The sequence below is a fragment of the Ursus americanus genome, chromosome 10 (genome assembly GCF_024610735.1).
Source record: "Ursus americanus isolate L20-20 chromosome 10, mUrsAme1.1.p, whole genome shotgun sequence".
In the NCBI taxonomy this organism is placed as follows: Eukaryota; Metazoa; Chordata; class Mammalia; order Carnivora; family Ursidae; genus Ursus; species Ursus americanus.
In genome coordinates this window covers 11,470,167-11,614,345 of record NC_142136.1, presented here as the reverse complement: position 1 = coordinate 11,614,345, position 144,179 = coordinate 11,470,167, and the positions used below count along the sequence as shown (strand labels likewise).

The window sequence follows — 144,179 nt, the reverse complement described above, 5'->3', positions numbered from 1 at the left end:
ATTCATGAGCATCTACTCTGTACCCTGAGCCAGCCACAGGGGACAGGAATGCTGCGGAGTCCAAGACGCACGCACGCCCAGGGAGCTCTGAGTTTGAGTGGGAAGTGGAGTTACTGGCTGGTCGCTGAGAGCCGCGCAGTGCAGGACATGCGGATGACGGCCTGCAACGAAGAGCCACCCTTCTGTCTTCCTTTGCCTCACAGAATCACCAGACAGAGGACCTCGACAGAGGCTCCTGTCCAATCCTCCCACATTCCAGATGTGCAAGAGAGACCCAGGGAGGTGATGCGGGTCATCCACAGTCACACAGGGAGCGACCGGCGACACTGAAGCCTAGACCAGTCTGTGGCTTCCCAAACAGATGCTCTTCAAGAAAGAGAATGTATGGGCACCTCCCACTCCACACGACACCCACCAGGAATGCGCGCAAACCCTCGGTTCGTTAGAAATCACTGTTTTCTCTCCCCCGTGCTCTTTCTTCAAGCGGTCACAATTTCATGGGGTTCTCTCTTTTTTCTCTCTTTCCGTCGATAGTTGTTATTGAAACACCTTTATGCTCCAGGCACTCATAGTTGAAGATTCGAGAGAAAAACCCACTTGCTTCTCACACGGTAGGGAAGAGGCCCACGTGCGCCTGCACGGTAACCAAGAAGGCAAGGGAAATGCCAAATGGGTGGTTCAGGCATGAAGACAGTTTGCAAAAACTTCACGGGAAAATGCCCCAAGGAGAAATTTAGTCAGAAAAGCAACTCCGGGGAGATCCCTGAGCTCCACTCAATTCCCAACCCCAATCTACCCCTGCCTGCGGCTGGACGGTGCTGTCTGACTCCATTGAAAAAGCTCAGAAACAACTAAATGAGATTAAAACCTGTAATCGCTGTGTTAGGCTTTCTCTCAGACCCACGCTCTTCCAGGAGGATGGGGATGTCCTTCCCCGGGACCTGCACAGCGCCCAAGGGTGTCACCAAGAATCTGTGCCTGCGTGGATGAACGCATGCACTCCTCTTTCTAGTTTTCCTATCTCAGACCTTGAACCTGGAAGGACTATCTCCTGAATCATCCATTGTTCTCTTACTAAGCTTTTCTATGGAAATATAACAGGCTGGGCGCCCGGGTGGCTCAGTCGGTTAAGCGTCTGCCTGCAGCTCAGGTCATGATTCCAGGGTCTTGGAATCGAGCCCCTGCTCAGCAGGGAGTCTGCTTCTCCCTCTCCCCTACGGTTCCCCCTGCTTGTGCTCTCTCTCTGTGTCAAATAAATAAATAAAACCTTTTTTAAAAAAAATGAAATATAACATACTTGCAGAAAAGGGCACAAATCACAAACTCAACGAATTTTCCATACAACAAACACACCCCCGTACTAGCAGCGAGATCAAAGACCTGAATATTCTATGCGGCCCAGAAACTCCTTCCGGTCACTACGTCCCGAGGTGAGCACTGCGCCCTAGATTCATTTTGCCTGGTTTTGAACTTTATATAAATAGAATCGCATGTATGTGCGCTTTCCACGCCTTTTTCTCAACGTGATTTTGGTGTGCTTCTTCCACGTTGCTGATAGTCGCAGCTCACTCTTGTTGATTGCTGTATACATGCCTGTGGGTGTACCATGTGCTTGTCTATTCATTTTCCTGTTGATGAACATTTGCTCTGTGACCAGGCTGAGCCCATTGCAACCAGTGGTGCTATGAGCACTCTTGGGCACATCTTTTGGTGAACGAACGTATGCGCTGATTTCCAGTCGTTATTGCCCAGCGCAGGATTGCTGGGCCATGGGGTTTCTGTGTGTAGCGTTAGTCTCTACCACCCTTTTTCCATATTAAAAGAGAAAAAAGAGAGCGAGGGAGACAAAAATTTAAATTATCTGAATACAATTTAAACTCAACATTGTGTGAAAGAGAAACTTTTCCTCTGCGATTGCACAATGAGATTTTTAAAATAGTCTTCAGACGAGAAGTAGGTAGCATGTAGTGCCGTATTTTTCATTCTGTTGAAATCCACAAAGGGTTTAAAGATTATTTTTTATTGTGATGAAACACACATAACAAATGTACCATTTTAACTATTTATAGTGGGTTTTGAAATCGTTTTAGTGACTCATGATCAGAATTTTTTAAAAAGGCAAAGGAATAGAAAAGCACATAGACAAGAAAACGCACCGTGGGAAGCATAAATAATATTTTGTGGAACTTTTGCTACAGTTGTGTGTGCTCTGGGTCCAAACTACAAAACACAGGTTTCATTTAACTCTTAATTTACAGAGTGGAAAAATCAGAGACGGAGCTGATGTTTGTAAACAGCTTGAACGAGACCGTGGCATCTTGGTTTCCGATTCCGTGCATTTTCTGGTTCTCGTCTTAGCTTTTGACATGGTTGTTGTCGATCTCGGCCAAAATGCGGCCACATCCTGACGGCCTCCTACTTTACTGGTGAGGAAGGACCTCCCATTCCCTGCCCCTGGAGTTGCTCCCCAGCGAATTGCAGACCAACCATCAGTACCTCCTGAACCCATTCAAACCCTGGGGTGCCCATTTGACCTTATCTACTGCAGGGTCAACCAGGAACACTACAAACCTAGAAACTTAAAAGAAGAGGGGGAAAAAGACCTGTGGTTTGACATTTTTCAGAATTTTTTTCTTGTGTGTTTGTGTGTGTTAAGGGCACTTTTCAAGTGAGGAGCTCTGGAGAGGAAGCGCCATAAATAGAAGGGGCGGGGGGGGGGGAGGAGGAAGTGTGCTCAGAACACCTGCTTGTCTCCACATCCAGGCCCCTGGTGGGGCTTTTCGGGGGGCCCTTCCCACACCCCAGCCCTGCCTCCTCTTTAGCCCATCAAAACCAGAGCTGGTGTCAAGGGCCCTGGCCTGGTGTCTACGGCCCAGTTCCAGCCAGAACCCAACCCAAGTCCAGCCAAGACAGCCCTGAGGAGGAAGGGGACCCGTCCCACCCTGGGCCTGAGTTCCCGGGGTCATTCAGCTCCAAAGGCCTCCCACGGCATTAGCCCCTCATCAGCTAGCCGTGTTACGACAACAATTAGGTTGTGTCTCACCCTAGTAAAAACTCAGCAACGCCTTCCCAATATCTTACAATAACACCTTGCCTGCTCCCCTTGACAGCAGACTGGTGCTCTTCGACCAGGTGGGCGCAGCAGGAGGGAAGGGGAGCGGGAGCAGGGCCTGCACGGCAGCCACTTTCTAATGAGGGTGTTCCCTCCCTTGGGGGCTGGCTTTGATGCGAGGAGGTAAAAGTCCAAGAACATTGTTGCGGGAGGGGCCAGACTCCTCTTTCTAGCCCCCCACCCACTCACTGACCACCACCCCACCGTCCAGTCCTCCCGGGTACAAAGCCACCCCTGCTCTCCCTACTTCTCACGTGGAGCTGCTCTTGCCTTTCAAGCCTTCCCCTCAGGAGCATGTTGGTTGGCCAAGTGGGCTTCAAGGACCCCTCTAAGTTAGAACCCCTGCTGTGTGATGGGCCCTTTCTTCAAACACCTTAATGTGTTTTGAGTCAAGTTTTGATTTGTTAGGGGCACCTGGGTGGCACAGCAGTTAAGCGTCTGCCTTTGGCTCAGGGCGTGATCCCGGCGTTGTGGGATCGAGCCCCACATCAGGCTCCTCTGTTGGGAGCCTGCTTCTTCCTCTTCCACTCCCCCTGTTTGTGTTCCCTCTCTCGCTGTCTCTCTCTGCCAGATAAATAAAATCTTTTTTAAAAAAAGTTTTGATTTGTGTTATGGTTAGATTAAATCTCTCTCCCCCAATAAACTGAACTCTGAAGACAGATCCAAGTTCCTTTTGCTCACTGTTGTAGGCCCGCATTCCAGCATTGGTCTGCAAGAGATGGTGCAGATGGTGTGCGGGAGGAGTAAATTTAAGAGTGGTGCAGCCATCACCCAATCCAATTCTAGAATATCCCCATTACCCCAGAAAGATCCCTTGTGTCTATTTGGGATTACTCCTCATGCCACCCACAGCCAGCCAACCTCTAATCTTCTCTCTCTAGAAATAGATGTGCTTTTTCTGGATGTTTCTTATAGATAGTATCATACGGTATGTGGCCTTTGGCATCTGGCTTCCTTTCACTGAGCAGAATGTTTTTGAGGTTTGCATTGTAGCATACACGTATCAGTGGTTTGTTTCTTTTTATTGCTGAATAGTATTCCTGGGTCTCCGTGTCTTACCAACGAAAGGGAAAGAAAGCTATTTTCAGTAATGCAGAAACCATTCCTTCCTTCGGAACCCAACTGCAGGGAGATGGGCCAGGGTACGACTTCGGTGCCTGGGAGACAGGGAACGTCCCATCATGACCTCGGAGATGTGGAAAGCATACACTGGGTGGAAAAGAGGCATAAAGATCTCAAGGGGAGAGAGTGATAAGCGGAAACCAGGTAGGGCAAATGCCAAAAAAATCTCTTCAAATACCGAATGCTTAAGTGCCAGAGTGCACTTTAGGAGGGCTCTAATGGGAGAATAGAAGGGCCCTGAATTCAGAGACATGACCTCAGGGCTACCCATCAGCATGGGCCAGTGCCAGGGCCATCCCCAGACCAAATAAATGAGAATCCCTGAGTTCAGATTCGGCATCAGGAACTGTGTGACTCTAATGCACAGCCAAGGTCAAAGTCAAGGGCAACTGCGCTAAAAGATTACTAGGCACCCAAAATAACTGACTTGACCGTACAAGGAGGTGGGGTCTTGTGCCCTCCTTTCCAGGGGGTAGAATCCTGGTCTCTCCCCAACAGCCCCACACAGACCTCTTCTTGTGGGAGGAGGGAGCCCCACCTGTTCCACCAATGCCCTAATGCTGACCCCCCCAGAGAGGGCCTGAGGCAGGCGCCCTCAGCACCCTGAGCCACCACCCACACCTCCCCTACTGGGGACAGGCGAGGCCAGCTTGTCCCAGGACTGAGAAGGCCCATTCTTCCTGTTTTAGTAAAGAGAAAAAGTTCCACAACATGAATACTTTCTCATGGGAAATTCGTAAAGAAAATGCCCCCAGAACCAATCACAACCACACTTTGATGCATATACTTCTAGGCGTTTTTTGATGCATTTACCTCCACAGGTAAATATACCAATATGTAGTTTTTATTTAGTTCATAAGCAAATGAGATTATGCCTGATGCTCGAGGAATTACACGAAAACGTGCCTCTCAGCAGATCACCGAGATGATTTCGTGTCAGAACTCCTATCTGCGCTCCCATTCTAAACCAGCCGCAAAAGGTGAGGTGACGTTCCTCTCTCAACCATCCCCATCCGCAAAAACACGTTGTTAACGTTGTTTGCTCTGGAAAATGTCGTTTCTGTGAGCCTCCTTGAATCTATACCTTTGTGCACATGTCCACTTTTTTGTTTATAAGGTAAGTTCTTAGCCATGGAATAAATGGGAATTCCGGACTCTCCATTCAGTTCTGTTTATTAATTTTGCCTGTTCCCAAGCCTGGAGTGTTCTGGTGGTGATGACACATTGCATCGGTCACCTTGTGGATTCTGCTGCTCTCCTGGGTAGTAGATTCCATTCCCCCTTACATTTTCTAACTGGTTATAATCAGTGATTAAGAAAAACATTGATCTTGTTTAAAAGATTTTATTTATTCATTAGAGAGAGCGCACGTGCGCACACGAGAGTGTCCTTTTGTGACTGGCTTCTTTCACCCGGCATGATGTCTGCAAGGTTCGTCCGTGCTGTAGCGTGGACCAGTACCTCACTCCTTTACATTAGTCAGCATCGCATTGTACATACATGTCCCCTTTTGTTCGTCCATTCATCTGTCGATGGACACTTGGGTTGCTTCAGCTTTCTGGCTACCGTGAGCAACGCTGCGGAAACATGATGAATACTCAATGTACGAATTTCTGTTCGAGTCCCTGCTTTCACTTCTTTGGATATACACCCAGAAGTGGACTTGCTGGATTAGACGGTAATTCTATGTGTAATTTTTTTGAGGACTTGCCATACTATTTTCCACCCTGGCTGCACCATTTGACAATCCCACCAGCAATGCACCAGCGTTCCAATTTCTCCACATCCTCACCACATTTTTTTTTCTTCGTAGCCATCCCAATGACTGTGAAAGCCACTGATTTGTATATGCTGATCTGGTATCTACCAACTTACCCAATTCTATTAGCTTCTCGTTTGGGGTCTTGGATTCTCTGGGTAATTCATCACCTCACCAGAAATAGCAACAATATGTATTTTTTTCCCACTTTAGACTCCGGTCCCATCTTCTTAGTTTATTGTCAAGGACCCACAGGACAGGGGTGAAGAGAAGCGGTGACGGCAGGTATCCCTTCTTTCTAGTGTCGCACTATTAGAGGTCATCATGATTTGTGCAAGTCTCTGGTGGACACCCTGGTTAGGGTTAGGAATGTGGCCTTCAGTGCCTGGATTTCTAAGAGCTTTATGGACAATATTCAGCTTTGTCCAATGCTTTTTTGGGAGTCTCTTGAGATAACCGTATGGCTCAATGTAGCGAACCACACTGATAGATGATGACCCATTCTTGCATTTGTTCGATAGACCTCCTCGTCATAAAGCATTTGTGCTTATTGTAGGGTCCCTGGACTACATTAGATTATGAACCCAAATGAACAAGGCCAATGGTTAAGGAAAGAGAAGTGGTAGTGATGGATATGGGTCGTGTCCTTGCCCCAAGGAGAGCACCTCAGTGGGGGAAAATCCCAAAGGGACAAGACTTTTTCATTTCTTGTCTTTTCTTTTTCCAAGGAGGCTCCATACACAGTGTAGAGCCCAATGCAGAGCTTGAACTCATGACCCTGAGATCAAGGACTGAGCTGAGATCAACAGTCAGATGCTTAACCGACTGAGCCACACAGGCGCCCCAAAGGAGAAAGGTTTTTTTCAAAGACCTGACCTGTTGTAATAGGATGAAGATTTTATTCATCAAAGTTAATCTTGAGGAGAGCTCTGGATGTGTTTGGAAGAAACACTTGGGTAAATAACTTGAAACTGCTGAGCTGCCTACCCAAGGAGAACCTCATGTTAGTCCAAGAGCCTGAACTGCTGGGATGGGCAGGACTGTGGCAGAGCCGGCTTCTCTATGGAATGAAAAGGAAAGGAAAAAAAGGAAGAAGGGAAGCCGGTGGAACCAGGCAGTGCTTGGGAGAGAGGAGAAAAAGAAAAGGAAGCAAACCCTGGCATTGGGCCGTCAAGGAGGGCCAGTGGGGAGAAGGGCAAGTCTACTGGGCACAGGGGCTATTTGCTGGATCTCCCTGCTGCGGATGCTACTGCGGCACTGGGGACCGAGTTCTCTCTGCTTGGAGGACACAGTACACGTAGAGGGCAGGAGCTGAATGCCCCCGACTTCAGGCCACCCCAAGCTGCAAGGTCCTTGAGCTGATGGGGGGTCGCACAGTACCAGAACTCAGTACAATTTGCAAAAAGAAAGGTTTAGTCTAGAGGCTCTCAATAAAGTACAGGTGGGTCCTTCAAGGGGTCTGTGAATAGAACTTAAGGGGTCCACAAATTTTTTTAAGAACTTTATTTTTTTGTTTTTAAAGTAAACTCTGCACCCAATATGGGACTTGAACTCACGACCCTGAGATCAAGAGTCACATGCTTGACCCACTGGGCCAGCCAAGCGCCCCAGGTCCGTGAATTTACATAGGAAGAGGTTACCTCTTTATTTTACTCATCTCTAACTGAAATTGAGCATTTCCTTCTATTATGAACATAGGCAACAACCACTTCATTTTAACCTCACCAAGAAAAACAACAGAGATTTTCATACCACACTTGAGTTGTTGCTGGGACTATCGTTTCTATTTGTTGCTACTCGAAATCACGTGGTCGTAGACCCATGAGCATCAGAGTGGGGTAGTGCTGGTCCTTACGGTCCGAAGGCAGGGGGAGGTGTTCTGGATGAAACTTTGGGTCCCCCCGCCCAGCACATTCTCTGCACTGGACCCTGGTGGCCTGGGCAAGTACAGGACCACGAGGTGGAAACCCTGCCTGGAGGCAATCAGGGGCTGGGGGAGGCCCACAGCTGGGCCAGACAGACAGTTGCAACAAAGTGTGATTCATGCTTTGAGAGCTCAGAAGAGCGCCTGGTAGGGTCAGACAAGGTTTCTCACGGGAAGTGACATTTAAACTGACTTTTCCAGGATATATTAAGAAGTGCACACTGGGACATGAGATTTTCCTTTAACCAGAAAAATCCCTCGTCAAGCGTATGTGAATCTCAGCTTATAGTTCAGAAGAGTGAAAAGCAGAAATTTCCCCCGGCTGTGGGGCTGAAACAGGAAACCACCCAGAAACCCTCAGCAGAAGGAGGACGGGAATTCCCAGTTCCCCAGGACCCAGCGGACATTTTCACAGGAAGCACCGCTGAGGGAGGCTGCGCCTGTCCCCACCTCCTGGTTGGAATGGAAGCTCCATGAGCTCCGGAGTCCTTGCCCGTTTTGTTTGCTAATGAGTCTGCGCACCTGCGCCCAGCGCAGATCCGGCCCCTGCAAATACTTGTTGAATGGGTGAATAAATAAAGCCACATCCTCCCACAGCTGATGGGGAGCAGGCGTGACTCTGCCTACCTGGCTAACATTTGTGTCTCCAAATCACCATGCTGCCCTGCACTCTAGGTGACCTAGGATGATCCCCCACCGAAACTCCTGCGGGTACAGAAGTGCTTCGCGACACTGAGCAGGTGGGGCACCCAGCACCTGGTGGCTCAGGTGCGAGCCGTCTCTGCCCTCTTCTGGGACTGCAGGGTGTTGTCAGGGGGACCCCTTTCCTCAGAGTGCGGTCCAGGCTGGAAGGATGGAGTCCCGGGGTGGTGGGAGCAGAGGGCTGGGAGCATCCGCACCGGAGCCTTCATCCTTGAGTTCGCAGCACGTGTGGAGGGTCAGTTGTCCACGGGGCCCGACTTAGGCTTGTCCCTGGGCCATGAAGTATAAAGCAGAGCATTTCTACCCCCTCTCTGCTCCCTCTAGTGACATTAGGGGCTGACTTTCAACTCCTAAATTCAACTGTAGAAGCTCTAACCCCCAACACCTAAGAATACGACTATTTGGAGATAGGGTCTTTAAAGAGATAATTAAGTGAAAATGAAGTATTTAGGGTGGCTCTAATCCAATAGGACTGGTGTCCTTTTAAGAAGAGGAGGTCAGAACACACACACACAGACGCAGAGAAGACCATGTGAAGTCACAGAGAGAAGACAGCCATCTACAAGCCCAGGACAGAGACCTAGGGAAACCAACCCTCCCGACTCCCTGAGCTCAGACTTCCAGCCTCCAGAACTGTGAGGAAATACGTTCCTATTGCTTCAGCCCCCCCAGCCTGTGGTACTTTGTTACCCCAACCCTGGCAAACTAATACAAATCACCTCACTGCAGGAATTTATTCAGTGGGCTCCCAGACGTCACACCCACACTTTCTGTCACCACAAAGGAGAAATAAACAGAAATGCCCTTCGAAGACTCATAGGTCAGAAAGGACTTTTGACTCAAGGAATGGTTATTTGGTTGACCTTAAGGCCTACTCAGTAAGAAATTTCAGAACTCAAATTTCCCAGAAGCACACACTACTCTTTCCTGATGTCAGAGGACCCACGCATGAGAGATACTGATATTTGCTAACGTCAATTTTACAGATGGAGAAGGATAACCACATGCCCCTGAGTCAGGTTAAACGGCTCATGTGTACGGAGGTTAGTAGGTTTGGATGTTAAAAAAAAAAAAAATCTCTTGCCATGCCTTAGTCTTTTGCCAGGTTTATTAGAAACGTGCCTGACTTTACAGGACAAACAATAAAAATAAGTCCAACTTTGGAGTTTCATAAGAGTACCTGGCAGCCAGTGTTTAAACTTTAAATGCATTTCACTCATTACTGGGAAAGGCCTCAGAAGACTCTAGAAATGCGGCCCATCTCTCCCTCCCCAGGCCACAAATTGTCCCGCAAATAAGGGTCTCCACCTGGGCTCCAGTGTAGCAAGACTAACCCACTCTACCTCCAGAGAGAGAGCTCAGGTGAGTTTGCCAGCTTCCAAAATACGAGGGACTGAGGGCCCCCAAACCCCTGCGTGAAACCCTTGCTGGGTCGTGACCCCCTCCCGCCGTCCACACTGCCCTCCCGACCTTAGCGATTTCTTCCAGGGCCCCCGCCAACCTGGCCCAGCTGCTCCACCTTCTGGGCCTCATTCTGCTCCCTGTAAAGTGAGAACCATAAAAACAGCCCCTGGGGGGCCTCGGAGAACTCAGGGAGCGACATACGTAAGGACCCGCCTGGGATCCAGCAAGTCCCAAGTGTCTGTTCCCTTTCTTCCTGCCCCTCCTGGACGGCAGGACGGTGGCTTCTCCTCAGCAGCCCCCACGTCCTGCGGCACAACCCGGGACACTCCCTGAGATCAGAATACAGAGCGTTAGTGGACTGATATCCTCGTCTCATTCACAGTCCACGTGTTTCTCATCTGTATCGGCTCCGCTAGGATTGTCTTGAAAGAATGTGAACTTCACAGGCACCTGGGTGGCTCAGTCGGTTAAGCAGCTGCCCTGGGCTCAAGTCATGATCCTGGGGTCCTGGGATCGAGACCCCACATCGAGCCCCTGCATGGAACTCCCCGCTCAGTGAGGAGTCTGCTTTTCCCTCTGCCCCTCCCCCCGATCATGCTTGCTCTCTCTCTCTCTCAAATAAAGAAATAAAATCTTTTTTTAAAAAAAGGAATGTGAACTTTAAAACTATTTTTCTGATAAAATTAATTCACGTTCCTTGGATTCAGTTTGGATTCCTTGGATTCAGTTTGTTTATAAGAATAAAAAAGAAAAGAAATCTAGCCAACTCCAAGCCCCAGAGGTCATCGTTGGTTAATAGGCTATGAGACTCCTTTCCAGTCCTTCTTCTACGTGTACTCACATTGGCTTTACTCAGTGGCCCGAGCCTTCCAGGGTTTTTGCCGCAGGGCTCTTAGCGTAAACACTGCCCAGCTTCTAAGCTCAAAGAAAAGACCTCACTGATAGAGCTAAATTTGACAGCGTCTTCTCTCTCGAGCATTGACACGGCCATGTATACCTATTTATACTGTCTCACATTTCTGCCTTGTGGATAGTAAAATCTTCCCTGTCAAAAACTTCGAGAAAGCTGCTGGGCTATCTCCAGCCCGTCAGTGTGTAATGAGTACCTGTTTAAGGGAGGCAAATAATTGAGAGGAAAGGATTTCTGCAGACTGCCTGACATCTTGTTCTGTGCTCTGTTATTTAGGTGAAGAAATAAAATCATTGGTTTTATTCCATCTGAGGAGAACCTGGCAGCCAGTCCCCCGCGCCCGATCCCTTCCCCAGATCGAAGGTTCACAGGGGCAGTCTGAGGGCTGGAACCCCTGTGCCTCCCAACTAATGGCCACCAATTCCTTGCTTGGCCAAAGCCAACCTGGGCACTCAGCCAGGAGGTCAGGTGGGTGTGCAAGTCTGGGCAACTTAATCGGATCCAGAGCATTTTTGGGAAATAATGCAGAGATTCTGCGGCTCAGGTATAAAAGATCTGTGGGGTCCAGCAGGGCTGTCCTACACGTCTTCTGATTTGGGGCAGTGTCCACAATTTCATTCCAGAAGCATATGCAGAACCATAGCCTTGGTGGTTGGTTCACACGCCCAGTCATCATGGCTCGGCTTCCCATGGCTCGGCCTTTCAAGTCCTGGCATCTTCCCTTAACAATTGTGCCCCTCCACCTGCGTGCGAATGAGCCCAACTACCCCTCAGGTATATAAGGGAAGTGTGTATGTTTGTACCTGTGTGTAACGTGTGTGTGTGTGTGTGTGTGTGTGTGTGTGTAAAGGACAGATTGAAGAAAACGCTCCAAGTTTAGTCTTATACAATTTCTTCTTGGTTGGGGTAACTTTTTCAAATATTTAAAAAATATTTAATATTATCGGTCCTCTACGCTGAAATATCCTAAATTCCTAGAATATATTTAAACGTGTGTGTGTCTCTGTGTGCGTATACACACACATACACACATACAGTTTCACTCAGTGCCCAGTAAGTGACAACTATTATCATTATAATTGTTACTTCGGATGAGAGACTGGCCTCTAGAATTGAGTGGGAACAAAACTGGAGGCCCTGGGAGTACGGACCTAAGACACCCAGGACCCCGGAGTCTTCCTCCTTTGTAAACCAAGCAGCTCCCCGAGGGTAAGTGGAGCGGCGGGCTCCTGAGACAGTTGGCGCTCCGCCTCCGCCCCCTTGTGGTGTAAAGGGAGCACGACAGGGTGCCTGGTCCGCCCTGAGAATGTTTCCTTTGTGTCCACGTCAGAGATCCCGGGTTTTTTGTTTTTTTTTTTTTTAAGATTTTATTTATTTATATGACAGAGAGAGAGGCAGCCAGCCAGAGAGGGAACACAAGCAGGGGGAGTGGGAGAGGAAGAAGCAGGCTCCCAGCCGAGCAGCGTGATGTGGGACTCGATCCTAGGACCCCAGGATCACGCCCTGGGCCAAAGGCAGGTGCTTAACAACTGAGCCACCCAGCTGCCCAGAGATCCCGGTTTTATCACTATTATTACGATCGCTGTTGTTGCTACCCCGGTACTTGCTACTGCCTGGCGGTTATTATTTATGAGGAGACTATTCGCCCTATATCCTGGCACGGAGCTAAGTCAGACCCCACACACTGCGGTGTGAATATGGTAGCACTGCCATCTCTAGAGCAGGAAGCTAAGCTCAGAGAGGTTGAGTCACTTGTCCAGGGCTACACAGCTCTTAGGAAATGGGCCTTAAGCCCAGGCCCAACCCGGGCCCTCGACCACTTACCCACTGCACCAAGCCCCACCACCCACCATAGCTGCTCACCACTGTGCTTCTCCAACGTGAATCAAGGCAGAGCCCTTGAAAAGAAAATACTTTCTCAGGAACCAAAGAAAATTGAGACTCTTGAGAAACTTCATTGAAAGTAGACCCCTGTAACCACAGGTGGTCCCGGGTGCCGTCACAGCCACCCGTATGACACAAGGAGGGGCTTCCCTGACGGGTGTCATCTAGTTGGTCCAGAAGAAACCTATCCATTTTCCTAGATGATCACTGAAATGAAAACATAGGGAAATTTAATTCTCAAGGGGCGTGTAGGCAAGGCACCCCCTTCCTCCCGCCACTCGGCCAACCATTTTGAAGAGACCCCAGTCTGGGAAATACTGGTTAAGAGTAAGGGTAAAGAATAAAATTGTTGATGCCATGGGGCCCCTTTAACAGGTCCTAAGTAGGGCCTCTGGGTGGTGCAGTCGGTTAAGTGTCCAACTCTTGGTTCGGGCTCAGGCCACGATCTCAGGGTCATGAGTTCAAGCCCCGTGTGGGGCTCCGCGCTCAGCCGGGAGCCTGCTCAAGATTCTTTTCCTCTGCTATGCCGAAGGCAGATGCCTCACCAACTGAGCCACCCAGGCACCCCAATAAATAAAATCCTAAAGAAATAATTAGCTGGCCCTTTAATTGTTGTGTTTTTTTTAATTCTGGAAGTCTTTCCTTGGATTTCATTTGAATCTGAGTCTTAAAGATACGGACCTGCTTCGGGCAGAGTCCCCTCAAGGCAGAGCTGAGGCAAAGCCCGGCCGCAGTTCATCTGCTTGACTGGGAAGTGATCCCAGGAGGCAGGAGTGAGGGACAGGGGAGGGAGATGGAGGAGAGCCGCACCAGCCGTGCTGCCAAGGTGCCCCCCTCAGCTCTCTGCAGTGTGCAGACTGATGTCAGGCTGTCCACCTGCCCAAGGGAGCTGTGGGAAAGCTGTCCTCCCTCCCTTGCTGGGCTCGAAAGCTATCCTCCCTGCCCTGGGGGAAGGGGGCAGTGACCTCGGGCCTGACTGGCTGTGACGGAGCTGCCGTAACAAATTCGCACACACTGGGCACCTGAACACGACAGACATGAATTCTCTCGCGCTGCTGGAGACCAGAAGTCCAGAATCCGTTTCACTGGCCCGAAGTCCGCGTGCCTCGCTCCTTCCGGAGGCTCTAGGGGAGAATCCGCTCCCTGCCCCCTACAGCCTCTGGGGCATTTCTGGGCTCAGAGCCACATCCCCCCAACCTCTGCCTCCTTCACTGTTGCTTTCTCCTCGCTGTGTGTGCCAACGCTCCCTCTCTGCCTCTTTCTTAGAAGGACACTTGTGACGTCATTCAGGGCCCACCTGGGTAATCCAGGATCTCGAGATCCTTAATCACATCTGCAAGGATTCTTTTCCCAAATGGGGTGGCATTTACAGGTTCCAGGGGTCGTGGCGTGGATGTATCTGTGGGGGGCCAGTTTTCAGCCATCCTGGATCAAAGCAGGAGGCAAACCTCGCTGCTGCAGGTGAGACCGGTCAGCGCAGAGCAGGTGAACCTGGTTGGAGCCAACGGCCTCCCCGTGGCCGGGGGCGCATGGAGAGAACGCAGGGGACAGCGCCGCCCCAATCGGCGGCCAGAACAGGCCTGGAGGGACGATGGCACAAGCAAATCCCTGCGGTCCTCAGGAGTCCCACGGTTACATTTCGGCTCAGGTGAATGTCTTCCAGGTACTGAGGCCCCTGCAGGCTCAAGGCAGCTGCCATGTCACCTCTGACCAGGGAGGCGTAATTCAGAGAATCTGCGAGAATGAATGTTTGCTCTCCATTCACCCGCGACATTACTGGGATAATTGCAGGAGGTACCTACCGGGTCGCCCTGCCTTCTCTTTCTCCACCCTGGAGGGCCTTCTCTCCACAAAGCAAGTCGGCCCAGACCCCACGCATATCAGCCCTGCAGCCCCTACCAGGTCCCAGAGTCCTTCCTAGGGTGCCATGGGGTGGCGCTGGGACGGCGCTGTGCCCCAGCACCGCTGCACTGCCTGGTCTCCTGCTCCCGGGATGGGGACATATGAAGACACGAGAGACAGAGATAGAGACAGAGGGAGACACACAGAGGAGACCGCTAGCTCACTGAACGGTTGTACTGTTGAGAACTGCGCAGTATCGGTCAGAGGAGGGTTTACTAGTGGCACCTTCTCCGCTCTGAGATGTGGGGACAGCACCAGGCCTTCCCGCCATGCCACGCACCTGCCACACAGCTGCTGGCTGGATGCGTGCATGCATCCAAGCAAGTTAACATCGACGCTCACGATTTGAAAATACTCCCGAACTGTCGTCTGCTTGTTGTGTAGGTCATGCACCCATGGGGTCGGGGACTCAGAAGGCTCAGAAAGATGCGCACCTCCCCACACAGGCTGCTATCTGTACGGCACATGTCCTTGCAGGATGTTTTATGCCTCTAGGAGCCAACATGTGTGTGCATAACTGCTTTTTTTCATTTCACTGTATCTGGAAAATCATTCCATAGGAGTTTTTAAGGAACTCTGTCATTCTTTCTTTTGCAATTACATGGTGTCTCGTGGTATAGATGTGCTGTAGGTTATTTAACTTGGTCTTTTCTTTTCTTTTCTTTTCTTTTCTTTTCTTTTCTTTTCTTTTCTTTTCTTTTTTAAGTGGAGCTGCACATGGAGCCCAACACGGAGCTTGAACTCAGGACCCTGAAATCAAGACCTGAGCTGAGATCAAGAGTCAGATGCTTAACCGACTGAGCCATCCAGGTGCCCCAACCCAGTGTGTTAATGGACATTGCCATTGTGTTCAATCTTTTTCAAACAATGGAGTATTAATTACCTCTCACAGAGGTAATTCCCAGACCTGCAGTTGTTGGCAGATGTCGAAGAGCTGCTACCAGCAAGGAAAGACTCGGGGCTACCACGAGCTGGAAGAGGAGAGGAAGAATCCTCTTCCGGGTGGCTTCCAAGGGAACACGGTTCTGCTGACACCTTGATCTTGGACTTCTAGCCTCCAGAATGTGAGACGGTAAGTTTCTGTTGTTTAACCACTCAGTTTTGGTTCTTCGTTACAGCAGCCCCAGGAAATGAATACACACACTATCTTAAATTTCATCACTAGTAGAAATCACAGATATTTTTATACAAGATTATCCTTGTCACAATATTTCAAAATGTTGTTTAAGTGCATCACTACTTTGAAATTACAGTAATTAGGCCCAAAGCTACATCTTTTTATTTAATGAGGTAAGAAATAACTTATGAATTTGTTTTAAGGTATGTTGGTAGTCCTATAACTGTATTTAAATGTAATTATTTTCTTTATTATTCTCTTTATTCTATTTTATGCATTTAAAGCCATTATTTTTTTTATTTATATTACTTTGATTTTATTTTATATTAGTATGTTTCCATTCTTAAAGGGTTTCCTTGTCTCCCAGAGTATAGATGTAGTCTTCGAGATTGTTTTTGGAATATTAGTATTACTTAAATTTAAATCATTTCTCTCTCTTTTTTTTTTATATGTTAGTCACCATACAGTACATCGTTAGTTTTTGATGTAGTGTTCCATGATTCATTGTTTGCGTGTAACACCCAGTGCTCCGTGCAATATGTGATCTCCTTAATACCCATCACCGGCCTATCCCAATCCCCCCACACCTCTCCCCTCTGTTTATTCTGAGAAGGTTTCACCAGAATGCCAAAGGCTCCATGGCCCTGTGGTCGGGTTGAGCTGCAGTACTCAAATATATCCAGCAGAAGGCACTAGAGCACCTACGCAAACTTCATACACATTAATGCTGTCTGTTCTACTGTATTTTCCTCCACTGCAGAAACAGAAGTTTTTAAATTCATATTATTTTTAGACTATTAATAATGTATGCACTGTGATAAGAATATGAAAATATTTGCAGACTTGCTATCCTATTTCCATACCATTATTGATTCTTAAAATTTCCATACCATTGAACAGTTGGTACTGAAGTTATTTTTAAACAGTATCCCATAGCTGGAACTACTTTGTAATTTCTATGTCCATTCTGAAAGTACTCAATGAATATAGAATGGAAATTAAAGAATAGCCTGGAGCACCTGAGTGGCTCCGTGAGTTAAGCATCCCACTCTTGATTTCTGCTCAGGTCATAGGTCATGATTTCAGGGTCATGAGATTGATCCCTATTTCAGGCTCTGCATTCAGTGCAGAATCTGCTTGTTCCTCTCCCTATGCTCCTCCCCCTGTTTGCATGCTCACTCTCTCTCTCAAATAAATAAATAAAATCTTTTTTAAAAAAATTCTCTCTCTCCCTCTCCCTCTTCCCACCTCTCCCCACCAAAAAAAAAAAAAAAAAAAAGAGAGAGAGAGAGAGAGAAAATAGCCTGGCTGGCTCATTCAGTAGAGCATGCAACTCTTGATCTTAGGGTCGTGAGTTCAAGCCCCATGTTGGGCGTAGAGCCTATGTTAAAAAAAAAAAAAGAAAGAAAAATGAAGACTAGCCTGACCACGTTACAGATATACACAAAACACCTAATAATGTGAGCCATAGTGATAACGGTTTGAAAGGGTCTTCTAAGTCTTTGCCTGACCCAACTAGAAGATCATCTAAAGGCTTCCTAGTGTGTACATAACATAGTTCTTTTTTTCTTAGTGTAAGAAACACTTTCAGAATGCTTTTTCTCAGAGGGTCTGATCTCTGATATTTGTTAAATTATCTGAATGAACTGGGTGCTGGGCTATTCAGTTGCTTATATTACACAATAGTATTGCCTGGGGGACCAGTGTGAAGGCAGGACATTTTTGTCCTTCTCGCTCCCACGTCCAACCCCCAACTCATTGCTCCTCATGACAGCAAACCTCACAGACGGCTGTCTGCAGGGACCAGAGAAGGAGGGAAATGCTGTAGCAGGTAAGCACCGCCTCTTTCTTCCTTGCCATCGGTAAGCCCTGTGATTAACAACTTAACTGTCTCCTGAGCATTCTTGGAGGATACTCCGTATATCTCTGTGGCCCAGGGAGAAATAGTCCCCAAACCTAAAAACTCTACACGGGTCAGGTCCACCTCCTTACATCGTAGGGCAATGGTATCACATACTCTTGGGTTTAGACAAATAGGACTTCAAATCCTAACTGCACATAGTAAGTGATGTTGGTCACATGACTTACCTTTGAACATTATCTCTGAATAATGAATAGTTATCTCTGAATACTTATCTCCATTAATACTTATCTCTGAACAATGCTTGTCTCTGAAATTATCTCTGGATGTGAGTTGTCTCCTCCATAAAATGGGGTAACAATTGCTGTTCATGGGGTTGTTGTGCAAATGGGGTTCAACTTTTTTTGTAAAGTAGCAGTGTACTTGTTCCATAAGTGTGAGCCCCCATCCCCTCCGCTCCCCCCAAATACATGCTTCCTTCTCTGTGGAAAAGCTACACAGACCAAGTTTGCATGTCACTTCATGATCCTAAGAGACTTCAAAAGAGGCAAGGTGGAAGCTGATAGAAGATACATTTCAGGAAAAGATAAAATCATGATTCTCATGCAAATAGAAGAATGGACAGGTATTAAAGGTTTTATTTAGCACCTCAATACAATACAGGAATCAGACAGATTTTAAAACACTAGTTCAATAAAGACGTCAAGGAGGAAAAAATTGGGGCGCCTGGGTGGTTCAGTCGGTTAAGCATCTGCCTTCAGCTCAGGTCATAATCTCAGGGTCCTGGGATTGAGCCCCACATTGGGCTCCCTGCTCAATGCGGCGTCTGCTTCTCCCTCTGCCCCTCCCCTTGCTTGTGGTCGCTCTCTCTCTCTCTCACTTTCTCTCTCTCAAATATATAAATAAAATCTTTTTTTAAAAAAGAAACAAAGGTTTATATGGAGTAAAGGAAATGTTGAAATGAATTGAAAGGAGGCAAAACTGTTTTTTCCCATAATTTGGGGAGGAGAGTCAGCTAGAATTCCCTAGACGGACAGAATTCACATGGAAACCAGTTACCTACAGCTCACAGAGTTGTAAAATAGCTCAGCATCAGAAGTGGGAAAATCAGAATTAGATAAGGCGGAGAGTGTCCATAGTTTTCCCATTGGGAAACTTTTTTTTTCTACCACTGGTATATATGGCAATAATGGGCTCCTTTATTATTTCCTACTTCCTAGAGTTAGATCATACAGATACCATTCTGTTTTTGACCCAAGTCTGTTGTGTAATCACTAAAAATCCAGGACTTGGTTCCTAGGACAAAGCTACATGCTCTTAGCTGTTTGCTAAGAATCAATGCATTGCTATAGAGAAAGTACCAACAGGGCGCACACAGCCCCTCCTCGCCCCAGAGCTGATCCTCATGCCCAACCCGCAGCCAGGGCAGGTGGGCTGCATGTGAGGGCCCCTGGAGGGAGACTGAAGAGTTTGGTGGTCTCCTACTCAATGTTACATCCAGCAGGATGCTAGGTAAAGCTCTCTGCCCAGCAGAGCACCACCACCAGCTCCCACTTTCTAGCCCTGGAAGTTGGCTGACTAATACAAAACAAATTCTTTCCCCCACACCTTCTGCAATTGTTGAGACTCCCCAGAAGGCCATGCACCCCAATTTGGGACCCTCCTACCTTCACTCCTGAGTTCAGGAGAACGTTAGTCCTAATGTGGTTCCCTCATGTTGCTGGTGGGTGGGCATTTGGTCTACACCTGTCATCGGCAGATAGTGCCTTGCTTATCACTCAGGGTTAGTAATTAGCTGCACAAGGGAAGTGATCTGAATCATGATTTCTATTGATCGAACTACCTGGCTTTCATGTCGAACAGCAAGTGAATTAGTAAGTGGGTCAGCTCCATTCAGCCTTTCTCTGCTCCAAATAAGACCTCCCCTGGACTTTCTACTTAGCAGGGCTGGGACTAGGGTGAGGCAAGTGAGGCATTTGCTCCTACTGCAAAATTTAAGGAGCACCAGGTGCCAAAAAAAAAATCCATTATTAAGATAAATAATATTTTAACACAACACATTTTTTAAAAATCAAAATCAATGAAAAAATCCATGATGAACAAAATATGAAAATTGTAAATGAAAAGAGGATCCAACTCTGTACATGCAGGGCCCTGAGGATGAGTCCTGGCACAACCTAGCCCAGGCAAAGGCAAATCAGGCCCCACTGGTGTTTATGAATCCAGGCTCTTGCAGGTTTATGTGCATTTTCATAATAGCAAATGTACATTTAAGATTTGCATTTCATTGAAAGTAAATTTTACACTAAAGGAAAAAAACCTAAGCAGATACTGAATTTTGATTAATTAAATATTTAAGGGTAGGTGTACTGATATTTGTAATTTACTTTATCAAAAAAATTGGATGGGTTATAGATTTGTAGAGAGAAAGATAGAGGTATAAATATTGATAAAGTACAGTAAAATGTTAATTGTAGAATCTAGGGGCTAAGTATATAGGCATTCACTATAAAATCCTTTCAACTTTGCTGTATATTTGAAAATTTTTGAAATAGTTTTAGAAATTTTAAATATTGGGGGGGGGAAGTAATCCAGTCTGTGGCAATAAATGTAGGATCACCAGCTCCCAAGTTAGGGATTCTTGGACTTGTTGCTTTCCCTGTCCTTTAGTGAGTAGGAAATGTTAATGTTTTCACTCTAAGTGAACCAGATTTGCTGTCCTTGATGACATGTGTTAGATCACACCCAGTGCTGTCTGGCAGATGTTCCCAGCGTCTTTATAAAAACAACTAGCTGCTTTTATTTTTTTCTGAAGCTCTGGTCAGCTAATTCAACAAAAGGTGAATTTCTGCTTTCAAGACCATTTACTGTATGTCATGCCCTCAGCTCTGCTCAGCACTTTGCCAATATTTAATGATTGTTAGCCATTAAAGAGTGGCAGAATATGCCACGCCAAAATATGCCACTTTGGCGTAAGGCTTATTTTGAGCTGAGGGCAACAGAGAAGAAACAGATACTAAAAAAGCTCTCTGCCTTTTCTTATTTGCCTAATAGCAGGACATAAATTTATAAAGGTGTCACTCCTCCCTTCTGACCAGGAAGAACAAAGGTTAATCTCCAAGACAACTTTAAACCCTTACCAATGGAGAAGGTACCAACTGAAATCTACATAAAAACCTCACTCATGTTTATTTTGCTTTTCCTGGGCACCTCCCCATAACTGGCCTTCCTACACTTTTCTTTCTTTTATCTTTAGCTGAAGATAATATTTAAGCTTGAGTTCTAAGCCACCTCTGGGAGTTACTCATTTTTCCTTGCATCTCTCTCATGTATACATGAGGTTTACAAGTTAGTAAACTTCTGTCTGTTTTTCTCTCGCATGTATTTGCCACCCATATGTCTTAAAATTTGGGGTTTGAGGCCAGAAACCTGAAAGCCAAGATGCGAAGGCATATATGTTCATAGAGGCAGAGGATGGCCTGGGCAATTTTCTAAATTACCACACTATTTAGCAGCTGTTTTTTTGTTTTCCTAATAAGAGCGTTATTGAGATATAATTCACATACTGTAAGATTTGTCCATTGCAAGTATACAATTCAATGTAAATTCAGTGTATTCACATAGCTGTACAACAATCATCACATCAATTTTAGAACATTGTCATCATTCTACAAAGACAGACCATAGCCTGTAGCCAGCACCTCCCAAACCCTGTATCTGCATTCCCTCAACTGAGGCAACTGTTCATTTACTATCCATCTCTATAGATTTGCCTATTCTGGACATTTCATATAAGTGGAAGTATACCATACGTGGCCTTTTGTGACTGGCTTCTTTCACTTGGCATATGGTTTTCAAGGTTTATCCATATTGTAACGTGTGTCAGTATGTATGTATATAATACATTTCATTTATCCATTTAACAACTGATAGATATTTAGATTGTTTCCACCTTTTGACTATTATGTATATGCTGCTGTGAACATGCAGTTAGAAATTTTAGAACATGTAGATATGTGTTTTCATCCATCTTGGGTACATATCTAGGATTGGAATCATTGGGTCATATATCAATTCTACGTTGAACCTTTTCAGGCACTTCCAGACCATTTTCCACAATGGAATTTTACATTCCCACCAGGGTATGGGGGTTCCAATTTCTCCACATCCTTGCCACCACTAGTTATTACTTGTCTTTTATATGATAACCATCTTTTGGCAGCCAAACATGCCAAATTAAGGTCAGGGTTGGAACGGAAATTTACATTAGGCTCATCGTGTACTGAGCCCATGGTGGAGAGTAAATTAATTTGCATTCCCTCAGAATCAGACACTGAGACAAGGATTTCAGTGCAACTAGATTATTTTGGAGGAAAAGAAAACACTGGAAGGGGAGTAGGGAAGTGAGAGCAGAAGGCAGGGCAATGAGTGTGCAGTCAGTAATCAAGCCAAGTACTACCATGGACAAGGAGAGCTTGGTCCCCCCACAGAAACTCTGAGTCAGTACAGAGCACACACCTTTCAGGTCTCCTGAGAGATCAGAGAGCTGGGGTATTTATACCTCTTCTCCCTTTAGCCATTGGTTGAGGCTGCTCTTGGGGGGCATTAATTCCCTGCCCCTTCCATAAAGAGAACCAGAGACAGCCCACCACTAAAATAGAAAAAAAAGGAGGTTATGGCAGTCTGAAGTCAGACTGGTGTGCCTGAAATGGTTTAAACAAGGAGATATAGGCAGGTCACTGAACAAGTACCCTACAAGGGGTATAAAATGGTGCCTTAAGTCTCATCAAGTCAAGATGGGAACACCTGGCAGAAATAGAGAGCAATCAATGGAATACACTACTATGCCAAGTGATGATCTGAACTTGGGGTCAGAAAGACAAAAACAGTGCAGAGAGATGGCCACATATTGAATGAGTCCATTTACAGGAGATCCCCAGAAAAGGCAAATCTCTAGAAAGTGTAGGCAGATTTATGGTCACCTGGGGCTAGAGAGTGGAACCAGGGAGTGACAGCAAATGGGCTCCAAGGTTCTTTTGCAGTGATGGAAGCGTTCTCCAATTGGATCATGATGATGTCTGCACAACTCTGTAAATGTAGTAAAAATCATTGAAAACAAATTAATTTTATGGTATGTAAATTATACCTCAATAAAGTTGTTTTTAAAGAATGCCACAAGAGACTTAAAACTGCCTGCAGGCACAAGGATTTGGGGGGCCTGCTGCTTTGTCTAGCTGCATACCAGGGCCCTTGCTGCTCCCAAATCAGAATCCAAGTGGTGCTGGGCAAAACAACTTTGCTGTTGGAAATCCATCAAACACTGATGACTATAAGCTGGACAAGTCACCTGATCTCCCCAGGCTGCACTGTCCTCATGTGGGCAGTGTTGGGTGTTCTCTAAAGATCACAAGAGTACCTAACACCTCAAAAGCTAATATTATTACATTTGTTACATGGTGCCATTAGGGATGAGTTCTTGGCACTGTGATGCATAAATACGGTAATGGGATAGTCATTGAAACAAGAGTGGATTGGAAAAGCATCCTAGCCCAGGACACTTTATAAAATGGATGGGACTTTTAGAATGAATAATGTAACAATGCTAATAAAGACAAGTACAGCACAGGGTACACGGAAAAGCGCATCGGGGATGAAAATGGCAGTGTGTGGCTTTCTGGGTGTGAGGCTTTTAATGATCTTTTTGGTTGGTAGAAAATCTGGCTTCAGGAAACCTCTAACTCAGCTTGATGAAGAATGAAAGGAATTTCCATTAGTTACTTCAGCTCTTATTCAGTCCTTCTGATGACAAAAGAAAATTGAAACCACCGAAGCGTGCTTTAATACACAAGAATATTGATTTGATTTGAGCAGGTAATAAACTTGGTGGCAGTACCATGTGGGATTGGTTGAATTAGGGCACCTAGTCATGGGGTCTAGTCAAACTCTCTTTTAAACACCAATCCAGAAACTTCTCTTGCATTAGACACCTTTTAGTAGCTCAATATTCTGTCTGTCACGATTTCCCCTCAACCCTTTTCCAATCAGTTGTGGTTATTCTAAGTATTTTGAGGTTGAACTTTATTAGTTGCTAACAGAGTTAAGTCAACTGCTTAAAGCTATTTGCAGGTTGGTATCACAAAATGTTACCTTGTGGGTGTCAATTTTCAGAATGTTTATCAAAACAAGAGAATCCTGTGTATGACCAATCTTTCAAATAATTTTGCTCCTAGAAAGTAATGACTCTACTGGTGAGTTTTATTATCTTTTCAGAGGATAGTATTTTTTTTTCTGAAGTTTACAAATATTCTAAAACAAATGGTATTGTTTTACTTTAATTGTAGGAATTTTGACTTAATTACGCCAAGTAATACATGAATATATTCTGTTCATAAAAGATTCAAACAACCTAGAAGTATGTGGAGTAAAAAGTGAAGTCCTAACCCACTGCTGTCACCACCACCTCCAATTATCTTTTTGCTATAGCTTTAGCGACTATGACAGTTTACTGTGTACCCTGCCAAAATTTATCTATACTCATATGTCGTTTTCATGATATTATATGATTTGGTTATAATATATGTTGTGACTTGCCTTTTGTGCTTACAGAAGTCTGGATGTTCTATAAATATATATGTATATATTTTTATATAATATATATTATATATATAATATTTTATATAGAAAATATATGTTTATATATATTTATATATTATATAATATTTTACATATTTATATTTTTAATATATATTTATAAATTTATATTTATATGTATTTTTATTTATTTATTTATTTATCTGCACACCAAACATCATACTGGCCTCTCCTCTGACTCTGCAAGCTATGCCTTGTACTTTGAATAAATCCATTTTCACTTTAGTTAACTAAGGTCGGATTCTAGGGCTTATATTTAGAGAAGCCTGAACAAATACCTACTACTGGGATAATGCAAGGGACAAACTCCACCATGTAGAATTGACTGAGTCAAGATAAGGCAAGAGAAGCTCCCGTTCTTCAATGGGAAGTTAGAGATTCCTACAAAGTGGTTAGAAATTCCTGGCTATGCAGATGCCGCTGTGTGCTGGAATTCTGTCTGTGTATCTTCCGTGGCTGGAGCTATAGGGGACTTGAAGAAGGATGCCATGTCTTGGCTACTCCTTGAGGCCTTTAGTAGAATTTTACCCAAAAGAAGCAAGCTTTGAAATATGAGAGAGCCCTAGAAGGCAAGGAGAAAGGGGTGTCTATGCCTGTTTCTCAAAAACCAAATCCATCAGTTCGATGTCAGGATTTCGGGACCATCCCCGTGAACAACCACTAGAGAACCCAAGGAACGGAGCAAGGGTCACTAGAATGTGGGGTCCTCGGGACAGGGATTTTGTCTTTTTCACTGGTATATTGTCAACCCTAGAACAGCGGCAGGCGCCTGGTAAGCACTTAGTGTTTGTTGAATGAATGGCTCAGCATTACTAGTCCAAGCATTTGATGAAGTGCAAACTGGATGAGAGGACACTACGGGTTTATCAGAGTTATATCGCCAGAGAAACCAAGGGCCTTACGAATGATGTAGTTTGGGTGGGCTTGGCCCCTTGCCCTCACCCCCATCCTCAGTCCCAGTGTGGGCACAGAACTAGGGCTGGCCAAGGCACTGAGCGATCGGCAGAGATAGAAACATGACTCATGCCAAGTCAGTTTGGGTTTCCCGAAGTAGGCTGAGTTGCAGCGTGGATCGGTTACAGTGCCGAGTCCTCGGGAAACTGGTTTGAGAAATGAACTGCCAAGCTGCTCATGCAAATAGGGAGCGGACTGTTTCCATGACGCTGTAGGGTCCTGCTCTCATGAGCTCTAGTATTTTTCTTTACCTTTTTCTGCTGGAGAATTCCCCAAGGTTCTATTCTTGACCTTCAGCTCATTCTTGGAGCTCTCTCCCTTTCTCTCTCTCCCTCTGTCTCTCTCTCTTTCTCTTGCCCCTCTCACCCACTGCCATCTCTCCATCTTTACCTTCCTTTGGATAACACTCAAATTTCTGTGGCCCTAAATTCTCTTTTCTCCAAAGAAAGGTCTATGCAAAGCACAGAGATCATCACAGGATGAGAGTATTAACCACTGAGATCAGGAATGTGGTAACTTGGCTTTAAAGATAAGCAGGAATTGGTTTGGGAGGAAAGGGGTAGAGCAGAGGGCGCCATGCAAATGAATTTCAGACAGAAATAACAACATATGAGAAGATAGGGAGATCTAGATCTGGAGAAATAGAGTTGTAATTGTAAAGTTTAATCTTTCATTTTTTAAAAAGTCTTATTTATGTAAGTAATCTCTGTACCCAACATGGGGCTTGAACTCATGGCCCCAAGATCAAGAGCCACTTGCTCCTCTGACTGATTCAGCCAGGTGCCCCTAATCCTTCATTTTTAATGTGCAACAGATCAAGTAGAAATAAATCACTGGAGAAACAAAGGACCTAAACAACATGGTCAATAAGATAAATGAATCAATCATACAAGAACTGTAGGCCACACTAAGTTATAGCATTTGCTTTCCCTGAAGTTTCATTCGGAAAGGTTTAAACCTGGAGGGAAGTAAGAGAAGCAGTCCCTCCCCACTGGGATGCTTGGTCTGCCGGGGAGCACACTGGTGTGGCTAAACGCAGTGCTGCTTTTTTTTTTGGGGGGGGGACAATTTTCTTTGGAGATTCTCAGGGGAATAAAACATTATTTTTAAATCGAGCCATCTTGACTAGTTCTGAAGCAGAATACCAACTTCTCGTTATTTTTTCAAGTGATACTCAAACCTTTACAGATGATTCCCAAAACCTTAGAGCATGTCTTTGTAGACTCGGATCGACTGTGTTAACAGTATTGTTCCCACTTACTCACTCCCCTTACCAGTAACAGTCCCTTCTTTGTTGCTCTGTGACTTGCAGTGACCTCCCTGTGGCAGGGGTATGATTTACCTGCCTCGCCGATGGCCAGCATGGCCATATGGCTTGCCTTGGCAAATGGATTTGAGCAGAAGTGACAAATACCACACCCAACTAGAAGCTCTCAGAGACACTGCAAGGCACAGCAACTTGTGTTTTCCTCCTGCCAGGGGAAAACGCCATGTTCCCCATAGGGGCTGCTCTTTCAGACTGGCTTCTAGAATGAAGAAGATATATGGAAGAGAGCTGTTAGCAATATACAGCTGAGGTGTGACATGATGGAGAAACAAATCCTTGTTCCTAGAAGCTACTGAGATTTGCGGGTGTGGGAACCAACTCAGAAGCCCAGAGTGGGTATGATTATTATAAGAAGCTAACAAGATTATTATAAGGTTGTTACAAGAAGCTAACTAAAAGCAGCAAGTTCTGGGAAATAGGGCTACTGTAAACTCTCCTTTAGGGCAGATGTCTTCCAGGAAGGGAGAACAGAAATAAAACCTATCCCAAATCCCTTCTCCAGGGGAAATCTATGGCTCTGAAGGGAACAGACCACTCATACCTCTGTAGACAAATACTATTACAGATTTTCAGATCTCCTCTTTGTCCTCCTGAAAATCTACTTACCTTTCCCAAAACTCATTTGTTTTTCTGTAAGTGCATTTCTCTTCCACTCTTTCAACTATTCAAGTGCTATATAAGCCTGAATTCGAACCATCCCTCTGTGTTACTCATTACCATGTACTCACATGTGTATGTGCATTACGCATGTAAATAAACTGGGGTTTTCCCCTGTTAACTGGCTTTTGTCAGTTTAATTCACAGGCTTTGGGTACAGAACATAGAAGAAAAGGTTTTCTTCCTCTAGAGGAGACATTTTTTACTGCAGCAAAGCTGATTAATACAGAGACAGGTAGGCCTTAGTTTCTGATTGTATCTCTACCATTTGCTTGCTGGATGCAGCTTACATTCTTTTTTTTTTTTTTAAGATTTTATTTATTTGTCAGAGAGAGAGAGCAAGCAAAAGCAGGAGGAGCATCAGGCTGAGGGGGAGGCAGGAAGAGAGAGAAGCAGGCTCCCGATGAGCAAGGAGCCCGACTCAGGACTAGATCCCAGGACCCTGGGATCATGACCTGAGTGGAAGGCAGACGGTTAACTGACTGAGCCACCCAGGCGCCCCAAAGCTTAGGTCAAATGTCTCATAAATTGAATATCGTTAATGATTTTGTCTTTCTTGTAAAAAATAGGATGAATAAATTGTGACTCTTGTATACTGGTATTAAGTCACAGTTACACATCTTTTTCAGAAGATAATTTATACATATTGCAATAAGAAAAGAGACTGGATAATATTTGCTAAATTCCTGTGAGAAATCTCTCTGTCTAAAAATCATTCTTCCTTAGTGTTTTAATGTTCCTATTAAAGAATAAAGAACTGTCCATTAAATGTGCTTGAATCCCCATTTAGAATTATGACTGGGGGTCACATGGCCCATCATTACTGCCCCAGGAGAGGTCATCAAAGGGAGTTGAGGTTCTCGCCTTTCCCGAAGCTGGCATTTTGCCCTCCCCACAGAGCTTGGCTGCGGGTCACAAACAGCACTTCTGTATCTGCCCCTAAGATCAAATAGAGTTCCAGAAATGCTCAGATATTTGGACAATTCATCTCAGAGGAAGGGGCTGGAGAATCATGTAGATATTCTTAGATTTTGTGAAGCAAATTATTTGAGAGAGAAAGTAAGAGACATAATATAGTCCTCATTTGGGTGGTCCTACTCTATGAAACAAGAGATACCACCAGTTGGTGACTGATATAGCTACGTGATGGGTACATGGAAATTTCTTGTACTTTCTCCCAATCTATGTGTAATTTGAGTTTTTTCATAAATAAACAGTTTAGAGAGAGAGAGAGAATCAAAATAGGCTTATTCCAAAGAAGGGTATCAACTGAGCAAATTAACTTTTTGAGCCTTAGTTTCTTTATCTATGATATGGGACTAACAATACCTTGCTCATCGAACAGTGTCTTAGTAAGGGTTTCCAAGGATAGCACCCTTATGTCCACAAAACAGATACTGTTTGTAATGAGCTGCTTTTCCTCTGGTTACTAAAGTATCCTCAAAGTACTTGAAGTCTCTGGGTAGGAAGTTTGATGTTACGACTTGATTATAATAAAGCTTTTAGATTTGGCAGCAGTACTTTTTAAAATATAAATATATGATTTAGCTTTTAGCTAAATATTTTAAGGGGCTGTTTGGATATTTTTGTCTGGGCAGCCTCTAAGTGCCTGCCTATTCTGCATGGATCCATAATGCCATCCAGGCTGCCTCGTGGACCACTCCTTAGAAGACCCAGGGCTCCTTCCAACTGACCCTGAAGAGGGAAGACCCAAAGTCCATCACGGCAGGACAACCCAAGGGCATGTGTGTTGCTCCTTGAACTGTTGAGTGCAGCTTTCCTCCACTAATCAGAGAAGGACAGAAGAAGTAGGTCTCCTGAGGGAAGCTCAGCATGCATTGATGGTTAGAAGTCATAACCTTTATTGCCTTCTTTGGCTCGAGATGAATTTACCCCTTCTTTCCCACTGAGTCTTAGAAGGATGAAAAGCACTTTGGAGGAAAAAGAACCTGATTCTAATTTCACTTTGGAACTAGAAATGTATTTCTTAATTTGGACGAAGGCAGATAAATTGGTAAAGAACTTGATGCCATTCTCAATCAGTATGAGTTTCCTTTCTCATTGAGTTCCCATAGATCTTGTTTAGCATTTAGAATGTTCTGTTGTAGCATTTAGAATACAGGGTGTATCATTTATTTTCTGTATTAGACAGTGAGTTCTTCTAGATATGATAGATGATCAGCAAAGGTTTATTAAATGGATGGAGGCACGCATGGATGGAGGAAGGATGGGTATGTGCGTAAATAAATGTAGGGGTCAATGGATGGATGGTTAGAGCCCATTGTAATCTATGTAGCTATCCCTCTAAGATTTCTGCATAGGATCTGTAGTATGAGCTGAATGTTCGTGTATCTCAAAATTCGTATGTGGAAGCCCTAACCCCCAATGTGATGGGAGGGACTTGGATTTAGATTAACTCAGGAAGGTAGGATCCTCATGATGGAATTATCACCCTTATAAGAAGAGGAAGAGATACTGGAGCTTTCTCTCTTTCCGTAGGCATGTGTGCTTTTTGCTTATTAATAAGAACAAAAGTGTAAGCGGGAATGTCACATGATTACAACAGCCAACATTTATGGAGGATGTACCATGGGCTAAGCATTACGATAAAAGCCTTTACAGACATTATCTCCTTTCCGCTCTTTCAGGATAGTTCTTTTATAAAGGCTTTTATTTATTTATTTATTTATTTATTTATTTATTTATTTGAGAGAGTCCAACGCTTAACCAACTGAGCCTCCCAGGAGCCCCTCTTTCAGGATACTTCTTTTTTTTTTTTTCTTAAGCTTTTATTTATTTATTTGAGAGAGAGAGAGAGCACAAGAAGGGGGAACTGCAGAGGGAGAGAGAGAGGGAGAAGCAAGCTCCCTGCTGAACAGGAAGCCCGACGCGGGGCTCGATGACTTGAGCCAAAGGCAGACGCTTAACCAACTGAGTCACCCAGGCGCCCTAGGATAGTTCTTAATCAGAACTCCCATCAGCTCATGGACATTGTCACAGCTGCACCAGTTGTTAAAACATGGAAATACTGCAGTACTGGCTGGTAACGAGGTGATGCTCAAGCACCAAGCGCCCCCCCATCCACCACCCTGGCCCCAGGAAGGCATCCAGTGGGGCTGCCCTGGCAACTGGCAACCAGCATCCTGCTGGGGCAGCAGCAGCTCGCACCCCATTTGTAACTGCCAGACCCACGGGAAAATGACCATTGCCGACCTGGCTTTGCAAGGCTGTGTTTACCTGCCGCCATCTGGCACCTTCCATAATTATGGCAGGTGCTTGGTGGACCGGCCTCCATGGGATATAATACACGTTATTTGATATTTTTAATATCACTCCTGCCTTTATTTTTCTTTTCTTTTTCATTTTGCACTAACCACAGCGAGATTAAAGCAAATCCACCTAAAAATTTTGTTTAAATCTCCCTGGATATCAAACGTTTTCATTTTTACCTGCAATCTTAGAGACCTTGTTTGTATATACCTACAATTATTACATAGTGGTAATCACAGCAAAGTTCATTTTTGTGTCTTGCTTATTTTGAGTAACATTACATCATAAGCATTTTCCCAAATTATTGCATTGGTCTTCAAAATTCCTATTTTAATGATTTCTTAGATCCTACTTTGATTTAAGCCAGGTGTCTCTCTATAAAAATTACATGTGGTAGCTGTGGGGAGAAGAGAGAGGGAAAAGAAAGACAACACAATGTCCTCTCTCCCCATTTACTGGGACCTTCCACAGCCTGCAGATTCCCACAACAGGTGCCAGGTAGCTCGACAAACTGTATTGTTCAAATGTCTCCTACTGGGCTGAATTTATAGGAGAAATTCCTGTAGAACTTCACAAACAGCTGTAATTACAACTTTGCCAAGATACCCGGCTCTTTGGTTCTGCATTACTCGTTTTATGGACCTTTTCTTGGGGAGCTCAAGCCCCATGATACCCCAAAGCTTTTTGTAAAAGCACTAACACTGCAATTAAAGGAGGGCAACTAGAACAAATGGTTAGTTTTGAAAACATAGCCTGTCCATTAAGTTCTAGAAAAAGATCACTAATTTCTCAGAAACATCCTTCGATCTCAGAGTGATTCATTTGTGTACTTATGAGAACATTTTTTTAAAAAATTGGGCTCTTTTCCATGCCCTAAATCAATGGTCTCTCTACTTCCCCATGTCTTTTTTCAAGCTGGCACAGTAATAAAGAAAAATAAGAGAGGGCTTGATCACACTAGGTATTCAAAACACTTTCTTGTTGCTAAGGCTTTAAAATTCTTTTTTTATGGAACACAGTATTATCCTGTGCTTAACTTGCTGTAGGTAATTTAGCAACAGGATTTACCTAACAGAACAGTTTTTACTCGATCTAATTTTAGATAATTACCTTTCTTTTCCAAGCTTGTTTCCCTAGTACTTCTGCTGGTCCTGGTTTGTCACACACACATTTACCTAGGATCTCCTGCTTGTAAGGCACTAGATAGAACAGCTCAATTTCCTTCATCTAATTCCAAGCATGAATTATCAGTAAGTGTGTAAAATAAGGAATTCCACACCAGCCATAAAAACCTACCCAAAAACAGGTGGAGAACGGAAAAAATTAAATAAAAACAAAAACAAACAAAACCTGAACCAGAATGCCCAAGTCAATAAAAGATTTCATGAAACCAAGCAAACACTAACATTACTGACAGCTGGGTGTCGAATCTGAGTCATTACCCAAATAGGGCACCCTACTTCATGTTCACCAAACACTGGGGATTTTCATTCAAAGGCTCTTTTCCTGGGAGTGGGTTCGCTAATGCCTTAATAAAGTTAGTCCCTGGAAATAAGGAAGGAAGGCAGCTATCTCCTCAGCAACTACTCTCAGTTTTGGGAAAAGCACTTTTTTTTCCCCTTATAGAACCTTTCATCTTTTTGTTTGAGCACATTTAAAAATGCTCTACCTCAAATAAAGACATTTATTTCCAAATATTCCTTACAGAGAACAGAGGGAAAATATCTTTTCTTCAGGGCCTCCTCCGTGCCAGGCGTTGAGTACGTGCGTGTTGGGTGTTTCCCATGGAAACTCGGCCAAATCCCATACTGAACACTGTCCCCAGAACTGTCCCCACAGTCTCCATCACACTGGCTTTCTGAGCAGGCTGTGTAATAGCTTCCCTGCTTTTTATCACGTGCTTTAATCCCAAATTTTTGTGAGGACCAAATTAACGAGGCTAGTTGGGTTTGGGCGAGGGCAGAGAGGGGGGAGGTTCAAACTCCTAAGAGCAGTTATCTGTGTAGGGCAGGAGGCTCCCTTCTACTTTATTTTTTTTTAAGATTTATTTATTTATTTTAGAGAGGGAGAGAGAGCATGGGGGTAGAGGGGCAGAGGGAGAGAGAAACCCAAGCAGACTCCCCACTGAGCGAAGAGCTCCCCCTTCCACAGGCTCCATCTCACAACCCTGAGATCAGACCTGAGCAGAAACCAAGAATCGTCGCTTAACCAACCCCAGACAGCCCCGCTCCCTTCTACTTTAGACGTTTTTAACATTACGCATTACGTGTGAAGCGATCCACCTTTCAATAATAACTCTTCCTCACACATGGGGTGCTAACGTGGCTTCGAGTCTGGAACGTATTGTATTAAGTAGACCAGTAGTATTCACTTCACATTTAATGATCCATCTCAAACCTAATGAAAAATACCATCTGAAAAATCCCTTTTCTAATACATAGATTTATTTTTAGAGCAGTATTAGGTTAACAGAAAAAAAATAAGCAGAAAGTACCCAGAGTTCTCATATATCCCCCTCTTCCCCATACATCCTTTCCCTGTCCTTAGCATCCCGTATCAGTGTGGTACATTCCTTACCATTGATGAGCCAGTGTTGATACATTATTATTAGCTGAAGCCTGTATTCCGCTCTTGGTATTACACACTCTGTGGGTTTTAACAAATGTATGACAGGTATCTCCCATGATAGTATCATACAGAATAGTTTCACTGCCCTAAAAGTCCCCTGCACTCCGCCTATTGGTCCCTCTCTCGTTCCCCACCAAACAAACCCATGGTAACCACTGATATAACTTTGTCTAAACCCTAACCAGGTTCCTCTGAGCTTTTTCCTGACTAGGCTTCCACTTCGGCCTATGAAGGCTGGAACAAACACTAACATAGCTGCTAACAGCTCATGGCAGCATCCCGAGGATGACCCTAGCCCCATCAAAGTACCTGCCTGAGAAAATTCAAGGCTCCCCAAAGAATTGACTGCTTCAGCCAAGATCTGAAGACAGGGCCCCTGGCCCCTGGCCTCTGTGGTAGGGTAAGAACCTAACTTCCACAAGCTCCAGTTAGCAAACCCAGATGGGTTTTATATGGACTAACCCCCCATTTTTATTTTTTTGTAATTTTTCACTTCTCTGACTCTTCCTTTCCTCCCCCCTCCTTCTCTCCTTAGAATGCCAGCCACCTCTGTACAGATCAAGGTTGAGTTCAATCCATTCTAGATTCACTTCCCTATTGCAATTGTTCGAAATCCGTCCTTACCACTTTACCTCGCATCCAGCCTTGTTTATCTTTGATATGGCTGATCTTTTTACTGTCTCTATGGTTTTGCTTTTTCTAAAATGTCATATAACTTGGAATCATACAGTATGGGGACTTTTTAGATTGGCTTCTTTCACTTAGCAATATCTGAGAGCTCATTTCTTTTTATCATTTCATAGTCTGGATGTATGACGGTTTACTTATCTGTTCACCTGTTGTAGGACATTTTGGCTGTTTCTAAGTTTTGGCAACTCTGAATAAAGCTGCTATCAACATTTGCGTGCAGGTTTTTGTGTGGACATAAATTTTCTGGAAATTTAGTGCTCAGTTTGCTTTTCCACCCAGCATATGGTCTTAAGTCATCTGTACACTTCCAGAATAAGGAACATTCATGAACTGGAGAACTTAACATGCACAATGCACAATTAACCAGGATATTCTTCTCTGCATTTGACTTTAAGTAGAGAGAATACATATATAAGGAAACAAGCTATTAGAAACTTGTTTTATAAAGGCCCGTAGCTTATATGTTATCCTGGGATTGTCGTAGTGTGTATTTGCAATTATATCTGTATCTATTTCTACATCTATCTAATCAGCCTTCTAACTATATTGTCCAGTTTTGAGAAAACCTTGAACGCTTGCCTTGGCCACAGAGCTCTGCTAAAAAGTTCCCTACATACATTATGCCATGCTTGCCACCACACTGTGTCACAGCACACTGGGACCCTGGCCACACTGATTAGACCATTTAGCGGGGGCCTGGTCCAACAGCAGGAGGTAGCTTTGGAGGCGGCCTTTCCCCAGCAGGGACAATGTAATAGGTATCTGTAGTTTGGCCTACCAAGAAAAATACTCCCTTCTTCTGAAAAAACATTCCTTCACACCATGTGACACATATTGGGCAAGAATTGTGACCACAGCAATTAGTCTTAGGAGTGGGATCCAAAACCAAGTCAGACCAATCACAACCTTTACCCTGAACTATTTAATTTGGAACCAGTAAGTCTAAGATTCCTCTTCTCTCTGAAGATAGAAACACAGGTCTCCGGAGACATCTATTGTCATTTTCCCTGTCTCATGCAAGTAAACTGTGTGAAAGAGAAGTGACACTGTGACCTAGAAGTCGAGGCCAGAGTCAAGGTGGTCTTCTAGGCCCTGATTCCCACTGCTCCTGAGTCCCCTGTCCTTCCCGCAGATGTACAATAATATTCCCATTTAAACTCTTTTGATCTGGGTTTATGTTATCAGCTGAATTGTGTCTACCCAAAATTCGCATGTTGAAACCCAAACCCCTGGTACTACAGAAGGTGACCTTATTTGGAAATAGGGTCATTGCAGATATAATTAGTTAAGATGACATCATTAGGATGGGCCCTAGTTAAATACAACTGGTGTCCTTATAAAAATTCAGTCTGTGACTGAACTTATAGAGAGAACACCGTGTGAACATGAAGACAGCCAACTACAAGCCAAGGAGAAAGGCCTGGAACCGATCCTTGCCTGGCAGCCCTCAAAAGGAAACAGCCCGCAGAAGGAAACAACCCTATCACCGTCTTGATCTAGGACTTCTGGACTCCAACTGTAAGATAATACATTTCTGTTATTTAAGCAACCTGGTTTGTAGTGCTTTGTAATGACAGCCCTAGAAAATTAATAGAGTTTATTACATGTGACCAAGAATCCTGACTACCATAAGCACCTTCTCATGGACAGTGAGGGGTAAATCAATTCAGTCTTCTCTTAATTAGGGAATGAATGTTCAATGAGTTGTTTGTTCAGTAATAGCAGACACACTAGTTGTGGAGACACTGATAATTACCCACAGGGACAGGGCCCTAACCTAGGGGACAATAGACTCTCAACTTTTTTGTCTTCCGAGTTTCTATCAGATGATTTGAGTACTGGTTTGATTTCCTTTGAAGCCAGCTATCTTTGATATTGAAACTTTTGCCCTCACTCTGTATTCCCTATTACCTGAGCTCCTTTGAATGTGCCCTCGTTCCTTGCAACATGAAAGATCTTGAATCCGCAAAACCAATAATGCGTTTTTTAACTGAAATTTTTATTGGGATAGTGATAGAGTCACATGTAAGAAGAAACAGAGAGATCCAATATATACTTAATCAGTTTCAGTGGTAATATGTTGCAAAACTAGAGTATAATACCCCACCAGTATTTGACATAGGCACAATCCACCCATCTTCTTCAATTTTGCTTTACTTATGCTCCTGTGGGTGGTTAGTTCACAATTTTGTCATCCAGCGTGTAGTTCATGTATCCAACCACAGTCAGGATTTGAACAGCAACAGATGTTTTGGTCAAGTTTTTCAGCAGTAAGGGTAAAAACAAATACAGTTTTTTGGCAGAGCCCAGTTTAAGATAAAACCTAGTGAAAGAGATCAGCTGTATCCCAACTGGCCCATTTGCTTCCTCTACTTCTCTTATAACCCTACTATACTTTTTTATAGTTGCTCATTCAGTTGTGTGTAATTTCCACTAACTTCCATTCTCCACAAGGTCAAGAGCCCTGTCTGGCTTGATTACCATCATATTCCAAATTCCCAGAGGCAGCCACTTTCAACTTTCCTAATTATTTTATCTGGGATTTTTGCCCAAATTTCTAAATAATATGTTTATGATAAATTAATTCTTTTTTTTCTAATGAGATGATATCAATTGGCTCCTATTATGATCAATCAGTATTGTTCTTTCCTATATCATCACAAACACATACACTCCACAATCCTCCCAGAATCACAGTTTGACATCACATAAATTAATATATGGACTTTACATTAGGACAACATAAGTTTTCCCTCCTGTTGAACCACAGGGAGCACTGTAATAAATCCCTTTACTATACAACTGATTGTTCTTGAATGAACAGCTAAATTATCTTTCCATCTGCTTAGTTTTTTATGTACCTGTATTAATTTTTCTTCCAAACTCTATTAGTCATACACATAGAAATCAATTGGGTTTCTTTTTCTTCTATTTTTTATTTTTTTTCTAAATTTTTATTTAAATTATAGTTAATTAACATACAGTGTAATACCGGTTTCAGGAGTAGAATTCAGTGATTCATCACTTACTTCTAATAACCAGTGCTCATCACAAGTGCCTCCTTAATGCCTATCACCCATTTAGCCCATCCCCCACCTAGGTTTCTTCTTCTTTTAAAATTCCTTTGTCCTCTTGCTCCAATCTGGACTGAAACCGGGCTCTCTGTGCTTACTGCACAGTGCTTCCTGTTGTTTTGATTGTTGTGAGAAGTCTTTTCCCCGTTATTCTGTATCACATGTCCTACTTTCATAACTTTTTCTTTCCTGGCTTACTCTCTCATTTTATAAAGGACATGCTTCTTAAGAAAAGGTGCACGAGTGGTAAAAATTTCGAGGCCCGATATGTCTTTGTTTAGTTTCATACTTGATAGTTTACCTGGGAAGGGAATTCTCGAGGTACACTTCTGTTTCCTCATCCTCCTTTTGTTTCTTGCCAACAATCAAGTAACAAATTTATTTTTCCAAGGCTATAAATCATTCAAACCACTGTCTATTCCTGGCGTTGGTTCCCCTCAAACTCTTGAAATTCTCATTTCTCCTGGCTTCCATAACCTTGTCCTCTCCTGGTTTGCTATTGCTCTGGCCATTCCTGCTCTCCCTCAACTTTGATCCACGTACTTCAATTTCAGCTCTCCTCACAGTCATGGGCTTCTTTATGATTATACTAGGCTCCTGAGAGAAATAAGCCATTAGTAACAGAGGCTGGAAATAAGAGAGGCTTCAAAACATAGAAGTGTTTTCCTCTCTCTTATAAATGAAGTCTCATGGGAGTGGATCCAGTACCAATATGGCCTCCAAATGTCATCAAGGACCCAAGCTTTTGTCTTTCTGCTCTGCAATCACAGAACGGCTGATAGTGCTCTAGGCATCAAGTCTGCTTCTCAGGAAGAAGGTAAGAGGAAGGGCTGAAGGGAGGAAGCAAGGTACCTGCCATAGCTTCCTCCTTTTAAGGAGGTTTTGTTTGCTGAGTTCCCACCCAACTTTGGGACCCGGGGCAAATTTAGTCACATGGCCACCCCTAGCTATAAAGAAGCTTAGGAAATAAATCCTTCTAGCTAGGCATAGTGTCACCTGCATACGATTAGTGTCTTTTTTCTACGGAAGAGAAATAGACTAGTGATTTCCTGGGCAAGTAGCAGTCGCTACCATGACTAGTATAGCTCACACCCTTGGTTTTGACTGTATGGTCCAGCATCTGTACCCCTTCCTCTGGTGACAGCACCTCAGCTTTCTCTCCCCCATTGCCTGAAGTCTTGGGAGGACTCTCAGTCAGGATGTCTCTAAGTCCTCTTGGCCAAAGAGTAAATGCCTGACCTAAAATAGGCCAATCACGTCCTCTCTTTCTGTAACTTGACTCTTTGAGTAGAGTATCAAAAAGATTGGAAATGATGGAAAGTGATTCAAGCAATGTCCTGAAAAGATTCTCCATTAGATCTATGAAGTAGTTCTGATTCCTATAAGTATTTTCTTTCAATTCTTTGAGCTGCCTCCATCCTTCTGATAAATTCACCCTTTCCTCCTTAAGTTAGAATCAGCTTCTGCTGCTTACAATCAAAGCATCCTACTTGCTACCACTCTGCCCCTCCCATCTCCACTCTCAAGGCCTCTGCACTGCACACCTCCAGAAGGTACCTAGAGGTACCTGCATGTTGCGTTCTACTGAGCTGTGAATGGTGCCTTTGACATGGTGCAAGAAATGACCCTATCATGCCGATTTGTTCTCTACCCCGCTGCTAGAGTTAGCTTTCTGAAGAACATGTAACAACATTCTGCTTCATTCCTTGAAAACCTCCAATGGCTCCCTAGTACAATAAATAATAAAAGCCAAACAGACTTCAACACACTTCATAATATGGTTTCCGTTGGTTTTCTTAGCACTACCATCCACTACATGTTCCTCCCTTTCACAGCATCTTGCAGCCAAGGCTGGGCATACTGGACAAGCCATATTCAATATGTCCTGTGTTCTTCCACCCCCGTGCCTGGCCCAGTGTGGGAATCTCTTTCCTTTTTTCTCCGAATACCTCAGCAGTCAACATCCTTACCACCAGAGAAGGCCCCGCTGACATTCTACTGTCATTGACTTCCTAGGTCTTCTGGTCAGAATGTATCACCTCATCTTCAATGACCATTGTACCTTGTTTGTGTCCCTGATTACTGTACTTCCCATGTCTTGCCTGTAATTATAGTCTTTTTTTTTTTTTTTGAGAGAGAGAGAGAGAGAAAGAGAGAGTGAGTGTGTGTGTGAGCAGGGGGGAGAAGCAGAGGGAGAGAGAATCTTAAGCAGGCTCTACACCCAGTCCTCATAACTTCTGTGAACTTCTATTGCTTTTAACCTAACATGGTGACTCATTTCCCTGTACTGAATTATATACTATAATTTCCTAATAAAAGGTCATTATATTATCTGTTATGGTTCCTTTGAAACATTCTCATTCTTGATTCTCCTGAAGAAGAATTCCTTAATAATGGTAGGAAGGAAGGAAGGAAGGAAGGAAGGAAGGAAGGAAGGAAGGGAGGGAAGGAAGGGTGAAGGGAGGGAGGGAGGAAGAAAAGAGCCTCCTGCTGCCCTTTGGCTGTTAGTGATCATTGAACCAGATTCAGAAGCGAGCCTCTTAAAAAACTAACCAGTGACTGCACTCTTCAGCTTTTGCTTTTGCTTTTTTAAAATACTTTTTCAGGTCTCTTTAACATCTGGTTTAACAGAAAACTCCATTCTCTTATCTGTTTCTGCATTCAATCTGTTGCAGTATCTGGGTTTTTTAAATTATTATTGAAGTGTAGTTGACACACAGTGTTACATTAGTTTCAGTTGTACAACACAGTGACTCAACAACGGTATGGGCTGTCATACCGCAAGCTCACCACAAATGTAGCTGCCATCTTTCACCATATAACGCGGTTACAATACCATTGACTACATTCCCTGCGCCATGGCCCTTTCAGCTTTTTCTTAAGATTGACTCTTTAATTCAGTCTTCTCTTTTCTGTGGGAGTTATTAATCATATACAACACCTCTTGTTCCTCTAAGGTGTTCCTCTAGGCAGACCTTGGGCCATTTGTTCTTCACTATGCTAATCCTCTAAAAACTTCTCTGCCCCCAGATCTAAATTTCTGGTCCTAGTAGGCCCTGTTCTCCTCCTCCTCAGGCTGTGTCCTCTGTGCCCCAGTCGTAGGCACCGTGCTGGTCCCACCCAGTTATAAAGTCCTCCGAACACCTTCTCCAGCTGCTTTTGTTACAGCCTCCTCTAGTCCCCCAATAATGAGTAATTTGTTACACTGAATTATCTTCTGTCTGGCTTCCTCTGAACAGGGAGCTCCACAGGAACAGGAATCTTTGAAACCCCCTTCAGTGGGGAGTTGGTGAAAGCCTACCTTTCTTTTCACTTTCTACCCAGGAAAATGTTGCCACCTTCCTCCTGAGCTGACACACAGATTCAGTTAGGCTCTTTCTCAAAAGGCCTCACCTGGCCTCTCATGGCCCATTCCACAAGCTCTAGACACTCGTATGGTTGTGGATGTTTCTGAACTTATTTCTCCTACCCTCATCCCCAGCTTGCTCTCCTGTCTCCGTAAGCTGGCTACCATCTGTTACCCTCTAGATCTCATCTCTTTTCTTCTGTCATGTGGTTATTTTGTTTCTGGGTATTCTTTTTTGTTTTTGTTTTTTTAAGATTTTATTTATTTATTTGAGAGACAGAGTGAGAGAGAACACGAGTGGGGGGGTGCACAGAGGAAGAGGGAGAAGCAGACTCCCCGCTGAGCAGGAAGCCTGATACAGGTATCTGATCCCAGGACCCTGAGATCATGACCTGAGCTGAAGGCAGGTGCTTAACTGACTGAGCCACCCAGGCGTCCCCGTTTCTGGATATTCTAAAACTTCACATTCACTCAGCAGTAAAAATAGAAATAATCCAATCTGAGAACTGTTGCAGTATTACTAGACCATCAAATCCTATTGTATAATTTCTCCAAGCTTCTTTTCCCAACTATGAAACCACCTTCCCTGTTCAGTGCTATTTAAATCCTAATTCCTTCTTTTGGTGTTGCACATACTCCTCTGGACTTTCATAGTTAAGGAAAGGATGGAAGACGACCCTCATTCCTCTCAAATTCATCTGTCTTTAACTCCTTTAGAACTTCTGCTCTTATGAAATGACAAAATAGTAAATTTATCCATCTTTCTTCCCCTAAAAAAGGACCCTAAGATTTAATTTTAAAGTAGACAGATAATATAATATGTAAAAACCTCAAGAGTTCCGAACAAATTTAAAGTGTCTCATTTCCAGTCTTCACTACTGTCATCAGGCTGGCGTGAACGCCTTCGAGACATTGCCTGTGCATGTACATATATGTTTGGGCAGCGGTGGAAATAGATAACATTTTTTATTTTGTTTGAGTTGCGAAACTATTCATGGGCGTCAAGGCCAAACCCCTAAGAAATTACAACATGTCTCTTCTAGCCTTTTGTAACATCCTTGCCCCATGTGGGATAGCGCTCAAGGCAGCCAATTGCTTGCTGTCAAACTGCCAAGCTAAAGCATAAGGCCTGATAATAAGCGTGGATTTTTGAGAAACAAGTTGGCCTGGAGGATGCCTGTAGCCTCACTTCCTGCTGGTAGCTGTGGCAGGCAGAGGTGAGGGAGGCTGGAATCTCCCAGGGAGTGGTTGGAAGTGTTGGTTGCCATGGTCCACAAGGGGTCTGCTCTCAGAGCCCGTTCTCCTGTCAGAATCTCAGGCTTCTGTCATGGAGGTGGCAGATAATGAGTAAGTAGGCCAAATGCCTACCTGGAACTTGGCTTAACTTTTTCTCTCTAGATTTTTGGTTAACACCATTGAAAAATTTTACCTCGCATAACTTTGGTTAGTGTCATAAAACAAAATCATATAAACCAAGTGCTTTGGAAACGCCTGGTCTCCTAATGCTTAATAGTTGATGAAAATTCCGACCTGTTTATAAGACAAACTGAATTGATGAGAACAAGAAGCAAATATTTGATCTATGATGTTGCATCATTACCCCTACATTTTCCATTTCACAAGGAATTCTGGCTACATACTATGAAGTGGAATCTGTTGGTTAATGGATACTAATGGGAGACCTAACGGTACAGCAGAAGGCCAGGACACCTTGTGCTGTGGCCCATGGCGAAGCACAAGATTTATGGAGTGAAGACAGCACTGCCAGTTCTTTCATAAGTAAAAAAAACATCATATCCAAAAGATATTTTTTCCAATAACTCAGTGAAGCCTCTTTGCCCCCCAAAGGCTGAACAAATATGAAATAATGGCAGGCATCACTCAAGTTTTCCTATAACAAGACTATTTATATATATATTACATATTTAAAGAAAATATCTTCATAAATGAAACATCTATTCATTATTCTCTAAACTGGAAATACGCCATAATCAAGAGGGAGGAAATCACCCATGTTTGCCTCTGTGGAAATAAACCACGGTAAAAATTGTATATGTGTAGATCGATGGAACAGAATAGAGAACCCAGAAATGGGCCCTCAACTCTATGGTCAACTAATCTTCAACAAAGCAGGAAAGAATATCCAGTAGAAAAAAAACAGTCTCTTCAACAAATGGTGTTGGGAAAATTGGACAGCCACATGCAGAAGAGTAAAACCGGACCATTTTCTTACACCATACACAAAAATAAACTCAAAATGGATGAAAGACCTAAATGTGACACAAGAATCCACCAAAATCCTAGAGAAGAACACAGGCAGCAACCTCTGTGACCTTGGCCACAACAACTTCTGGCTACACACATCTCCAAAAGCAAGGGAAACAAAGGCCAAAATAAGCTATTGGGACTTCATCAAGATAAAAAGCTTTTGCACAGCAAAGGAAACAGTTGATAAAACCAAAAGACAACCTACAGAATGGGAGAAGATATTTGTAAATGTTTCATCAGATGAGGGTTAGTGTCAAAAATCTATAAAGAACTTATAATCAATATTATCAAAGAACAACCAACCAACCAAAGAACAAATAATCAAATAAAGAAATGGGCAGAAGACATGAATAGACATTTCTCCAAAAAGACATCCAAATGGCCAACAGACACATGAAAAGATGCTCAACATCACTCAGTATCAGGGAAATACAAGTCAAAACCACAATGAGATACCACCTCATACCAGTCAGAATGGCTAAAATTAACAAGTCAGGAAAGGATGTGGAGAAAGGGGAACCCTCTTACACTGCTGGTGGGAATGCAAGCTGGTACCGCCACTCTGGAAAAGAGTATGGAGGTTCCTCAAAAAAGTTAAAAATAGAGCTACCCTATGACCCAACAATTGCACTACTAGGTATTTACCCCAAAGATACAAATGTAGTGATCCGAAGGGAAATAAGTCAATCACAGAAAGACAATTATCATATGATTTCACTCATATGAGGAATTTAAGAAACAAAACAGGAGCATAGAGGAAAGGAGGGAAAAATAAAACAAGATGAAATCAGAGAGGGAGACAAAACAAAAGAGACTCTTAACCATACAAAACTGAGGGTTGCTGGAGGGGAGGGGTGTAGAGTGATGGGGTAACTGGGTGATGGGCATTAAGGAGGGCACATGATGTAATGAGCACTGGGTGTTATTTACAAATGAGGAATCACTGAACTCTACCTCCAGAACTAATAATACACTATATGTTAATTAACTGAATGTAAATAAAATTAAGTTAAAAAAATAAATAAAAATTAAAAGCCTATATATATGTATATATATATATATTACTCCAAAAGAATTGTATGTGTGTTCTTTCATTTTTTCTGTTTATATATATATATAAACATAGGAAAAAATATATATATTTTTCCATTTTTAAACACTTCTATGAGTTTCAACACATGTATAGATTTATGTTACACCCCCCAACATCAGGATACACAACAGTTCTATCAACCCCTCAATTCCTCTTGTTATCCGCTTGTGGTCATATCTTCCTTTACTCCTAATCCCTGGCACTAGCAAACAATTCCCTGTCTCCATAGATTTGGATTTTTGAAATTTCGTATAAATGGAATCAGAGAGTATGTAATCTTTAGAGATTGGCTTTTTTCTATCAGTGTGTATGAGATTCATCCAAAGTGCTGTATGTATCAATTGTTCATTGCTTTTTATTGCTGAGTATTCCACTGTATGAATGTATTGTTTACAGGTCAAAAGACATTTGGGCTGTCTCCCATTCTGATAATTGTGAGTGGAGCTGCTATAAATATTTGTATACAAATGTCTATGTGAGCCCAAGTTTTCATTTTTCTAGAGTGTAAATACTTAGGAGTGAAATTACTGGGTCTTATGAAAACTGTATGTTTACTTTTTAAGAAACTGCCAAACTGTTTTCCAGTTTGTTATATTGTACCTTGTTACATTCTCAACAGCAACATGTGAGCCTTCCAGGTGCCCTACATCCTGTCTGCACTTGTTATTGTCGCTGCATTTAATCTTAGCCACCCTAATGGTTATGTAGTGGTATCTCAGCATGGCTTCAATTTGCATTGTCCTATCGGCTGATAGTGTTAAACATACTGTACTTAATTTGCTATCCACATATCCTCGTAGATAAAGTGTCTGTTCAAGTCTTTCACCATTTTTAAGTTGGGTTTTTTTTTCCTTACTATTGAGTTTTTAGAGTTCTTTATATATTGAAATCAAGTACTTTGTTGGCTAGACAATTTTCAAATACTTTCTTCCGGTCTGTAGTTTATCTTTGTATTCTTGTAACAATGGTATCATGTTTAAAAACAAAACTGAAATCAGAATAAGCATGCTATTTTATAATGTATCTCTTTCATTTAGCAATGTGTCTTAGACATCTTTCCATGTGATTAGCTCTTAGCATAATTCCAATGGCTTCCTAGTACTCCACTGTGCAGATATAGAATCATAGGTATTAAACAAACTCATCTGTTGAACACTGGAGTTGTTTTCTATTTTTTACTGTTAAAAACATTACATTGGGGAACATCCTTAGAGCTAAATCTTTTTCACATATTCTGAATATTTTCCTAGGACAGATCCTGAGAAGTGGAATTGTTCTTTCAGATTATACACATTTTCAAGGCTTAAAACACACACACACACACACAAACACAAAAAAAACCATAATGCCAAACCGTCCTCCAGAAAGGCTATTTAAGTCAAATCATCAGGGTATGAAATAACCCTGGGTACTACTGCTGCTTTTTAACTTTGCTTCCTTGGTAGCGTAAAAAAATTATCTCATTGATTTTTTAAAATACACTATTCTTGGGGTGCCTGGCTGATGCAGTCAGTTAAGTGTCCGACTCTTGTTTTCAGCTTGGGTCCTGATCTTAGGGTGGTGAGATCAAGCCCCATGCCAGGCTCCATGCTCAGTGCAGGGTTGGCTTGAGATTCTCTCTCCCTCTCTCTCTGACTTTCATGCTCCTGCTCTCTCTCTCTCACTCTCTCTCTCTCTAAAAATAAATAAATAATTTTTTTTAATGCAATCCTCTCACTACAAGTAAGGCTGAATATTTATTAAGTGCTTTTTGCCATTTGTATATTTGTGTGTGTGTGTGTGTGTGTGTGTGTGAATTATCTCTTCGTGTCCTTTGTGCATTTTTGTGCACCTTCCTTGTTTCTGTTTTAAAGATCTTTGTGCATTTTTATATAGGGGAGGTTCATCTTTTTCTTATTATTCTATGGTAACTCTTTTATTGCAAATGTTTTCCCCCAGTGTTTCATTTCAATGTTCCTTAATTGTGCAGGCCCCTCTTGAGGCCTTGTTTGAATCCTTGTAAGTGAAGTACCAATTAGTGTGAGGGTTGCCAGATTTAGCAAATAAAAATAAACAACAAATAGGGGTGCCTGGGTGGCTCAGTCGGTTAAGTATCTGACTCTTTTTTTTTTCTAAGATTTTATTTATTTACGAGAGAGAGCTTGCACAAGCAGGGGGGAGGGGCAGAGGGAGAGGGAAAAGCAGACTCAGCACTCAGCAGGGAGTCCCGATGTGGGACTCTATCCCAGGACCCTGAGATCATGACCTGAGCTGAAGATAGATGCTTAACCAACTGAGCCACCCCAGCGTCCCCTAAGTGTCTGACTCTTGACCTCAGTCTTGATCTCAGGGTTGTTAGTTCAAGCCCCACCTTGGGCCCTATGCTGGGTGTGGAACCTACTTAATAAATAAGTAAATAAAGAAACAAACAACAAATAATTTTTAATAATTATGCCCGAAAAAATGATTCTTTTTTTATATGAAATGTAACCAGGTATCCTGTATCTTATCCGGCAACCCAGCCAGGAGTCACAACTGCAGTGAGCTATGGCTGAATTGGGTGTTTGGTTCTAAACTCAGTACATTTGGTGAAAATTGTATAAGGCCAAAAGTGCCTTAAAAGTCCTTTAAAGGGGCACCTGGGTGGCTCAGTAGGTTAAGCATCTGCCTTTGGCACAGGTCATGATCCCAGGGTACTGGGATCGAGCCCTGCCTCGGCTTCCTGCTCAGCAGGGGAGTCTGTTTCTCCCTCCACTCCTCCCAGCACCTCCCCCCCCACGCATGCTCTCTCTCTCAAATAAATAAAATCTTAAAAAGAAAATAAAAAATAAAAGTCCTTTAAGAAGCTTCCAAAGATCAGTATGTATGGAGTTCTGTCTTCTGCCTTATACAGTAATTTATTTATTTATTTATTTATTTATTTATTTATTTATTTATTTATACTGTGAGTGGGGGTGGGGTGGGGGTGTGAGTGGGGGGAGGGGCAGAGAGAGAGAATCTCAGTGCTGAGCACGGGAACCCAACACTGGCTCCATCTCACGACCCTGAGATCATGACCTGAGTCATGACAAGAGTGGGACTTAACTGACTAAGCCACCCAGGCGCCCCCCCTTATATGGTAATTCTTAAGCTCAGTGAAATTGAGATGCTGTCAGAACAGAAGGAAAGTCCCTGGGCAGATTCTGGTCATTCAAACCACTTCGCTCCGTGTAAACAGGTATGGGAGGAAAAAGGTAAAGAAGTTAAAGTGTTGCTGCTTGCCAACAAGCTTTTTCTGGTTTTTCCGTTTCTAAAATGTTTAAACAAGTATTTGTTGGTAGTTGTAATTCAGATATAGTAGCGAAGTTCATCTCACATGAGCATTATGTTCTAAAGTTAGCTCTCAAGGAAAACATGACCAGGCTGTGACTCCATCAAATTATTTTTATACAGTTACCCTTCAGTCCATGCTCCCCAATTCCCTCAGTCCAAATTGTATTTTCAATAAACATTCTGACCCCAAATTACTCGAATATTTTTCTTCTGGGGGAACATGTATATTTTGGCCCATTCAGCAGCTACTGAAGGGTGATCATGGTGATGGGCCTTACACGCCTGTTACGCTATCATGTGCCGCTTCAGGCACCCTTCGTCTTTATTTCTTTTTATGGATGTTTTTCTAAAAACTTTGCCCAACATTTTATTTTAGTGAAATATACCTACTGATACTCAGAAGTTTCAAATCAATCATTAGCCAGGAGTCCAAAGCAGAATGTATAGAAGGATTTATTCCATTTTTCTCAAACAATTCATGAATGACATTCAAATCTCATGTATTTCTAGCATAATTGAAATAGTCCCATGAAATAAAAAATGTGTAATCCTAGCCTAAGTTCATTTGTAAAGGGATTTGGCCTGTAATAAAATGTTCTGTCATATTGTCTGCATTCTCTTCCATATATTTGTATCTATTTCTATAATATACATATAATACATATTCAACGTATTTCTATGAATATACACACACACACACACATATATAAAGGTTCACTCAGATTGTTGTTTTATATATTAGGTACATTGCTTTTGTTGGCTAATACCATCTAAGCATATGAATTTTCTCCTTATATACTAATTTCCAATCCAACATATTATAAGGGATCATGTTGCTGTGGTCTCTGGGAAATCATGTTCACTTTTGAACAGATTGGCCGGTCCAGGAGCAACTCAAACAATTACAAATAAATACACATACAAATACAAATACACATACAAATACACATACAAAAATACACATACATAGGGGCGCCTGGGTGGTGCAGTCGTTAAGCGTCTGCCTTCGGCTCAGAGCGTGATCCTGGCATTTTGGGATCGAGTCCCACATCGGGCTCCTCCGCTGGGAGCCTGCTTCTTCCTCTCCCACTCCCCCTGCTGTGTTCCCTCTCTCACTGGCTGTCTCTCTGTCACATAAATAAATAAAATCTTTTAAAAAAAACCATACATAAATATATATATACACATATACATATACATACATGCGAACATATGTGTATATATATATATATATTTAAACTTTTTATTGTGGAAAATTTCAAATGCATAAAAGTGGAGAAAATGGTATAATCACCCTCCTGTACCCAACGCCCAACTTCAATGATTACCAACTTTTTCACAATAATGATATATATTTTAATTAGCTTTTTTGGAAGTACAGCATACATACAAAAGAAGTGGACAGATCATAGATGTACAGCTCTATGAATTATTACAAAGTCGCTGCACCCAGGTAACTACCACACAGATTAAGATACAGAACATTACCAGCACTTCAGCAGCCCCCACCATATGTCCTACTAATCACTACCTCTTTATAGCCTTTAAAAGGTAACCACTATCCTGATCGCTAACATTATAGATTACTTTTGCCTGTTTTTGAACTTTATATAAATGGAATCCTGCAAGTGTTCTCATTCTCTTTGTTTTACTTAATATGTTTGTGAGATTAATACATGTCGCTCTTTTTAATAGTAATTTGTTTTCATTGCTGTGTAGTACTCTATGGTAGAACTATATTATATTTATCCATACTACCGTAGATAAACATTTGAGCTCTGTTTTGATGAACATATCTTTTGGTGAATGTAAGTAGGCAGTTAGGTCTAGAAGTGAAATTTCTGGGCTATATAATATGTGTGTCAAGCAATTTCCCACCGATTTATACTCCCACGGGCAGTGTATGTGCCTTCCAGTTGTCCCACATCCTTGTCAACACTTGATGTAGTCAGTCTTTTAAATTTTAGCTCTTTTGCTGTGTAGCTGTATCTCATTGAAGTTTTAATTTGCAATTTTCCTCATAAGTAATGAGGTCGAACATGTTTTCATTTTTCTTGACCACTATCTACTCTTGTGATGTTCTACCTCTTGCCCATTTTGCTACTTAATTGTCTTTGAAAAAAAATTGATTTATAAGAATTCTTGTATTGTGGATAGGAATGCTTTGTTGGTTTTATGCACAGCAAGTGTTGCTAAACTGCATTTGAAAGATGCAGGGTCCTGAAAGAAAGCAAATAAATCTAAATACTAATATTTTGTTCACTGCCTCACTTGTAAGATGAAGGGTGCACCATTTTAAAATCCATAAAGATGATCATAGTATGAGTTGGAAGGTTGCAGCTTACCCAGTGTCTAATATTTTTACAGAAATTTCAAGAAAAAGGCAAGTATATCTAGTGATACAGCAGAGCGAATAGCTGTCTAGTTACCCAGACAAGTGGACAGCATTGTTTTGGTGAGAAGAACAGCCCCTGACATGAGGATATGGCCTGGTACTTACAGCTAGGCCTTGAGTTTAAGCAATTTCACAGAACATGAACATCAGACAAGGCCACTCTGACTATGATCAAGACAAAACACAACCCCTCTGTAATTATGTCTAAAGAACAGACAAAACCTGAACATTGGCCAAACCACAAAATGACCAAACATTCTCTCTACTCTGGCTAAGAATAGCGACTGCTGTTTCTTTACCAATTACAGCTCTAGCCTCAGTCTAGCCTGCTATCCTTCTAGATAAGGCTCGTTAAGATATCCAATCTTAAGAATTACCCATGCTTCTTGGCAACATCCAATCCGGAGCAAAGCTTCACTTCCGTAAACACTCCCCCAAATCATCCAACACGAGCTCCAATCCTAATACTCTCCTTCTGAGATGTCCCATGGTTCTCCATGATGTACATTCTCCCTCCCTGTATTAGATAATAAATCTGACTAGTAACGAACCCAACCACTGGTATTTTCCTGATGGCCTTTGGATGGAGGGCATTGACATTGGGTATTTCAGGACAACCTAGCAGCCTGAGACAGGTAACTTGACAGGACACTAAAAATATACCCATCTCGGGAGTGAATTTACATTAGCCACAGACACAGAAATGGAGGGATAAATAAAATTAATTTATCTTTTTTAAAAACCCAAAGGAGACAGAAAAGACAAGTTTATAGAGATAGAAAATAGATTTGTGGTTGCCTAAAGCTGTGTGTGGAAAGGGAGATTAAATGTTAAAGGTCATCTTGTTGGGAGATGGTCTAAATCTGCATTATGGTGATGATGGCATGACTCGATAAACTTGCTAAAAATAACTGAATTTTACACTTAAACTGAGTGAATTGCATGGCATGTAAATTATACCTCAATAAAGTTGTTAAAACAACAGTAATCTCACAAAACAGCTACTTGAATCCAGCAAACATTCTCTCTCTGCAAGCAAACTACATGGCAAGCTACACTATAAACAGAAAGTTCGTTGCTGGCTGTAAATTCATCATTAGAATATGTCCCTGTGTACCACAGAGACACACTACCACCCATGTTTCAGATGTGGAGACTTTGGGCCAGGCTATTATTGTCTTCCCAGAGTTACCCATTGGTGGTGTCTGCCTCTGCGGCTTCATTTTCCCAGGTTCTTCTGGCTGAATAATCCCTCTTCTGATTGCAACTCCTATTTTAGCTTATAAATCAAGTCTTGTCCTGGGAACCATTCTTTCATCTTAAAATTTAAGATTTTTTATACCTTGGCTCTGAACTACTGTGACTTGCCTTTAGAGCCTATTGTTCAGGGCCAGTTTTATTTCCTCGTTGCAGTATTTAGACGGGGGAAGGGGACCATAGATGCTTCACTTTTTGTCCCTTGGACTACACATTTTTATACCAGAAATTGAAGAACAATGAAGTGATTTTTATCTCCTAGAAAATCCTGAAAGCTCATTCGTTCACAGACATACAATTACCAGACTACAACTGCCCTTCCTGCAACTTGACACAGACGTGGGATTGCCAAAAAATGCATGCATATCCCATGGAATATCTGGGATGTACATGCACTAAAAAAACTTCGTTGTTAATCTGAAGTTAAAATTTAACTAGGCATCCTGTACTTTTATTTGCGAGTAAATATACACAGAAGCCGTGGGAAACGCAGAAAAACAGGCTGTCTAAATTACTTTGGCAGAGAGGAGTGGAAAAACCAAATGCCAGATTATTAAGAGCCTAAAACGGGAGTCATCAAATGCTGTCTCAGAGGAAAGGAGAAAATCATATCCTTCAAGTTTTACAGCCGAGTCTGAAGTACTAGTACTTCGAGAAAGGGAGCGTCACAAAGGGAGGAGGGAGGAAAACTAAATTTCTTTCTGGCTTGGAATTGGAATCCCCACTCAGGCTTTCTGCATGACAGAGCCCAAGTAAGACGCCCCATCAAAGCAAGGACTCCATCTTGCAGCCCGGACGAAGGGGTGGGGCGATATCCCTAAGCCACGCCCCGGGCACCGCGCAGACACCGGAGCCAGGTAACCAAGGGAACCCCGGAGAAGGCGTTTCCGGGAGAGGCCGGAGCCGGAAATAAGGGGTCCGCTCCTCCCCTCGGCCGGGCCCCGCCCCCTGTCCTCCCACAGGGCCGGGCCGCGAGGGATGACGTGTCTGAACTCTGGAGGCGGAAGCCCGGAGGAGGTCGCCGGGGTATGAGGGGAGGGGCCGCATGCTGGCTCTGCGCATGCGCTCTCCGCACTCTGGTCGGACAGGTTTGCGACTGGAGTCCGGAGACCATTTATTGCGGAACACTCCACTTCTCCGGGTTTTTGGTGATGCTGAGCTACGGGGCTTAAAAAGGCGGCGGGGTTTGGAAGAAAGAAGGTTGGGGGACCTCCTTGAACCCCCAGACTACTGCGGTCTCAGCCTCATTGAGTGGCTGATTGGCTGCGGGCAGTCACTCCCCTTTCTTCTGTAAAAGGTTAAATGCATCGGGAAAACCTGAGGTTTATTTCAGCGCTGAAAGTCTGCGATTTTAAATTCAGATTTAGAATTTCTGTGGTCCGGCGAGTTGTAGTCCCGTAGTTCCTTCCAGTTACTTGCTCCTCTTGTCTCCTTTAGGTGCCACACGCTGCTCTAGGCTCTGGGGATGTAGAGATGTAGGATGTAGACATAAAGTCCTTACTCCCACAAAGTTTACATATAAACGGGGAGTGAGACTGTAAACATCACCACGTTAATTCCTGATAGTGACAAGCAGGGTGGGGTGTCGGGATTATGCAGAATAGTTTTGAGGGATTTGAAGATCGCTCTTGGCAAGAGTGGAAATTGAAAGGCAGTAAGTAGTTGAAGGGGTCTAAGATTTTGGCCTGGACTAGGGTGTGGCCGCCGACAGAGAAAGGAGTTAGTCTTGTTCAGCGCCCATCGAGCAGAACTTGTTGGACTGTATGTTGAGAGTGAGGTAACGAGACATTTAGGTTATCTCCCAGGTTTGGGTTTTTGAGCAAGGGGCAGCCGTGCCATTTCCTGAGATGGGGAAAACTGGGCGAAGAAGGGTTGGGGTGGGGAGTGAGATAGTGAAGGTCAAGGAAAAATAAAAGATAGTGAACAAAAATGTTACTTTTCCTTCCTTCTCCTTTCTAAATGGAGAACATCTGCTTCCTCTTGTGTCGGAAATCTCCATAACTTCAAGTACAGAAGAAATCCTTTTCCTTAGGTCAAAGTGGATGTTCAACAGATATGTTAATTAAATTGCTGCAGGAAGAGGGTGCAGAGAGGAAGAAGGGCGACATTCAGGGCTCTGGTAGCTTGGCTTTTGTTATAAAAATGGCTGCGATTTCTCTGTGCCAAGCAATGTGCTCCGCGCTTAACTTTTTTTTTTTTTTCCCCTTTAATCTTCACAACAACTTCAAGAAGATGGACATTCTTTTCTCTCTGCTTCCCAGTTCTACTACCCTGGACTTGATTAGTTAACTTGCTCGAGGTCACATTAACTAGATAGTAGTGTTCCCGCTGGAGTTCTTAGTGCAAGCTGCCTTTACAAGCAAGTATTCCATATTTCATTGTTCTGATTACTCCACAGTACAGAACAGTGGTTCTTAGCCTTTTTTGTAGTGTCATAGATCCATTTGAAAATTTAATGAACGTTGTGAACTTTCCAGGGGAGGAAACGTGCAAATACCCACAAGAATTTAGATAGAATTGCGTGAGGCTCCACTTTCCTGAATAACCCATTTAGCAAATTTGCCCATTCTTGAGCTGGAGGTACTCCCGGGTTTTGACTCCTTGTATAGTCTAAGTAGATGCATTCTTACGAAGTATTCTTTCTAAAGCTCAACTGGATTGACTTTATGTCACCAAAAGCAAGTTACTCCTTGAAAAATACTCAAGAAAATTCACACACACCAACACAAATACAAATGCGTAAGTGCACCTACAAACACGGTCATCGCGTCATTTCAATAACGAAAGTGACTAACTTGCTCAAAGGTGATCATACCAGATTGCTATTTCACTAGAACTACTTTCGTTACTGAACTGTTGCCTGTTTTCTTTTGCTGAGAAATGTCAACACTATCTTCTGTTCGCCTACTCCCGTTTTTCTCCCCACCTCATTTCCACTCATCTTTAAAGAGATCTCGTTTATTCCGCGCAAACTACAATCACTGCCCCACGCAAGAATGACCCATGGCATCCAATGCTTGGAACCTGTCCACGCAAACACCTGAGTATTTGAGACTTTCTGGCCAGTTCTTCCCCATTTGTTTCCGTATCCTGCTCCCAACCAGGCGTCTTCCGAACTTCTTCCCGCCGCCAACGCCGCCTGTATCAGCAGGTACTTTCGGGAGCACCAACCCTGTAACGGGTGTTGAGGTGCTACGGGCAGTGTGGTGAGGAAACCTCATGATTGTTACGGGAAACTGAACCAAAGCGGTAAGCCGGGGGGGCGCCAGCCGGACAGTGGGACGCTCCCCGACGCCCCAAGAGAACTTTAGATCGGAATTTGGAGCCGGGTGGTGAACGCGGAAGAGAGCAACCACCTAATCGGTCGGCTGAAAACCTGGAAAGTGGATTTCCTCCACGCTCCCTCCCGGAAACTCCTCCCGGGGCTTGCGGCCCCTCTTACTGAGCATGTGCAGGCGGAGTTGCGCATGCTCTGTCGAGCTCCGGTTCGGTTTCTGTTGCGGGACCCGCGGTGTCTCCTAGCGCAACCGGAACTGTCCGTCGCGGAGCCGTCCTCCCTCAGCTCCCCCGGTCTTGTAGTAGCGTCCGAGGCTCCCCGTCCCTCCTTCCCGCTTCACCCCCTCGGCTCGGCTGCCTTTCCCCGAAACAGCCGTCATGAGCGCGAGGCTGCTGGCGTTGTCGCAGCCTCGGTGGCCGAGGCTGCTGCTGCTGCTGCTTCTCCTGCTCGAGGCTGCCCCAGGCCCGTGTCCGGGCTCCGCCTTCTACCTGCCCGGCCTGGCGCCCGTCAACTTCTGCGAAGAAGAAAAAAAGAGTGACGAGTGTAAGGTGGGTGAGGCCTGGCGGACCTTTGAGTGATCTGACCGGAGGGGATCCTCCCCTTACCCCGGGAGCTGAGATCCGAGGGGAAGGGGGCGTAGCTGGGATGGGTCCGGTGTCCCGAGAAGTGCTTGGGTTCGGCTCGGCCGTAGGGCGGAGGTTCTGGAACCGCCTTTGGAGTAGATTCTGCGGGACTCAGTGGGCCTCAGGCTAGCCTTCGGTGTAGAGGTCCAGGTAACACGAGCAGCTATATTCAGTTTGCTTGGAAACGGGCTATGTATGTTTGGCGCTCTGTTGGATTTGGGTGCATGCAGGTCAGCAAGCGTTCCACGGGTGAGTGTTCGCTCACGCCCTGTCACGCACTCCAAGAAGTGGACGACCAGATCTTCCAGTTACTTTTTATTTCATTGCTTCCCGTCTTATTCTACTTTCTTGGAACTCCTGGTTGGTTTTGAGAACTTGTTTCTTTCTAGGACATTGGCATTTTAATTTCATGTTTAGCAGTTTGTTCCTTATTTGTGAATTTTAACACCCAGAGCAGCATAAATTGCATTAATAAAAAGTTGCTGTAATGGTTGAGAACGTTAATTTCTATCTTTTAAGTTAAAAAAATTTTTAACATGCAAAAAATGTATAAGATCCCACCAGTTAGTTTCTCAGAGAGTGTTTTAAACACTTTAAAGGAGCAGATGACAGGAGAAATGCGTTTTCTTCCTAGGGCAAATTTTGAAAACTTTGATCTCTTATGATCTTTACACTCAAGGTTTTCAGTTTAATTGCTAGTGAAGAGTCATAAGTAACTTGCTTTTAGATTATTCGATATAGAGCATCACGATATACATAACAATTATTTGAAGTTACTAACACCATTGGGGCATGCGGATCTCTTTGAAACCATTAATAATTTAACAATTCAAATAATCTTTCAGCAAACTTTTACAGTCTATAAATAGGTTTATTTACTCAGTTTGATTTTATTTTTAAAAGCTGGTGTTTATTTTATTACTGCTAGTTTTACTGTAGCTGTGAATTTCAAGCTTATTTTAGGGCATTAAATAAGCTATTAAATTTTTCATAGCATTTTACAGTTTGTTTTAAAATCTTGGATCTCTAAGAATGTCTAAGGATCTTTAAGGTTTACTCAAGTCAGCAGTTACCGCTTGCATACTGTAACTTTCATACCCTGCAGTGCAAGAAGCTTTCACTCTTTGAGAGTTGTGACTGAAAGAATATATATATGCTTACAAGTGGAAGAGAGAACTAATCTTGAAAGCACACTGGTTTTTCTGTTAAATATTTTAGTAGCCAACCTTTAAAACTTAGTGTTTGGTCTTTAAATTTAAATTTAACGGCAATCCTGTATTGTATTCCTAGTGCCTTGGAGACAAAAAATGTATCCCTGTCTTCTAGGGACCTCAAAGTAAAGGACATAAGCTTGTGAACAGATTATTGAAATCTGATATGTTATAAAAGATGTATGTCCAAAGCGCTTTAAAACACAAATGAGGAAACATCTGTGGATTGGAGTCTTTAGGGGAAAGCTGCAGAAAGAAAGTGATATTTGAGACGGACTTTAGAAAATGAATGAGTGAAATTTACAGGTGGTCTGCCTCTTAGTTGATTTTTGGTTTCTCAACAAGGCCTTTAGGTAGCTACTTTTAAGTTAACTTTTGGTTAATTTGGGAGAGTCCTGTGGCGTTTTTCATTTTCAAAGCTATAGGGATAAAACAGGCAAGGCAAAACGTTTTTTTCTGAAATGTTTGGATTTCATCTTTGTTGCCAGCTGCTCTTAAATCTTGGTCAAAATGTAAACAACTCTTAGAAGAGCAGAAGGATGTACCTTTAGCACTTTTTTCCTACAATTTGACTAATTGGGATAGAGAATTTGAAGTAAACTTTAATATATCTTCTTGTTGCCTCTCAGAGGAGAAAAACAGTAAATAGTTCAAATTTTCATTACTTCAGTCAGGGTATTAATTTTTTCCTCATATATCATATTTAAGGAGGACAGTCACGTATATACTGTTCAGAAAAGCTGAAGGGAATTATTTTTTAAATAAATAATGAAAAGTAAAATGTTGTGAATGGGAAAAAATTATTTCCAGAAGATGCTATTAGCATAGGAAATCAGGAGTTGAATGAATTAGGTAGGATACTGATACTGTTTCCATCAGTTTTTCCATCTGTAAGATAGGGATGATCATATTTTCTTATTATCTATTCCCCTTGAAATGTGTTTTGCATTTATTAGCGAAAAACCACAATATTTATCAATTGTGATATTATAAAACATTTGTAAGTATAGAGATGGAACAAGTATATCGTCAGCATGTGTAATTTTTTTTAGTGTAGTCATTACATGTACAGTGTCCTGCATTTAGCTCACTATATTATTGAGAGACAATCAAAAGAACCCTGAGGATTTGGTCATTTTCTCCTCTCAAAATTATTTTATGTTCAATTTACTGGCAGAGAAATAGGAGTCCAGTGAACATAAAATTCTATTTATTCTATTTATATTGCTCTAACTTCTGGTTTTGTAAATGCTGTGACTGTTCTATGGGTTCCTTTTTTTTTTTTTTTTAATTTACTATCACTACATGTACATACTTTTGAATGTCAATATAGTACACATTCTTACTGGTTTTTATTGGCCATATAGTATTTTATTCTATTGCCATACTGTAGTTTGTGTAACCGTTTCTTTCTTTCCTGCAGGGCATTGAGATTGGTCCCAGTTTTTTTTTTTCTGTTATAAATAACTTTGCTAGAATATTTTCAGCAGGAATTACTTACATATTCCCAAATATAAAATACTAGGTCAAAGGCATGAAGCAGTTTTATAGCTCTATTTAACATTGCCAGGTTTCTTTCAAAAAAGATAGGTTTGAGGGGCACCTGGGTGGCACAGCGGTTGGGCGTCTGCCTTCGGCTCAGGGCGTGATCCCGGCTTTATGGGATCGAGCCCCACAACGGGCTCCTCCGCTGTGAGCCTGCTTCTTCCTCTCCCACTCGCCCTGCTTGTGTTCCCTCTCTCTCTGGCTGTCTCTATATCTGTAAAATAAATAAATAAATTCTTTAAAAAAAAAAAAAAAAAAAGATAGGTTTGAAAAAAAAAAAGATAGGTTTGATTTATAATGCCTTTAGCTAAATGATTCCCTGTGTCTCCAGAATATTTTATAATTTTTATTATAGCTTTTAATAGCTATGTGATGGTATGGAAAACCTTAACGGTGTATTACTTTCATTGCTATTAAAGTTTCTCTTTTAATTATTTTCTATTATTTGTCTTGAGTTGTTAGTTTTTGAAACCATAGTAATAAAAGGATTGAAATGTGGTATTCTTTTCCTTTAGAATCCATTTTACTTCCTTAAAATTAAGGGACAACGGGTTGACTGCGATAAATAGAATAAAGCCCTGATCAGAAGTTAATAGATCTTCACAGAGTAAAATGGGCAGTTCTAATCTACTTTGTAAACGTTTCGATCATTTCAGTTAGCTGCTGCATGCTGTTTGACTTTAGATTGGTCTTCAGTGTGCTGAGTGGCATTCTGATGGCAAATAGCTGATTAGTGAGCAGTTCACTGTCTTTGCAGTTAACTTTCAATTAATTGTTAGCTTGTCAGCATGAATTCAGACCTAACAACTAAACTCTCCAGAACATCTGCCACTTTTTTACTGTTTGATGTATAGATTGTGTTCTTAGATGAAAGATTAAGAATTTCTTTCCTGTCCAGTAAGGAAAAATGACCAAATATATCCCTTGGTGTTTAAAGAAAATGTTTAACATTTTTTTTAATAAAAAGGAAACTTAATCAGAACCATACTTTTTTAAAAACTGAAGTATAGTTGACACATAATGTTACATTCCTTTTAGATGTGCAGTATAGTAATTGGGCAACTCTCATACAACACTGTTACAGTACCATTGACTATGTTCCCTGTGCTGTACCTTTCATCCCTGTAACTTATTCCTTCTGTAACTGGAAGCCTGTACCTTTCATTCCTCTTCATCTGTTTTGCCCAATACCACATCCCTTTCCCCTCTGGCAACCACCTATTTGTTCTTTGTATTTATGGATCTTTATGCTTTTGTTGTTGTTGTTTATTCCTTTGTTTTGCTTTTTAGATTACACATGAATGAAATCATACAATGTTCGTCTTTGTCTGACTTCACTTAGTATCATATCCTCTAGGTTTGTCTATGACATTGCAAATGGCAAGATCTTATTCTTTTTTATGGCTGAGTAATATTTCTCTCTCTGTATGTACCACATTTTCTTTATCCATCTATTAGCGGACACTTAGGTTGCTTCCATATCTTGGCTATTGTAAATAATGCTATAGTCAACATAGGGTGCATATATATTTTCAAATTAGCATTATTGTTTTCTTTGGGTAAATGCCCAGTAGCAGAATTACTGGATTGTATAGTACTTCTATTTTTAATTTTTTGAGGAACCTCCATCCTGCTTTCCACAGTGGCTACACCAGTTTATATTCCCACCAACAGTGCGCAAGAAGGGTTCCTTTTTCGCCACATCCTCAGCAACCTTGTTTCTTGTTGTCTTGACGTTTGACTGTAGCCATTCTGAGAGGTGTAAGGTGATATCTAATTGTGGTTTTGATTGCATTTCCCTGATGGTGGGTGATGTTGAGCATCTTTTCATGTGTCCGTTGGCCATCTGGATGTCTTTGGAAAAATGTCTATTCAGATCCTTTGCCCATTTCTTAATTGGGTTATTTTGTTTTTTAGTATTACATTGTACAAGGTCCTTTTTTCTTTTTAAAAGATTTTATTTATTCTTGAGAGAGAGAGCAAGCACGACCAGCGGGGAGGGGGATCGGCGCAGGGACACACTCCCTGCTGAGCAGGGAGCTTGTTGAGGGACTCCATCCCAGGGCCCTGTTTAAACCAGAGCCGAAGGTGATGCTTAACTGACTGAGCCACCCAGGCGCTCTACAAGGTCTTTATATATTTTGGATATTAACCCTTTATCAGATATATCTTTTCCCATTCAGTAGGTTTTCTTTTCATTTTGTCAATGGTTTCCTTTGCTGTGCAAAAGCGTCGTAGTTCAATATAGTCCCAGTAGTTTATTTTTGCATTTGTTTCCCTTGCCTGAGGAAACATCCATAAATATGTTGCTGAGGCTGATGTCAAAGAGATTACAGCCTATGTTTTCTTCTGGTTTGTGGTTTCAGGTCTCACATTTAGATCTTTAATCTATTTTGAGTTTCTTTTTGTGTATGGTGTAAGAAAGTGATCCAGTCTTCCAAGCACCATTAATTGAAGAGACTGTCTTTCCCCCATTGTAAATTCCTGCCTCCTTTGTCATAGATTAATTGGCCATATATTTATTGGGTTTATTGCTGGGGTCTCTGTCCTGTCGCATTGATCTGTATGTCTGTTTTTGTGCCAGGATCATACTGTTTGATTACTATAGCTTTGTAGTGTATCTTGAAATCTGGGATTGTTGAATCCTCTAGCTTTGTTCTTTCTCCAGATTACTTTGGCTCTTTGGGTCTTTTGTAGTTCCATATGAATTTTAGGTTTATTTGTTCTAGTTCTGTGAAAAATACTACTGGTATTTTGATAGGGATTACATTGAATCTATAGATTGCTTTAGGTGGTATGGACATTTTAACAATACTCTTCTAATCCATGAGCATGATATATCTTTCCATTTGTTTGTGTCCTCTTCAGTTTCTTTCGCAGTGCTCTATAGTTTTCAGAGTACAGGTCTTTCACATCCTTTGTTAAGGTTATTTCTAGGTATTTTATTCTTTTGGGTGTAATTGTAAATGGCATTGTTTTCTTAATTTCCCTTTCTGCTACTTCATTATTAGTGAATAGAAACGTGGCAGATTTCTGTATATTGTGTCCTGCAAATTTACTGAATTCTTTTATTACTTCTAATAGTTTTTTGGTGGAGTCCTTAAGGTTTTAGGTATAGTATCATGTCATCTGTTATAGTGACAGTTTTACCAGAATCATACTTTTAAATGTTCTTTGTTGGTAGTTACGTTTAGAAATGTTTGATAAATTTTGTGTCTGTTATTTTGGGAACAGTTGCCTTTAAATATGGAGTAAGTAAAATTTAAGAAAACAGTTCTTAATGTTGCTTTGAATAGACATACTGTATATTTTACTTGTTTTAATATGACCATAGATATAGTTTGAAGATTTTGAAATACCTTAAAAAATGTACTTACATATGAACTTATTGATATAATTGATATATATTTACTTATTGGTATTTAGTTTCACATTATCAGAGTTTTCTCTGGAATAAGAGATTGATTCTTAGTTTCTGGAAACTAATCAGTGTATGTGTGTCATTGATAATGTTTCAAATATGAAATTTGGCATTGGGATGAGTTTGACTATGATAAATTCACATTCCAACAATTGTTTTTTGTTTTTTGTTGGTTTTTTTTGCCCCTGTGCAAAAAGTATGTGGAGTTAAAGTTCGCTTTCAGAAGTTAAATTTTTTGAGTAAAATTATTTTAAAACTGAGATTGTTCATTATAGTGGATCTGAGAACTAGGATTGGGAAAGCAAGCAAGGTCGATACAGATAAAATACTGTCCTGCTCCTGTTGACTCTCCACAAAGGGAAGCCCGTCCAAAGGTGTATTTTTGAGCATCTGAAACAGAGCCACAGACATGTGCTTTATACCCCACACCCCACACACAAATTCTAGAGACTGGTCTGCGTTCTGTGGGCCTTAGAGCCCAGTTGTTGAGGCTCTTACTTCTTTGTACTTAATCAGTGTCCTTTTAGTAAGTGTTGTAGTTAATTGTAGCTGCTTTAAATGTGCTCTACAAGGTTACAAGGTTTTTCTCTGTTGCCATTAAAATTAACTAAGTATTGATGAGAGGCTTTGGAGGAACCTTTTGAAATATATTTTCTTTGCTCTTGTTCTGAACTTTCAAACCTATTTATCGCCTATGCTAATAATAACGATGAAGACTGCAATTTGTGTACTTTGTGGGTGCCTTAGTTACTCCTCAGAACAATCCCATGATTTGTAAATGGGGAGACTGAAGCTGAATAAGATGTAGTAACTCTTTCAGGGCGCCTGGGTGGCGTGGTCATTAAGTGTCTGCCTTCGGCTCAGGGCGTGATCCCAGAGTCCTGGGATCGAACCCCACATCAGGCTCCTCCTCTAGGAGCCTGTTTCTTCCTCTCCCACTCTCCCTGCTTATGTTCCCTCTCTCGCTGGCTGTCTAATAAATAAATAAAATCTTTAAAAAAAAAAAAAGGAAAAAAAGATGTAGTAACTCTCTCAAGTGGTGAAGCAAAGATGCAGCTCCTAGAGTGTCTGATTCTGAAGGTTGAGCTCTTCACACCACGTTGGGGTACTGCTGTATCTTCCATGCGGAATAGTCTCTACCTCTTCTGCCTCACCCCAGACATCCCTGGCTGCTAATTGTCCTTGACTTCCACAGTTGATGCAGTTTTAACCTGTGTAACCAGTTTTTAAGTAGTCAGATTTTGTATTTATTCCTTTCTTTGATACAATCTAAAGTTGAAATTTTATTCTTCAGTGAGATGGGGTAAAAGGAAGCACCTTGTATCTAGGAGATTAGCTTCTGGGCGTTGCTGGTCAGATTACTCAAAGTTCATGAGCATCCATTTATGAGTTCCAGCATTTCCATTGGGATTGTTTTATTGTGTCTGAGTTAAGATTTCCCTTCTTCAAAATTTTTCCCACAGTGGACTTCTCTAATATTAAGTGGCTGAAATGTCCATAGTTTTCCTTTTCTGTGGCTGTGCCTTGGTATCTCAAAGCCTTTTCTGACTTGCTTTGATTCTTGTTCAGAGTCACATTTCTTCTCTGAATATTTCTTTCTACCTTGAAAACCAGTTGTAGATACAGTTGGGAGCTGCAGATAAAGTGGAATAAAAGCAAAAACAAAGGAACAAGGAAATAGGGGGGGGGAAATGCAGCCCTGTGGTGTGGCACACATGGCTTAAAGCAGTAAAACAAAGTGTAGTTGGGACCAAAGCTGGGATCATACGTAGAATGGGTAGGTTAGGACCAGAAAAAAAAATTGTGCATTTGGGAGGAGGAGAATTTAGAAGGGAGACCATAGCACTCTAAATTAAATAAACCATTTCCATAAAAAATTTCTTAGGGTGGGATTCCTTTGTCTAAGTCTTGCTTTAGAATTTACAGTCTTGCTTTAGGATTTATCTGTAACTTCCTTAAAAAGTTCAGTGTTGTCACAACTTTTCATGCTTGTATTAACTCAGTTTGGGACCCTTTGAAAGCAGGAATGTGAAGTAAGTAACCTTTAAAGCTCTTCCTAGTTATATCAGTGATATTTTGGAGTCGGCTGACTCTATTTAAGGCAAATTTCCAGAAGGAGATGCACTTAATTAACTTTTGGATGGGAAATAAAGATATTTAGAGTGGAAAGTGACCATAAAATTAACCAAATATTGTCATTTTATAGCACATTGCTATTTTAATGATAAAAAAAACTAAATCCTTTGGGATTCAGTAACTACCCCAAGAACTTATAAATAGCTTTGTCACTTTTTTCTTTTACTCTCTTGAATGTATGTCTTGTCTCTCCATCTGGATTAAAAATTCTTCAAAGGCAAGTGTTCATGTCTTTTGTATTATTATGTCACTCATAATGTCTAGTATTGTGGCCATTAAATTAATGTGTTGAGTGAATGACTTTCTCATGGTCGTTCAGGATTTATTGTTCTTGGGAATGTTCTTCAGTTTTCATGTATATTGCATATTGTTTCCTCCTATTTAATATTTATTTTGAAGTCATCTTTCCTAGTCCAGAACAGCTTTCCACACTAAATTTTACTCTTTCATGTTTATTTCTTACTGCTTTGATTTGGCTTCTGTTGCTTCATAGGAAGACTAAAGTCTACTCAACTTTAAAGCCTTTTCTTTTTCCAACTTTTAATTACGACAGTCTTCAAAATTCAAAAAAGTTGATGGAATAGTATAATGACCACCTGTATATCCATCTAGATCTCTAGAGCCAGCAGTTGATTATATTTTTCTTATTTGTTTTATCCATGTCTGTGTTTATATTTTTAGGGATAAATGTCATGATGTCTGTAGCATACTTTTGCCTTTCATGAAACCACATAAACTCACTAGCAACCTCATTTCCTTTCTCCTTTCCATTTTTAACATTTTCTCTACTACCATACTACAAGGATCTTTAAAGCAGTTTTATTTATTTATTTGTTTATTTTTATTTTTTATTTTTGAGAGAGAGAGAGCATGTGTGCAAGTGGGTTGGGGGGGTGCAGAGGGAGAGGGAGAGAGAATCTCAAGCAGGCTTCACACCCAGCATGGAACCCAATGCAGGACTCAATCTCACAACCCTGAGATCATGACCTGAGCTGAAACCAAGAGTCAGATGCTTAACGACTGAGCCACTCAGGTGTCCCTACAAGGATCTCATTCTTAAAATATTACTTAAATTTCCTTGTTTCAGTGTAAGATTTCATATGTAAAATATAGAGTATTATAAATATAGCAAATTTACAAATATGTTGTAGATTGCTCTGTTCTCTGTTAAAGATATCATTAATTGTAATTTGCATTTCTTAGCATGTTGTGAGACAATAATTTTTAAATTTTCAGATTCTCACAGTTTAAAAGAAGAATGAAAGTGCTACAGAAATAGCCAGGATGAATTGAATATCCAAGGTGTGGTGTTTTTTGTTTTGTTTTGTTTTTAAAGATTTTATTTATTTATTAGACAGAGATAGAGACAGCCAGCGAGAGAGGGAACACAAGCAGGGGGAGTGGGAGAGGAAGAAGCAGGCTCATAGCGGAGGAGCCTGATGTGGGGCTCGATCCCATAACGGGGGGATCACGCCCTGAGCCAAAGGCAGACGCTTAACCGCTGTGCCACCCAGGCACCCCCCAAGGTGTGTTTTGATTTAGTTCACTGAATAATAGAAAAAGGTCCATAATTTAATGGTAATATTTGTGATAGACTAACTTTCTTGTAAAAGTAAGTGTGGAAAAACATCAGAAGAGACAAGAAGGAAGAGAAGTAGGGCCTGGACTGAGAGCAGAAGAAATTAAAAGTGATGGTAGTGGCACTTGAGTTTTCTCACTTTTTTTTTTTTGAGTTAGGAGTCCAGCTTTTGAATTTATTTCCTTGTCTTAAAGTAGAGCAAGTAATCCCTAGCTCATAAAGTTATTATGAGACTTGTGCTTGATAATTATCATCTTCCCCTTCCCTAAGCTGAAAGCTAAGAAAAGAGTAATGAATAGGCATAAATAGTATATCAGAAGCCTGCTGTCTTAGTGTCCTTTTATGGGAGCGGGAGAAACCCTCAAGGTTATCCTTATAGTGATAAATATTCAGATGTAGGAATGTCCGTTTTCTCCGAAATAGCAATAGTAGCTATGTTTATTTAATCATTTACCTTATAGTTATCGTGTGCCAACTGTGGACCAGCTTCCATATTCTTACCTGTTTTATTATCACCTCATACATTTCTCACATTCAAAATTACTACTTGACCAAAAGCTCATATTTATTAAGAGTAAATTTAGGATTTGAAACGAACTGAGCAGTTTGGTGCTATGCTGTCTCCAGACCGAAGTTGTGTTGCCTACTTGTTTATGTGTTGTGTGTAAAAATTAGTTTTGTTTTTAGGAGAAAGATTTGTGAGAAGAATTGTTCTTTGGAGTTTGCTGTTTTGGAAAAATTTGTGGGCAGCCCCTGATAATATAGACATCCTTATAAATCACAAAGCAAGGCTAAAACATATGCTTGTTAACACCTTTGTTATTAGGAGTGGAATGTGAAGCTACTTCACCAGGTTAGGAAAAGTTGACAGATAAGGTAAATTTAGTGAGAATTTGATAATAAAGGAGAGAGAGAGGGAAAGTGTGAGCGGAGAGGGGGCAGAGAGAGAGAAAGAGAGAGTAAGAAGCAGACTCCCCGCTTAGCATGGAGCCCAACTTGGGGCCCAATCCCAGGACCCTGAGATCATGACTTGAGCCGAAATCAAGAGTTGGACACTCAACTGACTAAGTCACCTGGGCGCCCCAGCTCTAACCACATTTTAAGTGACAAATAGCCATGTGTGTATTTGACAGTGCAGCTAAGAATATGTCTATCATTGCTTAAAGTTCTGTTGGACACTGTTGCATAATAGTAAATACTTAGTACCAAGCACTGCTCTTTGAATCTTTTCAAAACCACTCAAGAAGCAGGGGTTATTATTCCATTCTCCAAAGGAAAAAAGCTGTGTGAAGAAACTTATCCAAGATCACACAGCTAGTAAATGTCATAGTCAGGATTTAAACTCAGGCAACCTAGCTTCAGAGTCTTTGTTCTTGATCTCTTTGCACTGAACGAGGTTGAAAGTGAGGAATAGGCTTAACTGTGGTACAAGGGATTTAACTTCTGCGGTGAAAATGAGGCTCTTACAGATTTTGAAACTCAAAACCTAGGAAGTTCCATAGAATTATAATAGCTGTATTCCTTCCTAGAAGGAAATCTAGAGATGTGAACTGGGTTAGCTTTTTAGGGACCTTTCAGTCTTCATGAAGATATATTAAATAGGGTGTTTAGATTCTGAAGTGTCTTCAAAGCAGTGTTGACCCCTTATAATTAGTGAAAATTATTTTGGCAGAGTAAGCCATCACCTGGGAATTCTGCCTTCGCAGCAGTTACTTATATTTGTGTTAATTATTCAAGCATTCTGTAATGCCTAAATGTCGTGTCCCATTATCTTTTTAGCTAAAATGACTAATGGCAAAGAGTATTTTATGCAAGGAGATACAGTTTAATTTTTTGTGTGTATTTAAGACAGTGTTACCATTGAGTAATTTCATTTGCTTACAATTTTAGGGATTGCACATGATGCTGTTCTCACTACTATATACAGAGGCTAGTGTCTTATCTTACACTGTATATCAGGAATAGTGGATGAGCATTTATTTTAGCAGATTAATAGTGTAGTTTAGGCATTCCCTATTCTGATTATCATTAAATTTATTTGCTTTTATTTATTTAACAAATATATAGCACTTCTTGTTTTGTCACTGAAGTTTTTTATAAATGTTAACTCATTTAATCTTCATACATTTCTCTCTCTAAAATAATAAATAAGTAAATAAATGAATAAATAAATATTGGGGGGAGGGGAAAGAGGGACTCCTGGGTGGCTCAGTCGGTTAAGCTTCCGAATCTTGGTTTCAGCTCAGGAAATGATCTCATGGGTTGTGAAATCGAGCCCTGCATGGGGCTCTGCACTCAGTGAGGAGTCTGCTTGAAGATTCTCCTTCTGCCCCTCCCCTGCTCTCTCTCTCTCTCTCTTTCTCTCTCAAATAAAAAAAAAATTATTGGAGACATTTGCAACTACTAAAAATATTTTATTGTAATTTAACTGCGTATAAGTCTACTCAGTGAGTGGATTTATGGGAGAAATGTTTAAATATCGAATTTTACATTTCAAACATGTCAAATTCTTTTTCAGTTCTAAGCGTGACTTAAGTTTTGATCTGTTTATATTCTAATTCTGTGTTTCTTCATTTTCAGGCTGAAATAGAACTATTCGTGAACAGGCTTGATTCGGTGGAATCTGTTCTTCCTTATGAATATACAGCGTAAGTTTTTCAGCTTGGTTTTTATATAAAATTGTATTGACTCATCAGAATTTTGTACTTTCAGAAATTTATTTTCTTCACAGTTATGGATGAATTCATATGTATTTTAAACATGTACAGGGCCCGAAAACATTTTTCAAGGGGTATTCTTTATTTCCAAGGTAGAGTTAAAATGTGAACCATAATTTTTTTCAATACAGTAGAAGCACCAACTAAAACAATGGATTTCCTTTTTTATCTGAGTGGACAAAAAACCATTGTGTTTTCTTTAAATTTTTTAATTATAAAAAAACCCACACAGTTTTAAACAAAATTCTTATATCCCACATAATCCCCAGAAACAGTTGCTTTGTTTTCTGCTCCACATTTTTTCTCTCCATATTCTAATGTCCCTAACCACATCTATACATTTTTGTTGTAAACAAAAGTGGTTTTGCACCTTTTTCTCACTGAATCTATTTGTGGGCATCTTTCCATGTTACTACACAGCTACAGTTACCTTAGTCTTTTTTGTAGCTGTTTATTCTTTCTTTCTTTCTTTTTTTTTTTTTGTTTTGTTTAAGATTTATTTGTTTATTTTAGAGAGAGAATGTGTGAGCATGAGCAGGAGGGGCAGAGGGAGAGGGAGAGAGAATCCCAAGCAGACTTTGTGCTGAGCACGAAGCCTGATGTGGGTCTCGATCCCACGACCCTGAGACCATGACCTGAGCCAAAACCAAGATTTGAGCACTTAACCAGCTGCGCCACTCAGGTGCCCCTCTTTTTCTTTTTTTCTTTCTTTCTTTTTTTTTTTTTAAAGTAAGCTCTCACCCAATGTGGCACTTGAACTCATGACCCCAAGATCAAGAGTTGCATGCTCCACCAGCTGAGCCAGCTGGGTGCCCCTGTTTATTTTTTCTTTGTAGAGATTGTATAGAGTCATGTATGATTTGTTTCACTAATTCTTTGTCTATGAACGTTGGATTGTTTTCATTTTTTGATATTATAAAAAAAGCTGCATAAATATGCTTTATTCATTTGACCACTATATACCATATTTGGTATAAAGCGTAGTTCCTAAATTTTAGTTGGCTTCTAAATTTCTGTGGTATCTGAAAGTTTTAAAAGAAAGTATGTGTTTACCGTAGAGAAAAGCACACATCAAAAAGTAAGACTATACTGTATAGATAGTTCTATAGATAGAATTTGTATGCCTAAATATGTGTAAAAAGAGAGCATAACATTCATGAATGGATAGACCATCATTTATGTAACTATTATAGACCTAAATGCTCTAGTTTTGTTTCTTTTGTTTTGTAAATAAATATATCTCCTTAAATCTTTGTGGATATTCCTGGGAAAACTCAGTGATCTCTATATCCAGTGCATGGAAAGTCTTCATTTGGGGATTTCCCAGCTCCGGTTTTTTATTACCTAAGATTCGTCTTTCTCTTGGGAATCTAATCTGTAGCCATCACAGCATGGGTCTCAAGTACTCCCATATCATTCCAAAATGAACACAGAAGTGTCCTTTAATTTTCTATAGCAAAGCTGAAATTTGGCTATAGTGTTTAAAGAAAGCTTTATTAAAATCTGGTTAATAATACAAGGGAATTACAGAGAAGCTCGCAGCTGACTGATTATGGCTTCTCCACAATTTCCTGTTCCCTAGGGTCTGTCTTGCCATGCTTCCCATGTTGGATGTGTTGGCCAGTGTATCAGGTTGAGGCAGAAACCCAGGGAACTTTGACACATCTTCCTGAAATATCATTATTATGTAAAACTTTGGATTAGGAAGTTACAACAAAAGGAGATAAGTTAACAAAATTCACTTGAAAAATAAGGATGTAAATAATTTTATCAGTGGAATGAACAAAAATAATGTATGAGTTTTTTAAATTGTATAATTTACATCTTCAAAAAGATAGTTAGACATCAAGTATTCTCAGGCCTAATTTTCTGATGTTTTGGTTTTTTGTTTTGGGGAAATGCACATGGAACTTGGAGTATAACTGTCTTATTCATTGTAGAGCTACTGGAATGATCAGTACTTAATCTGCCCTCTAGATTGGCTAGGGGTTTGATATTGCATTGTTTCCTTTTATGTGTAAGAGCTTAAATACTCTCCCCCCCCCCCACCAGGTTTGATTTTTGCCAAGCATCAGAAGGAAAACGCCCATCTGAAAATCTTGGTCAGGTATTATTCGGGGAAAGAATTGAACCTTCACCGTATAAGGTTTGTATTCAGCGTTATATAGAAGTTATTTAGTTGCTTCTTTATCTTTCTTTCATTTCTTTATTTTTTCTTTCTTTTCTTTTTTTTCCCCCTTCTTTTTTTCTTACAGAAAAGCCTGAGATAACTTAGCTCTCATAGCTAAGTAGGATTTTATTTCTCTTTTACCTGTGGAAATAATTTTTTAAACTCACAGTTTGGAAGGATCCCTCTCCTCACAATATGTCATGGATGAGTTTGCCCTAACGTACATTCGTGTACCAGTATTATAAATGATAAGGTGGTGGCCTAAAGGGTAGTACTCCAACCTCCAGCCTCACTTTCAGAGGGACCAGAAACCCAGCCTTCAGTCATGAAAAGTGGCCCAGCGGCTCCCCGTTTCCTTCCCCCCTTTGGGAACAGTATTCATGCATATTATACATATTGCCTCTTAGCAAATACAGCACTATTTGGGCTCCCACATTGGGTTTGGGGAAGCTAACCTTTCTCTTTTGACCATTGAAAGTATATTTGGAATGTTCTCAGTACATTTTTAGGACATCAGTTAAACCAAAGTAAGCACAGTATAAGAGATTCTCTTCAATATAAGTACTTCATCATCGCCCAGAATTATTTTACCTTTTAAATCTCTTAACTCTTAAGCCTGTTTTCCTTCCGCATTGCTTGGTCCCCTGTTCATTTTATATGATCTGCTCTCCTACACAAAGAATAATGCTCACTGTCTTTTACAAAAATTAAGCTCGTTTATAATAACAGTGTATTGCCATATAAAAACTTAAATGATATGGAATAATATAAAGTGAAAAGCAAGACTATCTTTCCCCCAGTTTCACATCACAGTTTTTTGTTAATCTTTCCTGAAATTTCCCATGTACTTAAGAAAGCATATATAAATGAAATCAGATTTACTTATTTATGGTTTAACATATTCTGCACTGTGCATTTTCCCTTTAACTCTCTACTTTGGGCATCTGTCTGCATGAACACATTTGCTTTAATCACTGTAACTTGACTCCCAAGTTTTATTCCCCAGCCTGATTTCTCTCTCAGAGTCTCATCCTTGCCTTCTATGACTTAGGTCCCATGGTTAGCTGCCTTCTCTGCTTTCTCACTAGACACTGCTATCTATTTTTCTTGGCACTTCATTGCACTGAGCATCTGTCCAGCAAATCCTCACACCTAGAGTGGTCCCACTACCCATCTTAGTCCCTCTAGCACCGTACTGCACTGTGAAGCACTGGGGAAAAGACACAGAGTTGGGCAAGTTTAATTCACATAATTGTACAAGTTTACAGTTTTCAACCATAAGTCCTCTTAATATATTGCAATTTAAAATTTTCTGCCCTAAAGATGCCAGTAATTTAAAATGTTTCCAAAAACAGGGGCGCTGGGTGGCTCAGTCGGTTAAGCGTCTGCCTTTGGCTCAGGTCATGATCTTGGGGTCCTGGGATCAAGCCCCACATTGGGCTCCCTGCTCAGCGGGGAGTCTGCTTCTCTCTCTGCCCTTCACCTTGCTTGTACTCTCTCTCTCGCTTGCGCTCTCTCTCAAATAAATAAATAAAATCTTAAAAAAAAATTATTTTCAAAGACAGATTTGAAGGCATATGGGATGAAGTTACTGGGGGGGAAAGGTGTTCAAAGTGGATAGACATAGGTATTACTGAGCCGGGCAAACATATTAATTATCTATCATCTTAATTGTGTATCACTCCCTGATATGATATTTTGAAAGATTACTTTGGAAGTTACTGCATTGTTTTTATAGCAGAGGGTGATTTTCAGACAGATTTATTAAATTTTACCATCAACTTAAGCTGTTCCTGCGGTGTCTCAGCCCCGTTATTCTGTTCCGTAATGCCTTCGCCTTGAGAAATGATGGAAGGGAAGAGCATCAGTAACATCTTCAGTGAACTTGAGGGGCAGCAGGAATTTCTTGCAGTAAACAGCCCATAACAGATTGTGGATAAACAGAGGGAAGGCCAATAAAATATTCAAAGCCCTGGAGAAGTTTTGCCCCTTTGGTATAGAATTTAAGGGCAAATTACTTTCATGATAGGCTTCCGTCCAGGATATGTTTATTTACAGTGAAAGACAGCCTTGTTTATGCAAAGGACCCTTCTTTTAGGCCTACTGCTTTGCAGATTTAATTTTGATCCACGAGTTGAGGTAAAATAGGAGAACAGGAGTGCTTCAAAATGAAGAAAGGTGTACATCTCACATTTTCTGTGAGTTTCCTAGAATTTCTTAGGACAAGATATGTGCTAAAACAAAATCTTTGAGTCCCAAGCTTTAAGTGACAGAGCAGGCATTTCTTAAGGCCAAGGCATAGGTAAACAGAAATGTGGGGCTGAAAGATTAGATTTTTGTCCAAGCCAACAATAAATGTATTGACATATTTTTCATTTTTGATTCAGTATTGATTCTTTGTTCTTTATTTTCACAGAGTTTTGCCTTACTTTATATCCGCAGTAAAAACAATAGTAACAGCCAGAAACAAAACAAAACCCCAAATCTGCTTTGCTATCTTTTATTTATGAATTCTGTTGAGGTCAGGAAAACAGCAGTGCCAGGTTGTATGTGTGATGTGAAGCTGGAGCCACATTTCATCTCAAATCTAACCAATCATACTCACTCCCAGGGTCATACAATCTCATCCCAAGTCTAACCAATCATTCTCATTCATTTACTCACTTAACATGTTTGTGCCAGGCTTTGTGGTAGGTGTGGCACACAGCGGAGACCAGAGGCAAAAATCTCTGCCCTCGCGGATCTTATATTCTGATGAGCAGGAGGAAACAAAATGAATTCCTAAAATATATAGTGTATCAGTTGCTGATGGAAAAATTGTCAAAAAACAAATCAGGGAAGGTGGATTGAGAATTGGCAGTTTTAAAGATTTTATTTATTTATTCGACAGAGATAGAGACAGCCAGCGAGAGAGGGAACACAAGCAGGGGGAGTGGGAGAGGAAGAAGCAGGCTCATAGCGGAAGAGCCTGATGTGGGGCTCGATCCCATAACGCCAGGATCACGCCCTGAGCCGAAGGCAGACGCCCAACCGCTGTGCCACCCAGGCGCCCCGAGAATTGGCAGTTTTAAATGGGCCAGCGAAAGTCTTGCTGAGAAGGTGACATTTGAGCAAAAGACCTGAAGCAAGTAAGGGAGTGAGCCACGTGAATATCTGGGAGAATGTTCTCTGTGAAGAAAGCAGCAAATGCAATGGCTCTAAGATTTCAGCATGCCTGGTGTGCTCAAAGTACAGAAAAAAAGTTGGGATGACTTGAGCAGGCAAACAAGATAGAGAATAGCAGGAAATGGGGGCAAAGAAGCAGTGGGACCACATCACACAGTAACTTATAGGCCACTGTAAAGATGCAGACAAGATGGTTAGCGCTGAAGGGTTTTGAGTAGGCTTAGACTTTGACAGGATCACTAACTAGGGCTGCTGTGTTGAGGATGGACCATGAGAGAACAAGGAGAGAAGAGGGGAGACCGGTTAGGAGGCTCTCGAAATCATTGAGATATATATGACTTGATAGTAGCTCAGACCATGAGGTAGACGGGTAGGTGTTGTGAAGTGGTCAGAATCTCAGAAACTGGTTACATTTTGAAGGTGGAGTCAGTGCAGCAGAATTTGCTGAGGGATAGGATGTGGGGTGTGGGTTATCTGTTTTCTAGAATGGGATAGTCTCTGGGAAGAGCAGGTTTGAGGGGAATGGGAAGTTAGGCATCTAATTAAGGATATGGAGTAAACACTTGAATGTATGTGTCTGAAATTTGGAGGAAGAGTTCAGCCTAGATATATACATTTGAGAATCATCATCAGTGCATAAATGGTATTTAAAGCCAGGAACTGTTGAGATCCCCAAGGGGGAGTGGGTATAGATAATGAAGAGAAGGATTCTAAGGATTGAGTCTTGGGGCACTTGGTGTTACTAGATCACAAGATGAGGATTCAGCAAAGGAGATTACCTCAAATACATGAGTTAATAAATGTTAATTATTATGATTAAACATCCTCTGGTTTTGCTATTTTCCTTCACAATTGAACACACAGTTGACTTGCCTAAGCCCAGTAAGCATTGGATTGATTTGCCATTTTTCGTATGGCTAGTAATGTCTGTCTCTGCTTAATTTAAATTTGATGCCTATCCCTCTGATTCCTTAGTATGTAAACCTTTTTTTTTTTCATTTTCCTTTCTTTAAAAAGGTACCTACAAGGTGCATATAAGGTTAAGAATATTAAATAATTGTACAAACATTGCTACATTTACAGAAGTAGCAGTGCAGGGGCGCCTGGGTGGCTCAGTCGTTAAGCGTCTGCCTTCAGCTCAGGGCGTGGTCCCGGCGTTATGGGATCGAGCCCCACATCAGGCTCCTCTGCTATGAGCCTGCTTCTTCCTCTCCCACTCCCCCTGCTTGTGTTCCCTCTCTCGCTGGCTATCTCTCTGTCAAATAAATAAATAAAATCTTTCAAAAAAAAAAAAAAAGTAGCAGTGCAGCCAAAATTAACTCTTGGCTGACAGGTGGCAGCAGTGGGCTACGCTTGAAGCATTTGCTTGTCGGCTGATGCACAGAAGCCATTTAGGTGTTTTAATAATGTACAAAACAGTGGACTACTTAAAAGTGAAACATAAGCAAGTTTTTTTTAACTACCTATGATAAAGTTGGAGTGTATTGAGTGGTATACAATTATGGACTCTATATAGTTAGTTTATAAAGTAAATTATAGCCTTTAGAAAACTAGGAAATACAGTTTTAAAATGAAGCCATATATGGATCCTGATAAAGTAAACTTCTATAATATATTATGAATATCATTATTTTTACACACATGAAATAAGTCCTAGACTCCAAAATTGGAGGAATCCTTAGTTTTTTAACTTCTAAATTGCCAATTGTTGTTTAACACTTACTATTTGTTTCAATTTTATTATTAAATAAGATCGTGAAAATTGACAGTCTTTTCAAATGTGAGTAAAAAGAATCATGTTTACCCTGAATTTTAGACATCCAAGTCTGACTTTTTCTTGTCTCATCACAGCCTGTTACTCACTGCTGAATCTCCCTTACCTGGCACATAGGGACACTTAACAAATATCCATCAAATGAATATATGGACATAAAAACTTGTCTGCTCATTACGAGAAAGCCTTCCACTCCACAATTTCCAAAACATCAGAGGACATTACTATAGAAAAACTGATGTTCCATTTTGTTCTACATGTAATTTTTTTCCCTTTCTAGGAATCAGTTACATTTAAAAGGTGGATGGATTGAAATTTCAAAAATAAAAATAAAAACTATTATTTATCAAAAGAAAAATTGATTTAAATTTTTAGAGAAACAGTAAGATTAAAATTTAAATGTGATTGAGCAATGAGAAATTTAAAAATATTTGTTATCGATATTAATGCACTGAAATAACTTAATGAGACTGGTATTTTTATTCATGGCATAGGTGTGAAGGACCTAGATATTTTTTAATTTGCTTTTCACTTTGTTTTAATACAGTTTACATTTAATAAGGAAGAGACCTGCAAGCTTGTCTGTACAAAAACATACCATACAGAGAAAGCTGAAGACAAACAAAAATTAGAATTCTTGAAAAAAAGCATGTTACTGAATTATCAACATCACTGGTAAGACATGGAGATTTTGGACTTTTTGTATTTTCCTTTTTCTTAGATGCCGCCTCTGTTTCATTGCATGTATAAATTACTTCATTGACTCTATAAAATACAGCAAATCAATTGATTTCCCTTTTTTGTTACTAATAATAGCATAAAGTATGACTTTGACTTGCCAAAGATTACTAAGGTTGATGGCTTACAGTATCATCTCTGAACTGCTTAGAATACCGTAATATTTGGTACTTCTTTTGGTACATAGACCCTGGTACCTAGAGCACTTCTCTTTTTCATATGTCGTTAACAAGAGCATATTTATGCTTTGGGAGAAGGACCTGGCTCGGTCATCTAGAAAAATACTGGTATTTTATACTTGTAGGCCATGAAAAAGACCATGGGAAAACAAACTTAAACTGTGTTTGATGTTTGATAAATATCTAATTCAAATAAAACACTTGTATTTTGAGTAACCTGTTTTTTATTTTATACACATGGTGTTACATTCTTGGTCTTTACCAGTTTGTGTTGTAATCAAAAAGCATTTAAACCTATTTTATTTTTGCTTCTAAAGTAGCATCGACTCAAAAAAATAAAAGTAGTATTGAGTGATGGTACAGAATTCAGATGTAGAATATTTAGAAAAGGATGTAAAGAGCCAACTTTTCAAGTATAATCATTATTATTCCAGATAACTTTGCTGACAAATGCCTTTATTCTATGTAGGGTCCTAATTTACATATTTTGCCTCTTCTAAAAAGTATAAGGTGTTGGAGGTAGTGAACAGAAAGACTGTGTTCATGTACTTTCTCTTGAATGTTTGTCTTATCAGTATCTCAGATCAACTCATTTGCCCACACCGAGGGAGGTTAGGAACCATTGATCTCAGTTTGACATGCCCAGATCCTGTGGCTCAAAACTCTGCTTGGAGCCTATCGTTCTGTCCCTCCTCCCTTCCATATACACAGAACAAAAAAGTCCTAGGGAGGGGCAGCCTTGGGTCACTTACCCATCCATGAACTAGTCTGTGATTAGGGGGATTCATTCTGATTGGCCAGATGGGTAGAATCTGGTTCAGTCTACTGAACCATATAGGAAGAAGTTTCTCATAGCAGGGCATCGTTAGAAGAAGGAAGGAAACTTCCCCAATTACACTTGTGTCAGCTTCCTCCTCATGTGACCCTCAGTACAAATAGGAACTTGAAATCTCATTTCTTTGGTTTCTAGTAAGCCAAGAGCTTTTTTCTTCTAAGCTACTGTGAGAATGCTATGTAATTGCTGAATCAGTATAACCTGGGATACATTTGCTTATTCATAAATAATTGAAATTTTCCTTGGTGCTTTCTTTGCTTCAAATTGTTCTTGAACAGTCTTCAAAATGATATTTAAGGCTCAGTTCTTAGAGTTGCACGTTAGCCCCATCCACCCCCATTTACTCTAACAGCTACTCATTTGTTGGTGGAATGAAAGAATGGCTCTTCAGGCCTACAGGTGATTTTTAACTATTTCTTCTACCCTCTGTTCTTAGAATACTGTTTAGAGATGTGCTCCTAAAGGTAATAGAAGCACCTCTTCTTCAGTAGCTTCCTTACAGTAAAGTACTTAGAAATATTTTTAACTAATTTATGACACAGTTAACATAGGTACTATTTTGATGCCAAAATGCATATAATAACAAGAATAAATTGTTTAAAATAGTTTATGAAGTTAGAAAGCATTTGATAGTGAAATTGACTCAATAATTTGTTTTGGGTATGTCAGTTACAAACTTAAACTATATTTTTCCTAAAAAACTTGAAACTTGCCAGGGTTTTCACCACGACATTTTTAACCGTATTACCTTTCAAATGATTAGAATGACTGAATATTAGCTAATACACCAACCCATTATAGAGAACAGTTAATTAAGAATAGTTAATTTTCTTATCTAAATTAACGAATACTTTAAATTCTTGTTTGGGATGTTAGAACACAATTTGAAGATATTCTTGGCTTGTTCTGTCAATAACCTAAGCTACTTCTTGATTCTTGAGACTGACGAATGTTTTGATCTTAGCACCAGACACTTGAATTCCCTTCAACTCTGCTCTGCATGGTTTGTAATTATACATCTTGCTCAAGTTTCTAGATGGTCGTGACATAGTATTTATAAAAGTATCATTATAGAGCTAGTTATCACAGTATTTAAATTTTTTAGGTTCATAGCTTATTGGACAGAGAGGGGTCTTTGAAGATATTTTAGTCTAGTGAGTTCCAATCCTGGATCCCAGCAAGCTAGCAGGGGAGGGGAATGATGTGCTGTTTTCAAAAATTCAAAATCCTAACAGTGTAAATGTACTCATGTTAAAACTACAGAGAGTAACTTAAATGCCAAGCTTCTTTGCTTTTGGCTACAATTTTCTGAATGCATTATGGTAACATGGGTTATTGCATTCTGATCAGAAACTCTGGGGATTTAATTTATTGGGGAAATGAGTTACTAATAGATGAGGTTTCATTAATAGAAGTGTTTCAAATGGAGTCCATGGAAGGTAAAGGAAAATAATGGAAAGGAGTCCTTGATGGTTAAAAAAAAAAAAAAAAAAATGGGGCCAGTCATTCAACCTTTATCCTTTTGAGTCCTCCTTTTTCACTGTATCATATGGAAAATAAGGTTTTTACTATTTTTGGTGTTATAAATTCAAATAACTACTACTCGCTAACTCATTAGCAAAATTTAAAGAATAGAATTTTCAGTTACTCCTTAACTTATTAGCAACATAGTAATTGAAAATTATATTCTTTAAATTTTCTTACATTATTTCCAAGTGTTTGGGGTTTTTTTAATGCTTCCTATTACCAGGAAAAGGTTATTGTGTCAAGGCATTATATGAATGATAAGCTTAGGATGCTTGTTTTTAAAAAGTCTAAATTGCTCCTTAATTTCTTATTTTGTAACTAGCACTATAATTTTTATGTAGTACTTTCTGTACTATGATAGCTTAAAGATATTATAATTAATATATTGCTAGTATATATTCATTGAACTTCATTCTCTATCTAAAAAATTAAAGCAATTAACTGATTGTTTAAGCTTCAAAAAAATCTGAATTATTTATTTTATATAGCATTGCTTTTATGCTTCTAATATTTTATGGCCTTTTTCATGGGTACTGCTAGCCTGCTGGTTATAGTAATAACAACTTAATAGTGTAGGTGATTCTAAAATTTGGTATATAGGGTACTATTAAATAGCGTTTAAATGTGACGAGACATGTTTTATTAGGTCATTAATGTACACCTTGGGTGCATATAGAATCATAATTTTACTTCCTAAGGCATACATTAATTAACAAATAAAACATGCCCTGGAGTGTCGTCTTATGACTGTAATATAGCTACTATATTTTTAGTAATTTTTTTTAATTTGTATCCTGTAGTGTGCTCTTGGCATAGGAGACCACATGCTCGGACTTTAATATAGTTAGACAATGCTACAGAGCCTTATTCTTTACTTATTCTTTATTTTTATCCCTTTTTTTAAAGTTGTTTTTCACTATAGAACTTTTAAATTTTGTTTCTTTAATTTTATAGCAGCATTTCTTTTAGACATAAGTTGGATTTACACAGCTTTAATAGATAATACTATAATTTTCACTTTTTCACCTGGCCCTTAAGTTGAATATTTTCCCATCTTGCAGTTATGTTCTTCTCCTTTTTATTGAATCACCAAGTAATAAAGGACATTTACTTCTATACTATTCCATCAAACTGTTCCAAAGGAACTAGATACATTGCTTTGCACCTGATTTAGAGTTTTGAGTATTTTGCTAAAAGTAAACTATACTTAGGTATCTAGATAATGATACTGTTAAATTAGCAACTGCAGTACGTTAATTTATAAAACTCACTTTCCTATATACATTTGTAGTTTAAAAGAAGCTATAAAGTTTTTTTCTTCACTGTAGTGTATCAAATATTGGCATAATGCTATTGCTTATGAAATATAGCACATCTTACCAAAATTCTTTTATTGTAGTTCTGACATCTTATTTATAGGTATTTATAGACATTTAAATTTTATGAAGTGGTAACACAGCTTTGGGCACTATTTCTTAGTCATGTTCGACGATTTCTAACTTGACTTTTATTTCTATGCACAGGATTGTGGATAATATGCCTGTAACGTGGTGTTATGATGTTGAAGATGGTCAGAGGTTCTGTAATCCTGGTTTTCCTATTGGCTGTTATATTACAGATAAAGGCCATGCAAAAGATGCCTGTGTTATTAATGTAAGTTCGTGAAAAACTTTGTTACTTTTTAAAAATGGTTTTTTGGTACAGAAGGATTCAGTCTTTACCTGGACAAAATTTGTTATGTTCATTGGATAAGTACAATTCAGATGTTCTGAAGCACAACTACTTAGGTCTTAAACTTAGGCCAGATTAACAATATATAAATTTAATTCTAGAACTAAAATAATTCAGATTTAGTTCAACATTCACTGAGAGTGTCTGTTACATGCTAAGCACTATGCTAAGGGCTGGGGCTTTGTATGTTCTGACTCTGTTGAAAGTTAGACTCATAAATCTTACATATATTTTTTAAAAAGTAGATTGGTGGAGTTCCAGAAAGACCTTATTATAAGTCCATGAAATTTGTATTACAAATTTAAGTCCATAAAATATTATATTGCAAAAGTTTGGTATTATACCTGTTTTTAAAAGGTAAAAGCCTTTATGGCCATTCTTTCATATTTAAAAATGATAGTAAAGTGAAGACATCAATATAGAAAGTATTAAAATTTACTGGGAGTAGATCTTAAATGTTGTGTGCTCAATTTAATCTCTTAATTAATATGACTTGGTGGTAGACGTTAGCATAAGCTCGATCATGAAACTGGTTACATTGGCTAATGCTTTTGAGAGAGTTGACCAGAAACACTTGAATAATTTAAGTTATTGGTTTAGTGTGAAGTTACAAAACTTCCAAGGAGGAAAAGTGTTGAGATGTGTAAGATTTAGCATGCTCATAACATGTAATATTTTAACATTTCTTTTGTTTGTTTTATCATAAGTGGAAAGATAGAAAATATTAGATGTGTTCTTTTTAACAGGTACCTACTTTTATGTAAGAATTAAAGCATTAAACATAATTTGTACTCTGCCAATTAGTTTTGGCTTATAGAGAGTTTAAGCTTAAAACTTAAACGTTTTTATGGGGAAGGATTAAAACTCTGTCTAAGCTCAAATCTTCCTACTTTTTGTGCCTCATTTTAAAGTTTTGTCTTGACTCCTGTATAGCCAGTTTTCTACCTTTAAGTTCTGTTCCACAGTCAGAATTCCACGAAAGAGATACATTTTACATCTTCAACCACGTTGACATCAAAATCTACTATCATGTTGTTGAAACTGGGTCCATGGGAGCAAGATTAGTGGCTGCCAAACTTGAACCAAAAAGGTAACTATACAAACGGGTAAAAAGTAAATGAATGTGGGAGTGCCTGTCTGGTTCAGTCGGAAGAGCCTGTGGCTCTTGATCTCGAGGTTAGGAGTTTGAGCCCTACGTTGGGTGTAGAGATGACTTAAAGGGGGGCATGTGGCTGGCTCAGTCAGTGGAGCATGGAGCTCTTTATCTCAGAGTCATGAGTTCAAGCACCATTTTGGGCAGACAGCTTACTTAAAAAAATAAAATACAGTAAAAAGAAATAAAAAGGTAAGTAAATGTAAGTGAAATTATTCCCAAAGAATGAGTATTTGGGGCCCAGTTAACTTTTTCTTTAATCAGTATTCTGACATATAATCTGGCATTTCAGAATTGATTTTACTAAAACTCCCTTTATTGTGATTTGTTACTGAGTTGTGGGTTGTCCAGAGAAATCATACAGATTTTTTTTTTCCGTACAGATATTTTTTCAAGCCAGAGTACCTTTTTGTTATGTTTTTTTAATCAGGAAGTTTTGACAGCTTTTCTATGTCAGCTTGGAGTGGAGAACGTGAGTGGTTGGGACAGTGTTTCCTCTTATGGTGGAAAAGCATTGCCTCTAATATTTGCAACTTGACCTCTCATCAGAGGCCCAAATGAGCTGATTTTTTTCTTTAAGACTTTGTTTTTTTAAGTAATCTCTACACCCAACGTGGGGTTCAAACTTAACCCTGAGATCAAGAGTCCCACACTCTTCAGACTGAGCCAGCCAGGCGCCCCATCAAATGAGCTGATGGGTGCTGTCATTTCTAAAAATCTCCATGTACTGTTAGATGCCGTTGTGTGACAAGTCATTGAAAAAGTGTCTCTTCAAGTTGTTCAGTATTTTGGTATGAAAGTACCTGTCAGTTATTTGTGAGATCCTTTTTAGATTGAGTATTCCCTTTTTTTTCATGTTTTCCCCTCATACACTCCCCATCCTGCCATTGAAGTAGCCTTTTTCCCATGCTACTGCTGGTGAAGAAATTCATGCCAGGGTGCCTTTGTGGTTCAGTTGAGCCAGTGACTCTTGATTTCAGCTCAAGTCGTCTCAGGGTTGTGGGAGCCAGCTCTGTGTGGGGCTCTGTGCTCAGTGCTAAGTCTGCTTGCTATTCTTTCTCTCCCTGTCCCCCTCCTTCTCCTCTCACGCACACACACTCTCTCTCAAAATAAAATAAATAAACTCTTAAAAAAAAAAAAAGGTTCTCTCCATCTCTCTCTGCCCCTCCCCCATCTCATGTGTGCTCTCTCAAAAAAAATGCACGCCATTATAAGATGGCAGTTAAACTCCCTCAGTGTTTATTTTTGTTTTTTAAGTTAGTTGTTTATTTATTTATTTATTCATTTATTTTTGAAGATTTATTTCAGAGAGAGAGCCCGCTTGTGTGAGACGGGGAAGGGGCGGAGTCTGTAGAGGGAGAGGGAGACAAGTAGACTCCATGCTGAGCAGGGAGCCAGATGCAGGGCTTGATCCCAGGACCCTAACATCATGACTTGAGCTGAAATTAAGAGTTGGACCCTTAACCAACTGAGCCACCCAGGTGCCCCTTTTTCTTTTTAAAGATATTTAATGTTCTTCAGTTACAGTGCTTTTAAAAGTTTGTTTCTAATTTTGAATAATAATTTCTTACACATACTTATAACTAAGTCCATTATTTATATGAAATAAATATTTGTACTATTAAATGTGACATGAATAATTTTGCTTTGACTATAGTAGCATTTAAAAATATGTACAGAGGGGCGCCTGGGTGGCACAGCGGTTAAACGTCTGCCTTTGGCTCAGGGCGTGATCCTGGAGTCCCTGGGATCGAGCCCCACATCAGGCTTCTCCGCTGGAAGCCTGCTTCCTCCTCTCCCACTCCCCCTGCTTGTGTTCCCTCTCTCGCTGGCTGTCTCTCTCTGTCAAATAAATAAATAAAATCTTTAAAAAAATAAAAAATAATAAAAAATAAAATATGTACAGAATCTCTAGTCTGTACCCCATTTTTTAAAACTGTACTTTATCAGCATCTTGCCAAACCGTCTCTTCCCACAGCTTCAAGCATACCCATATAGATAAACCGGACTGCTCTGGACCCCCCATGGATATAAGTAACAAGGCTTCTGGGGAGATCAAAATTGCCTATACTTATTCTGTTAGCTTCCAGGTGAGTTTGTTTTTATCTCTAGTATAACTCAGAAATTGATTTTAAATTTATACTACTTAAACTAATTAAAAACATTAATGATTAACCTTGTCACATAGATAAGCTTTTAATGAGCTGATTTGGAATAGTTTGTCAGTGCACTAGGCAGCATAATCATACTCAAAGCTAAGTCTCTATTTAAATGAGAAGTATAGTAAATTGGAGAATTGAACCTGATTAAATGTTAAGTCATAAGAGATATGTAGAAGACAAAAGGTAGAAAATAGGCATAGAGAATCATATGAAAATGTCAAAGATTTATGTAACAAGCATTTGGGAAAGCAACACTATTTTAAAGTCTGGATTAGTATAAACTTTAGTGGAGAGTTTCCTAATATTAGATGATTTATATAGGTTCTTAGGGAGTGTTTTTATTAATGTAGAAGTTTCTTAGGAGGAAAGTAAAAGTTCACTTTATGAGAATCTGAGGCAATATTCCACCTCTTCTTTATTTTTTTTTTAATTATTTATTTAAGAGAGAGTGCGTGTGCGTGTGGGGAGGGGAGGTGGGTAGAGGGAGAGTCTTAAGTAGACTCCACACTGAGTGCAGAGCCGGATGTAGGGCTCAGTCTCACCACATTGAGATCATAGCCTTAGCAGGCACTTAATTGACTGTGCCACCCAGGCACCCCTCCACCTCTATTTTTAATAAACTATCTTGGCAATCAAGTATAGTTGTGACATTTACTCTCCCCATATAGTGTGTGATTTTGCAAGCCTAGTGCAATAAACACTATGTATTTCTAGGTATTAAGAGCTCATTATGGGTGACACCTTCCAGATGCTCAGTTATGACTCTAGTGTCTCATAAGGATAGATAGATGGCATCAAAAAGACTAAAAAATAAGTTATACCACTCAGTTTTTCTGAAAAAATTAAGTACAGCTCTAAATTTTGATATCTAAAATAAACTTTTGTTAGTTAAAATTTTAAGCAAGACTTTAAAAAAATATAGGTAACTAGGTACTTTTAGGAACTCTTTTATTATTTGTTATTTACTGCTGAATCTCATTTTGAATTTCCTAAGACTTAAGTTAGAGCTAAACTCTGAAACTCATGACTAATCCAGGTTATGATATTGAGCAATTACATTTGTTAACTGAATGGAAAGTCAAGCTATGAGTGGAAGTGTTTGGATCCTTAATATACGTTTGTCAGCAACTGCTTATTTAAAGATTTTTGTTTTCTTTTGTTTTATCTCCCTAGGAAGATAAAAACATCAGATGGGCATCTAGATGGGACTACATTCTGGAATCTATGCCTCATACCCACATTCAGTGGTTTAGGTAAGAATACAGAGTTAGGGACGCCTGGGTGGCACAGCGGTTAAGCATCTGCCTTCGGCTCAGGGTGTGATCCCGGCGTTCTGGGATCGAGTCCCACGTCAGGCTCCTCTGCTATGAGCCTGCTTCTTCCTGTCCCACTCCCCCTGCTGTGTTCCCTCTCTCGCTGGCTGTCTCTCTCTCTGTCAAATAAATAAATAAAATCTTAAAAAAAAAAAAAAAAGAATACAGAGTTAATCCACTTTATGCTCTGGGCTTACTCTGTGTTTTGTCCCTTTGAATATCTCCTTCATTCTCTACTCCTCTCTAGTTCTCCAGAAGTCTGGGCTTTTGAATTGGATAGACTTGTGTTCAGTCCTGGCCTGGTCACTGTTTGTGAGTCAGGCCAGGTCACCCAGTTATTCAGAGTCCCATTTCTTTATCTGGAAGTACCTGCCTCACGAGACTGTCCCTGGGGATTAAAGGAGAATGAAGGAAACAGACCATTTGAGCACCTTACCTGAAATGGAAGAAGCTACTGCTCATGTTATGGCTATTTATTATTGTTATTATTCTCTTCAAAGCATGACTCAAAATTTTTATCTGGAGAGTTGTCTATGGTGCCGTCACTCTCCTTTTTCTGCTTTGCTTGATTACCTTTTGATACTCATTAACTTACTGAGTAAATTTGTCGTAAATTTCTTAAGGATACAGACCTTTGTTGATCTCTACAGCTTGTATTGCATTTATTTGGGCATAGTACTTACTCAATAATGTTGGCCACAGGCAAAAATATTCTAGTTCTCAACAGATTATGATAAGATTATTACGATAAGTATATAAAGTTATGTATCCACTAGGACATATAATAGAACACAGCTCATTGAATCTTTGGATTTTAGGTCAAATTTTGATGTTGATCAATACTGTTTTAATGTTACTGAGTAAATATTTTAAAAAGGAAATTAAGATGCAGATTAATCCTGACATGTTTATCTCTACAGCATCATGAATTCCCTGGTCATTGTCCTCTTCTTGTCTGGAATGGTGGCTATGATTATGCTACGGACACTGCATAAAGATATTGCCAGATATAATCAGATGGATTCTACAGTGAGTGAAACATTTGAACTGTTCTTTGGTCTGCTAAGAATAGTCTTTATTTTGTTCTTTGGAAAAAGTTGAAATAATGGCTTTAGACAGAATCTTTCTTCTTAAAAGTTATCCTGAATTCACCTTTTCAAATGAGAAAATGATCCTTGAGTTGGTATTCTCTAGAAATGTAGTCGCTCCGGCATTCAGAGCTGCACTGTTCACAGCCCCGTCTGTGTTAGTGGATGGGTGTGGAGTGGGTGTAGGTGCACAGCTCCATGTCTGTCCCCTGTTCTCATGTACGTGCTGTCAGCTCTCAGATTTTCCATTCCCAGCCTGCACCCAGCTTGTGAAACAGCAAAGCTGAGTGGAATAACTCCCAAGCAGTTTTTATTTGTGCGTGTGTTTAACTTTTTAAAATTAATTTTCACTGAATTTTATCATTTCAACTTTTGGTATATTCAAAGTAATTTAATGTCCCAACCTCATTTATTCTCAAAACACTTAAAGTTATATAATGTTATACATTTTATACTTTTTTATTATATAGCAGCTCTTTGATAAAATTTCCACAAGAATCATAGTGTCTTGTAATGAAGACAAAAAAACTCAGAGTTTATTGCTTACTTTTCCCCAACTTCTTAGCCTTTTCCCCATAACTTTTCTGTCCTAATTAGAAAAAGAACATATTAATGTTTATAAGCTTTTTAGCATTTCTGCACTACAGTTTCTTTTCCATTACTTTTACTGATTATTAAATATTTTATTAAAATAATTTCAAAATACTCTTCATACTTGGCAATTTCAAATGATTGCTGAACTAATGGTATTTTCTTCTTCATTTGTACTGAGGTGTCATGGGGTAGAGGCCATGGCAACCCTGCTTCCCCTCTTGCTCCCATTCCTTTTTTCCTCCCTTACTGTAGTGGTCCAAGCAAGTCTGTTCAGACATAACTCAGATCATTCACTCCTGATCACAGCCCCCCAGTGGCTTTCCATTTCACTCAGAGTAAAAGCCAGAGTCTTTACAATGGTTTGTAGACCCTACAGTGCCCCCTTGGGGCTCTGCTCCAGCCATACTGGCCTTCTTGCTATTCCTCAGACATGTCAGGTGTGTTCTCACACCTCCAGCCTTTACACTTGCTTTTCTCTCTACCTCAAATGTTATTTACTCCCTCAGATATTTACATGGCTAGCTTCCTTACCTACTTAGTCATTACTGAAATTGGATCTTCCCAGTGAGACCTTCCTGACCATCAAATTAAAATTACACCTCCCTGGCCCCATATACATCCATACCTTCTAAGTCTTCTCTGTAGCACTTATCACCATCTAAGGTACTCTGTATTTTACTTACTTGTTTTGTTAATTGTCTGTCTTCCCAATGAGAACACATACTCAAAAGGGATTTTTCTGTTGTACTCACTATAGTGTCTCTGGTGTTTTTTAAACAGTGCTATGTTTTTACAGTTGGTGCTCAGTAAATGTTTTTTGAATGAATGAATGAGCCATTCCTTGATGTACTAGCCTTGTTGATGCATTGCTGGGCTCGTGATAGGTAAAAAGGTATCCAAGGACTATCTTCCAATTCCACCCCGCCCCCCACAAAAGTGAGCTGAGACCAGAGCAGGAAGCAATGCAAGCGCAAGAGGATGGAATCTCCTTTGAGTCAGTCCTTTTATAAAGTCTCTAACCAACTGGGAATTTAAACCTTGGGTCAATAACGAGGGAGCTGAACCTTGGTCTCCTCTTGTATTAAGCATGGATTCTTAAAGGGGAGCAAAATGATTCTAGGTTAGTAAGTGCCTTCTGATTCTTGGCAGAATCAAGTAGAAATCCTTTGACGTAAAGTCTCCCAAATTAAGGTTTGTAGAATTCCCCAATTTAAGATCAATAAAATATGATCTAGGGGCGCCTGGGTGGCCCAATCGGATGAGCATCTGACTCTTGATTTCAGCTCAGGTCATGATCTCACGGTCATGAGATTGAGCCCACGTTGGGCTCCCCGCTCGGCGGAGTGTCTGCTTGGGATTCTTTCTCTTCCTCTTTCTCTGCTTCCCCCCACCTTCTCTAGAAATAAATAAATAAATTTTTAAAAATGATCTATTAGAAATTCACAAAAAATTCACAGTAAACGTTTAGAACTCCCCTGAAGATGTCAGGTACTACAACTATTAATTACAGAGTATAAAGTATGTGAAAAAATTACAGGAATATTTAGATAAAGGAAACACAGTGTGTCCCAAGCAGAAGAAATAATAAGAAATCCACATCTTGATCAACTGTGACAAAACCATAGAACACCAGAGGAAAAAATATCTTAGAATCAGCCAGAGGGGGGAAAAAAGCATGAGAATCTGCAAAAGAAAAACTGTTAAATTGGAAATGGGAGCTCAGAGACAGAACATCTTAAATCGGTGAGGGAAATTAACTGTTTACGTGGAATCATGTACCTAGAGAAGGTATCTTTCAAGAATAAAGGTGAAATACCTTTTTCAGATGAACAGAAATAGTGGACTACAGACCATCACTGAAGGAATATCTATAGAAGTAAACTAGCAGTGAATCAATCAATCCTTCAATCGATCATACTTGAAGAAATTTCTATATAAGTACTTTAGCAGAAAATAAATAAATAAAAAACAATCTGAAAGAGATATTTAGAAAGATGGGTGAACAAAGAGATTCCAAGTAAACATTTTCTGTTTATAATGAGTCTAAATTTGGAGATTAACAAAAATGTATCAGCAGAGAAAAAACAAATTTGGTGTATAGTATTGGATAAAGTGGGTGGCCATCTGGTTGAAAAATAAGGTAGATTCCAACCTTATTCTTTATGTTAAATCAAAATATGAAACTATAAAGTACTAGAACACATGAGAAGTTATTTTTAAATCTTGAAGAAGGGTAGAATTTTTTAAGTATCACAGAGAGCCAGAAGTTATAAAAGAAATGATTGCTCTATGATTACTATGTTTAAAAAAATTTGAATAATGGGGCGCCTGGGTGGCACAGCGGTTAAGCTACTGCCTTCGGCTCAGGGCGTGATCCCGGCATTATGGGATCGAGCCCCACATCAGGCTCCTCTGCTATGAGTCTGCTTCTTCCTCTCCCACTCCCCCTGCTTGTGTTCCCTCTCTCGCTGGCTGTCTTTATCTCTGTCAAATAAATAAATAAAATCTTTAAAAAAAAAATTTGAATAGTAAGAAATACCATTAAGTAAAAAGGTGAAAGTCAAATGGGAAAATATCTAACACATGTCACAAACAAAGAGTTAATTCCTCATAAATAAAGAAATCCTAAAATCATTAAAAAAACAAGCAGCAGCCCAGTAAGAAACCAGGCATGGTACATGAAAAGAGAGGCCATTAAAAAGAAACACAAGGGATGCCTGGGTGGCTCAATCGGTGAAGCATCTGCCTTTGGCTCGGGTCATGATCCCAGAGTCCTGGGATCAAGCCCCACATCGGTCTCCTTGCTGGGCGGGGAGCCTGCTTCTCTCTCTGCCTGTAGCTCTGCCTACTTGTGTGTGCATGCACGCTCTCACGCTCTCTCTCTCTGACAAGTAAAATCTTAAAAAAAAAAAAAAACACAGAAATGGTTCTTAAACACATAAAAAGATGCAGCATCATTCATAATAAGAGAAATGCAAAATAAAACTGCAGTGCTCTGGCACACTGACAAATTAAAATGTTTGATAATGTGGTGGGGGATTGAGGACATGAGCACTTTGATGCATAGTTTATGAGAATGTAAATTGGTATAACTTAATGAAAAGCACTTTGGCAATATTAGTTTATAATGTAAATAGTTTGACCCAACAATTCAGTTCTTAGAAACTAACTTGGATGCAAAGGTTTTCATTATTACTGCTATTTTTTATTTTAAAACAGTATATTATTACTTATAATAACAAAAGATCTTAAGAAACCCAAATACTCATTAATAGGGGACTGATTTTTATAAATTAGGGAATGTCCCTGTAGTGGAATACTGTGTAATCATTAAAAAGAATGAGGCAATTCTGTATATACAAATGTGGAAGCATCTCCATGATATCATTAGACTAAAAGAGCAAGGTGTGAAATAATTTGAATAACATGCTGCCATTTATGCAAAATGAGAAAAGGTATTCATGCATTTCCTTATGTATAAGTAGAGTATCTCTGCAAAGATAATAAAAAACTAGTCACATTTGTTTTCTCCAAAGAAAGGGGACCTGGCCCTTTATGGGAAACTTAGTTTTCACTTAACTCTGAATTTTTTAGTGCTAATTCAGTAAAAAAGTAATCAGAAATGGTCCCTCGTCTGTAACACTACCCCACCTAAAAGAAGAGATGAGTGTATCTTTTTCCCCATATACTTTTAATGTAGACATTCACAGAAGCACGGAGAGTAATATACCCATCACCCTGGTCCAGCAGTTTTCAGCTCATGTTCACTTTTGTTTTAGAATCCCACCAGCTCCTCCCTTTCAGTTATTTTGAAGCCAATCCCAAATATAATTTTATTCAATCCATTTAGAACCCATGTACTTTTGGGGCGCCTGGGTGGCACAGCGGTTAAGCGTCTGCCTTCGGCTCAGGGCGTGATCATGGCGTTATGGGATCGAGCCCCACATCAGGCTCTTCTGCTATGAGCCTGCTTCTTCCTCTCCCACTCCCCCTGCTTGTGCTCCCTCTCTCGCTGGCTGTCTCTATCTCTGTCGAATAAATAAATAAAATCTTTAAAAAAAAAAAAAAAAAAAAGAACCCATGTACTTTTAATAAAACTTCAATTTGTACATTCATCAAAAGTGACTAGAGTGTAATTCCCTGGTATATATGGAAGTATTTTTATTTTTATTATTTCCTTATGTTAGCCATTGTAAGAGCAGGATTAGTACCTATATAAAAGTTTCCATGTTTCAAATTTCACTTGATTTATATTTATTTAAAAATATGAGTAAATGTACCACATTATCAATAGCATTGTCTGCTACAAAGATAGAAGTTTGGGAATTTGGGGTAGAGACGAGATCCATCCTGAAGGAAATGTAGAGAAATGACGCTGAAAAAGTAACGGGGGCCAGAGTCTGAAGGGCTTGTAAGCAATACAGTTTGAAGGTCACAGGGAAGCTCTTAAAAGGATTTTAAACAGCACTGACCTAGCCAGGTTTGTGATGTAGGAAAATCACTTTGAATATTACGTGGAGAATCATTCAGAGCAGGGCAAGATTGAAGGTACAGAAACCAGTCCAGAGGTGGTTATGGAACTCTCAGAAATAGGATGGTGGCAGGGAAGAAAAAAGGAGGTGGACAGACAGATACAGAGGGTGTTTAGAAGGTGGGATGGAATACTGATAGACTGGTTGACTGTGGAGAAGGTGGAAGAGGGAGAGAAAATAAATGACCCCATGTTTCTGGTCCAAAGCACCCAGTTGGTTAAAGGACCCTGCTGGTTCCTGTATTGAGAAGTAACTGAACAGAAGCAAGGGTGGGAACACAGAGGTCAGTGCGGTATATATTGCAATAGCCAAGTGAGAGGTCATGACTCGAACAGGGGGCTAGTGTTGGGTTCTGCTGAAATATTTTGGAGGTAGAGCTGAAGATTTGTTAAAGGACTGTATTCAAGGTGTGAAAAAAGGGGGGAATTAAGGAGGATTCCAAAGTTTTGGAGACTGAACAGCTGGCGAGATGGAGCTTTTACTACTGGGTGACCGGGTTGGGGGGTGGGGTGCTGCTGCAGAATGAGTATAGGTGGGGAGGGAGAATCCATTCAGTTGTGGGTGATTCTGTTCAGGATGCTTGTTAAACAACCATGTGGAGCTGTTGATTAGGCAAATTGTGTACGTGTGTCTAGAGATCAGGAGAGCAGTTAGGGCTGGTGGCAAACTTATTCATATGCTCATAGCTAAGCCTACTTTACCCAGCAAAGTAGCTGTGAAACCTAATACCATTCATTCATTTTGGAAATTAGTAAATGTAGATTGAAAAGGATAGAGTGTGAGTAAAAATTAAGTCAGCAGGTTGGCTCATAAAGCTCGACTAGAATTAGATAAGTATCACATTATTTTGTATCTTTTTGAAGTTACTCAATATATTTTTATAGACCTTAACATGCAACATTCCTTTAAAAGCAATTCAGGAAGACTGTAGAAAGCTCTAGGAGTCAAACTTCATAAAACTTTGGAATTGAAATAAATACTACATTTGTAAGTTTAAAAAAAATTTTCAGTGTCAGCATATTTACCAGTGAACAAACTGTCTAGCTGTCCTGGTGATACCACATGTCAATTAAACAACTTCATTCCCTTTTTAGGAGGATGCCCAGGAAGAATTTGGCTGGAAACTAGTTCATGGTGATATATTCCGTCCTCCAAGAAAAGGGATGCTACTATCAGTCTTTCTTGGATCGGGGACACAGATTTTAATTATGACTTTTGTGACTCTATGTAAGTATTAAGGGAAAATTAAAAAGTAGAAAATACTTTTTCTAAATAAATATTTGAAAACCAGTGTTCTGGGGGGCCTGGGTGACTCGATTAAGCATCCAACTCTTGATTTCAGTGCAGGTCATGATCTCCGGATTATGGGATCGAGCCCTGCTCGGCGCTCAGCAAGGAGTCAGCTTGAGATTTTCTCTCTCCCTCTATCCCTCCCCTGCTGTGCACTCACGTGTTCTCTCTCTAAAATAAATAGATAAAATCTTAAAAAAACAACAACAACATGGAAACCAGTTTTCCTAAGTGTAGCTAGGCTTGATTGTTTCTAAGAGCCCTTTTCGCTTTTAAGTCTGTGTGCTTTGGCTATACGTTACTGGGAGGCAGGGTTAGCTGTGCCAGAAATCTGACTTCATATCCCCTTACGGCTGCATAGAGACCAAGCCTTTGTCATGGAGTTGGAGCTAAAGAGGACTAGGTACTTGAAGACCAGCTGGGTCTCAGTCTGGGTGGCTTGGAACCAGAGTCATCCAGGTTGACTCTGCCACCCCACCAGGAGCAGTATGATTAGGATCCCAAGACATTTTTGGCTTCCACTGGAAGAAAAAAAAGGAGAAGAGGGAATGAGGCAGAAAGCTTTTTTTCGACCTTCCTCATCTGAGAAGGATTTAGGAAGCAAGACCTTTCTTCACTAGCAGTGTTCAGAAGAGAGCTTCCTACACAAAAAATATCTCCTCTTTGTGCCACCTGAAAATCTTCAGAAATGTTAATACTTAAATTTTTGTCAATTAAGACAACCATTTTTTTTAAATAGCCCCTCCTCCCCCTTTGAGTTACTGATCAGTCACAGGGGTGGTTCTGAGGCTGCTGTATGGGAATACGGTATTTCTGCAGTTTTCTTAATTGTAAGAAAAAAAGGTTTATGAATAGAATTTTCTAAATTTTGCTTTTATTTTCCTTATGTTTCCTTTATTGGTGCCTTCTACTAATGAACAGTAACACATGAATTATTACTGGAAGAATTCGGAAATCCCTGACCTTTTAACAATTTTTTAATGAACATTTGTTCTTATGTTTGCATATTAAATATGTAATGCTAAAGTCACTTTACGTTAGTAAAATTATTCCACATTTTTGTGATGGAACTATATAAATGCTTTACAAAGAGGATTCTCACTTCCAAATGTCTGGCACCTAAGTTTGAGAACCACTGACTTACACCTCTGGGCTTACTTTGAAGACTAACCTGAAGATTAACTAGAACATGTATCTTTAGCTACTTAGGTAAGGAGATGCAGCTGTGATGGGTAGGCCTAGAATTCTTAAGTATATTATACCGAAGAGGGTAGGTTGGGAGAAGGCATCATGACAGAGATTTGGAACCAGCCAGAGGATAGCATGAAGGCATTAGATCGCCAGAGAGCCAGGGTAGAGCAGGAGCAGAGTGGGTGCTTCAGGATAAAATTCTCTTTGAAAATTTTATTGGGAGTTGCCTTCTGTCATCATCTGGTCCTTGTTGGGGTCTGCTAGAAAGTGAATTCGTGAGGAAGGAAAGTTTCAGAGAACCTATGGATCATTTTCCTTAAATGCTCAAATATGAACTTTCTCCTTCAGAACAGTCCATTTCTCAGTTCTGGGGAGAAAGGGGGGGATGCATTTTGGTTGAAATTCTGATAGGTCTTCTAAAGTTACCCTGGTTGGTTTCCTGCTTGTGAGTTTCTCCTCATGCCCTTCGGTCGGTACTGATGAGAAGGTGTGGGTGGACATGTGCTTGATTATGTACACCTCGGAAACCCTGGGAACTTTCTTGCTCCTGGGATTAAAAGGCCACTTGGATTTCTTTCTGAGCAAAGTGATAACTTCTGAATCCCAGCTTAAAGCCAGGAATCTCTACAAATACAAGATATCATTTTTATTCTTATTAGTCAGGTGGGTTATATAAGGAAGAACAAATAAAACCAACCAAGTAAATAAAGGTAGAAGCCAGAATTTCCCCAGGTCATTGACCAAGTCCTTCAGTAACTTGTGTTCAGAAAGCAAATGGTACTGTGAAATCTTTATTCTCTTGTTTTATTCATTGGTTAGGTTTTGTCTGGTCTTTTGTGTTTGAATGTTATAAGGCATTTTTCACCCCAGAGGATTCAGTATTTTTATTTATTTATTTATTTTTTAGATTTTATATATTTATTTGAGAGAGCATGAGCAAGAGAGAGGCAGCAGAGGGAGAAGGAGAAGCGGACTCCCTGTTGAGTAGGGAGCCCAATGCAGAGCTCAATCCTGGGACTCTGGGATCATGACCTGATGCTTAACCGACTAAGGCAGATGCTTAACCGACTAAGCCACCCAGGCACCACTGCCTCCCCAAGTATTATTTTTAAAGGGAACAAAAGTGGGACTATTTCATGGTGGGAATATCTTTATTCATATTAATTTTTAAAAGCTATACTTGACAGGGCACCTGGGTAGCTCAGTTGGTTAAGCGACTCTTGGTTTCAACTCAAGGTCTCAGGGTCATGGGATCGAGCCCCACATCAGCTCTATGCTCAGCACGGGGTCTACTTGAAATTCTCACTGTCTCTCTCTCTCTCTCTGTCTCTCTCTCTCTCTCGCCCCTCTTTTTCCCCTTTGCCCCTCCCCCAACTCATGTGCACGCGCGTGCGCGCGCTCTCTCTCTCTCTCTCCATCCCTCCCTCCCTTCCTCCTCTCTCTCTAAAAAAAATTTAAAAATCTTAAAAAAAAAAAAAAAAAAAGCTGTACTTGAATCAGAAGAGCTGAAAGCATTCGTGAGCACCCAGTCAGCCTTCCCAGATAATAGGAAAGGTGGGATCTTATGGACCCTGACAAGAAATGGCCAAAGTACAGTTTGCTTTATTTATTATCCTGTTGATGTAGTACCTTAAAATATTGCTAAGATTTAGTGTGACTGTATGGTAAGACAGTATATTAATGAGATTGTATTTGGTTTCTTGTTTAAAAAAATGAAAGGGGTCTTCTATTACTTCAGAAAGGAAACAGGAATAAAATTTGTAACTTAAAATCACTTATTTTTTAGTTTTTGCTTGCCTGGGATTTTTGTCACCTGCCAACAGAGGAGCACTGATGACTTGTGCTGTGGTCCTGTGGGTGCTGCTGGGCACTCCTGCTGGCTATGTCGCTGCCAGATTTTATAAGTGTAAGTAAGAGCCACCTTGACTGTCAGGTCAGGAATCTCATCTGCTCCATCACTGCACCTGAGCCTGTGCGTCTAGTCGGTGATTTTCTCGAAACAATATGTATTATAGATACATAGCTTTATTTAAAAGAAGCTTGTGATGTGGATGACCATCCCTAGATTTTGTTTAAAAATGTTCATACGGTGAGGTAAGCAAATTTAGGTGCTGCGTATCCACCATCCCCTCTGTTCTTTTACTTCTAAGTTTTGACATAAGAGGTTTGGCTGAACAACTTAGATTTGCTACATTCATAGAAATGTATATAGACTAATAAAGGAAGATAATATACTTAGGAGTATCACTGATTTATTAACTAAAATAAGTAGTATATATAGTAATACCTTTTCTTAAGTGAGAGGTCATGCTAAAGAGCCCTGACATAATTTAATTTGCTTTTATAATATAATTCGTTGTAGTCTCTTGTATTCTTACTTTCTAAAAGTAAAATAAATTTCAGTGAAAAAAAGCATCAGGGCCACAGGGTAAGGATGGGATATGACTAGATGACTTGCAAAGCAGTTTTGCCAGGGTCAGTGAATGCCAGCGTTTGCCATGGAATCCTGAAGTCTACTGAGATAACCTCATAGGTAACCTGTAATTTAAAGTGACAGGGAGGAGGTAAAAAAACCCATGCTCTGAAAACATCTTCATGTACAGACTTTCAGTTAGAAAATTTAAATGTGCTACACTTTAGGCTTGAGGGTTCCTAGTTTTATAACAAATTCTGAAACTGGCTGCAAGGCAAAGGAGAATCCCCAGTATGCCCTTTCTCTACCCAGTCCCATGGATTGAAACTGGCCTAGAGCTTAAGGGTTTGTTTTATTTGGAAATTTAAAAAAAAAATTAGAAAAAGAAGTGGTCTTGATGACCTTCCTTTAAGTGTTAGGTTTATTACGCTGAAGCAAACATCTTGAGAGCTTGGTTTGTCAAGGAAAGTGCTGTGATGTGCGTCTCTGATCTGCGTCACTTGTGGAGGGCCTGTCATACCATTTGCTAGTGTGATTTTCTAGGAGTGAGGACCCAGTGCTGTCTGAAAATTTGTTTAATCCTGGACATATACGGCCATTTGGTTTGCTTTGAAGAAAAGTCTGTGTTATTCCACTTTTGTTTTCTTCTACAGCCTTTGGAGGTGAGAAGTGGAAAACAAATGTTTTATTGACATCATTTCTTTGTCCTGGGTAAGTAATAGTAACTTTTCAATAGTAACTTTCTTACATAGTCATAAAATTTAGTTCCCAAATTTTCGATTTCTTAAGTCTTGAATCTTCTTGTTCTCTAAACCATGTACCCTAGAAAATGAATTTAATTTTTTAAAAAGGGATAAAAAGTGAATATTTAATAAACATTTACACAGTGACTACCACCTGCCATATCTGGAAAAAGTATCTTTTTTTTTTTTTTTTTAAGATTTTATTTATTTGTTGAGAGAGAGCACAAGCAGGGGGAGCAGCAGGCAGAGGGAGAAGTAGGCTCCCTGCTGAGCAAGGAGCCTGATGTGGGACTCGGTCCTAAGACCCTGGGATCATGACCTGATCCAAAGGCAGACGCTTAACCGACTGAGCCACCCAGGCATCCCTGGAAAAATATTTTTGGGCATGAGAAATTGTTACATTCCTTTTCCTTAAAGTCTGTTTCTTAGCCCATGTGTAAGGCTGCATTGAAAGCTTTTGACCTGATCACAAGAAGGGGTTTTCACTTGAATATAGTTTAGGGAAGTGAACATTTTCAGATTTCTGTCAAAAGTATTGCCACCTTTAAGCCACCTAAGTGTCCATTGATAGATGAATGGGGTAAAGAAGATGTGGTGTGTGTGTGAATATATATATATACACACACACACACAATGGAATATCACTCAGCTATAAAAAAAGAACGAGATCTCGCCATTTGTGACAATATGGATGGACCTAGAGAGTATTATGCTAAGTGAAATAAGTCAGACAGAGAAAGACAGATACGATAATATTTCACTTACATGTGGAATCTAAAAATAAACAAGCAAAACAGAAGTAGACTCATAAATACAGAGGACAAATTTGTGGTTGCCGGAGGGGAGAGGGGAGGTGGATGGGCAAAATAAGTGAAGAGGATTAAGAGGTACAAACGTCCAGTTGTAAAATAAATAAGCAATAGAGGTGAAAAGTACTGCATAAGGAACATAGTCAATAATACTGTACTAACATTATATAACAGACGGTGACTTTATTATCATGGTGAGCAGTGAGCAATGGATAGACATTGTCAAATCACTGTTGTACACCTGAAACTAATATCTTTGAAATATAGTTGACATACAATGTTATAAAAAATTGTTTTAAAGTATTAAGTTTTATTTAGAGTTTATTCCATTCAGTAGAGTAATATGTAGCAAGCGTTTAAAAAAAACAATGATCACACCAAAAAAACAAACAATAACTGTGACCCTTTGGAGGATAGCTTTTGATATCAAGTATCTGATTGATGTCTGGTCCTAGAACTAGAACCCACTTTCTTCCCAGCTTCGGATTTCTGGTGGACAGGAGCCAGCCTCTGAGCAATCAGCAGCAATAATGAAAGCCAAAAGTTAAATTTAGAAACCTGGACTATTCCATTTGCAAGCCAGAAATGAAAGAGTGACAATAGTTGCATTGTTTATACATGTTTGGGATAAAGGTTCTCTCAGATAATTATCTTCATGAAGAATAGCATGCTTCTCAGCCATTCATGTTGTATTCAGATTTTTAGATGCTTTTCTCAAACTAAATGCTTTTGTCAACTAAAGAAGTGTCTCTTCTTCCCAGGATAAGTCAGCTGTGATTTCCTTCAGAATCTTGCCTTTCAGATATTCCTCCTAATCTCTAGCATCTTCTGTTTCTCCCTTTTTCTACGTTCTGTTCATGTGTTTCATCTCCTTTCCTACAAATATACTTAGGCCTCCTAAATCCTAAAAAGAGCTTCATCTCATAGGCATCTTTCCCTCTACTATCTAACTTCTTTTACGTTCCCAACAAGCTGCCTTGAAAAAATATCCTACATTCCTTTTTTCTCATTTTCTCAGCATACATTTACAGCATAAAGCCACATCATCTGTCTGTCTTCTCCATCACTTTAGTGAAAGCTTTTCTCAAAGGTTACCAACAACATTCCCCCCCCCTTTTTTTTAAGATTTTATTTATTTGACAGAGAGAGACAGCGAGAGAGGGAACACAAGCAGAGGGAGGAGAAGCAGACTTCCCACTGAGCAGGGAGCCCGACTCAGGGCTTGATCCGAGGACCCTGGGATCATGACCTGAGCCAGAGGCAGTCGCTTAATGACTGAGCCACCCAGGTGCCCCACATTCCCTTTTCTTTTTTTTAATGATTTTTTATTATATTATGTTAGTCACCATACAGTACATCCCCGGTTTCCGATGTAAGGCTCGATGATTCATTAGTTGTGTATAACACCCAGTGCACCATGCAATACGTGCCCTCCTTACTACCCATCACCGGTCTATCCCATTCCCCCACCCCCCTCCCCTCCGAGGTCCTCAGTTTGTTTCTCATAGTCCAGAGTCTCTCATGTTTCATTCCCCCTTCTGATTACCCCCCCTTTCTTTATCCCTTTCTTCCCCTACTGATCATTCTAGTTCTTATGTTCCATAGATGAGAGAAATCATATGATAGTTGTCTTTCTCTGCTTGACTTATTTCACTTAGCATTATCTCCTCCAGTGCCATCCATGTTGTAGCAAATGTTGAGAACTCGTTCTTTCTGATAGCTGAGTAATATTCCATTGTATATATGGACCACAACTTCTTAATCCGGTCATCTGTTGAAGGGCATCTAGGCTTCTTCCACGATTTAGCTATTGTGGACATTGCTGCTATGAACATTGGGGTGCATATGGCCCATCTCTTCACTACGTCTGTATCTTTGGGGTAAACACCCAGTAGTGCAATGGCTGGACCATAGGGTAGCTCGATTTTTAACCTTTTAAGGGACCTCCACACTGTTTTCCAGAGTGGCTGTACCAACTTGCATTCCCACCAACAATGTAGGAGGGATCCCCTTTCTCCACATCCTCTCCAACAATTGTTGTTTCTTGCCTTGTCTATTTTTGCCATTCTAACTGGCGTAAGGTGGTATCTCAGTGTGGTTTTGATTTGAATTTCCCTGATGGCTAATGATTTTGAACATTTTTTCATGTGTCTGTTAGCCTTTTGTATGTCATCATTGGAAAAGTGTCTGTTCATATCTTCTGCCCATTTTTTGATTTGTTTATTTGTTTCTCGTGTATTGAGTTTGAGAAGTTCTTTGTAGATCTTGGATACCAGTCCTTTATCTGTAGTGTCATTTGCAAATATATTCTCCCATTCCGTGGGCTGCCTTTTAGTTTTTCTGACCTACATTCCCATTTTTAAACCTAGAAATCATTTTCTCTGTCTTCAGTCTCTCTCTCTACATTATCTAATATTGGGATACTTTCTCCTTGAAACGTCTTTCTTTTTTGGCTTCATAGAAATTATCTTAAACCAGTTTTTTTATATCTCTGATCAGCCCTTCTTTGATTTATCTTCTTCATCCCACCCTGAAAAGTAGGTGTTCACCAGAAGGATGGTGAGGTAATGAGAGAGGGAGAGAGAGGAAAAGCACACAAGAGTGCACCAAGAACCCAAGGGGGCAGGAAGAATTGGTGTTCACCTAGGAAAAGGAGTACCATTTAATGGGATTCCTGGGTGGCTCAGTCAGTTAAGCATCTACCTTTGGCTCAGGTCACGATCTCAGGGTCCTGGGATCCAGTCCCACGTCATTCTCCCTGCTCAACGAGGAGTCTGCTTCTCCCTTTGCCTCCCCCCGCCCCCGGCTCCTGTTCTCCCTCTCCCTCCCTACATCCCTCCCTCCCTCCCTCTCTCCCTCCCTCTCTCTCAAAAATAAATATTTAATTAAAAAAGTACCACGTAATGACACAAAATTAATTCATGTAATTTTACGTAAATAAACACCTGCATGTAATTATTACAGTAGACGCAACAAAGTGGCATTTGATGTTACTAAACATTGTTTCCATATTTAAAAAGAATTTAATGGAGAAAGAAATGCTTCCTTATATTAATAAAAATCTCAATTTATTTGTAATATAATTTGTATACAGAGAACATCAACAAATTTCAGCCATAAAACATAGAGAATTAATGCAAGAGTTTGGCAGTATGGCTAGATATCAGCTAATATTCCAACATCCTGAATACTACCAATAGCAAATTAAATGTTTTAATGGTAGTTGTAGTTGTATGGGAAGAGGACTCTATTCACAGGAGTATTAGCCACAGAAAACCTTCACAATATCTGAAATAACTTGTCAAAACATGCACCATCCAGGTGACAAGTTTACAAAGCTAATTAACTAGTATGAGATACAAATTCACCATGTTACTCGATGAGAATACCTAGTGTACGAGGGGCTTGGCAATGTGCCGTGGCTACTAGCACAGAAAACATAGAAATAGACCAGATATTCGTGGAAGCATGCTAGATGTGGCATTACAAACCAGAGGAAGTGTTAAATGATGCTGGTAAAATTGTCTATATGAAGGGAGAAACTCTCTTCTTACCAGTCACACACACAATCAATTCCAGGTACAATCTAAATGTAATGGGCATAATGATTAGAAGAAAATATAGAAAAGTATCATCATGATCCCAGGTTAGGAAAGACTTTCTTCTTTTAAAGTACACAACGGATAAAGGGGAAAATTGATGACCGATCACATTAAAAACTGTGTGTGGGGAGTGTAGAAGCAATTATAGTATGATTACAGCCATGTTTTTTAAAAGGTACTCATAGAAGAAAGACTGAAGGGAAATTTAGTACACACGTTCACTTGTTTGGGTTCATAAAAAGCTATCAACTGGGAGAACGAGATATTTAACAAGGAATTATTTAGTAGCTAGAATATATAAATAACTCACACCTATAACTTTGGAAAAGATGTATAACCCAAATGAAAAATGAGCAGTAGATGTAACCAGCAAGTCACAGAAATAGTACCTATAAAGCCAACAAACATAAGATGCTCAGAGGCAGTTGTCAACAGGAAATGCAAATTAAAACAACAAACTTGACAATCTAAAACATGAGGAAATATGTAAAGAGATAACTTTCATAAACTGCTGGTGGGAGTTTAAGTCAGGCAGAAAAATCTGGAAAGTAATTTGGCAATTTCTAGTGAAGTTTTAAATTCATATACCCCATTACTCAGCAATTTCATTTTCTTTGTATATAACATAGAAATTATAATATTAATTACATGTGATTGGTACTATATCATTTGCTTCTGACTCAAGTTTTACCCAAAAGCCTATTGTGTCTTTCAGGATCGTATTTGCTGACTTCTTTATAATGAATCTGATTCTCTGGGGAGAAGGATCTTCAGCAGCTATTCCTTTTGGAACATTGGTTGCCATATTGGCTCTTTGGTTCTGCATATCTGTGCCTCTAACATTTATTGGTGCATACTTTGGTTTTAAGAAGAATGTAAGTTTATAGGTGTTAATTTATTCAAATAAATTTCAGCTATGGAAATTAGCATATGCCACCTTAAAAGATAGGAAAGTGTCTTAAAAAAAAGGTGTCTAAAAGATATATTTATCCGATGTGATCTGGATTTTATAGAAAACGGATGACCTCTTAATTTGATTGCAGTCATTCTTAAAATAGTATTTTTGGGGTGTGGTAGAGAAGTTGCAGATGTAAACTTAGATTTCAAATTTTTGTAAGTGAGTGGAAAGTATAGATTAATAGGAAATGAAATGCTAACTTAAACTGATGAAAACTTTGACCTTTAACATTAAAAATGCTTGAATTACTTTTTTTTTCTAACCTAAAAAATATGGCATTGTTTCCTTAGCATTAAGTGTTTCTGTATTTCTTAAAACGAAGTAAACAAAGAGTATGGGTTAGGAGGAAAGCTATAGGAGAAGTGACTAGAAAGTACAGTAACCCTTTTTTTAACATATAGCTTTACAATAAATTTTACATGGTTTTCCTGCTAATACTTGATTTTAAGGAAGATTCTCGTTGAAGCTGAGTTCCACCCTCCCCCCAGTCTTCTCCACCTCTGCTGCCCTCTTCTGACCTCAGGCTAAAAAGAAAATGAGAATTTATTCTTCACTGTCCTTCTCACTTCACTATCCTTGCTCTTCTCTGAAAGCGTCTGGTCCACAAGGTTAAAGGAAATATAATGAATTACTCTCATACACTTTGTGAAGGGGACCCAGAATGTCCTGGAACAAGCTGTCAGTGCTTCATTATCTCCACTGCACCTACCATGCCAGCCTTCAATTCTTGGGAATTGAAAATTTATTATTTTAAATCTATATAGCATAAATAGTGACCTAACATGATTTAAAATTTTTTTGATTACATAAATAAGTACTTAAAATTCTGAAAATATGCCTGTTAAAAATACAAACACTGAAGGAAGGACATGATGATTCTCTACCTGTACACATGTGTATCTGTAAAATAATTTAGTCCACAGAAGTATAATCTCAATGAGAATACCAAGTTTTAAGTTTCTGATGTATCATCACAAAAACTATAGAAGTATGTTTTTGCAATTTTTGCAGGCAAGTGAATTTCTGCAGGTACCCGTTTTCCCCCTTAGCTGTGTTTTAGGTACTTTAGGTTTCACTTATTTTTGTACTACCATGTCGTGTTATGAAAGGGAGAATATTATCAATAGCTTATGGTCATAAAGCTTCATATAGCCATTCATTTTTGCCTTTGTGTTCTTAAGTCTTAGTAGAATTCAGCTATTTTAATAAAGATGACATTGCCCATCTCCAAATAAAAATACATTGACAGTAATTTCAGAACCAGCTGATGTCTTACAAGTATATAACTAAAAGGGAAAAAGTAACTCTACTTTTGTCTTAACTATTATTTTTAAGTACTACATTATCTCCTTCTATGTATTTCTTACTTTATCTAAAGCCATTAGTGGATAGCTGCTGGAAACAGTGGTGGCTTGCTCCAGTGCACAGATGAATATTGTCCTGATAGTGTTTGGGTCATTGCTTCTAAATACACATTTCAGTTTGATGATTTAAGTAGATTTGTATTGTCAGTAGTGTTGGCTTGGAAGCTGAGAGAAAAGCAGGCAAATAGTCTAATATAGAGAAGAATTTTTAAAATAAATACATAATTGTGAATGCTTTCTTTATTTTACTGAAGGCCATTGAACACCCCGTTCGAACCAATCAGATTCCACGTCAGATTCCTGAGCAGTCCTTCTACACAAAGCCATTGCCTGGTATTATCATGGGAGGGATTTTACCCTTTGGCTGCATCTTTATACAGCTTTTCTTCATTCTGAATAGTATCTGGTAAGCTAAGGGTGAAGTCTTCTTATTCCCATTTTCATTGTATGTAGTATTAACTTTCTCTTTTTGTTTCTCTGAATGACTATTTATATCTTATAAATGTAAACTGTTCTCTAATAATCAAAAACCTTGAGAGCCAAAAGGTTATTTTATCTCTTCCGTGTGAGAAAAGGAACAGTGGTGATAACAGCGATTATTTGTTGAGTGCTTATTAGTTCTTTTAATTCTCAGACCTCTGTGAGGTGGGTATTATCCCATTTTAGAGAGAAAGAGGTGAAGGTTTGGATGTTAAGTAATTTATTTGTGTCAAACAGCTACCATGTAACAGAAAATTAACCTGTCTATCCAAACCTGTGTTCTTCAATAAGTAATCTGTATTGCTTCAGAGAGAAGCTACTCTGAGCCTGTGATAAAGGGGAGTCGAGCGAGTGCTGGGAGAAGGGTGGAGGTAGATGACCTCCAGAGTTCTTACTAATCCCAGGATTCCTTCGTTCTCTGATTTCTTGTTTGCATGGAGAAACTCATAGTGCTAATTTTGAGCCAGTCTGTTATCAGGGAGTATACACTGCAATATATCATCATCGGTCAGTCACATCGGCATGTTACAGCAGGTACCAGGGTTTGCAGTAGCATAAAGTCAGAACTGAATTTGAGCTTTTTAGCGACTAGAACATATCTTTCCTTCTCGATTGTGAAAGCATTTTCACAATTCAGATGTTTCTGTCACACACGATAAGAAACAATTTGTACCAAATCGAACCCTTTTTTACTTTGGCTCTGCCTGTCCATTAATTTTTTATTGAATTTATCTGACTCACCGGTAGACAATTAGACTAAGCATATTTGAGTAAGAGTTTCGGGTTGAGTGAGAAGACAGAATCCGATGACATTGCCGAATCCTTTCCTCTCCTTGCCCCACCCCTACTCCATCACTGTCTACACTTACGAGAATTTGTTGTCTTTGATTAGTTGGGACAAAAAGCAAACCTTCCCCAATTCAGGGAACGTGAAAAGATTGTGTCATTTACTGTGTCAAGAGAAAATGTTTTTAGTTTAATCCTCACGTGTTTATTATAGGTCACACCAGATGTATTACATGTTTGGCTTCCTATTTCTGGTGTTTATCATTTTGGTGATTACATGTTCAGAAGCAACTATACTTCTTTGCTATTTCCACCTATGTGCAGAGGTATGTATTAACAATGTTCACTTATATTAATTTGTAGACAGTATTTATACTTTCGGCATAAAGCAACTTTGAATACTATTAATTGAAATAATTTCTGTAAATATGTGTTTATTAAGATAGAAATGGACCTGTATTCCTAAATCAAATGTAGCCTTCTTTAGGAATGGATTAAGATAGTATCTCAGTTCACTGTATTTATATTTATTTAGAGCTTAAATTTATAAATGTTAATTTTCTGAGAATAGCACATTATGCTAAGTTTTCATTTTTGAGCTTTTAAATGTCTGAATTAAAAATTAATATTCTTTACAAAATATAGGTATTTCTAGACTGAAAGTTTAGTAAACATTTTTAAGTGGAAAAATTCATTAAAACATTTCAGTGATTACATTTTAATGAATTATATTCATGGCAAAATGATGGCATTCATATGTAGAATTAATTTTTAGAGGTCTGGGTTGTATTAAATCATTCTTTTGTAGTTATTTTCTTTTTTCTTTTTTTTTTTTTCTTTTTTTTTTTAAATAATGATTTTTTATTATATTATGTTAGTCACCATACAGTACATCCCCGGTGTAGTTATTTTCTATACAGGAGGTTAAATCTAACTTTATTAAACTTGAGATGCTTTTTTTAAAAAATTAAGGTTAAGCTTACATAACTTAAACTCAGCCATTTTAAAGCGAACAGTCCAGGGCACTTACTACATTCATTTACAGTGTTGTGTAACTACCACCTCTTTCTAGTTCTGAAATATTTTCATCACCCTTAAATAAAACCTCATACCTATTAAGCAGTTACTTCCCATTCTCCTCTCCCTACAAGACCCTGGCAATCACCAATCTGCTTTCTGTCTACAAATTTACCTATTCTGGACATTTCACATAAATGGAATCCTACAATATGTGGCCTTTTGGGTCTGGCTTCTTTCACTTTAGCAGAATGTTTTCAAGATTCAGTACTTTGTTACTTTTTATAGCTGAATAATATTCCATTGTAGAGCTATATCCCAATTTATCCATTTATCTGTTGATGGAAATTAGATTTGTTTCCATCTTCTGGCTATTGAGAATAGTGCTGCAGTGAACATTCACGTGCAAATACTTGTTTTGAGTACCAGTTTTCAGTTCTTTGGAGTATATACAGAGGAGTGGAATCGCTGAGTCATATGATAATTCTTTAACTTTTTGCAGAACCACCAAACTGTTTTTCACAGTGGCTGTACCATTTTGCATTCGTACCAGCAATGCACAAGGGTTCTAATTCTCCACATCCTTTCCTACACTTGCTGCTGTGTTCCCCCTTTTTTTTTTTTTTTAATTCTAGCCATCCTAGTAGGTATGAAGTGGTATCTTTTTGTGGTTTTGATTTTCATTTCCCAGTGACTAATGATGTTGAGCATCTTCTTTTTGCTTGTTGACCATCTGTATCGTGTTTGGAGAAATGTCTGTTCAGATCTTTTGCCCGTTTATGAACTGGGTAGTTCATCTTTTTGTTGAGTTGTAAGAGTTCTGTATACCAAATACTAAGTACTAGACCTTTATCAGATAAATTAGAGAATATATTTGCAAATATTTTTATATTGCAGGTTGTATTTATTACTTGGTAATGGCCTTTACACAAGTTTTTAATTTTGATAAAGTCTGATTTATCTATTTTTTTCTTTTGTTGCCATATCTAAAAATTCATTGCTAAATCCAAGGCAATGAAAATTTACCTCTCTGTTTTTTTCTGAGTTTTTCTCAGTTTTTTTCACTTACCTCTAGTTTTAGCTTATATATTTAGGTCATTGATCCATTTTAAGTTAATTTTTATTATGGTAATTAATTAGGAATCCACCTTTGCATGTTGGATATTCAGTTTTTCCAATACCATTTCTTCATTGAATGGACTTGTAACCTTGTGGAAAATGCATTGGCCATAGATGTATGGTTTTATATCTGGATTCTCAGTTCTGTTCCAGTGGTGTGTATGCTGTCCTTATGCCAGTACCACACTGTTTTGATTACTATAGCTTTGTAGTAAATTCTGGAATTGGGAAGGGTAAGCCCTCCAGCTTTGTTCTTTTGTGAAGATTATTTTGGCTATTTAGGACCCTTTGAAATTTCATATGAATTTGGGATCAGCTTTTCATTTTTTGCAAAAAAGGTCATTGGAATTCTGATAGCAAATGCATTGAATCTGTGAGATTTTTAGGAAACGTCTTTTTTTTTTTTTTTAAGATTTTATTTATTTATTTGACAGAGAGACAGCCAGCGAGAGAGGGAACATAAGCAGGGGGAGTGGGAAAGGAAGAAGCAGGCTTCCAGCAGAGCAGGGAGCCCGATGCAGGGCTCCATCCCAGGATTCCGGGATCATGACCTGAGCTGAAGGCAGACCCTTAACCGACTGAGCCACCCAGGCGCTCCAGTATTGCCATCTTAACAGTATTAAGTCTTCTAGTCCATGAGCACAGGATGTCTTTCCATTTATTTCAGTCATCTTTAATTTTTTTACCAATGTTTTATAGTTTTCAGTATATAAGCCTTTCACATCCTTGGTTGAATTTGTTCCTAGGTATTTTATTTTTTTGGATGCTGTTGTAAATAGAATTATTTTTTAAATTTCCTTTTCAAATGGTTCCATATTAGCATTTAAAAACACAGCTGATTTTCATTTCAATCTTGTACCCTGCAACTTGCTGAATTTATTTGCTCTAGTAGTTTCTGTGTGTGGATTCCTTAAGATTTTCTCATTTGTGCTGGTATGCTTTTTAAGTATATTTATTTTTCACATATTCCAAGGGGTAGAAAAGAGTGAAGTATTTTTTTTTAAGATCTCCTGCTAAGCTACTTTATGTGAAAATAAGAAGAGCTGTTTTAAATACTGACCTTGTTGGGGTGCCTGGATGGCCCAGTCATTAAGCTTCTGCCTTCGGCCCAGGTCATGATCCCAGGGTCCTGGGATCGAGTCCCGCATCGGGCTCCCTGCTCAGTGGGGAGCCTGCTTCTCCCTCTCTCACTCCCCCTGCTTGTGTTCCCTCTCTTGCTGTCTCTCTCTCTATCAAATAAATAAATATCGACTTTGTTTAAATTTTGTTAGTAGTAACTGAAAATAGATTTCAACCAGGCTTTGATAGGATAATCTTCCTAATATACAGTTAACCAGACTGTAAGAGAAGTAATATTAATTTTGAATTACATAAGTAAGCTCTTGTACATTGCTTTTCTTTGGGAGGAGTACATTTTAAAGTACATAAACCATTTAAGATTTTTCAGGGGCGCCTGGGTGGCTTAGTCGGTTAAGCGTCTGTCTTTGGCTCGGGTCATGATGGCTGGGGTCCTAGGATCGAGCCCTGCGTCGGGCGCCCTGCTTGGCGGGGAGCCTGCTTCTCCCTCTCCCTCTCCCTCTGCCTGCCGCTCCCCCTAGTTCTGCTCACTCGCTTTCCCTCTCAAATAAATAAATAAAATCTTAAAAAAAAAGATTTTTCAACGTGTTTTTAGCCAGTTTCAAGTAGCTCCCCCAAAAGCAGGGGGGATGGTTTTTAGCATCTTTAATGAGGAGAGAAATGGGCAGAGTTCAGTAGGGGAATGAGACTGGAAATAATAGCAATAATTAGGTTTGGGGTTGTTTCACTTAGATGTGTTTGCTTTATAACTCTCTTCACCTACATGTTATCTATTAATTGCAAAGTAATTCTTGTTTTTTTTCTTTTCTACCTAGGATTATCATTGGCAATGGCGTTCATTCCTTACCAGTGGCTTTACTGCAGTTTATTTCTTAATATATGCAATACACTACTTCTTTTCAAAACTGCAGATCACAGGAACAGCAAGTACAATTCTGTACTTTGGCTATACCATGATAATGGTTTTGATCTTCTTTCTTTTTACCGGTAAGAATTAAAATGATTAGTTTTAGTTAACAAGTTTGTAGACAAATTATTTATAAATATTTCCTTTTATAAAATCCATGAAGCTGTCTACTACTCAGCACTCCTGTGTTTAGTTCTCAGTGCAGCTAAGCATTCTTTGGTCTGCCCCGCTGTGAGGGGCACGTCAGTAAACCAGAAGTGAGGGAACCAAACCTAAAGGAAGAAGGCTAGACATGCTCCATTGTTCTGCTACCAGCCGGGGGTACCTGGACCCACACTGGCCCAGTTTTCCCCTGGTAACCTCTTAATGGTGCAGTCTTTCTCATGTTCATTTCAGAGGGAGGGTAAAAAGCTTTAGCTACCTAAGTTTGGGGGTAAGTAGAAATTGAGGGGGTGAAGTCAAGGTGAGCTTGAGAAAAATGTCATCAAGCAAACACAATCATAGCACATTCCTTATTCCAGAAGTTTTAAACTACGGATTTATATCTCCACTTCAAAATCCAGGTGCCTAAATGGGAAGCGTCGGTGTTTATGTTACATATGTGTGTCTTATCTGTTCACAAGATAAAAGTTTTCTGCGTCTTAGAGCCCTTGAGAGTAGTTGCTTGGTAAACATTTATAGAATAACCCAAACTAAAAAAAAAAGAAAATTGTGGGACCTTTCTTTTTCACGAAAAATGTGCATCTAAAATTTTATCTTAGGGATGCCTGGGTCGCTCAGTTGGTTAAGCATCTGCCTTTGGCTCAGGTCATGATCCCAGGGTCCTGGGTTCAAGTCCCACATGAGGCTCCTTGCTCAGTGGGGAGCCTGCTTCTCCCTCTGCCTGCTGCTCCCCCTGCTTGTGTGCTTGCTCCCTCTCTCTGACAAATAAATAAAAAAACAAAATCTTTTTAAATAAATAAAAAATAAAATTTTATCTTAGACTTTGTTGCATGCTGTGTGAGAAAGTATAGGATCTGAAAAGGAAAAGCGAATTAAAAATAATTAGAACTGTTCTATTTTTAGTCATCTGTTAACATTTAGGAGAATTAGGTAGGGTTTGATGTTCCCTGTTGCTGTATCAGTGTAGAATGAGCTTCAGGCTCTTACACTGATTTTATGTTCCAGGTCATTGGTCAGACAGAGCGGGGGTAGGTGTGTGTGTGTTGGGGGGGGGATTTATCTTGGTGCCATGTGATAGATAAGATAGGTCCACAGCCATAAATCTTAATAAATAGTCTGTAAAACAGGTAGCCTGTGAAACAAGGAATTACTGTTCTTGTGCATCTGTACTGTGTGTCCATAAGTGCACATACAGAATAATTTATTCTTGCCTGCATGCAAAAAGTCGTGATCTTAGTGAATGTCTCTTGTTTTTCCAGGCATGTGATGTACTGATAGTTTAACACCTAAAACTTTATTGTTCTTGATTTTTAGTGTCACATTTTGTTTATTCAGAGTAAAACTTTGTGATCTAAGTTTGGGAGCCGCCTCAAATTAACCAGTTTAACCAATAACTTTTGGCGTATTTCACTTTATGGGAAAGATTCTCTGCAGGGGAGTGGTGAGCTCTTTGAGGGTCTTGCATGTGTCTAAAGTGGGGAACATGTGTATTTACTTCAGTACTCCAATCCACCATGTTATCGAAGTTAGTCTGCTCTACAAAACAATGATGCTGTCACGTAAGGAAAGATGCCACTTCCAGTATGTACATTAGATTTATCCCATATTAAGAACAAAATAAAATACTAGGAGTATTTTGTTAAGAACAAAACCTAAGGTTGCCAAATATGGTGACAAATGTATTTTCTCAACTTAAGTATCTTATTATCTTGAAGTTCTTGCTAAGCATAAGGTTGTTTAAATACGTTTATGTTTTCACCATTACTGTTCTAAACTTAGCCCCAGCCTCTTCACAAAGCTTAATAATGATCTTTTGAATATCCAAAAGGTGTATTTTTATGTCCTCTAAAACACAGTGACTGGCACATTGTAGGGACACGTGTGATGTATGAATGAGTACAATAATGTTTATAACATCCCATAATATCGTCCCATATATAGTCTCTTGACTTAGAAAATCTCCTTTAATGCTTTTCTTTGTATTGCATTTAAAACAATGGTGAAAACATTGGAACTTTAAATATAAAGCTTACACGAAGATATGTATATCCCCTTCTGTGTTCTTCAGCACTTAGACTTAATATTCTCAGGGGGTGATTCTGGAAAAATTGCAGTTTTTAAAAATATGGTAGGCAGTTCACAATTCAGTAAATATTCTTTTGCAAAACAGAGCCTCAGAATTTATGTTTAGTAAATCTAAGCATGGTAAGGTTTAAAATAGCACTATATTTGAAGCCAGAAAAAGTGAATTTGTGTTCTGATCCTATTACCAGCCAGCCATGTGGCCATTAGACATTTACTTAACTGAGTGTCATTTTTGTCACCTGTCTAGGATTCAAGTTTTTTGGAATCTAGACTAATGAAGATACTTGAAAAGCATATATTTTTTCATGAATCATCTCATTTACTCTATATAGGGCAGATAAAATTATCTCTGCTTTTTTCAATTTTATTTTATTTTAAAGATTTTATTTATTCGAGAGAGAGAGCACAAGCAGGGGGAGGGGCAGAGGGAGAGGGAGAAGCAGGCTCCTCACTGAGCAGGGAACCTCAATGCAGGGCTCGATCTCAGGACCCTGAGATCATGACCTGAGCCAAAGGCAGACACTTAACTGACTGAGCCACCCAGGCACCCCCAAATTATCTCTGTTTTAATAAGAAATGGGCCTGGAGATGTTAGTTGACTAGTCCAAGGATAATACACAGTCTCGACAGAGCTGCCCTGTCCTCTGACACCGTGCCACCTCTCATATTCATGGGGCTGCATCTTTGTTACTATCCTAATTTATCACTTTTAACACTTTGTAGAAACTACGAGTTTAGTTATATTGTAATTCTTTAGAAACTGATAATTCCCAATAACTATACTTAGAAAATATACCCATTTAATTTTTCTATGAATCTGATATTCTCTTTAAGCTATTCATATCATACCTTGAATTAATTTTAATATCAGTTTTCCATTTTGTGATAAAATAATCTTATTAAATAGGAAAGGAGAATTGGTATCCTATTCAGCTTTTAATTTCAGATTTCTTGCATGTAATAAGGAAAAGAATGTATTATAGAAAGCTTAGGTAATCTTAAAGTATTACAAGTCCTATTTCTGTAAAAAATTTGATTTGATTTGAGATAGTTGTATATTTTTCAAAAAAGCTTATGGATCTATGCCTGGTAAGTAATAGTTCATAGTTTTGTGGCTTTTTTAAAGGAACCAACCATTTTAAGTCTGTGTTTTTATGTAAATTATGAAATTTCCTCTGGAAAAGTGTTTATTTTTGTTTTTTCTTTTATAGGAACAATTGGCTTCTTTGCATGCTTTTGGTTTGTTACCAAAATATACAGTGTGGTGAAGGTTGACTGAAGAAGCCAGTGTGTCCAGTTAAAACAGAAATAAATTAAATTCTTCATCAACAAAGACCTGTTTTTGTGACTACCTTGAGTTTTATCAGACTTATTGGCCTAGTAATCCTTCAGAAACAACATAATTCTAAATACACCTCTTCCCATACACCTGTCTCCACAAAATGTGTTTTCAACACTAAAACATTTGTATCGTGATTTGATTAAGTATATATTCAGTTGTTCTCAATGAAGAGCAAATTTAAATATTATGTGCATTTGTAAATACAATAGCTATAAAATTTTCAATACTTCTAATGGCAGAATAGAGGAGGCCATATGAAACAGTACTGATGAAATGCAGGACAGTTCATTGTAAATAGGATTTTCTAGGCTCGGTAGGTGGAAAGAATTATTTTTCTTTGAAGGAAATAACTTTTTATCATGGTAATTTTGAAGGATGATTCATATGATGTGTTTATTGGGGGGATGTGGCTTTAAAAGAAATCTTGTATTGGTTGTAACTGTTCATATCTTCTTTTCTGTGTTGACTTCATTATTCCCATGGTATTGGCCTTTTAAACTATGTGCCTCTGAGTCTTTCAATTTATAAATTTGTTATCTTAATAAATATTGTAAAAACGTCTTCATTGCATCATTACCTATTGCATATTCAAGGAGAGTCTATAAACAAATCATTTACCAATGGTATTTTAAAATGGTTTATACTGTTTTATCAGATTTTACTGATTTTTGTTCATGTAACACTTTCTTGGTTGATCTAAATGAAATTCAGTCTCTTGGGTTTTGTGATAAATCTGAGATTTTCACTATTAGGCAGTAATAGAAATTTTAGTTGTGCACATCTAGCCAGATAAATGATGTAAGTCTATTGGTTAGTATGGGCCTAACTACATTGTCATTAAGGATTTTATATTTTTGACCTGGTTTTCAAAACACGGTATTTTTATTTATTTTTTTTAATAAAAAATCTCAATCATTTTATTTATTTATTTGTTTATTTTATTTGTTTTAGAGAGAGCATGAGCAGGGGATAGGGTTGAGGGGGAGAGAGGCAGAAAGAGAGGGAGAGAGAAAATTTTAAGCAGGCTTCAGGCCCAGTGGAAAACCTGACACAGGGCTCAGTCTCACGACCCTGAGATCATGACCTGAGCTGAAATCAAGAGTTGGATGCCAAACTGACTGAGTCATCCAGGCACCCCATTTTTAATTTTTTTAAGTCAGTATTTGTTTATAATTTGCAATGACTAGCAAACCTCCGTCTTTATGATTACATTGTCTTCACTTGGTTTTCACAGTTATATTTCTTAAAAGTTAAGAAGTAACTTTCTGGGGTGCCTGGGTGGCACAGTTGGTTAAGCATCTGCCTTCTGCTCAGGTCATGATCCCAGAGTCCTGGGATCGAGCCCCACATCAGGCTCCCTGCTCAGCGAGGAGCTTGCTTCTCCCTGCCCTTTGCCCTTTCCTCCCACTCATGCTTTCTCTCTCTCTCTCTCTCTCAAATAAATAAAATCTTTAAAAAAAAAAAAAAAAGGAACTATTTCTCTTTCACATTCATCTAATTGAAATCCACTTATGTGGAAATAGAAGTTTGGGATGATTTCAGAAACATTAGTCTGCTTATACCTATAAGAGTATTCATCTTGTATTTTAGGGGCTCAGTGCTTGCTGCTTATGAGAGAACAAATCAGATAGTGAAGTTGCTAGGCTCTTACCAATTTTATGTTGATACCGTTTTTTTAAAAAACTAACCTGTTGGTTTTGAAGCGTGAAGGAGCTCTAGTTATTTTTAACTTCTCACATAGAGACTTAAGATAGAGCAGTTCCTTTCAAATTTATTTTCTATGTTAAAGTATATTTAGTTTTTTATATATAATACTGTTAAAGTACAGTTGAGATAAGCTGGTTGACTAAACAAAAGGATTTATAAAAAAAACTGGATTCAGAACTAGGCTAGTTTTGTTGACTGAAGTTAAGCTTAAATTTTATTTTTCCTTCCCTAAACAATTAGCTTAGTGACTAAAGTAGTGAGCTTACTGTTTTGATAGAATTTTTATGTAAAACTTTTATTTTTCTTTATACTTTGCAGTAAGCACATTTTACAATTAAATAATGGTGAGGCAATTGGAAAAATAAAAATATCAAAGGAAAAGATTTTGGAGGGAGTAAAGATGAGGAAGGAGCCAGCAAAGAGGAAGGCAAGACCAGTGGTTAGACACTGTGAAGGACACGGCCTCTTCTCTGTGGCTGTGACTGACTGAGGAGTCTGCTGCTGCGGCTCCAGCCCACTAGCCTTGGTTGCCGCTGTGCCATGAACACACAGGGCAGTCACAAGATTTCTGAGTCGTTTTTCCTTTGCTTGTCACTTCAGAATTTACCTAGTTGTGCCTTTTTCTCAGTGTCCCAACTCTTGGCTGATTGGCTCATCTTAAGCAATGCCAGTATTAAAAGTAGTCTTAATCAGTAACGCTGTTTAACATTTGCTGTTAGGGTTTTATGGCGTATGATCCGTGCTTTAAGTGAAGGGAGTGCCTCCACAGGGTGCTGTTTAGGTGATGGAGCACCTGGGGGAAGTAGCTGAGGCTAGACCTTTCTGCATTCACCGCACCGAACACGGTGCCCAGGTGGTACACAGCGCTGCCCAGAGGTTGCTCTGTGGTCATGAATGGGTATCTGGTGCCTTTGTTCCATTTGATGTTTGACTTGAAAATTAAGCAATATCTTAAATCTGTGCTGTCAGTCCCTCATACTTTTACATATACTAGCCAAGATGATGTAATGCCACGAGTCACAAAACCCTTTGAAAATTATAAAGTATTACAGGCCTTAAGGATTTTTTTAAATGATTAACTTGAGAAGGCTTTATAAAGGCCTGCTTTTGGTTTTTAACGAACAGAGTAAATGACCACTTAACAGAATGCATTCCTCACCTTTCGCCTATGGATAGCAGGACGTTCTGGTATTTCATTAATCTGTAAATTTATGTATTAAATTTTTCCATATCTCTATTTTTCTCCTATAGCCTGGACAGTGGCCATAACATCTCTGCCTGCAGGGAAATTCATATGTAGAACATAACGCTTTGCTTTCTCAGAAATGTTTACTGTTGAGTCAAACCTGTTTCCTTCTCTGATTTGTTCTCTCCTTAACTGTAATTTGAAGTCTAAACACTAAAAATCACTGTTTCTGCACATTTCTCTGGCTTTTGAAATTCTACTGGATTTCTTTGGCCTGCCCATTTGAACTTTCTATGTTCTTTCTCACATTTGATTATCTTTTGTTCTCTTTTATTCTTTGGCCCCCTGATACAGTTGACATTTTTATTAATGAGTTATTTTATAAAGAAGAAAACATTGGCTCCTAAAGGTCTTATTTGTTATTCTGGCTATTTTTAGCAAAAAGCAGTCTAGGCCACATGAATGGTCTTGACTGTGATATATAAATAGTACTATAATCATAGGTCATTAATTTCTCTGAAAAGAAAAATATGACAGATTTAACTGAAAAATGATAGATTGAAGGATTAGTGTTTACTTTTAAAAGCTAGTTTTTACTGATACTTTATAATCGATGTCTATGTAGAATTCAAATCTGATTTTTTTCCTCAATATAAGCTACATGTTTTTGTTAACGGTATTATAGAAGAAAATCATAGGCCCGTGAGTCAGAGTGAACCAGGCTCTCTTCTGGCTGATGCTGCAGACAGACAAGGTATGTCGCAGTGTGTTGACTTGGACTCTTTCAGGTATAGTAGCGAACTAGCTGGGAGGGTGAGGGTTGACCACAGGAGAGTTGCCTGTGTCCTGCTTTGGCAGCGCGAGGGTGGAAGGAGCTGTGGACTCAGAAGAATCCATCCCATGATCCTGCTGCTGAACCATAGCCCTACCACAAAGTCCTCTTAGGCTGCCACCACTAGGGGTCAAAGGACCCCCTCCAGACTCCCACTCATCTGCTCTGGATTATGTGACTTTGAAGAACTTCACCAGCCCCTTGAGGAGAAGGGGTCATGATAAGAAACATGAAGCTGCAGAACTGAGGTGGTAGAATCTTCCTTTAGGACATCAGGAAATGAGATGGTAAGAACTGGGAGCATCTGAGTGCAGTGGCATTTGCTTTACCTGCAGGGAAACGGTGAATTGGTCATTACTGGAATTGCGCAAACTAGCTGCCATCAAAAGTGACCCCTCTTCCCCCCATTCATATGACTTCCTTGAGACCCATTGCATGACTCGTATCAGAGCCATCAACTGTGCAGGACAGGGGCCCAGGAATCTGGGGTCTTTGACAAACACACCCTGAGAGGCAGGACTAGGACGAAGATTGAGGCTGGCTTCCCTAAAGCCTGCAGGGTGTTTGGACCTTCACCAATACAGTGATGCATCTTGGGTTACCTTTAACCATTCTAGAGGCTGTATACCCATCTTTGGAAACCTGCCACGTGTGTGTGTGTGTGTGTGTGTGTGTGTGTGTGTGTGTGTGTGTATGTGTGTGTGTGTGTGTGTGAGAGAGAGAGAGGGAGAGAGAGAGACGAGTGGAAGTGATGTAAAGGGTGTAAAGGGACACAGGCTTTAGAATCCTGCTTTAGCACTACGGATCAGACCCCTCCAGTATAAAGGTTTTGGCCCAAGTAATCCTTCCCATCCCCTGAACTCCTAGTAATCTGTTAAATTACATAGTGATGTTTGACAGCTCTCCTATTACTGTCTTAAATACCACTCAGATTATTGTTTGACTTTACAGGCTTATCCTCCCAAATACATCACAGACTTCTTTCTGAAGGGCAGGAACCACCGCTTACATCCTCTTTGGTTCATGCCTGGAGCATAACAGTACTTGGCACATAGTAGGTGTGTATTTATTGAGTGAAACTAAGAATTTAGGTAAGTGATACTGCTTTTAAATATTTAAATTGTTCGATATAATGACGTAAAGACACCATTTCAATATTTTGTTTAGCTCTCAGGTTCTAGAATGTGCTGTTTTGATTCCATGAAATTATGCATTTTAATGCATATCCAGCAACATTGTCTTGTATACTTGTTCCATGATCACTGACAGTTGTTAAAACAAATCAGCACTGGCAGAACTTGGCCAGCTCCTCTCTACACTTAGTTTGAACTGTTACCCATGGAACCAGCTCAAACAGAAAGCTACAAAGAGGCTAATTGAAATCAGAATGCTGGGTCATTTCTCATTCAAACAAAACAGATGGCCCTCCTTGCCACACTTCTGTCAAACTTTGGGGGGAAATGATTAAATGCATTTTTAACTCCCACACATGCTTACTAGGCCCCTCAAAGGAATTACACACGGCTATTGAGATGCAGAGGGTGGAGGAGAGAGGGCTGTTTTTTAATAGTAGAGCTTGTTTCCCTTTACCTTGGAGGTTTAAGAAAAAGCACTTTAGCAGGATATCTACTATTCACAGTTTCAACTTAGAGCCTGAATATTTATTTTAATTTTCTCTATTTTAATTCCATTTTTCCTTGGGAATAGGCAATCCATGTACATGGTACACAATTCACACTGTACTAAAGAATATAGAGAAAATTTGTCTTCGTCCTCTAGTCAAGAGTTCTCCACCCGGAAGACAATCACTGTTAACACTTTCCTATGTGTCTTTCCAGAAATCGAGACTTCATTTTTAATTTACCTAGTTGAAACCTCTTATTTGGATCCTTATGTAGATGACAATTTTAATAGTATTTGGTTTGAAAGTTAGTTGTGAGGACTTTAAGAAAGCAGCTGTGGCGATTGTGTTTTATTGTGCAGTGTGTTCGGCATGTAGTACGAAGCATCGCTTTATTAGATGACACTTCGGTGATATTTAATAAATATATAAAGTGATACAAGCTACCTCTTAAGAACTGTTTGGTGAAACAAACTTGAGGAGAGAAACTTCTGTTGCTCCGTAACTCAGCCACCCACCGTCAGTACATGATGGCGAAAACTAAGGGGGGCATTGCCAGATGCCAACTAACGGACACACCATCTAATTCCGTGTGTTGCTACACAGAAACGTGGCCCCTTATGATCCATATTTGAAACAAATTTAAAGCAACCTGATGCCAGCACTTGACTGACTGTCTTGAGGTTTGCGCCTCCCTATTTGCCTCAGGAGCCCGGTAGGCTCCCTCGCTTTCTTTCCCCCTCCTCCTCTTCCCCCTCTCATCAAAGTGCAGTTTCGGGAGAAGTCACAGAAGTGATTTATTTCTACCTCACGTGTGATTTCTGTTTTTTTTAAATCTCTGTCAGAATGGTTGCATTTTTAACCATATGAATAACAGTGGCATGAACCTTGTTTTCTGGAAAAGAAAATGCGAAGATCAGCGGGAACAGGTGTGGAGTGCAGTCCCTTCTGCTCACTCTGACATTGCTCCACTGAGATGACTGCTTCCTTCGTTCACCCATGCTTCATGCTGTGGCCATGGCTAACTTCAGGCTGGGGGGGGGGGGGTGCCACCTCCCAACTCAGGCTCCAGGTTCCAGCAATTCCTCCTACCACACCCTGGCTGCCCAGAATAGCCCCAGGAGAGTGAAGCACTCTGCAGCCAAAGTAACCCCGGGGGATGTTGGTGAAAGCCTCCCCAACCGCCTGTGAGTTGCTCGCTCCCACTGGAAGATGAAGCCTATTTTCAAAGCTGTGAGAAAATTGTAAAATCTATTTCTATCCTTCCTGACATATATTTACATTCAAATATTGAGTCTCTAGGTTGCGATAGTTATGTATGAGTAAATGTATGTGAAATTCTGTCAGCAAGTGGCAAAGGGCTAAAAAGGAGTTAGGTCCTTTTACATGAAGTGACAATTACCTCTGATTCTCCCAACGTCTTGTCACATAAGCAATGGGCATTTGCAATATTTATCCTAATTTTGCCAGATTCTCTATAGTGAAAGTGTTCTGTACACACATTATAAAGAGTAACATATTACTCATTCTTTTTAAAGAAATTTTTCTAATTCCAGTATAGTTAACATACCATGTTATATTCATTTCAGGTGTATAACATAGTGATTCAACAATTCCATACGTTACTCTGCTCATCACGATAAGTGTACTCTTAATCCCCTTCACCTGTTTCACCCATCCCCTCACCCACCTCCTCTCCGGTAACCGCCAATTTGTTCTCTATAGTTAAGAGTCTGGTTTTAGGGGGCACCTGGCTGACTCAGTTGTAAGAGTATGACTCCTGATCTCAGGGTTTATTTCCCTTAGCATTATACCCTCTAGATCCATCCATGTTGTTGCAAATGGCAAGATTTCATTCTTTTATTCAATATTCCATTATTTATATATACCACATCTTCTTTATTCATCAATTGATGGACAATTGGATTGCTCCCGTATTTTGGCTCTTGTAAATAAAATAATGCTGCAATAAACCTAGGGGTGGGTATATCATTTTGAATTAGTGTTTTCATATTCTTTGGGTAAATACCCAATAGTGGAATTACTGGGTCATATGGTAGTTTTATTTTTAATTTTTTGTGGAACCTCCATACTGTTTTCCACAGTGGTTGCACCAGTTTGCATTCCCACCAACAGTTCACAAGGGTTCCTTTTATTCCATATACTTGCCAACACTTGTTATTTCTTAGGGGTTTTTTTGATGGTTTATTTATTTGAGAGAGAGAGAGAGCATGAGCAGGGGGGAAGACCAGACTCCCCACTGAGCAGGGAGCTGACACGGAACTTGATCCCAGGATCCTGAGATCATGACCTGAGCCGAAGGCAGATGCTTAACTGACTGAGCCACCCAGGCGCCCCTCTTTTGTGTTTTTGATTTTAGCCATTTTGATAGGTGTAAGGTGATATCTCGTTATGGTTTTGATTTGCCTTTCACTGTTGACGAGGGATGTGGAGCACCTTTTCATGTGTCCGTTGGCCATCTGTATGTCTTCTTTGGAGAAATGTCTGTTTATGTCTTCTGCCCATTTTTAGTTGGATTATTTGGGGTTTTTGGTGTTGAGTTGCATAAGTTCTTTATTTTTTGGATACTAACCCCTTACCAGGTATATCATTTGTAAATATCTTCTCCCATTCAAGTAGGTTGTGTTTTTGTTTTGTTGATTGTTTCCTTTGCTGTGCAGAAGCTTTTCCTTTTGATGTGGTCCCAGTGGTTCATTTTTGCTTTTGTTTTCCTTGCCTTAGAAACATATCTGGAAAAATGTTGCTATAGCTGATGTCAGAGAAATTACTGTGTGTGCTCTTTTCTAGGATTTTTATGGTTTCAGGTCTCACATTTGGGTCTTTAATCCATTTTGAGTTTATTTTTGTGTATGGCATATGAAAGTGGTCCAGTTTCATTCTTTTGCATGTAGCCGTCCAGTTTTCCCAGCACCAATTTTTTAAAGAGACTATCTTTTCCTCATTGCATATTCTTGCCTCCTTTGTTGTAGATTAATTGACCATATAAGTGTGAGTTTATTTCTGGGCTCTCTGTTCTGTTCCATTAATCTATGTGTCTGTTTTTGTGACAGTACCATACTATTTTGATTACTACGGCTTTGTGGTATATCTTGAAATCTAGGATTGTGATACCTCCAGTTTTGATCTTTTTCAAGATTGCTTTGGTTATTTGGGGTCTTTTGTGGTTCCATACAAATTTTAGGATTATTTGTTCAAGTTTACTCCTTTTTTTTTTTTTTTAAAGATTTTATTTATTTATTTGACCCAGATAGAGACAGACAGCGAGAGAGGGGAACACAGCAGGGGGAGTGGGACAGGAAGAAGCAGGCTCATACCAGAGGAGCCTGATGTGGGGCTCGATCCCAGAATGCCAGGATCACGCCCTGAGCCGAAGGCAGACGCTTAACCGCTGTGCCACCCAGGCGCCCCATCAAGTTTACTCCTTTTATTTGTGAAATCATAACATGACCACTCTGGAAAGAAGAGGAATTGTTAGAGGATAGCAAGAAGGAGCTGGTGTGGTGCATTCTGAGGGTTAGAGTCATTGCTTGGGTGGTAGGAGGCCAGCCTGAGTCCCCACCAGTCAAGGCAAGGGATAATAGTAAAAACCAGATGGAGGTTGACCAAGCAATGTTATTGACTGGGACCTGCTAGTTGAAGAGCCCAGATTTGCTGGTTTTCTAGTGAACAGAAAATACGAATCAAATAGAGGATATAGCAGTTGGATGGTAACTGTCATTGAGATAGAATGTGGAGAGGTTAAGGGAAGAAAGTGAGGCTGAGTCCCTGCTACCATGCCAATTACTCTCTGAATAAGGCAAGTGACTTCTTGGCTGAATTGGAGTTCAGGATGTTGCCCTTGGTTTGTGCTTTTTATTTCCATGTCTGCACTGGGCAGGGCAGACAAAGCTGCGGTAACCTGTGACTATCCCATAAGAACTGAAGGAACAAGATCTGATGGGTGGGATGCCAAGAGATGTAATGGAGAGAAGTTCCAGAACTCTCAGTCTGTAGGCAAGCAGTAGTCCTTAAGAAAATGAACTGTTGCATGAACTCCCTCCTGTTTTCAAATGGAATTTGTTGAGTTCCTCAGTCAAAAGCAGGTTTTAGAAGCTGCTCAGGGCCTAGGTGCAAGGAAGTCCTGAGCCAGGCCAAGCCACCTGGTAGAGTGTGGCTGAAGCGACATCCCAAAGAGACTTCCCCCACGTGTGGAAGCCACAGATCAGTGCCCTGCATGGCTCATGTAAAGGACATGGTGCTGACATGTGGTCCCCCACTAGGGGACATGGAATCTATCTTGTAATTTCTTCAGTTTTCTGGCAGGTTCTGAGGGATATGCTGGCTGGGCTTTGGTGACCAGTTACTTTTCTGGGGAAGAATGGTCTAAGTGACTGTCTCAATTCACATAGAAATATAGGGCTTCTAGGGAATAATAAAGACTGCCTCCCTTTCTCCCTTCCCTGTCCTCCCTTCCCATGCCACACTCAGCAGAAGTACCCAGAACTCCTCAACTGTTAAAGAATCAAAGCACATTTCTCTAATGGAGACCAGGACACAGCTCTCTCTCTCTCTCTCTCTCTCTCTCTCTCTCTCTTTTTTTCCTGACAGAAATAATTTCTTTATTTTCCTTCTCTCTCTTTCTTTTTTGAGAAAATTATAAATTTATGTGCCATTGTAAGAAATGACAAAGAAATCCTGTGTTCACTTTGCCCAGTTTCCCCCAGCAATAATGTCTTGCAAGACAATATCAGAATCAGGACATTGATATTGATACATCAGAATACAGAACATTTCCATCACCCAAGGATCCTTCAGGTGGCCCTGTTACAGCTACCCCCACCTCTCTTATCCCTCTCCTCCATCTGTTCTCCATTTTTATAATTTTGTTATTTCGAGAATGTTACATAAATGGACTCAAGCAGCAGGCGACCTTTGAGGGGCCTTTCTTCACCCAGCATAATTCTCTGGAGAGTCATCCCAGTTGTTTGCGCATCTGTGGTTCACTGTTTCATTGCTGAGTAGTATTCCGTGGTATGGATGTGCCAGACTTTGTGTCCCTCATTGGAGGACATCTGGATTGTTTTCAGTTTAGTGCTATTGTGAATAAAGCCTCTATGAACATTCTTACATAGGTTTTTGTGTAAATGTAAGTTTTCATTTCTCTGGGATAAATGCCCGAGAGTGAAATTACAAAGAGTTGTGTTTCCCTTATGATAGGACATTGGACATATTTTCATGTGCCTATTTGCTATCTATATATCCTCTTTGGCAAAATGTCTGTAGTCCATTTTCTAATTGTTTTTGTTTTTGTTTTAAAGTTTATTTTTGGGGGGTACACACACATGCCAGGTGTGAAGCCCAGTTAAAAAAGAAAAAGAGAGAGAAAAAGAGAAAGAAAAAGAAAGTTTATTTTTTTTAGTGATCTCTACACCCAACGTGGGGCTCAAACATAGGACCCCAAGATCAAGAGTCCCATGCTCTTCCAAATGAACCAGCCAGGCGCCCCCGACTGTTGTTGTTATTGTTTTTGTTTTTTTTAACTGTTGAGTTCACCTCTCCATTTTTATGACATGGATGTATGGCGAATTGCAGTGTGGAGGCCTGGAATTCTCGAAATTAACCCATTAATCCTGTTGGTCTTTGCTCATTCCCTACATCACTTAGCCAAGGATTAGCAAGGGGGCGGGGTGTGCATTTGAATCTTTGTTTTCTGCTCTGAATGGGGAGGGGGTTGTCTGTAAGAAGGGAGCCTTTCCTGTGTGTATTTACCGTGGCTTAGAAACCGGGAAGAATATCTTTCCTCCAACCTGCTCTCTAAGAGGAGGAAAGGAGGAAATTGTAAGTTTCATACTGACCTGCTCCTTGGTCTCCCTCCGTGACCAGACCCAGCGAGTCTTAAATCAGTGCTTCTCAGACTCCTACGTGCATGTGAATCGACTGAAGATCTTAAGATGCAGATTCTGATTCACTGGGCCTGGGAAGGGTCCAAAGATTCTGCGTGTCTCACCAGCTCCATGTATGGTGATGTTCTTGGTTCATGGCCCCTGTTCAAGTAGCAAGGACCTAAAGACCACTGGAACCTTTGAGCCCCCTCCCCCTCACAGAGAAGGAAGCTGAGACCCAGGTCAGTTATGCAGTTTAGCCAAAGTCACCCACAGTGCCCAAAACCAGCCCCTCCCTGCCCCCATCACTGACAGCGCCCCATAAACCCCACCACCCACTTAGGGAAAATGAGATTCTTCTCAGGAAACAGCCAGAAAGTCCGCTCTAGTATGTATTTAATGAGCTAATGCAATCTCCTTCCGGGGATTTCTGCAGTTTCAGTCTTGTCTTAAATGCTTTGTGTCCACTAAACAGATCCCAGGCTCTGTCAGTATAAATGAGCACCTGTCTCGTAAGTTGAGTTTCATTAAACCAGCAGACTAATAGCTTTCAGGGTCTGTGAGAGAGATATGCTGTCAATCTTGTTACCAGCTGTTAGGGGCTGAATGGTGTCTCCCTAAAATTCCTATGTTGAAGTCCTGACTCCCAGCACCTCAGAATGTGACTGTATTTGGACATAGGGCCTTTAAAGGGGTAATTAACCAATGTTCATAGCAGCAATGTCCACAATAGCTAAATCGTGGAAGGAGCCGAGATGCCCTTCAACAGATGACTGGATTAAGAAGTTGTGGTCCATATATACAATGGAATATTACTCAGCTATCAGAAAGAACGAGTTCTCAACATTTGCTACAACATGGACAGCACTGGAGGAGATAATGCTAAGTGAAATAAGTCAAGCAGAGAAAGACAACTATCATATGATTTCTCTCATCTATGGAACATAAGAACTAGGATGATCAGTAGGGGAAGAAAGGGATAAAGAAAGGGGGGGGGTAATCAGAAGGGGGAATGAAACATGAGAGACTATGGACTATGAGAAACAAACTGAGGACTTCAGAGGGGAGGGGGGTGGGGGAATGGGATAGACCGGTGATGGGTAGTAAGGAGGGCACGTATTGCATGGTGCACTGGGTGTTATACACAACTAATGAATCATCGAGCCTTACATCGGAAACCGGGGATGTACTGTATGGTGACTAACATAATATAATAAAAAATTATAAATAAATAAATAAATAAAGGGGTAATTAAGTTAAAATGAGGTCATATGGGTGCACTTTGATGCAATATCACCGGTGTCCTTATAAGAAGAGATTAGGACACAGACACACGTGGGGGAAAGGATGTGAACACACAGGAAAGAGAGAGAGGAGTCAGGAGAAACCAAACCTGCCAGATTTGGACTTTGATCTTGGACTTCCAGCCTCCAGACTGTGAGACAGAACTTTATGGTGTCGAAGCCGCAGCCTGGGCTGCTTTGTTACAGCAAAGGCAGCAAAGGCAGACACCGGCTATTAGCATAGAGACAAATGGGACAGAGCAGAAAGTCCTTGGCATATTCTGCAGAGAAGCATGCCAGAGGGTGGTGGTCCTTCAGCAGCAGGAGCCAGGGTGCTGATCTTAGTTTCTGGGAAGAAGGCAGGGCAAAGTGGAATGTCCATCCCCCAAACTGCACACCCTGCCCCAAGGAGAGATCTGGTTATGCTTATCTAATCAGGCTCAGTCAAGAAGAGAAAAAAAATGCATAGCAGTGTTATTCACAGCAGCCAACGGTGGGAACAATTCAAACGCCCATCAGCAGATGAGTGGATAAACAAATGTGGATGTAGACACAATAGGATATTATCCAGCCTTAAAAAGGAATGGAATTCTGATCCGTGCTACACCGATGGACCTTGAAAACATCGTGCTGAGGGAAATAAGCCCATCACAGTAGAGGACACATACCGTACAACTCCACCAATATCCTCAAATCCATAGAGACAGAAAATAGAGCAGGACTTAGCGGGAAGGGGGAGATATTGTTCAGTGGGCACGGAGTTCATGTTTGGGATGATGAAAAGGTTTCAGGTACAGATAGTGGTAATAGTTATACAATATCATGAATGTATTTCATGCCACTAAACTGCACACTTAAAGTGACAATTGTTATGTTGTATTCCCACCACAATTTTATAAATTTAGCATAAATCTAAAATTTAATATTTTCAAAGAATTTTTATTCAAAAGGAAGAGAAAAAAATGCCCTTAAGGAGTTTCACTCAGTTCCACCCTCTTAGCTGGGGAGAAGGTCTTGCTGGGAATGGAAGAAGGTGTTTTGGATCTCGTGGTGGCGGGGCCGAGTCCGGACCCTAGAGGTCTCTCTAGGGGAGATTTATATGGCCTCAAGTCAGCAAAGGGTGGGAAGTTAAGAATGTTAGGAGGATAGAGAATAGAATTGGAAAGGTCCAATGACCAAGTTCACCTCTTTTGAATTCTCACACACACCCCCAGAGACTACTTTCTCATCCCTCCCCAACTCTGGCTTGGTTTTCTCCATAGTTGCCTGTGTCTCCAAGCCTTTGGGTGCCCAAGCCTCTCTCACTTCACTCCTCTTTGCCTGTTGAAGTATCATTTTCTGAAAGGTAAAATCATGACTCTTCTACAGACCATTCCATGCTTGCATGTGAAAGATTTTACTTAACTCATTAATTAATTACAGACCCACTAAGAGGTGAAAACCAGATCAAATAAGATTTAGCCTTGCAGATTTAGCCTTAAGATTTTATATTTTCTATCGGACAAATGTATTTTGCATCACTATGAGCAGGACTCATTGGCATCACTGGGGACAGGGAACATTCGCGTGATTGTCAGTTTTCTACAGGTTTACTAATACCTCCACAGAGTTGTAAAATAGTCCAAAGACTATCAGAGGCCATACACCCTTATAGGATCGGGTACTGCTGGCTGGTCTGGGGGACAACACCCCAGCATTTCATTGGAAGGATACTAATAGTCTTTTTTGTGCATTTCCACATCTTTGACAGTTTTTCTGGCCTGCCTGTTTTGCAGGGTATAAGCATGTCCCCGGGGCTCTCCTGAGTTCTCAGCCAACTTTGTGGGCCACGCTTGGGTGGGAAGGAACCTGTCACTAAATCCCTGATTGTACCTGAACTCAACCCCCGTGGGTCTGCTCCAGCTTGTCTTTCCTGAGCAGAGCTGAAATCACCCCATTAGCTGACCCCATGCAAGGCCACGTGAGCCCCACTTCATCCATGTCTACATCCCTGGGGACCCACTGTTGTTTGGTGTGCAAGGGGAACACACTCTGCCAACAATCCAGCACTTTCTGCCTCAGCATTTGCCATTTTGTCTTACTTAATCTACTTGTGGCCTGAACATGGTTCCAGCTTGATCACCCTTAAACTGTGTGTCCACTTCCTTGGTGCCAGGCTGTGAAAACCAGTATCAGCTCCTGTAGTGTGACCCTTCCTTACTCATTCTAGGGTACAGGCAGATGACAGCTCACAATAGAGAAGAATGAATAGCAAAATTAACACTTTTATAATATCAAAACATATTTATTAACTTGAGTGCCTATTATACGTTAGACTTTATGGTAAGAAATAAGATAGATTCGGGGCGCCTGGGTGGCACAGCGGTTAAGTATCTGCCTTCGGCTCAGGGCGTGATCCCGGCGTTATGGGATCGAGCCCCACATCAGGCTCCTCCGCTATGAGCCTGCTTCTTCCTCTCCCACTCCCCCTGCGTGTGTTCCCTCTCTCACTGGCTGTCTCTATCTCTGTCAAGTAAATAAATAAAAATCTTAAAAAAAAAAAAATAAGATGGATTCAAAAATAAATTAAAAAATAGCCAGCCTTCTCGATCTAATGCGGGTAACAGCCAGAAAAGCAGGTAATTAGCCATGACTGTGCATGGCATTCTGATGTCCCCAACTTTGAAAAGCTTGTTGCTTTGCCCTGCTTCCCCACTGCTATAAGCTCTGTCAGAGTGTATTTATGAGTTACCCCAAGCATAGGAATAACTTGTGGGGACAAGCCATGCCGCATAGGCTAGGTCTTCCCAGTCTTGGCTTGGATATTTTTACTCATACGCAGGTCAGTTAATATGCTTTTGGGAAAATCTGGGTTTGATTAGGAAGGAGAAAAGAGTAGAGGGACCTGGGTAGATGTTATGGGTCAATTGTGTCTCCCAAAAAAAAAGATAAGTCAAAGCCCTAACCCCCAATACCTCAGAATATGACCTTATTTGGAAATAGGATTGTTGCAGATATAATTGGTTAAGCTGCGGTCATACTGGAGTAGGGAGGGCCCTGATCCAATATGACTAGTGTCTTTACCAGAGGAGAAGCGAGAGGAGCGCCTGGGTGGCTCAGTTGGTTAAGCGCGGTTAAGTGCCTGCCTATGGTCCTGGGATTGAGCCCCACTGCGGGCTCCCTGCTCAGCAGGGAGACTGCTTCTCCCTCTCCCTCTGCCCCTGCCCCCTGCCCACCTTGGGCTTGCCTTCTCTCTCTCTCTCAAATAAAATCTTTAAAAAAGAAAAAAAGAAGAGAGAGACACACAGGGAAAGCTGTGTTTTGAGGGGCAGAGGCTGGAGTGAGGTGGCTGTAAGCCAAGGAGCACCAGGGATGGCCAGTAGGCCACCAGAAACAGGGAGAGAAAGGAATGGTCCTCCCCTACGGGCCTTGAGGGGTGGGGGGGAATGGCTCTGCTCACACCTTGCTCTCTGACTTTAGCCTCCAGAACTTCGAGAGAGCACATTTATACTTTTTTACAGCATCTGCTTTGTGGGCATTTTTTTCTGGCAGCCCTAGGAAACTCATACGGTAGGCAACCAATAATGTCCCATATTCAGTAAGGAAATGTGCTCTCAAGTTGGGGACAGAATTGAAATTAAAATACCCGTCTGAGGGAGCTCTGGAGCCATCACTTCCTCAGGCCTAATTTGACTTTAACTTAGATGATGGACACATAATAGCTGTTTTCAGGAGGTGACTCTCTCAACCACCCTTGAAAGTGATTCTGATTATTTTGAGTTTCTGTTCTATTGAAATGTGGATTCAGACCACAGATGCCTTTATTGCACTGAATGCCTTTGACCTGAGGGCTCTGGCTGAAAGTGCGGGATTCCAAGGGAGATAGATGCCAACTAACCCATTAACCCCCTCTGACCGTCGCAGTCAGGGCTGGGTGCTGGGGCAGTGTGATGACAGCTTTAATGAAGAAGACTCCCCCATGCCACCTGCCACTGTTGACAATGGGGTACTCCAGGGGACAGGAATAGGTTTTGGGTTTTTTTTGTTTTGGGGGATTTTTTTTTTTTTTTGTATTTTTTTTTTCACAAGACAGGAAGCAGCAAAATCTGCTATTCTCTGGAAATTGCTATCTGGACTGACCACATAGAAATATTTTCAATCTGTCCATTACTTCATGCCAAGCCTCTGAGGTTTGACTGTCTTAGCCACTCACTCCTTGAAACTCTTGACTCTCAGTGTGGTTCCCAGACCAGCAACCTCAGCATCACCTGAGAACTTGTTAGAAATGCAGATTCTGGGGCTTCTGGGTGGCTCAGTCGTTAAGCGTCTGCCTTGGGCCCAGGGCCTGATCCCAGGGTCCTGGGATCGAGACCCACATGGGGCTCCCTGCTCCGCTGGGAGCTTGCTTCTTCCTCTCCCACTCCCCCTGCTTGTGTTCCCTCTCTCGCTGGCTGTCTCTCTCTGTCAAATAAATAAATGAAATCTTTAAATAAAAAAAAATGCAGATTCTTATGGCCCCAATCCAGACCTACTGGATTAGAAACTCTGCCAGTGGGCCCCAGCAATCTGAATTTCAGCAATCCATCGAGGTGATTCTGATGCCCACTGATGTCTGAGAACCAAAACTTGAATCTATTGCCATCTGTGGCAATGCGTTGTCTTAAGGCACTGGCTAGCCTTTGTGCTGCTTCTTTACCATGTCCTATCGTCGCTCATTCCTCCTTTATTCCCCTGCTTGTACGTGAGTATGTACGTATGCAAGCACACACACATGCGTTCACGCGGCTGTCATCGGGCATCCAGGAGAACGTAGGCTCTAGGTCGGTTTGGTAGGTGGATCCACGTGAGTGTGAAGCTCGGTTGGGATGTTAGTTAAGCTCCTTCAGGTCGTAAGGAGCAAAGATCCTTTCAGATGTTTTCAGGTGGCACCATGTATTGTAAAGAAACAAAGAGAAGAAGCATCTCTTACTGTAACAGACAGGAAAAAACTGTATAAAGGTATTTCTGAGAGAGAGGGAGGGAGAGAAATGAGAAGTAAGAAGTCATCTCAGTGTCTAGGCTCCATGGAATCTTGGGATGTTCTTCATGAAAAGCAGTGACTCCCAGCCAGTCCAGCATCTGGTGTCCTTTGCTACTGGCTCTAGGAAATTGCTATCTGGACTGACAACATAGAAATATTTTCAATCTGTCCATTACTTCATGCCAAGCCTCTGAGGTTTGACTGTCTTAGCCACTCACTCCTTGAAACTCTTGACTCTCAGTGTGGTTCCCAGACCAGCAACCTCAGCATCACCTGAGAACTTGTTAGAAATGCAGATTTCTAACTTGCATTTGACTGACCTTCCTACATCTCCGCCTCTTCTGTGACTATTTCTTCTTCTTCTCGCTGCCACCGCCTACCCTTAGGTGTGGTTGCCATGAAGGATCTGTGTATTGGCTTTTTTGCTGCTTTCTTTCAGTCTGGCTGCCAATGTGGGGTTCCTCTGTCTCACATCCAAAGAGCCCATAGAGACATCCGGTTGGGTCTCCAGTGTCACTGTGTCAGCATAGAGCTTTCCCATTTGGGTGGAGAATTGCTACGGCCAGTCTAGAGGTGGCAGCTCTTGCTTGGGCACCAGTCCCTGGTCAGTCAGTGCTGGCCAGGACACATGGAGGTGCAGGCAAGAAACTGCTTAATGGTGTGGGGTACCCAGGAGAATTCTGGGTGTGATAGGTGCTCAGGCGACATCAGACCCCCTTGGAGGTAAGAGAAGCCTAGGAAGAAGATATAGATCTTAAAGTCATGACTGTGTAAGTAGATGATAGTTAAAGCCTCTTGTTTGGTAATATTGCCCAAGAACGATGATAGAAAGAAAGAAACAGAAGCCCAGGATCACCCACAGCTACTAAGAGGTAGATGGAGGGCCATTAGAATATAGGAGCTAGCATTTGTTGAGCACCTACTGTTTACCAGGCTCTACGTTTTGGTGCTTTACATAAATTACCTTATTTATTCTTTAAAACTCTTACAGACTAGATATTATCATTATTGTTCCCAATTTACAGATGACAAGGCTGACCAAGGCTCACAAAGATCAGGATCAAGCAACTTACAAATGACAGAGCGGAGATTTCCGTGCAGTTTTGTCCAATTCCACTACCGTTGCTCTCCCTAGGGTATATGAACTATATTGGCCTCAAGGATACGGTCTGAAACAAGGCAGTGATACCAGGGAGAAGAATGTTTTCTGGAGGAAGTGATTAAGAGCAAAAACCTCTGAAAGATGCCTCTTTGGGCAATTAGAAATTTATCAGTGGAATTTCTATTTCACTTGGGAGAGTCTGATTGTGATGAATTAAGAAGGCTGGCAAAGGAGACAATGAGGGTCAACTGTAAAGAGTAAGAAGTGGGGAAAGCCTTGTGTTGTGTTGTTGTTTCTGTTTTACTGTGAAGATGGTGCAGTCAGGAGACAGAATCCATGCCAGTAATACGAACAGAGAAAATTAATTAATTTATTTATTTATTAAAATTTTTATTTTTTATACTTTTTAAAATTTAAAATCAGTTAATTAACATATAATGTATTATTGGTTTCAGAGGTAGAGTTCAGTGATTCATCAGTCTTATATAATACCCACTGCTCATTATATCACGTGCCCTCCTTAATGTCTATCACCCAGTTACCAGGTACCCTCCCCCGCCCTCTCCCCTCCATCAACCCTCAGTTTGTTTCCTATGATTAAGAGTCTCTTCTGGTTTGTCTCCCTCGCTGATTTTGTCTTATTTTATTTTTTCCTCTCTTCCCCTATGATCTTTAGTTTTGTTTCTTAAGTTCCACATGAGTAATATCATATGATAATTGCTGGGTCGTAGGGTAGCTCTATGTTCAACTTTCTGAGGAACCTCCCTATTGTCTTCCAGAGTGGCTGCACCAGCTTGCATTCCCACCAACAGTGGAGGAGGGCTCCCCTTTCTCCGCATCCTCGCCAACATCTGTCGTTTCCTGGCTTGTTAATTTTAGCCATTCTGACTGGTGTGAGGCAGTATCTCATTGTGGTTTTGACTTGTATTTCCCTGATGCCGAGGGATGTGGAGCATTTTTTTAATGTGTCTGTTGGCCATTTGGATGTCTTCTTTGGAGAAATGTCTGCTCATGTCTTCTGCCCATTTCTTGATTGGATTATTTTTGAACAGAGAACATTTAATACAGAGAATTATTAAATTGGTAAAAGGGAGTTAACCATGAAGAGGAGTAAAGAGAACTCTAAAGATGCAGGAACAGCAGGTGTAGGGAGAAACCACTATCACCAGGGCAGAGGCAAATATCCAAGGAAAACAAATTTGGCAGAGGGGCTCTCTCCGAGGCTGAGATAAAGGACTCATTGGGGAGGGTGTGACTGTGGCCACTGGACAGGATGCCAGTTTGCCGGGGTGCTGCAAGCCAGGGCTAGCAAACAGAAAACTACCTGCTGGAGTGCAGGTGAGTCATCCTGGGAAGCTGCCAGTTGGAGCGGCAGCAGAACTTCCTGGGGGGCGGTGTGTGAGCCATGGATCTCCCACTGGCCCCACTGGGTTCTGTGCTGCAGGAACAAGACAAAAGACACTGAAACCAGGGCAAAAAGCCCTTTCCACCTGCAGTGTCTACCTCCCCAACTCCCCAGTGCCTGCTGCAGGTAAACTTTCCCATTTGTGACAGGTGGCAGGAGAAATATTTGCAGGGTCCAGCCCCAACATCCCCTAGCAGGGTAAAGAAGGATGGACTTGGAACCCCTTGTGCACTACTAGCTGGTGCGAAGCCCTCTGCCGGCGGCACCCAGGACACCTGATTGCCCCTTCCTTCGAATATTACCAGGCGGACTCCGACAGCCCACTGCCGCAAATGGCCAGGGTGAGCATCCCTGTGCACGTTCTCTTACGCACCAGAGCGAAGATTCTCAGAGCTGCAGCCGGAGTGGGATTGCTGGGCGTACCACACAGGAACTTACGAAGTCCTGCTAAGCTGCTCTCCAGAACACTGCACATTCTACCCTCCAATCTGTACCGCGCAAGGATTTCCATTTCCCTACCTCCTTGTCAGCAATCGCTACCACCTGACTTTCTTTTTTTTTTTATTTTTTATTTTTTTTTATTTTTTTTTTTAAAGATTTTATTTATTTATTCGACAGAGATAGAGACAGCCAGCGAGAGAGGGAACACAAGCAGGGAGAGTGGGAGAGGAAGAAGCAGGCTCATAGCAGAAGAACCTGATGTGGGGCTCGATCCCATAACGCCGGGATCACGCCCTGAGCCGAAGGCAGACGCTTAACCGCTGTGCCACCCAGGCGCCCCACCACCTGACTTTCTAATTCTTCCTATGCTGTGGGTGTAAAGTGGCATCTCATACAATTTGCATCTCTTTGGCTAATAGTGAAGTTGAACATTTCTTCATATTTTCCCTTTTATATCCTGGGCCCATTCTTCTGCTGATTTCCTGACTTTTGTTTTGTTAATTTCCTTGGAAATTCTAGATAAGATGTCAATAAACTTTACTGTCAAGGGCCTAGATAGTAAGCATTTTCGGATTTGCAGGCCATATGTTCCCTGCAGCACCCACTCAACTCTGCTGCTAAAGCATGTAGCGGCTGTGGCGATGTGGAAGGGAGCGAGCAGGGCTGTGTTCCGATAAAACTTACACAAAAAGGTGTAAATATATACAGCAGAAAAGGTCCGAAGAAGTCGGTGTCATTGAAATGAACTGGACGCTTAACCACTGAGCCACACAGGCACCTCATAAAGGTGGTATTTTTAAAGAAAATTTATTATTCTTTTTCCTTAAAGTGGGTTTCAATTTGTATCACCACAATAATGCAGCAGAGCAGAGAGCACTCCAGAACTCAGGGGCTTAAAACAACGGGTGTTTACTGTTAGCAAGTGTGCATGTGTCTGTTGAGGTCCGGCCCATCCGGGCTGGGGCAGCTTTGTTTCTCACAACAAGTGGTGGCTCGGCTCCCCGGGTCTCTCCTTCTCCACACTGTGGTGTGCTTTGCCAGAGCCCGTTCTTCTGATGTGATAGCAACAGTGCATAGAGCAACCAGAAACAGGCAAGGCCTCTCAAGGCCTAGGGCTTCAGTGGACATATAGCCAAGCTCAAAGTCAAGGGGCAAGAGGTATACTCTATGCACACTAAGCCGATGGAATGGTGTGGAAGCAGAGAGCGTGGAAGATTTGGAGTCATCAACTCCATCTACCAAGAAGAGGGTGAAATCTAAACTCCACTACCTAGATTTCGAATTCTCCTATTGTCTGGTCTCACTCCATTCATCCAATCCAACCCTCTGCTTTGGGCTATTCATCTAGGACACAGTTCATGGACCTTGGGAATTTTCTAGAAGCTGCACAAGATTGGGCAATCCCAGACAGCAACCCGCCTTCCAACTGCAGGCCAAACTTAGCTTGCCGCTGCTTTCCCACCACACAAAAAAGAGGGGGCAGTTTTATGGGTCTGCTTGTTATCCATAGTGTTTATAAAACAAACAAATGTTAAACAGTTTTTCCTCTAGGAAATAAACCAAACCAGAGATCTTCTTTATGATCTTTTATTTTAGTTCTTTGGGGAAAAAAAAATCTCCAGGAATTATTTTCTCAGTTAACAATGGCAACAGTTTATTTTCATGGGATTGACTTGAATCCTCCCCCACTTTCTTTTTTTGGAGTAAGAGGTTGACTACAGAAATGAGAAAGAGATTTTTTTTATTCTTTTTTTTTGTATGTGGTTTCTCTGGCTGGAAAATAAAAGCTCTGCATTCTTTCTGTATTCAGTGCACTTCAAAGTTATAAAAATTTAGATAAAGTACATCAGGGTTATGGTTGTTCTAGATTTCAGTCTATTTATAACTTCCTCATATTTCACATTAGTTTGACCTCAGGTTAAAGGAATGCTTTTGAAAAGTATAATGATTTGATCCTAGCAATGGATATAGCAAAAATACTGAGGTCAATAAGTTAAATTAAAAAGCTTAAAATAAAACATAAAAAAAAAGAAGAAGAAGAAGGAAAAGAAGAAGAAAAAACTAGATCTGGCAAACTTTAAGTTTAGGACTGCATGACAATAGGAGAATTTCCCAGCCGTGTTCTCATAAAAGAATAATGGTGTGAAAATATTTTTCAAAGCTTGCCAGAGTAAAAAAGTTTGAACTAGAAGAAACTAATTTCCTAATACTCTGACTCATTTTCACGGCTTACATAGGGATTTTCCCTAGATTTGTCTTTAGTACCTTTACATATGTGTTTTGTTCCTTTCTTTTCCACCAAAGTCTGAATAATGCCAAATGGGTTGGGGTTTCACAATATTACCTAAAATATATGCTTCATGATTTACTGAGAGGAAAAGAGCCAGTTTCAAAACAGTATATATATGTGATTATGTGTGTGTGTGTGTGTGTGTGTGTGTGTTCCTATATCTGTCAATCTAGAGTGAGAAAGAGATATACATACACACATTACACAGAAAAACGTGTAAGACCATGTCTATAAGGAAGACACCAGAATATTAACAATTACCTTTGTGTGTTAACTTTCTCTCCATGCCCCTATTTATTTGTTTTCATATGTTTAATTTGTTTCTAATGAACATATATTATTACCTATATAATACTAAATGGGATTTTTTTAAAAAGAATAAATATTTAACAGTTTGGCCTTTCGCCTGAAGAATTGTGAAAGCCCTCTAAATTTAAGGAAAAGTTTTGATGACAAAACTTCTACAGGGAGTTTGTTGGAACGCTGGCAAGCCTGTGGCTAGCTTTATTGTCTCATTCGGCAGAAAATCAGAGTGGGACAGGATGAGTTTGGATCCTACCGATTGCCTTCCTCACCAGGCTGGTCCTAACACACCCCAGAGAAGCATGGCGTGTGCGGGAGAGATACACCTAGTGTCACCTCTGAGTCTGGCCTGCGTATCACCATTTCACCTGCCACGTATGCAGCATGGGGAAGTTGTCCCTAGAACAAGGGTCAGGCCGATCTTGCTAAGTGAGATATTAACTTGTGCTTAGGAATTTTTCTCGTGCAGCAATACTTAAAAAAATAATCACATTCGTTTTGATATTATGGATAAGATTAAATACTAACCACATGCATAGGTTTAGAACTTGGCGGATGGCATTTTACTTCTTATAAATCAAAAGGAATTATAGATGTGATTTAAATTAATCTCTCTTTGTGTTTCCAAATGTACTCTGTTGAAATTTAGATATCTGAGGACTGAAATTATGATAGTTTATGAAAAAGACAATCCCACAACTGGTTTTCAGAACCTGGAGCTACTGGAGCCAGGAATGAAGAAATGGACTTTGCATTCAGGGATTTGCGCTTATCACAGCAACAAGTTCAAGATTTGCTTTGTCCTTTTGTTTTAAATCTTAGAACAACAAATAAAAACAAGAAGAGTGACTATGGAATCTCAGCCGCATGAACAATTATAAACAAATGGTTCAATTTGTTAGATGGACCATTTTGCCGGTATCCTGGATCAAGGCCAGTTATGCCATTGTGGGCAGGGGTGCAAAGGTTTAGCAAATGGGGATTAAGGAACAGCTCAGAGCAATTAGATCGTATAAAGTCCCAAATGCCTACTTTATCAGGATGAATCCAAGTTCGGCTTCTATTGCTAAAAGAAAAAATAAAAAGTGATGCAAACATGTTACTTACAAGCAAACCTGAGGGCATGCCATCTATTATCAGCAATAAACAGATTTGATTCTTTTGTAAACAAGATTGTCAGGGCCCAGGGGATTTGTCAGCCCCCGGATAATCCTTCAAGTCATCTGCCTGGCCTACCATGGTAATAGGAAATTGTCAGTAATAAGGCTGGTTAACAATCCTCTTGTCTGATGCATTAAAGATTATTCCGCAAAACCCAGAGGGTCTTAGCCAACCAGCCTGCATACATGGTTCAATATTGCCAAGTCCACAGAGCCTGCAAAGACTGTCACCTGTACATCACTAGACCATCACTCTGCACAGCACCTGGGACTTGGGGAGTTTTTAATGCGATATGGGGTATGAAACATTGAGTTTGGTGGCCATGGGCATACCAAGGTGTACAGTATCCCACTCTCCACATACCGAGATGGTGCAGGGCGCCAGGCCCAGTTAGGGATCCACAGCTTCATGAAGGTCAGACTGTGGTTGGTTCCTTCCTTCCTTCCTTCCTTCCTTCCTTCCTTCCTTCCTTCCTTCCTTCCTTTCTTCCCTCCCTCCCTCCCTCCCTCCTTCCTTCCTTTCTAAGATTTATTTATTTATTTTAGAGAGAGAGAGAATGTGTGTGTGAGAGGGAGGAACGAGGGGTGGAGGGAGAGGGAGAGAGAGTCCTAACTAACTAGGCTCCTCGCTCAGCAGATCTTGATCTCATGACTCTGAGATCACAACCTGAGCTGAAACCAAGAGTCGGAGGCCTAACCACTGCACCACCCAGGCGCCCCTACACTGTGGTTTCTTGTTTCTTCTTTTCTCCTTATTGTTCATATGATTCAAATTTAGTGTTTTGAATAAGTAATACATACACATGATTTAAAAAAAAATTTTTTTAAGAAGGCTCTATGCCTGCAAGGGGCACCTGGGTGGCAAAGTCAGTTAAGTCTGGGACTCTTGGTTTCAGCTTAGCTCATGATCTCAGGGTCATGGGATTGAGCCCCGAGTCAAGCTCCACACTTAGCATGGAGTCTGCCTCAGATTCTCTCTCCCTCTCCCTCCTCACTCTCTCTGTCTCAAACAAATAAATAAAATCTTAGAAAGAGAAGGAAGGAAGGAAGGAAGGGAGGAAAGGAGGGAGGAAGGAAATTCTATACCCAATATGGGGCTTGAAAGCAGGAGCCTGAGATCAAGAATCACATGCTCTACCAACAGAGCCAGCCAGGTGACTCTCAAAAAAATTTTTTTCTTAAGATTTTATTTATTTATTTATTTATTTATTTATTTATTTATTTATTTATTTATTTGAGAAAGAGAGTGAGGGAGAGAGAAAGAGAGTGAGGGGAAGGGCAGAGGGTGAGAGATGGAACCCCTAGCAGATTCCACAAATATTTATTTAGCACCTGCTGTGTCTTCGGTATCATTTTAGGCATTGCAAATATAGTAGCAGACAAGGTAAACTCAGCTCCTACCCTCACAGTGCTCCCACCCTAACGGTAAGTAACGTACTGTAAACAAATAAAATGGCAGTCATGGCAGGCAACGAGCAAGTCAGTGAGAACATAACATGAGACAGTAGTGGTAAGTGCCTGCGTCTCTATTTAATGGGTTTAGGGTTAAGAGTCTTTTTTTTTTTTTTTAATGACATTTAGAGGAAGGGCTCCAATTCTGACTTGAAAAATTACTGAAGCTGCTGGCTTTAGAAACTTTCATGCTGAAGGAGGCTCTGGCCAGAGCATAAGCTTGCTGATCCTGTTCGAAACTGACTGAAATGTCTCTGGTCTTTTGAACGATACAGTGTCACTCTGGATTTACAAACGACTTTAAAGCCACTCTTTGAGAACCAGTTTTCTTGTAGAGGTGCTCTTAGGAAGATTTCTTTCACAAGTGATATGAAGTTCTTATTGCTGCTGTGGTAAGTTACAATAACTTGGTGGCTTAAAACAACACAGCTTTGTTATCCTGCGGTTCTGGAGGCCAGAAGTCTGAACTAGGTCTTGTGGGGATAAAACCAAGGTGCATGAAAGACTGTATCTCCTCTGGAGGCTGCAGGGAGGAAGCCATGTCCTCACCTTTCCAGTTTCTAGAGACCTCTGCGTGCCTTGGCTGGGGTACTCCTCACTCCTCACTTGATTTCGTGTCATATCTTGTTGTTCTGACTCTGAACCCCTTGCCTCCTTCTCCGAAGGACTAGTGATTCCACTGGGCCCACCCAGATCATCCAGGGTCATCTCCCCACCTCAAGATCCTTAATGTAATCACACCTGCAAAATAACAGATTCTTTGGTCTGGGGATTACCTTGTGGACATTTTCAGGGGCCATTCTTCTGCCCCCCACATAGGAAATTAAGAAACAGCCTGGGTGGCAAAGCTGTTAAGCGTCTGACTCTTGGTTTCAGCTCAGGTCATGATCTCAGGGTCGTGAGATGGAGCCCCAAGTGGGGTTCCGAGCTCAGTGCTGAGTCTGCTTGAGATTCTCTCTTCCCCCTCCCTGTGCCCCTCCCACTCGTGCTCACCTTCTCTTTCTCTTTCTAAAATAAATAAATCTTTAAAGAATGAAAGAAACAAACAACCTGGCGGCTCAGTTGGTGGAGCATGTGACTCTTGACCTTGGGGCTGTGAGTTTGAGCCCCACATTGGGTGAAGAGATTACTTAAAAGTAAAAAAATCTTAAACGAACAAACAAAAAAGAAACAGGACACCTGGGTGGTTCAGTCGGTTAAGTGCCTGCCTTTGGCTCAGGTCATGATCCCGGGGTCCTGGGCTCAAGCCCTGCATTGGGCTCCGTACTCAGGAAAGAGTCTGGTTCTCCCTTTCCCTCTGCTGCTTTCTCACTTTCTATCTCTCTCTCTCTGTCAAATAAATAAATAAAATATTTAAAAATTTTTTTTTAATTATAAAAAAAGAAACAGCAACTGGGGAGCAAGATAATAATATAAAAATTGAATTAAAGTAACAGGGAATTATGTAAACAATAATTTTGGCAGAGGACGCCTCAAGATTCAACACTTTGAGTTTAGCAAATGAGTTTTAAAATATCTGGTATGTGCCAGGATACATCAGTAAACAAAACAGGAAAAACCCCTGCCCTTATGGGGCTTACATTCAACAAAGACACCATAAATAAGCTCATTATGTGGTAATTTAGAAATGGGTAATTGTTATGGAAGAAAGGAAGAGTGGATCAGGGGAAGGGACTGGAGAGCGCCCAGTGGGCGTGGGGGAAACCCTCTGCCTGCGGACACTAGGGGGAGCTGCAGCACACTTTTGGCGGCTGAGATTGGTAAAGGATCTCAGTTACATAATCCGAGTTTGGGAGCCAGGAGGAATTTTAGAGGTCAGTTAGTTTAACTTCCTCTGTTCATAAAGAGAAAGCTATGGCTCAGAAGGTCCACAATGTGGTCATTAGTTATTCTTCATTTGGCCTAAATTTGAGAGTCTCCTCCTCTCTCCCCAAGAAAGCCAGACATAGTCATCACGTTATCAAAGGCAGTGCCTGCCAGGAGGTGAGGCTGGGAGGGTTTTGTATCAGAGCAGCAGGAGGGATGGATGATCTCAGAGTGTAGTTCTATCTATGCCACTGTTGAAAAATCATTCCACAGAACTTCTAATATGTCTCTTTCTAAGTGCAGCATTCTGAAGTCTTAAATCAGTGACACTGCCCTTCAGCCTTTGAGACTCAACATTGGTGAAAATAACCTGCATCGGACAGACACCAAAGGAAAGGAAAAATGGATTATGATAAAGAGCCTTTGGTGTTTATAACAAAAGAATAATATAGCTTCATTTTCCTAATCGTTACTGCTTCAAATGGTTATTTAAGCTTTCAATGGTTACAGTAAATCATGGGTTGATTAGATATTTTCATCCAGTATCTCCTGGGGTGAGACTATTTGCCAAAGGTGTAGCTGAGCCAATACCAAAGCCCAATATTTCTTAGATTAACAGGAGAGTTATTTGAGTTTCATGACAATTATAAGACCAAGAGGTAACAATGTAATGCCCTTCTATTCAAGAGACCTGTATTTTTTAGGGCAACATTGGTTGAGACTGGAGCATTCACGCGGTTTAGTCTGGCCCTGGGCAGTACCTTCCCCTAACACATTTAGATTCACCAGTGAGTCCCCCCTGGTTATCCCCTTCTCTGCAACGTCCCCTGGTTGTCCTGCCCCTCTCAAGCAGAGGGAATTCCAGGATTCTGTTTCTGTATTCCTTTCCCTTATTACCAGCAGACCTCCGGACCCACCTATTTTTCTCATTTACCTGTCTGCCTCTTTCACTAGACTTAATAGCTTCTTTTTAAAATCTTTTTTTCTTGGGGTGCCTGGATGGCTCCGTTGGTTAAGTGTCCAGCTCTTGATTTTGGCTCAGATTATAGGGTTGTGAGGTTGAGCCCTGTTTCGAGCCCTGCGCTGAGTGTGGAACCTGCTTAAGATTTTCTCTCTGCCCCTCCCCCCTCCTGGCACGCCCCCCCACCACGGATGAGCACACTCTCTGTCTCTCTCTAAAAAAATAAAATCTTTTTTCTTATTGTGGTAAAATATACATAACATAAAATTTATCATTTTTAACCATTTTAAGTGTACAGTTCAGTAGTGGTAAGTATATTCACATTGCTGTGCAACCAGCACCACTCTCCATCTCCAAAACATTGTCATCTTGTAGAACTGAAATTCTGTGCCCATTAAATAGTAATTCCCATCCCCACTTCCTCTCAGCCTCTGGCAACCCTCATTTTCCATTTCTATGAATTTGATTACTCTAGGAAACTCCTAGAAGCGGAATCATACAGTATTTGTGTGTGCGCGTGCGTATCTGCACACGCACGCACGTGTGTGTGGCATATTTCATTTAGCATGATGTCCTCAAGGTTCATCCATGTTGTAGCATGTTTCTGAATTTTATTCAGATAGCTTCTTGAGGTCAGGAATCATTCAATAAATGTTTAAATTTGTTTGAGTTGAAAAAAACTAGGTGGATATGAATGTAAAGTAACAAGATATGTAAACAATCTCCAAAGGGAGGAAGTTAACACTGACAGCCCCATATCAACAGGGTGAACCACAGACCAACAGGCATGCATATATGGCCATAGTGCCAGGGACCCCACGCTGACCTGCTGCTTCACTTCCACCTTCCAGATCTCATGCAGCTGTCTCTTCTAAACAATCTCAACCTGCAAATACATGAGCAAAGCAATTCTGGGAGACGTGGTTCCAGCTGAGCGGGGTCAACAACGTGAAAGCCACTACAATACCATTAGAATGTATTCCAGACAGGAGAGTTTCCACGTTGACCAGATACAAATAAGAACTAAACATTCTCTTTGCACTTTTACGTATCTGGTGACCACAGATGGTCTCTGGCTCCATGTATTTCACACTTTCTCTTCTGTTATCCACATACTTCTGGGCCAGGTGTCTTAGGAGCATATTATTGGGACATAACCTCTGGCCTTGCATGTCTACACAGGTGAGACAGTAGTATTCCTGGAAAGCATTCCTAAACCTGGACAGCTAATCATAACTGAACATGAAGTGCTTGCAAATCACATAAATACAGGGGGGCCTGTTGGTAGAACATGTGACTCATCTCAGGATTGTAAGTTCGAGCCCCACGCTGGGTGTAAAGATAACTTAAAAATAAAATCTTTTAAAAAATCACATGGGAGCACCTGGGTGGCTCAGTAGGTTAAACGGCCAACCCTTGATTTTGGCCCAGGTCATGATCTCAGGGTCTTGGGATAGAACCCTGTGTCAGGGGGCGCCTGGGTGGCACAGCGGTTAAGCATCTGCCTTCGGCTCAGGGCGTGATCCCGGCCTTCTGGGATTGAGCCCCACATCAGGCTCCTCCACTATGAGCCTGCTTCTTCCTCTCCCACTTCCCCTGCTTGTGTTCCCTCTCTCGCTGGCTGTCTCTATCTCTGTCAAATAAACAAATAAAATCTTTAAAAAAAAAAAAAAAAAAGAACCCTGTGTCAGGCTCTGCACTCAGCAGGAGGTTGGCTTCCGTCCCCCTCTCTCCCTTTCCCTCTGCCCTCCCAACTCTCGTGAGCTCTCTGTCTAAAATAAATAAATAAAATTTTTTAAAAAATAAATGAAATGCATTTAAAAATCACATAAATACATTCTACTAAATCTAAGCCAAACATATCCTAGCCCGACTTTCACTTAACTGGACCCTCAAACACTTCAGCCACAGGTGCACCTGGCTGGCTCAGTCAGTAGAGCCTGTGACTCTTGATCTCGGAGTTGTGAGGTCAAGCCCCATTTTGGGTGCAGAGATTACTTAAATAAATGAATAAAAATTTTTAAAAATGCTGCAGCCACTCCAACACCACCCAACACAAAAGAAGCTTGAGAGAGGGTAAGGTGGAATGCACCTTGATGAATGGTAGTTAAAATATCTCACTTTTATACATTTTACAAAGACAAATGACCTGTCAACGCACTGGGAGGGACCTATAAGGGGCCTATTCAAGCCAAGGGCCCTGAGGCTTAACTTCCTTTGGCTTTGGGTAAATCTGCCTTTGGCTCTTTCTATGCTAAGCATTAGTTGAATTGATTTTTATTTTAATTTTTTTGTTAAGAATATTTTCCAACATACACAAAGGTCAGGAACATGTAATCAACCCCACTCCGACCCTGTGTACCAGCCACCCAGCTTCAATAATTATCAGTGTTGGTTCATATTCTAGTGCCCAGCCTTGCCACCCCCGAGTTCATTATGCTCCAGAGGTAATGTTTCTGGCCCCTATCCTTCTTTCTCAGATCCCTGCAAGGTTGTTACCCTACCAGATTGCCTAATTCAACAGGATAATGAGTCTCTGCTAAATTTCATATTTTAAAGGTGTCCTTGGGGCAAACATGTACTTTTATTTTAGTTTTGGAGACTGTGAATAAAACCAGATTTGACTAGCCTCCAAGGAGGAACTCTGGATTCCTTTCTCTATTATATCCAGAAATATAGGAAGTTAATAAAGCTTTATTTTTAAATATACAAAAATTAGAAAACAGTTCTTACAGCCTATGAGTTAGTAATCTCATGAAGAAGCCACAGGTGTCCTGGTGAGAATGGGCTTAGCTGCAATTTCTTCAAGCAGAATCTGAAAGAAATTGAGTCGGGGTGCCTGGGTGGCTCAGTCATTAAGCGTTTGCCTTCGGCTCAGGTCATGATCCCAGGGTTCTGGGATCGAGCCCTACATTGGGCTCCCAGCTCAGCGGGAAAGCCTGCTTCTCCCTCTCCCACTCCCCCTGCTTGTGTTCCCTCTCTCGCTGCCTCTCCCTGTCACATAAATAAGTAAAATCTTAAAAAAAAAAAAAATTAAGAAACAAACACCGGGAAATTAGTGTTAACTAAACTCTAAATTTCACTTGGATTTCAAAAAAAAAGAAAAAAGAAAATGGTTATTTTAAACACATCTTACTGAGGAAAAGATCTTAAAATGTTGTAAATAATGTATAGTGACAGTTTTATTATGCCTGTTTAGAAAATGTTCTTTGCAGAATAAGCCAGAGCTCTGATAATGAATATCTAGTAATAAATGCAATCATTTATGTAAAGAGAATGTGCCAGACTCAGGTGGTTCAGAGATGCCCATGTGACCTCCACAAGCACAGCTAAGCGGACAGCTGGGAAAAGTATTCAGCTAATTCAGGCAAAAGGGGAAAGGGGAAAAGGGTAAGTTTTGTTTTTTTTTTTGAAGGAATTTGTACTCAGTTACTATCTAAGTTTCCTGTGATTAAAAATAATTACTTGTAATAGTCACAAAACAATATAAAACCTCCTACCAAATAAAATCTTATCAACAAAAGCATGTATGAGTGGTGTGTTTCTGTTTGTGTGTATCCCCATACAGGATCATTTTACCAATAATACCACAATAAAATGTATAATTTTAAGGACTGATCAATACCCATGTGTTTTCAAGCTTTAGTATTAAAGTTAAAATTATAGCTAACAAAATAGCTTTGAAAGTATACTGTAATTTGAATTTCATATTAAGAATATAGGATTTATAATAAAATATGCAGTCCATTCATCTTAATCATTTGACATTCCAATGTGATTTAGGTACCCTATTCAAATTTAAAAATCTGCATTTATTTATTTCAGCAGATCTCATATAATTGATATAAAAAAGCATGTGTTGTCACTTCTTTTAATATTTGAATTATTTGGATTACAACAATTTTTAAAATTAGATTTCTCACTTTTTTATAAAGATCTGCTGTTTGGATAAAATAATATTAATGTTTTTGCACATAAAGTGAATGCTTAATACCAACCAGTGCATATATTTTGATCTTCTTTTAAGACTTAGTTGACTTTTTATCTTCCTTTTAAATTACAGAAGACCTCAGATAAAAATTAGGTCCCTTCATATGTGTATAGCATCTACACTAATCACCATTTATGACAGAAATTTAGGGCTTGATCCTGTGCAACTGGAACATTTTTGATTACTTTATTGTCATGTTTCTCCTGCGGCAGAGTATTCAGGTGAAGCTCATTTTTGGGATTTGGTGAGGCTGCTGATGACAGAGGAGCAATTATCCCCTACATCAGTTAGAAAAAAGCTAAGAAGAGGAACAAGGTTCATATCATTGTATCCAGAAAGAGTGTC

The 144,179-nt window shown here is 40.5% G+C and overlaps 1 protein-coding gene across 1 annotated transcript; it reads left to right on the top strand.

The window, feature by feature from the left end:
• Positions 1–54,069: 54,069 nt before the first annotated feature.
• TM9SF2 (transmembrane 9 superfamily member 2) lies at positions 54,070–111,974 on the top strand. The gene is made up of 17 exons (XM_045810953.2): positions 54,070–54,423; positions 66,971–67,038; positions 69,160–69,253; positions 74,764–74,891; positions 79,019–79,148; positions 80,192–80,316; positions 82,358–82,469; positions 83,715–83,794; positions 84,775–84,883; positions 91,163–91,295; positions 94,336–94,455; positions 95,616–95,673; positions 100,832–100,991; positions 102,693–102,844; positions 103,919–104,030; positions 107,733–107,904; positions 111,283–111,974. Exons 1-17 carry the CDS (start codon positions 54,253–54,255, stop codon positions 111,348–111,350), a joined length of 1,992 nt encoding a protein of 663 aa, XP_045666909.1. The 5' UTR covers positions 54,070–54,252; the 3' UTR covers positions 111,351–111,974.
• The last annotated feature ends 32,205 nt before the right edge of the window (positions 111,975–144,179 follow it).

Bases quoted from the DNA above. Each gene is read 5' to 3' on its own strand.
- TM9SF2 (XM_045810953.2), top strand. From the start codon at position 54,253: ATGAGCGCGAGGCTGCTGGCGTTGTCGCAGCCTCGGTGGCCGAGGCTG. The intron at 74,892-79,018 runs GTAAGACATGGA...TTCTATGCACAG, and splicing joins CTGAATTATCAACATCACTG to GATTGTGGATAATATGCCTG. The intron at 80,317-82,357 runs GTAACTATACAA...CTCTTCCCACAG, and splicing joins GCCAAACTTGAACCAAAAAG to CTTCAAGCATACCCATATAG.